This window comes from Conger conger, chromosome 6, assembly GCF_963514075.1.
Source record: "Conger conger chromosome 6, fConCon1.1, whole genome shotgun sequence".
Classification (NCBI taxonomy): Eukaryota; Metazoa; Chordata; class Actinopteri; order Anguilliformes; family Congridae; genus Conger; species Conger conger.
The window spans coordinates 59,933,524-60,077,702 of record NC_083765.1 but is presented as its reverse complement, the minus strand read 5'-3'; the positions used below and the strand labels follow the sequence as shown (position 1 = coordinate 60,077,702).

The 144,179-nt window shown below is 42.1% G+C and overlaps 6 protein-coding genes across 10 annotated transcripts in view; 4 read left to right on the top strand and 2 right to left on the bottom strand.

Moving 5' to 3' along the window:
* Window positions 1-9,109: 9,109 nt before the first annotated feature.
* Window positions 9,110-18,994, top strand: LOC133131707 (tetraspanin-3-like). 2 transcript variants are annotated; one of them, XM_061247122.1, is made up of 8 exons: window positions 9,110-9,331; window positions 12,873-13,064; window positions 13,522-13,596; window positions 14,232-14,333; window positions 15,661-15,813; window positions 17,368-17,451; window positions 17,728-17,859; window positions 17,905-18,994. In XM_061247122.1, the coding sequence occupies exons 1-7, from the start codon at window positions 9,269-9,271 to the stop codon at window positions 17,818-17,820; spliced, it is 762 nt and encodes a 253-aa protein (XP_061103106.1). In that variant the 5' UTR covers window positions 9,110-9,268; the 3' UTR covers window positions 17,821-17,859; window positions 17,905-18,994. The 2 variants fall into 2 exon arrangements, with proteins under 2 accessions (XP_061103106.1, XP_061103105.1); XM_061247121.1 differs by having other exon boundaries at window positions 17,728-18,994.
* A 302-nt stretch (window positions 18,995-19,296) lies between these two features.
* Window positions 19,297-37,292, bottom strand: LOC133131652 (proline-serine-threonine phosphatase-interacting protein 1-like). 2 transcript variants are annotated; one of them, XM_061247046.1, is made up of 16 exons: window positions 37,151-37,292; window positions 36,110-36,162; window positions 32,864-32,964; window positions 32,186-32,260; window positions 30,856-30,890; window positions 30,657-30,763; window positions 30,145-30,207; window positions 28,029-28,124; window positions 27,467-27,512; window positions 25,403-25,482; window positions 24,225-24,323; window positions 23,501-23,597; window positions 23,006-23,096; window positions 21,967-22,049; window positions 21,545-21,651; window positions 19,297-20,491 (listed from the first exon to the last, which is right to left on the bottom strand). In XM_061247046.1, the coding sequence occupies exons 3-16, from the start codon at window positions 32,896-32,898 to the stop codon at window positions 20,360-20,362; spliced, it is 1,146 nt and encodes a 381-aa protein (XP_061103030.1). In that variant the 5' UTR covers window positions 32,899-32,964; window positions 36,110-36,162; window positions 37,151-37,292; the 3' UTR covers window positions 19,297-20,359. The 2 variants fall into 2 exon arrangements, with proteins under 2 accessions (XP_061103030.1, XP_061103029.1); XM_061247045.1 differs by lacking the exon at window positions 36,110-36,162.
* Window positions 37,293-41,508: 4,216 nt separating this feature from the next.
* Window positions 41,509-47,533, top strand: LOC133131333 (dnaJ homolog subfamily A member 4-like). Of its 2 annotated transcripts, XM_061246636.1 has the most exons (8): window positions 41,509-41,647; window positions 42,004-42,158; window positions 42,852-43,029; window positions 43,958-44,062; window positions 44,702-44,929; window positions 45,765-45,995; window positions 46,105-46,205; window positions 47,019-47,533. In XM_061246636.1, exons 2-8 carry the CDS (start codon window positions 42,027-42,029, stop codon window positions 47,229-47,231), a joined length of 1,188 nt encoding a protein of 395 aa, XP_061102620.1. In that variant the 5' UTR covers window positions 41,509-41,647; window positions 42,004-42,026; the 3' UTR covers window positions 47,232-47,533. The 2 variants fall into 2 exon arrangements, with proteins under 2 accessions (XP_061102620.1, XP_061102621.1); XM_061246637.1 differs by lacking the exons at window positions 41,509-41,647; window positions 42,004-42,158; window positions 42,852-43,029 and adding an exon at window positions 43,813-43,839.
* A 2,203-nt stretch (window positions 47,534-49,736) lies between these two features.
* On the top strand, window positions 49,737-70,459 carry rab8b (RAB8B, member RAS oncogene family). Of its 2 annotated transcripts, none has more exons than XM_061244297.1 (8): window positions 49,737-49,941; window positions 61,786-61,846; window positions 63,547-63,607; window positions 64,973-65,050; window positions 66,462-66,551; window positions 66,937-67,002; window positions 67,298-67,348; window positions 67,627-70,459. In XM_061244297.1, exons 1-8 carry the CDS (start codon window positions 49,818-49,820, stop codon window positions 67,717-67,719), a joined length of 624 nt encoding a protein of 207 aa, XP_061100281.1. In that variant the 5' UTR covers window positions 49,737-49,817; the 3' UTR covers window positions 67,720-70,459. The 2 variants fall into 2 exon arrangements, with proteins under 2 accessions (XP_061100281.1, XP_061100282.1); XM_061244298.1 differs by lacking the exon at window positions 49,737-49,941 and adding an exon at window positions 51,383-51,471.
* Window positions 70,460-72,403: 1,944 nt separating this feature from the next.
* Window positions 72,404-105,426, bottom strand: trpm1a (transient receptor potential cation channel, subfamily M, member 1a). The gene is made up of 27 exons (XM_061246990.1): window positions 105,346-105,426; window positions 96,522-96,598; window positions 94,704-94,908; window positions 93,851-94,064; window positions 93,362-93,486; window positions 92,401-92,572; window positions 91,143-91,317; window positions 90,205-90,328; window positions 84,174-84,246; window positions 83,617-83,717; window positions 82,710-82,880; window positions 82,469-82,603; window positions 82,215-82,265; window positions 81,162-81,302; window positions 81,009-81,038; window positions 80,490-80,779; window positions 79,503-79,731; window positions 78,875-79,006; window positions 77,615-77,746; window positions 77,134-77,262; window positions 76,324-76,575; window positions 75,884-76,058; window positions 75,425-75,445; window positions 74,957-75,101; window positions 74,484-74,686; window positions 73,996-74,128; window positions 72,404-73,658 (listed from the first exon to the last, which is right to left on the bottom strand). The coding sequence occupies exons 1-27, from the start codon at window positions 105,424-105,426 to the stop codon at window positions 72,404-72,406; spliced, it is 4,971 nt and encodes a 1,656-aa protein (XP_061102974.1).
* Window positions 105,427-131,105: 25,679 nt separating this feature from the next.
* LOC133130934 (Krueppel-like factor 13) overlaps window positions 131,106-144,179 on the top strand; it is a 20,712-nt gene continuing 7,638 nt past the window's right edge. Inside the window, exon 1 of the mRNA XM_061245945.1 lies at window positions 131,106-131,881. Coding sequence (XP_061101929.1) covers window positions 131,437-131,881 — 445 coding nt within the window. The 5' untranslated portion in view covers window positions 131,106-131,436. The remainder of the gene's footprint in view (window positions 131,882-144,179) is intronic.

The window sequence follows — 144,179 nt, the reverse complement described above, 5'->3', positions numbered from 1 at the left end:
GGGACACAGCTGAGAAGGAGTCATTGCAGAGATGAAAACATCACCTATGCTGGGGGAAGTGCATATGGCTTAAGAGTTTGCACTAGAACTATAACGACAACGACAGAGAACAATATCTTTGGGATCACTTTCAGAGAGATTTTTTTCCAGCTACATGAACGATAGAAACACTAATAGCCAATCAAAATCCATCCACATTTACAAGGCTTCACATTGAAAATGGCTATTTAGAGGACGTTATCATTCATCAGTGTGGCTATCATTATAGTTATCGTTTATTATAGTTATCGTTCTTGGTGCGGACGGGCGACCTGCTGGACTTCCAGTGCTTCACAGCTTCCTTGTGCCTCATATCTACAAACTTCACTCTGACACATTCATCCCTGCTGGGAAAATGCAAGCCATGAGGAAATGCCTTATTGACCCCTAGTCATCATGTTAATGACACTGCGGGTTCCAATTAGGCAACTGAATGCAGGGGAGCATGTTCTGATGAAGGCACGCAAATGATAATCTTAAAGAAATACATAACCTACATTATGTGCAAATGGAAGAAAATATGACATTTATTTACAAAGCAAAAAATGTTAGCCTTAAACATTAGCAGAATGGCTGCACTCACATTCAGCCTGCCACAATGTCTGAACCAAGATGAACTGATGTTTTATGGGTTCTCATTTCAGAAATGTTTATCTCTTGTGTTGTGTTTTGAATTTTTGGCTACAGCCAGTCGTTTATGTATTTCCCTCTGTAACAAAGGCAGCTTAATATTACATTTGTATTACAACCGAAGTGATACCATTCAGATCTCTGCTGATTTCAGCCAGTTATGAACCTGAAATGAAGGCTGGGGGTGAGGACTTTATGTGAGCAACTTATCACAATAAAGGCAGCACAGCTTTGACGGCGAGCACTCTGCAGGATACTCAATATGAAGTCTTTCCATGTTACAAAAACAAAATTACCAAAAGCATTGACATATTAGTAGAGCGGCAGAAAATATTTATATAACTACGGACCATGGATAAGGCGGCACGGATGGTGCAGTGGGTAGCACTGCCACCTCACAGCAAGGAGGTCCTGGGTTCGAATCCCTGTCGGCCGGGCCTCTCTGTGTGGAGTTTGCATGTTCTCCCCGTGTCTGCGTGGGTTTCCTCCGGGTACTACCACAGTCCAAAGACATGCAGGTTAGGCCGACTGGAGAGTCTAAATTGCCCGTGGGTATGAGTGTGTGAGTGAATGGTGTGTGTGCCCTGTGATGGACTGGCGACCTGTCCAGGGTGTATTCTTGCCTTTCGCCCAATGTAGGCTGGGATAGGCTCCAGCCCCCCTGCGACCCTGCTCAGGAAAAGCAGGTTAAGATAATGGATGGATGGATGGAGACCATGGATAATATAGGATTACCTTGGACTGAATTTTGTCATCTAGGGTGAAGCTGCACTTTTGATAAAGGGGTCACAGCCTAATTTTCACCGAGCAATATGAGACAGCAGACGGCAACACTACGTGCGCACTCTCAACGCACTTCCTCCGGGCTGCTCTGAGGATACGTACGGCGAAAGTGAATCTTTCCACTCCCAGCGGGAAGTGGCATGTCTCAACACAACTTCAGAAGTGTTAATCAGAAAGTGTGAACTCCGTCCTCGCAGCGTACATTTTCCCTCTTGCGTTTGGGCTGTTGATTGTGGCAACACATCCAGGGTGTTATTCATGTATGATCAAGCCAGGGAGGGAACTGTCGTTATGGTTATAACACGGCTGACCTGCAAGTTTTCTTGAAGATGGACTGATGTGTAAGAAGTAGCTGTGATGTATTTTGGGGGTATTGATTATCTTTGCTGAATCAGACTACTGTCGGGGTTTGTCAAGCCTCCTGGGTCTTTGCTGTCAACCTGCTGGAGAAATATTGCGATAAATATTGTAGGCCAATGCTGACCTGAAGATTGGTGGTGGTGTACAAAATGGACGATCCCCAAGATTCAATGTCTTTGGGTTGTGTGAATGGGAGAGAAAGAGGGTTTCCAGTTTTTATCAAACAAGGCGTTTCTGTCTGCAGAACTGCTGCTCACTGGATAAAATAAAAAAATTGCTCCCCTGGAGCAATGCAGGGTTAAGGGCCTTGCTCAAGGGCCCAACGGCTGTGCGGATCTTATTGTGGCTACACCGGGATTGGAACCAGCGACTGTGCGTGTCCCAGTCATGTACCTTAACCACTACGCTACAGGCCACCCTACGTCCTTATTCTTTGCAAACTCTAGAGACTAGTGTGCGTGAAAATCCCAGGAGATCAGCAGTTTCTGAGAAACGCAAACCACCGTGTCTGCCACCAACAATCATTCCATAGATCATTCACTTAGATCAAATTTTTCCCCCATTCATTGCACTGCTGCCACACAACTGGCTGATTAGATAATCGCATTAATAGGTAGGTGTAATAAAGTAAAAATAAAATGTTCCTAACAAAGTCCCTCATGTAGCACATCTGTAAGAAGGTGGTGCAAAGGCACCCCTCGAAAGGGTCCACCCCAGAATGCCATATCTTTAATCAGGTATTTGTGGATTATCTTCCACTGTGTTACCTTGTTACTTTACCCTATGAAACAAGTGTGGTCCTCAGCAGGTGTAGTTGTTTAGCTTTAATGGTGCTTTAAGTAAAGACATGAAATTCAATTCTATATGTATCTATATTAATCATTACCTTCACACTTGTAAAGATGAAATAAGTCAAATGTTTTTTTACCTACAGAAATGTGAAATGTATTTTTGAGATGAATGTTCTTATTTCAGGAATGCAGAGTCCTCCTTTTTTCTTCATCCTTAGCAATGTGAAAATTGTGAAAGCATGAACAAAGAATTCTTCCATTATTCTGTCTGTGTCTTCACTGAATTTAATATGTACATAGTGCAATAAAATAGTTCTGAGATAATATAACAAAATGGTAATTTAAGAAAAAATCTTTGCATTGGCAGGACTCAGTCCTGCAAATAAAACATTTGCTTCACAATTACAGCAATATGTCCTTTCCGATCACAATCTATCCAAGCCACACACTTAGCAACATGTACATCGGATCTGTCGGTATAAATGTCACATATTTATGGAGAGGATTAATGAGTGGGCAGTACATGTATATTTTTTCACGATGTCTCCATCGTGGTTTATGGCTAGCAGCCGCACAGCACGATATGGCATTATGCTCAAATGTTTGGGGGGAAGAAAGGGAGTTCCCTGTTGGACAGAGGAGTGTGGAGAAGCAGTGAAAAACATAAATAAATCTTTGAAATTGTTATTTCATTTTCAGAATCTAATTCAGTACAAGAATGAACAGGCAATAGTGGAGAAAGGGGGAGCTGGAGGACATTTTGTGATACGATTGGCAGGTCAACACCAGTGGGGATATTTAGAATATGATTAGGAAAATGGTAGGAAATGGGAGGAAATGGGATTGCCCAATAATCAAAAATGGAAATGAAGTACCATTAACAAAAACAGAGAAAGTAGAGGTGATAAACAAAGGGCAGAAAAGAAGAAAAGAAGATTTACTATGGATGAAATGAAAGGAACTTTAGCTAAAACTGGAATAATTTCACCAGGCAAGGATGATACAGTACTGTGCAGAAGTCTTAGGCACCCTAGACTTTATCATATATATGTTTATTTTTTTGTGTGTGTTAGTATAAAAGAACAAATTTGAGATTTCCCAATATTCATTTTCCAAAAGATTTAATTTTTGTATTTAATGTAAAAAAGTAACATATTACTGTAAGCAATTTACTACTTTTTACATAAAAACTTGATCAAGGCTGTCTGAGATCAGAAGCAAAGAGCCAATCAAAGTCTGCAGAAGAACTGTGGCAAATTCTCCAACATGCTTGGAACAGCTCCTCGCTGATTGTCTTAGCTAGTGCTGTCCTGCAGTTCTATATCTCAGAGAAGTGATGCAGTTTTAACGCCGAAGGGTGGTCACAAAAAATACTGATTTGATTCAGTTTTTAACTATACTGTCAAATTACCCAAATGTATTGTATGTTTGTTTAGGACCTTTCATTTATTTATTTTTTTAAAGAATCTTGTGTGTACAAAATGTTATACAGGTGCTGAAGACTTTTGCACAGTACTGTATGAGTATAATGTTGAAGCAATTTCATTTGGAGGAAATACTTATTAAGTTATTGAATTTGTACAATAAAATGAGGGTAGAAGGAAGCCAGGAAAAGATCCTATTCAGGCCACAAATAGACCTACAGACCTTTAGCCTTTACTGTGTGTGCTGATGAAATTGATGCAGTGTAGTGTGCAAGTGATAATGCACAATTCATAGTCAGTGTTCTTTTGGGAGTGATGTTATGTGTGGGAATTGCAGGGTAGTGATTATTTATCTGGGCAGAATTGGAATGGAAAGGGGGCCAGTGAACTGAATGAAGGAGGAGAGAGGGAGTGAAAAAGGGCATTATTGTTCTTCTGTGTGAACTTGGTCATACAGTTTTAATGAATTTTATTTAATAAAGATTCCCTGTTTTTTATTCTAGCTACCTACTGTCTTCTGCTGGTGATTTAGTAGACTTATGCAAAAGAAACACAAGAAGAATTGGTTAATTCAAGGCAGGGGAGAATTTGCCCCTGACAAACACACATACATGCTGTGCCTAGAGGTAAAATCACTGCTTGCACATACCTCTTAATCCTGGGCTTTGACAGAGATAGATTCCACTGGCCGTATTTCAATATTGAGGATGGGCTGGTGTCAAACCCTGCAGCCTAGTGCCTTAACTATGATGTATTCCTGCTCTCTTCCTCCCTGCAGACGAAAGACTAATGTTCACTGTGTTCAAATTTTAAAGATACACAAAAAGACCTACCTACCTCCAAAGACAGTTTCTAAGAATAGACCTAAATAGGAAGATGTAAGTTGAAATATACATGTTATAACCATGTCTTGGTTACATTTCCAGGCCCAAATAATGGACTACACCCCGCACGCTCATCGGGAACGATAACTTTTTTACAGTCTCATTATTTAAAGACATAGGTAGCCTGTGTATATTGTAACACTGCTTAATTATATGAATTTCCTCAAATACCATTTCCTTAGTATTTCTGTACATATGTAAATATCTGAATATTTGTAAATATACGAATGTCTGCAAATAAAACACCATGTATGTATTCTGTATTATCATTAAACACACCAAAAAATATAACTTATATTACAGCTTCTAGGGCATAATACACTCAGTGATCACTTTATTAGGTAGATCTGTACACAGCTCGTTAATGCAAATATTTAATCAGCCAATCATGTGGCAGCGACTAAATGTGTAAAAGCATGCAGATGTGGTCAAGAGGTTCAGCTGTTTTTCAGACCACATATCAGAATGGGGAAGAAATGTGATCTAAGTGACTTTGACTGTGGAATGATTTTTGGTGCCAGGGAGGTTTGAGTTTTTCAGAAACTGCTGATCTCCTGGGATTTTCACGCACAACAGTCTCTAGAGTTTGCAGAGATCCAAAAAACATCCAGTGCACAGCAGTTCTGAGAGAGGTCAGAGGAGAATGGCCAGACTGGTCAAAGCTGACAGGAAGGTGACAATAATGCATTACAACAGTAGTATGCAAAAGAGCATCTCTGAACACAAAGTGTGTCAAACCTCTAAGTGGATAGGCTACAGCAGCAGAAGAATTAATCATTCTAATAAATACCTAATACAGTGCTCACAGAGTGTATATACAATACAGTATATGCCATGAGATTCTGTGTATCATGTAAATAACCTGGCCTTACCCACCTGTCACTGGCACATTTCAAAATACAAAAAAAAGAGTGAATGCTCAGTAGCTGAATTTTACTGTACTTGAATTGGGTGTGTCCAGTCAGATCTGGCTGCAGTATGCCATGTCAAGGAATGGCATTTATTCTGCAAGGACCAAGCTTTCCCAACAGGCAGCGTGTTTTGTAGGTGTTGATCAGCATCTTCTGGTGAAATTGAGAAACTGCAGTTAGATGGGTGAGCACAAAATAACTTAACTGACAGACACAACAGACATTATTCTGTATCAATGGTGATGTTAAGATATCAATGATTAAAAGATGCATCTTGAACTGTTATTTTACTGCCAGCCCTGGGCATATAGGATCATTTTCATGCCAAATATTGATTTGTGGAAGTTTCAACACTTTTGAAACTTGTTTTGCTGTTTTGCTTCAGGGTGCCCACATATGCACTAAATGTCTCTGTAGAACTCCCTTGAATAGTTGTCAAGTTGTTAGACTTATTCATTAGGGTTAGTCCACCGACATTGAACCTGATCCTGAAATCAGATCAATGTTTCCACTGCATGCATAAATAATACAGTGCGAGTTTAGAAACCTGACCCCCAGCTTGTTTCACTATTTAGTATGTCGGAATACAAACCTTTTTTTAACTCCAACTTTCTGTAAATTAATATGACTCTTTATGATAAGAGACATCAGCTGAAAGGGAGATAGCAAATCAGCTTCATTCAGCTTCAGTGTTTAACTGAAATGGAAAAAGTCTGATATTGACATCCAGTGGTTGAAAACAAGTGTTTAAAAATGTATGGATTGATTGATATGCATGATTTATATGCAGCCATAATAAATATAAATCATGCATATCAATCAATCCACACATTTTTAAACACTTGTTTTCAACCACTGGATGTCAATATCAGACTTTTTTCCATTTCAGTTAAACAATAAATGACTGGTAGTCAAAAATGTCTGTGCAAACTTTGCATTAATTTTCATTTAGACAAAGATGACCTTAGAAAGAGAAATTAGCATTAATTTGAGGGTATGTACATCTACAGCAAGTGATCCATGTATGAAATTACAGCCCTTTTTGTACATACAGTAAATCCTCAAATTGTGTTCGGGATTCTATTTGAAGCCGGGCCTCGGATAATAGCCGGGGGCGTGGTCGATTTGGACAAATAAAGGCCGGCCCCCAAATACAAGCCGGGGTAATATTGCCTACCAGTAGGGCTATCAGTCCATGAGCACTAGAAGACATTGTTTCGATTTAACTCAATGAAATAAAAGAGCTCTTCTTAATATTTTATATTGTTGGTTGGTTTAATACTGTTGCCAATGAAAAGTCGTTGTCCTACACCATGGGTCTCCAACACGTTGCTCTCAAGTTACCAGTCGCTTGCCGCCCCCTTCTGAGTAGCTTGCCAAAGGCTGAAGCAGTATACATTTAAACACAATTGTTGCCGGGAGGCATTCCAGCCTACGAATTTAATAAAAAGTAAATCAGGCAAAGTTAAAAATTAACTCAATTTAGGCTACTTGGCTACGCAATAAGGTTTCCATGTATTTACAGCACAGCGCACGTTCAATGAATGAATGAAAGCGGCTTCCTTGGCTCGCAATAAACAGACGGGTGGAAATCCCGACACTCTTTCAACTACATAAAACTTAACAGTGAACCATCAAATACCCCCCAGATTTCAGTGCCCATCAGTCCCAACATTTAGCAATAGAATCAAACAGTCCGAAAGTAAATTAAATCCCAAACCAAAGCGAAAATCTTTTGATATAGTATGCTGCTCCAAACGAAACGCATGTCTCACAATAAAACGCACTTCAGGAAAAAAAGATCCTTAACTTGCTGTTATCTACGCTAATTTGTTATTGTTCATGAAGGCGTGTCTGGCAAGTTGTTATTTTATGGATTCTGGACTTGCATGTAATTTATTGTGTTTGAGAATATCTGCAATAAACTAAGTCTGTTAAGACTGACACTATGACTTACCAAACGGTGTTCCTGATTAGCCTACAGGAATTGATTTCTGAACGGTTACAGAAAGTGTTGAACAGTTTTGGCCCACTTTAAGTGTAGCCTTTTACTTTGTTTCTAAGAATAAAATTCTACAACAGAAGCCTAATAAGAAATAAAGGCCTGCCTCGAATACAAGCCTGCCCCAAATAAAGGCCTGTGCTTTGTGCAGCCTAAGTAAATAAAAGACCCCGGCCACAATTTGAGGATTTACGGTAGTCCCTTCAATTTAGGAGAGCAAAGCGATTGGACAATTGGCTGCTCAGCTGTTTCTTTGCCAGCTGTGTGCCTTACAATACAGAATTTTATACACAATAAAGCTAGCAAATGCCACACCTAGTTGATTATAGGTGTGGTATTCGCATTTAGAGTGTGTTCCTGTTGGCTTTCAACAGAAGGACCAAAGAAGTGTTAATGCCAGTAAACAGGCCACCACAAGGCGGAAAAATGTGAATGAATCTACCAGACATAGCTAAAACATTGGTCGTGTCAATTCAATGTTTTGGTTAAAAAACAAGAACATACTAGTGACCATGGAAGACCACTGTAGTGGATGAACAAAGAATACTTTCAAAGGTATTTTCAACAGTTGACCAGATCACTTCTCACCACTCTCCGGCAGGTAGGCATGGATGTGTGAGACTACTGTCCTCAGAAGACTGCACAATCAGAATTACAGAGGCTACACTGGTTTTGTGGGCAGATAAGACCAAAGTGTGGCAGCTGAAAGGAACTGCCAAAAAACTAAAGCACCCCTCTCATGTGTGAAGAGTGTTCTGGTTTGGCCATGTATGACTGCCACAGGTAGGTACTGGTTCACTTGACTTTATTGATGATGTAATTGCTGATATCAGCAGCAGAATTCATTCTTAAGTATACAGAAGCTTCTTATCTGCTCAGATCTGCTCCAGCAGTCATTAAATGCAACGGATTTGCAACAAAATAAAATGAACAATGACTTTATTTAATGCTATGTTAATAAATCCAATTGCTTTTGCTAATCTAAAATATGGGGAGGATGTATAAAAAGGATGCCTTCACTGATCACTTGATATGGGTGTAAATGCCCTCAAATTAAAGCTGACACTCTGTACTTTAACCGTATATTTCTTGTTTTTCAAATTCAAATTACAGAGCCGAGGCAACCAAAATTATGTCACTGTCCCCAGAATTTTAACGGGAATATGTTGACGAACAGCAATATGTAGGCTATTACTCATACTACATCGGTTAATGGTGTAGCCTACTGTAAATTAATTCCCCCAGACGGTAGGAGAGTGCGTTTGCGGAGATGAGCTCATCTAGTCACATGACCACATCCAGCAGGCTTGTTGCTGTTGTGGTGCACCGATGATCCAGGGAAGCAGACAAGTGACCGTGGCAGCCAAACGGGAGGAACTGACAGCCATTTTATGATTATAGTTGCATTGAAAACCGCACAAATAGCATACTTCCAACTGCAAACATGGGGCAATGTGGCATAACCTCGTCGAAGACGGTGTTGGTCTTCCTTAATCTAATTTTCTGGGTAAGTGAAAAATACAGGGCCTGGTGTAATGCTGTCTGGAATGTCAATACGCAGTATGTATAGCTAGCTAGCTAGCTAGCTACGGTTGGGGCCTAACGTTAGCTAGCTACGAGTAAGCTAACTGCAATTGGATCTATGAGCAGAGGCAGCGGTGTGCGCAGATGAGGGGGCGAAATGCAATAGATTTTAGTACTAAAAGTAAATACCTGGAAATAACTTAGAGAGCCATATCTAACGTTAGTTAGCTGTCGTCAGCTGTGGATTAGAAGCGCAAAAGCAACGTTATTGTTTGAGCGTCAAGTGATTGGGTTTAGCAGACTGCATGCTATCCCATGACAGCTGAACTTGTACTGCGACACGTTTCGAATTTCTTCTCGACAGCTGATACGCAGCTGGACTGCAATAAAGAAGGAAACGAGGATACCAGCTGGATAGTAATATTTAAAGCATCTATCTAGCTATGTACTACCTGCTTAGATTTTTCAGATAGCTTTGGAATAGACAGTTCTCCCATACGTTAGTTTGCATTTTTCATTGAGCCTACATTGAGCCTAACAACATTAGCGACTTCAGAAAGACTGTACAGAAGTGGTTTGAATCGCGGTTGTATTAGCTAATTTACAAGATTGCTTTGCACCCACGTAATGTATTTAGCAAGTGAAAATTCCCAACAAGACAATGATTACACACACGTTGTGCTGTTTTTTTTATTATAGGTTTATTTTGGCCAACAACTCCTAGCTTTTACCTAACGGGTCACCATGCATTATTTAACTTAGCTAGAATTAGCTAAGGTTAACGTTAGCTGAATTGCAATTTAGCTTGCTAGGCTCATAGACCGTATAGGCTAGACTAGCAACATCGGCATTGCAAAACATAGACAAGCGATGTTTTGTAGCTATGGGTTCAACTTAGCTTAAATTACATTGCATCTGTTTTGTCATTGTGAATTATATATAAAATGTTACGAATGATGCTTTGTTGTTATGTTGGTGTAATTTGTGTCGTATCACGCCACAAAACAACGATTTCAACCGACCAAAAATATTGGTTGCAATGACCAGTTCAAATGCACAGAAAAAATCATGAAATCTCCTAATAATAATAATCTAATTATTTGAGTCATTATTTGAAAATGGAACAACATAAAAAAAAATGCAATAGAAAGGGCACATTTTAAAGGCACATAGCAAAAGTAAATTCAAAATTTAGTTACAATACATATTTAACATGAAACACAACGACTTTGTTTATAAAGTGTCAAAGGAAATGCATACAAGTAGGTTAGAGCCAGTATCAGATATTTGCTTTTATGCAAATATCTGTAAAGGCTAGGCTACAGTTGTACAGCTAGGCTACCAGCTTTTAACTCTGGTTTGAGGACAGTTGGTTATATCCCTTGCTGTCAATGCTGTAGAATTATTGATAATAGATTTTCCTTTAGCAGATTGTGTAAAGCTGTTGATTGAGGTAGCTTACTCCAGTATCCCTTGCCTTCTGTGTTTTAAGGTCTTGCCTTATTTGTGAGAAACCTTTGTCAAAGTGAACATCAGTGATGTTGTAAGCATAGCCTAACTCCCCCCAAATTAGGTGGTTTGAATGGGAAACCCCCTAAAGATTTTCTGGCCTTTTTTTTTTTTTTTTTTTTTTGGAAATTGGGCCCATTTGTGTCTAGCACCACTGCGACCAGCTGCCAAAAAAAAACTGATTTCCATTTCTTCTACAGTACAGGTCAAAATTGGTGCTAATGGGCAGAGTACACTTTTTTGCCAAGGGTATTTCCACTTTCTGATATTTTAACTAAGGTTTGACGGAATACACCTCCAATTCCCCACCCCCCAGAGCAGCAAAGTACAATTCTTTTTTTACTTCACCTGAATATTTTGCCTTTTATCCATGCATTTATTTTATTTATATTTTTCTAGACCTTTCAATTAAGATTTAGGTCTGTGTTTTCTACCTAACTGTTATGTTTTAGAATTTGTGTGAATGGTACAAATGTCACTTTAGCACGGAACTTGTATTTACATTTGGCAAAAAGAACAGATACAAATTAAGTCGACATGGGGCGACATGGCTCAGGCAGTAAGAGCAGTCGGAGGGTTGCCGGTTCGATCCCCCGCCGGGCTGTGTCGAAGTGTCCCTGAGCAAGACACCTCACCCCCAAATGCTCCTGACGAGCTGGTCGGTGCCTTGCATAGCAGCCAATCACCATTGGTGTGTGTGTATGAATGGGTGAATGAGAAGCAGCTTTGGATAAAGGCGCTATATAAATGCCAACCATTTACCAAGTTGATATTGAGCAAAACTTTTTTTAAAGTCTGTGATGCTATGGCTCTGAAGACAAGTCTGTCCTCGGTAAAGAATAGAGACAGCCTCTGGTCAGAGACGGATGGTTAGGTGTTGATAGCTGTTTTTGTATACATTGGCCTCTTTGCTCGTTGACACAACCTTGTTTGCTTGTCAACCAAGTAACTGCATGTTCTGGGTTTACAGTTTGTTTACACACGCTAATTTAAATTCTCCCCCTGACAGCTATGTAGTGTATTCAACTACTCTCAGAAATTAGATTAGGGTAGTTAGCAGTGGAAAAATAATTTTGCATTACTACGGCTTAACAGATTCATCAGCAGTCATAATAAATGACACCCAATGCGATACCCCCAAACATGTTGTGCCCTTTTGTCTCAGGTCTCCCACAAGGATAGAATAGCCATCAGATGAAATGGGCAACATTTGTGTCTTGCACCACTGCTACCGGCTGCCTAAAAAAGACTAGCCTAATCGATTACCATTTCTTCATAAACAACACAGGTTAGCGTAACACAGTGAAAAGTTGATGCTTTGCGCATGCACCAACCAGCTCGTCAGGAGCTGTTGGGGGTTAGGTGACTTACTCAGGGACACTTTGACACACCATTGTAAATTTCAGAAGAATTGACGAAATTCAAGGGTATTTCCATTTTCTCATATTTAACAAACGTTTGAAGGATGCTATTCAGTGTGTCAGCTCGATTCGCTCAATTTTAAGAACGCTGTTATTTACGTTGAAAGAGGAAGTACTGGTAAGAGAGGGGGTGTCCATTTGCTGTGGAGCAGATATGTTTCAGTAGCATAATCTTGCATAAAATAAGCTCTGGAATACATTACAAAGAAAAAAAGCCCTTTGCTAATGGTTCAGTCAGTGCACTAATTAACCTTAATGAGGTTACGAAGTTGCCGGCAGGAATCCGTAGAGATTGTGGGTGTGGGTATAGCTTTCTTAAACTAGTACAGGTGGATATGAATTGGGCAGCCTGTAGCCTCATGGCTAAGGTACATGACTGGGACCCGAAAAGTTGTAGGTTCAAGCCCTGGGTGTAGCCACGATGCAGCTGTTGGGCCCTTGAGCAAGGCCCTTAACCACACATTGCTCCCAGGGCGGGGGGGTTTGTCCCCTGCTTTGTCTAATCAACAGTCGCTTTGGATCAAAGTGTCAGCTAAATAACTATAATGTAATGCTCTCTCTCTCCCTCTCCCTCTCTCTCCCTCCTCCTTGCAGGCCGCGGCTGGCATCTTGTGTTACGTGGGGGCCTACGTGTTCATCACGTACGATGACTACGACCACTTCTTTGAGGACGTGTACACGCTGATCCCCGCTGTGGTCATCATCGCCGTGGGAACCCTCCTGTTTATCATCGGTCTGATTGGCTGCTGCGCCACGATACGAGAGAGTCGCTGTGGCCTGGCTACGGTGAGTCTGCCAGTCCTGTAGCCTGAAGGTTAACTTCTCTATACACAACTTAATGGCTTAATGTAATTTCCTGTTAAGTGTAATGAAGTTGGAAGTGCTGCTAGCGTATACAGTCAATCCCACATCGAAGGTCATTGCTGACTGTTTCCTGCTAAGAGCAATTCTAATTATGCGCCTGGATCACAGAAAATATATTGAAAGTAACTGGTGTATCGCTCATACTTCCTTCATCTTCCGATTAGGCCTCTTTCACTGGTTTGGCTGTTGCAGTAATGAAATGACTTCGGTCTGTTTTCCACTTGGATTTATCATTGTAAAGTCATGGGAAATGAAGTGATTGCAGTGGATGCACAGCGTTGCTCAGGAAAGACAGTTCTTCTCACGGCAGTGCTGTCACTCCGTATACTGTAATCTTTTATGAATTCACTCATTTCTTTCTTCTTTATTTGTTCTGCAGTTTGTTGTCATTCTTATGCTGGTGTTCGTCACTGAAGTAGTGGTGGTGGTGCTGGGGTATATTTACAGAGCAAAGGTGAGTTCCGGTTCATTCTGTAAATATTGGAAAAGGGCAAAGCCTCATGGTAGAATGCAAACGATCTCTATGCCGTATTAGAAACCTGCGTTAACAAGACGGCTATGATATGATGTGCATGATATGAAGGATAAGCAAACTTATGAACTGAATGCTTTCAAAAGTATTAGCCTATATTGTGAAACAGACTGTGGAGATACTGTCTCTAATCTTTTAGTCCTTTGTTTGACGCAAGTTTCTGTGAAGGCTTCTGATATGTAAAACTGTGCGTTACTCTGAGGTCAATGTCCTCAGAATGCTGAAATACAGAAGTGAGAAATTCCCTCAAATCATGGGCATGGATCGTCTGTTGCCAGACTGGTTTGTTAGCACCGGATTCCACCCTAGTGTACATACACTAGCAGTTTAACTTGTAAGTTGCATCATGTATGCAAAATAGGAGTGGGCTTTGAGTTTGTCACCACATCCTACATTTTGCCTTCCAGGTCAAAATGCGTGCTGAAATTAATGCTAGGGCAACGTCGTTTTATTCTCGGTGTTTGTGCAAATCCACCCAACCGAGCAGAGTGAGAGGCTTTTTAAAATGTGGTTGTGAGAAGTTCCTCGCTGACGCTGAGAGGCTGCTTGTTGTTCAGGTTGAAGACGAGGTGGACCGCTCCATACAGAAGGTGTACAATGAGTACAACGGCACAAACACAGACGCTCCCAGCCGAGCCATCGACTATGTGCAGAGACAGGTGCGTGAGGGAGCGGGTCAGGGGGCTCATTCATTCACTTCACAACATTTTCATTCCACTTGTGTGCTGAAAAACTTCACATATTATTATTCTCACTGTTCAAATCATAAAGTTTGAAAATATTCATGGTTCAAATTTCATGTTTTTATAAGTAAAGGCATAATCAGGCTTCTGAGTAACTGAGCACAGGCTAGGCCCTATAACCCAAATATTGCAGGTTAGACTTAGAACCTAGACTATGCAATTTGACTCTGAATTAAAGACCACAGTTAGCTTTGTCCTACCTGTAGGGTGGGTTCCTCAGGTTACCACTGCATTAACTCTTCCAAACAATGCATTATTTGTTTTCGGTGAGAGATGGACCTCTTCTTCCAGTGAACTGCAGGGTTCGGATAAGTTCAGTGTGTTTGTTAGTTCTCTAACTGCCAGATGCGCTGTGGTGTGAGTCAGAGAGGATGCATAGTGAATAATTTATTATACAGGATGTTCAATTAAGTAATGTACAATGGTGCACAATGTGGGAAATTAATAGCCATAGGCAAATGATGTGCAGAAGGTTGTATCAGTCAGTCTTCCAAAACCATTCCAAGTTTCCCCCTACATTCCCAAGGTTCACAGAAAAACAACAAATCATTAAATCCTGCTGGTGTTATCTCTGTATGTTGAACAAACCTAGTTAAGCCTTGTAGTACAGCTTGCTGCTTACTCACAGACTGGTATTATTCCGCCCACTGTACCACACCAGCAATGGTACCGGCCTGTTTCCCATGCCATCAGCATTCCAACAACACCAAACATGATTATACACGGAAACCCTAAGGTTTATACAATGCTATTTCACCCCAGTAGTTTGGGAGTATTTTACTGATGTGACAGCATTGTGCAGAGGCAACACGATGATGGGGCAAACACTGTCTTTTTGTCAATCCTTGCTGAGCCTGTGTCTGCATGGTAAACAGTCTGGTTTCCTTTTTGAGGCTCATTCAATTATTACTTATAAATGATAATTTAATTTATTCATCGGAAAAACTTAAGAAACGCCACTATCGCCCATGTAAAAAAGCCGTCCAGGTCCAAAGGCAGCAAACTAACACCACGGCATCACCCTACCTCCACCAAGTTAGACTGTTGCTATGATGGTCTGAGGATGAAATGCTGTTTCTGCTTCACATCTGATGTAATAGGACTCAACGAGAAATATGCAACAATAGAGGAAATCAGGACGGGGCAAATACATCCGTGTTGGTTATGAAATAGTGTCTATGGCTGCATGTTTTTTCTGGTTGGTTTCAGCTCTTATAATGTCTCTCCCACACCCCCCTTGCAGCTTCACTGTTGTGGGATTCGCAACTACTACGACTGGAAGAAAACTCGCTGGTTCAACGAGACCCGAACCAACAGCGTCCCGCTGAGCTGCTGCAAGCCCAACATCGGCAACTGCACCGGCTCGCTCGACCATCCCGCTGACCTCTACCCAGAGGCGAGTCATTCCTGTCGCTGTCTGCCTGAACTGCCCAGTCAGTCGTGTGAATTTCAGTTCCATTTTTTCCGTTTTGATTTATGCGCAAAAATAAAAAGGCATGTAAGAACATAAAATGATAACATCATACTTAAGATGAAGGACAATTGCGGGAGAGTAAAGGAAACCCTAAGGGGTTGATAAGAGTCCTGCGTTTTACACAAGTAAAAGAAGCTGGGAATTTAATCTTGTGAATTCATGGTAATAGTCACACAGGACAAAACATTAAAACTGTCGTTCTGGATGTCTCGGTGGCGCAGCCTGTAGAGCACTGACCGCATGCTCATTGTGAGCCGCGACGTCGGCGGTTCGAATCCAACCGTCTGACATTTGTCGCATGTCTTCCCCTCTCTCTCGCTCCCATTCTTCCTGTCTCTCTATACTTTATACTGTCCAATGAAGCTGAAAAAACATAATAATATAATATCTAAAACGTTCTATCATGAAGCGGGTGTGGTTTTATTTATGTTACAGTAAAGGATTGAGTTGTATTATCATGTTCTGCTTTGCGGGAGACATTCTGTTGGAATTCCACAGTGACATAAATCAAGTCGTCATTGTACATATAACCATAGGTTTGCCCCTCAGATGAGGAAGAAACAACAAAAGAACAGTTACCGCGGAAAAAACCTTTTCCTTCAGTCCGCTAATTACAACCGCTGATAAACATTCTGAAGGCCGTTAGCCTTCCCTGCTGCTGCCGTGGCAACAGGGAGATTAGCATTCCTTTCTTTGTGCCGCGCGCACACACACACACACACACACACACACACACACACACACACGGCACCTTTACAAAATGTTTGCTCACCCACCCACCTGTCCAGTCCTATGAGAACACACGTCCTGGAGGCCTTGTAAGGCCTGATCAAGAATAGCTATAACACTAGCAATAGCGATGTGCTGAACGATAATGTTCTGTGAGTAGTCTCTTGCCTATGTCATCTGCCATTTTGGAATGTGACGCCCTGGGTTGGATTTTGATAGGCGTGCAGCTGGAGGAAATCGTCCTGAAAGGGATCCCTATGATATCGTTTGTCACTCTCGCTGTTGTTATAGTTGGTGTGGACTCATCCACTGGCCTTAAAGGGAAATATACCTTTCTTCGACTTCGACGAGATGTTCGATTTGATTTTCATTTTTGTGCATTCACTGGCTCGGTTTCCATGTTAGCATAATGTGTTAGCTTAGCACAAAGACTTGAAGCCTATCGGAGGGCCTCCGTGCCCCTGTGTTCAGATTGGAGGTATAGAGAACAGTGTCTGCCCCCTGGTCCTTTTGTTCCAGGAGACCTGGGTGATTCAGTATCACTGTATGGCCATGGTGTTGTGTTAGCATGTATTGTCCATTTTTTGCTCACTCAAGTGCTCACACTCACTTGAAAATGCATGAAATATATTAAAATCCATACTTATGGTATTTTTTAAGCAATGAGTTATCCTTTACCAGTTGGTAGTGTGGGAAATGGAGCTAAAGCATTGGTTAATTATCACACTCGCTGTTCTTTGTTTAAAGGGCTGTGAAGCTCTCGTCGTGAAGAAGCTGAAGGAAATCATGATGTATGTTATTTGGGCCGCATTGACATTCGCTGCGATACAGGTAAGGAAATTAAATGAACACAGCAGTACCGGAAATTGTTATCACTTATGACATTCTTCCCCAATAAGGTATTAGTACAAGGATATGGCGTCTATGAAGTGGAAAATTTTGCATATGTATAGTGGTTTTTACTGACCCACAATACAATATCGCGGCACCTGTAACTTGACTTCCGATGTTTGACAAAGCACAGGTGCTAGGTCCATATCTTTTCTCCAGTCTGTGACTCTCACACTGTCTCTGACTGTCTGTCTCTCTATCGCCCCCTGTCTGCAGATGCTGGGGATGCTCTGTGCCTGCGTGGTGCTTTGCCGAAGGACCCGAGACCCTGCATACGAGCTGCTCGTCACTGGGGGAACCTACGCATAAAGAGCATTCACACACACACACACACACACACACACACACACACACACACACACAGAGATTACATACACACACACACACACACACGCACTACATACACCCACACACACAATCACACACACACACACACACACACACACCTGCTCATGCACACAAACACAGTACAAACATATACACACAAATATGTAGACACAGAAAGACAAACACCCACCCACACACAGCAGGGCGCAGGATTCAGTGTGTACGGGGAGGGCTTATGGGGCGGGCCCACGCTGGCTTTCTTTTCCTTTAATAAGCTGAAGCACGCCTTGCACAATTCAGGACTGCTTTTAGTCTCCACTGGTGATGGGTAAAGCGGTAACTAAACTATTTATTTTCCATGCTTTTTAGATTTGGTATTTTAATTTAAACCTTTTTTTATTACAAAGTCATCTGAAATCCTATTAGCCAACACCTAAATTGGCTTGTAGTTATTAATGTTTTTTGTTTTTGTGGAACCTATGAAAATATTTGCTCTTTTCTGTAATATAGCTTTTTTTTGTCCTTTAGTTGGGCACAAGAAGATGAACACTAGGAGGCTGGGGGCTTCTTGAGATAAAATGGCGGACGGCTGTGCAGAACGAGTGTACGGAATGTATTTTTTCCTCTGTCAGTTTGCACTATGTGTAGGGCTTTGGAAATATTTTATAAATATGTGATAACACACAAGGGTTAAGAAGTCTCCCGGTGCGGCTGCATTTTTATTTCGGTGGATTTTCTGCCCTTTCCTGTCAGGTGTAGGAGTACCACTAGTGTACCCAGGACCCCAGTTTTTATTTCATTTTTTCAAAACGGTTGTAACATCAGGTCTAGTCACACTTAGAACCTGAAGCACCACATTCTTGCTTGACCAGTGGTTCAAGTAGCCCAAATGACAGGGTAGTACTCTGCTTTCTGGAATAATCTATACGCAGTACATGTTCTGTACACAAATGTTTTTTTCTTCCCCTCTTCCCCTTTTCTCTGTGTTTTGTGTCACCAGTCAAGTGTGCCGTTAAGACATAGATTTAAAAGTTGATTTGGGGATGTATGTAGCTGTTGATATGAACATCACATGATGTAAAACTGAAATCCGTGTAAATATGGTTGAAATCTAAAACCTTTCATTGAAATAAATCTGTAAATTCCGAACAACAAAGTTGTTTATTTGCTCTGTCCTTAGTTTGGCTGTGCATCTAAACCTTTATCTTGGTAAATGTGCATAGTTAGAAACCTACGTCACCAAATCTCACACGATCTCACCCATGAAGAAACTTGCGCATAGATCCTTCCGCACTGGGCTCTAGCCTGGTCAGTGTTGGTATCAAACTGGAGCACACAGGGACTCGGTGTGTTTGCAGAAGGGCCCCAGGTGCTGATATCCTTACGTCAGGCGTGAACTCAGCTCAGATTTAGAAAGAACACTAATAATGTTAAAGGAAAAATGACAAGTATAAAACCTTGGAAATAGCCTCTTTTATTGGACATTTGTCCCTGTATTTGGTATGTGCAGTTATTGTATCTGGGTATTGTAATCGTTGTGCTCATTTCCTCCCTGTCCGTCACGTTTTTGGAGTGGGGTTCTCATGTGACCTCTCTCCTCTCACGCAGTAGCAGAAGCCACTTAATCAGAGGCATCAGTCAACACTGTCACCTGATGTGCTGCACAGTCACTGAATCTGAAACTGGCTCCCGAAACAACTTTCTCAATTTTGAGATGATTATATTTAGCTTCTACAACTACTGTTAATCTACATTTTATACCAGCCGCGTCAAACCGTTATTTCCTGTGCAAAAAAACATGTTTTTCCAACTTAACTTAAAGATGTAGTTACCAAATTTTACTTGGTGCTTCTTAACCAAAATAGCTGGGGAATTACAGAAGGGTCAACTTGGGCCTTGAGAAAAAGTGTTGGGGAATGGGGAAGGAATGGTGTGGATCACTGATACCAGGGCCTGTTTTCAGCTTTCCTCTCTGCGCCTGTTCCTGACAGAATAGTGATCATAACTGTAAGCTTCATGTCTCTTTTTGAGTCGGTGTCAAATTTAAACCAAAGGCCTATTTGTGTCTATGCATGAGCTCATATAAGACCTGCTAATTAACAATAGTTATACACATAAACCGCCATGCTTAGGTGACTATTTTGAATATAAACATTGACCAATGAAGTTACCACTTTATACAATAGCATAGTTAAAATGTAAACACCACCACAAGATGAGAAATGCCTGAACGGAGAATAGGCTTAATTTTTACAGATAACATCCTTCAACGGGTATGCATTTGTTTTAACAAGAATTGATTTCTTTGTGTTGATGCCATTGCAATCCCTGCTGAAAAACAGCTCAAGCTAGGTTTTGAAACAGCTGGTAGCTAGTTGACCAGTTCCGACCAGCTCCATCCTCTACGTGGTTTGACCAGCTCAAGTTATGTTTTGAAACAGCCGGTCGCTGGTAATTTCAAGCTGGTCATAGCTGGATTTTACACCGGGATGATCGCCGCTCCATTTTGTTTTCTTCATGCTCAGACTTGGGTCAGGTAGGTTCCTGGGACCAGTCCGGCCTCTCCATCCCTGCTCACCTCCCACCAGCCGTCCGCACTCTGCTCCTCCACCACCACCACGTCCCCCACCGAGATGGACAGCTCGTCAGGGCTCTGAGACAAGACAGTGTTCGGAGTACTGATTAAGCTTTATTTAACCCACTACAGTCCACTATGGCTGTAATCAGAACATTAGCCACCACAGAGATAACCATTTGTTATAGTTTATTATTTGGCTCTTTTATCCATAGGGACTTATGGTTGATTAGTCTAAGCAGGGGACAATCCCCCCCTGGAGAAATGTGGGGTAAAGGGCCTTACTCAAGGGCCCAACAGCTGTGCGGATCTTGTCTACACCCGAGGCTTGAATCGCCAACCTTCAGGGTCCAAGTCATGGACCTTAGCTATTAGGCTACAGTTTCCGAACCATCCAAAAATACTTGTTTCTTTTGAATATTTTTTCCATTGAGTTCAACAGGAGAAATAAATATTTTCATATCTACTGCATATCTGGCAGCATCACAATGGGTCATTTGATACCTTGGACCCTTGATGACTTAAAACCATTTAGCCAACAAATATGTTCCATACTGTATCAGCATAATTTACAGCTGAATGCAATCCCACCTCCAAATTCCCATGGAGAGCCATTCAACTGCAAAGACTTTTAGTATCGCTTGTAGAGCAACCTGAAAATAAGATGATTTTGATTCCATTACATAGAAAGGATATGGAACAAAATACTAAACATGACTGCTTTCATTTATATAATATTGCTGTGTCCCAAAAGTCATGGTGCCATGAAATGGGGGGACTGTGTAAAAACTGCTGTAATTTCTACAAGGTGAAACCAAAGTGTATAAAAATTCCCTTTATTGAAATCTGACAAAGCCTTGTCTCATCTAGAAGTGACCCTCTGTCAATTTGGCAGTATACAGGCAAGTTTACTTCTCTAAAGACTGCACAGCAACCCTAAGCCATCTTACCTCGAGAAGAGGAACTAAATACAATCTGTTAAATTTGTAGCTGCTAAAATTCCCCACTATTTTTGCTGTTTGAAATGCGTGGTTTGACCCTAACGTATACCCTGACTGTGATCCCACATGCAGACTGCAGTGTAACAGAACGGAAAGATGTCACGTTGCTTTCGTCTGCGCTGTGACCCACCTGGGCAGTGTAGTCGTACAGCACCTTGTACAGCGCTTCTGCCTCCATTGGTGCGCGGGCGCGCGTGCCCTGCTGAATGGACGCATACACGTTGTCCGAGTGCTCGGCTGACCGGCGAAAGAGGAGTGAAAACACATAACGGCTTAATTCCAAGAAGGTGAAGGTGTTGTTGCAAATGTTATTTATTTCATCACACTCTAAAATGCCTCAGAAATGAAAGAGGCTCCCCCTAGTGGTAAACAACCGTGTATAAGTAATAAGGTTAGGTTAGTCACTGTGAACCATTTTTCACAGTACCCAATCCAGAGATAAATTGGACAGAAAATTATTAGTATTCCCATTAATGTAATGACTTCATTAAGCATTCCGTTCATAGGACTTAATGTGGTGAGCTGAAAGAGCACGTTATTCCATAAACCTACCACTAGATGGCGCTGTTTGCGAAGGGATGTCACTGACATTCATCCTGGACGCACTATTGCTCCCTTGCAATAGATTGGAAAATCTAAAAATAGAAATGCACATTAAGTCACATGTGCTACTAGTTGTACACACAACATACAAAAAATTGCACAGCCTAATTTTTCTGGACATAACTTAACAGAAATATTAATCTTGTGGCTTGCATGCAAATATATGACCTCTGCCTAGATAGCAACCCCCTTTTTATCATTACCACAGCAGCAGCCAAGATGCTAAATGCCATTGTTGCTAAAAGGCCATTGACAGCACTTACTGAACAGAATTAGGGATTTATGACCATGAAGTCATGTACTTCCATCCATCCATTATCTGAACCCGCTTATCCTGATCAGGGTCGCAGGGCTGGAGCCTATCCCAGCATACATTGGGCGAAAGGCAGGAATACACCCTGGACAGGTCGCCAGTCTATCTCAGGGCACACACACCATTCACTCACACACTCATACCTACGGGCAATTTAGACTCTCCAATCAGCCTAACGTGCATGTCTTTGGACTGTGGGAGGAAACCGGAGTACCCGGAGGAAACCCACGCAGACACGTGGAGAACATGCAAACTCCGCACAGAGAGGCCCCGGCCGACGGGGATTCGAACCCAGGACCTCCTTGCTGTGAGGCGGCAGTGCTACCCACTGCACCATCCGTGCCGCCCAGTCATGTACTTGAATCATGTAAATAATTTTCCATTTTAATTTAATATCATGAAAGGATCCTGTAAAAAAATCCCTCCCCCTCAAAAAAGGGCACTTTTAGACACATTGTTCTGAAGTACTGAAAGAAGTGTATGTCTTTTTTACAATCACACATGACACTATTTTAACAGCTATGAGTCCGGTTTCACAGATACAGATGAAGCTCAGTCTTGCACTAAATTGGGTTTTGTATGGGCAATCTCCATTAAAAATTTAATTTAGTCTGAGATTAGGTTTAACCTGTCTGTGTAACTGGCCCAAAGCGTGTTGAGCAGGGAGGAGCTCACCTCTTCATCACTCCTCCTCCTCCAGAGCGAGCAGTGCCGTTGCTTTCTGATGGCGCGTCCCTCTGGTAGTAATTCTCAAAGAGGATCGGAGCTGGAGAGGGGGATTCAGCAAGGCAAAGTTACCCAGGGACCGCACAAAGTGCAGAGAGAAAGAGAGAGGGGGCGAGAGGAAGAGAGGGAGGGAGAGAGAGCGAGAAAGAGAGGGAGAGAAAGAAGGAGGGAGAGGGAAAGAGCAAGAGAGAAAGAGGGAGAGAGAGGGAGGGAGAGGGAGGGAGAGGGAGAGAGAGAGGAAGGGAGGGAGAGAGAAAGAGAGGGAGGGAAAGAGAAAGAGAGAGTGAGAGAGGAGGAGGACAGGGGGGCAAATGCAAATGCTGGTAGTATACTATTATTATACTATTACACTATCAGTACACTATTATCATGTCAGAGTACTGGTAAAATACTGCTCTACCTGACACCTGGTGAGTTAGGGAGAGCAAAAACACAGGAGCGTACCTGGTGGTGTTGACCCTGTTCTCTTCGTCTCGATGAAACAGTTGTTATCTGCGGTAATGTCACATGATTCTAGAGTCTTCCTCACCTCCTCATAATACTGTAACATGCAAACCGGGCACAGTCAGACCTCCCAGAACACACACACATATGCACACACACAAGTGTACATGCACACACACACACACACACACATTCACGCACATGCACACTCAGATGCACACTCACACGCACACATGCACACACACGCACATGCGCACACACAAGCACACACACAGACTCACACGCACACTGAAGTACATGCACACACAGACCCACACTCACAGGCACACACACACACGCACACATGCACACACACACATTCACACACACATGCACACATACACCCACACACGCACACATGCACACCCACACATGCACATGCACACACACACACATGCACACACACGCACACACGCACACACACACGCACACATGCACACACATGCACTCACACACACATGCACACATGCACACACACACACACACACACATGCACACACATGCACATGCACACACACACACACATGCACATGCACATGCACATGCACACACACACACACACATGCACACGCACACCCACACACGCACACATGCACATGCACACACAAGCACACACATGCACACACACACATGCACATGGCAGGGGAGCATTCTGTAAGCTTTGCTATGCCAACAGCAGACTGACCTCATCGTCTTTGATGCACTGCATGGAGAAATGGTTGCAATGTGCCCACATGGCGTTTCTCAGCATGCCAATACGGTCTCCCTCCTGCTGCTGAAAGACCTAAAATGCGAAGCGCAAAACCAAACGCAAAAGGAAGTGAAATCAGTTATTTTGTTGCTATTATTTTTAGTACTTTCATAATGACACATGCTGCAGCAATGGTCAGCCATTGTGACAGCATCTAAACTCTTGCAGTCAGACATGGTCTATGGTGTACTTTGCGAGCCACAACGGAAACAACAAGGTAGCTAGTGTTTTTAAAGAACTTCCATTGTTCCATTCCGTTATATTCCGTTATTTATATTACTGTTCTACTGTGGTACTTTCATAATGACTGCCCATGCTTCTGCCCTTGACACGTGCTGCAGCAACAGTCAGCCATTATGATAGCATCTAATCTCTTGCAGTCACACATGGTCTATGGTGTACCGCTATTCCGTTATATTAGTGTATATATTAGTGTTCTACCTTGCCCTCCAAAATTTGGTAACCTGTAGCCTCATACCAAAGGTACGAGACTTGGTCCTGGAAGGTTGGTGGTTCAAGCCCCGGTGTAGCCACGATAAGATCAGCAACTATAAGTTTGGTCAACTATAAGTCACTTTGGCTAATCACCTAAATAATGAATTATTATAAATTCATAAAAATACTCCCCCTAAATTAAACATTATATTCTATGAATTCATATACTCTTGAACTGCCATGCACTCTGATTCTAGAAGCTCAAATGCAGAAGTGATATGAAACCCAAAAGGGGTTTTTAGTGACATTCCGGTTTGGTCTCTGATTGTTTGTTCAGAAACAGTGATTAACAGCACGGGGATGCAGCACTCATCACAGTTACATTCGTTATTTAGCCAACGCTTTTTATCCAAAACAACTTGCAGTTGATTGGACTAAACAGAGGCCAATCCCCCCTGGAGCAATGTGGGGTTAAGAGCCTTGCTCCTGGGCCCACCAGCTGCACTGGTCTGCACTGGAGCTTGACTCACCCACCTTCCCGGCCCCAGTCAACACCCCAGTCAACACCTTAGCCACTATGCTATAAACCCATTATGGAGTTTATTACGGTGGTCTCTCCTGGTAGTTATTTGTGTGATGGGAGCAGATATCTGGTTGCCAGGCGGATTGGGCCTAACCTCACATGTGCTCCTGTGCGTGTTCTCCCAGTCCAGTCGGACCTTGTCCAGCTGCTCCACATTAGCCATGTACTGCTTCTCTGCAGGGACAGCAAAGCCTTCATTTTGATCAGAACATCTTTTATTCACCCACTATCTTTTAATTTTTCCATTTTCCCCCCAATTTTGAAGGGACAAGAACATTTGTAGGCCTGACCCATTACTTAAGTAAATAAACTCTCAGAAATAAAGGTACACAAATTGGCTAAAAAGGTACCAATGTATGTTGCTGAGACGGTACCTGATAGGAACATAAAATTGTACCCCTAGCCAGAAATATATAATTAATTTGTATCTTTTTTGCTTGGAAAACTTATCGTATCAAAAGATTCATTACTGTACTTTCAGGGTACATTTGGGATATTCCATCCATCCATCCATTATCTGAACCCGCTTATCCTGAACAGGGTCACAGGGGGGCTGGAGCCTATCCCAGCATACATTGGGCGAAAGGCAGGAATACACCCTGGACAGGTCGCCAGTCTATCGCAGGGCACACACACCATTCACTCACACACTCATACCTACGGGCAATTTAGACTCTCCAATCAGCCTAACGTGCATGTCTTTGGACTGTGGGAGGAAACCGGAGTACCCGGAGGAAACCCACGCAGACACGGGGAGAACATGCAAACTCCGCATAGAGAGGCCCCGGCCGACGGGGATTCGAACCCAGGACCTCCTTGCTGTGAGGCGGCAGTGCTACCCACTGCGCCATCCGTGCCGCCCATTCGGGATATTTGATCCCTGAAAACAAAGCAAAAATGTACCCAGGGAGCCCAGGATAGGTTGTTACAAAATATATTTGAGGAGGGAGGGGGTGCTATAAACCTTCAATAATGCTTCTATTTCCTCAGTTCAGTCAACTAGCTCAATTAATACAACAGCTACTGTAGGGCAACCTTGTAGGGTAGCACTGCCGCCTCACAGCAAGGAGGTCCTGGGTTCGAATCCCGGTCGGCCGGGGCCTCTTTGTGTGGAGTTTGCATGTTCTCCTCGTGTCTGCGTGGGTTTCCTCCAGGTACTCTGGTTTCCTCCCACAGTCCAAAGACATGCAGGTTAGGCTGATTGGAGAGTCTAAATGGGTATGAGTGTGTGAGTGAATGGTATGTGTGTGCCCTGCGATGGACTGGCGATCTGTCCAGGGTGTATTCCTGCCTTTCGCCCAATGTATGCTGGGATAGGCTCCAGCCCCCCTGTGACCCTGTTCAGGATAAGCGGGTTAAGATAATGGATGGATGGAATCCCTGCAGACCAATAGCAGTCAGGACACTAACAACGGTACGGGAGAACATGCATTTTACCAGAACAAGCCCCATCATTCGCTTTTTTGAACCTTGTTAAAGAAGCTCAAGCTCGATGCACTTGGTGAGGAAATATCAGCTTACACTAAGTCACAAAATTCCTCCTTGTTCAGTTTTTGGTTTAAAATGCCAGTGGATTTAAGCTTCTGTTCCTGTTCTGTTTGACGGCTGAAAAAATGTTCCGCATCCATGAAAGACAATTAATGTCTTTGACCGACTCTGCTGCTGCTTGTGGTAAACCATATCGCTAAACACGCACACTCAGGTTAAATCAATAACGCGCATATTCAGGAAGCAGTATGGTGTAGGTCTAAGACTAAACACATGTCTTTTCATACAATAGTGCAGGGGTTGGCAACCCTGGTCCTGCAGAGCTGCAGGGTGTGCTGGTTTCTGGGCATGCAAATATGACTGTCCAAACCAAATTGAGAGAATGGAAAGAAACTATGAAAGAATCTCAAGCAGTGTAGCTTCTCACAAAATGGCTGTCTCAAAGTGACGGGCTCATATTAGAACTATCCTTATACTTGCGTAGCCAGGACAATTCACCGCTGCACCCTTACAACAGTGCAGAAACACTGAAAAAAGGAAGTGGTCACAGACGGTGACTTCTGGTCTGCGTACTCTTGAAATGAGCTCCCCCCCATGCTAGAGTAAAGGAAGAGCAGGGGGCATGGTCCTGCACGGTGTGACACACGGGGCGTCGTGGAACGACACTCACCGGCATCGGTGGCCGCCTCCCGGCACTGATGGGCTTTGTTCTGCACCTGGCAACACAGCGGAAAGGAGACCCATTACAGGTGGGGCTCACGGTTGCCTGGCAACACCTTCTCCCTACCTGAGAACAAGAATGGCTCACTTCCCACATTGCGGAGTGATGATGGGTCGTGACGCGAGAAGTGCGTGTCGCAAGAGCACAGGGCCCTTCTGCAATTAGCATTTTCTGTTCCCATACAGTGAAATGGCCCCTATTATCATAATCCAATACGGAAAGTTAATATTTCATAAGGCAGTTTCAGTTCCACGGGCTGTCAGCTGAGCTTTCCAGGTCCTGCAGTGGATATTTGCATAATACGCAACACAGGATTTTTTTTTTCATAAACAAGAGAATTGTACTTTTGTGAAATAAATGCAATGTCAATAGACACGACTATGTGGCAGCTGTTAATATTGTACTTTTGAATAGGTGTCGAGCACAAGCGTGCAAGAAACTTCCGGAACAAGCGATCGTCTGAGTTGCGGGGCCGCTCATTGGTGTGAGGCAGGCCGAGGTGGCTGCTCACCTTCTCATACTGCTTTGTGACACTGCTGTTGACCCTTTCAGCGGCCAGTTCAGCCTCGTCTGCCTCTCGGCACTTCTGATCATATGACTTTTTGGACTGAGAAAGAGAGAGAGAGAGAGAGAGAGAGGGAGAGAGAGAGAGAGAGAGAGAGAGAGAGAGAGAGAGAGAGAGGGGCGGGGTAGGTAGGACAAAAAAACTGGGCTTGTACAGTACTGCACTAAAGTCTTACGCATATGTAAAAACAAAATCAGTTTAGAATGTTTAGAAGTCTCTAATTTGCTCTTTTGTACTGAAACATGGATACAGAAAACAAAAAATGAATATACAAATATCTAAGACCAAATTTATATTAAAAAGAATCTTAGGTGCCTAAGACTTTTGCACAATACTGTAAGTTGAAAGGCACTGGGTTCAATTCCCACATGGAGGAACACCTTTAGCAATGCCTAATGTGTACACTATGACCATAAGATAATGTTCCATGAATGGAATCTTCTGATGGTCTGTCTCATCTATAAAACAACACGCCTTTGACATGTTGACTAATTCGGCTACTACGTTAGTAGTAGTTAGTTATCCTGAAAGAGGGGAGTGGGGTTATTTAAAATTGAGCAAGGCTGTGAGCCAAATGACACTAAGGCAATTTGACTGGTGCAGTTAAACCTGCGTTCCAGGGCTTACCTTTAATAAGTATTTGAAAATATGTCTCATTTGCTAAAAATGCATATAAACTTCCTGTGTGTGTGTGTGTGTGTGTGTGCATGTGTGTGTGTGCCCGTACGTGCGTGTGTGTGTGTGTGTGTGGTGTATATTGTAATGTTTCTGGGTTTCCATGTCTTTTTCTCTTTGCTTGAGTGAATATGTCTTCTTTTATTATACTTTTACATATTTTAAGGCCTTTCCATTGCTTGCAGTCTGCTTTAAGATTGCACTATTTATTATACAGTGGCTTGGAGTTCCCTATATTTATTTCTGAAATTATATACTTAATGTAATTTCCAAAAAATATATATTTTTTGCCCCAGGGCAAGTCACAGTTGCACTGCTCTTCCTCTTTTCCTCACAGTGCAGCGTGTTTCTCTCTGACTCAATGTTTGGGGCTTATCAACACATTCCTCCTACAGTGGATACACTGCAAGACTGAGAATAACTCTTCCTCTTTCCCCTTTATGTTAAATGGTGATAATGTAGCAGTTTTCTGCATTTTCCTATCGACATGTTTTCTCTCATTTTTGTTGCTGCAATAACATAAAGATTGACAAGATTGTCATGGGGAAAGCAGACAGGGTCGCAGTACAGAAAGTACCATGACATGGAATTCATCACATTGCTGTTATTTCGCTGACGCTTACAGTTGATTAGACGAAGCAGGGGACAATCCCCCTGAAGCAATGCAGGGTTAAGGGCCTTGCTCAAGGCCTTGCTGTTTTGAGTCTACAGCAGAGGATAGGCCATGACACTGGTTGGTCACTTCACAACTGGGGACCAGAGTACAGGGAAGTTGTGACTTGGAAAAGGGACTGAATAGAAGCCCTACCAAAAAAACATCTCCAGCTCGGTTTTGAAACAGCTGAAAGCTGGTTGACCAGTTCAGACCAGCTGCCAGCTTGACATGGTTTGACCAGCTCGAGTTATATTTTGAATCAGCTGTGGTTGACCAGCTACCAGCTCCGGCAAGCTACTAGCTGGTTTATCAACTCATACCCAGCTAGACCAGCTTTATGACCAGCTTGGCCAGCACAATTTTCAGGCTGGTCAAGCTGGCATAGCTGTATTTTACAGCAGGGTATTCACCCCTCCACTGTTTTTGTAGCCTGTCCTCCGTGTGCATTTAAGTTGTGCAATGAGAGTTGTGCTGTTGTGAGAATCATGTCTCTTTTGTTGCAGGCTTTGTGAACAGCTGGTCTTCTCTCCTGGGTCACACACTGACATGCGCCCTACTACCAGGCAAAGTTGCAAGCAAATGCATGCAAACGTCAGCACTGTTTGCATCACATTCTAATACCCTGCAGATGAAAGCATTTGATACTGATCTGCACAAAAAAACTGAGAGAGGTGAAAAGCGATTGAGCCGGCAGTCCTCACGTTTGTACACCATCTCACTTAACTGGCTCACCTCCAGTGTCTTCTTGAACAAGGCCACCTTAGTCTTCTGAACCTTCTCCATAATACCTTCAAACTGTAACCAAAATTGGGGGAGGGGGGTACTGTTAAAAGCACTGAAAACATTACATTAATATAGCATATAGCAGCAACACAAAGAGGCTGATGATATTCATTATGGTGAAAGTCATAAGTCACTGAATGAAATACATTGTCTTTGGCAATATATCACATGGTGGATGTATGTGTTTTGTACATCAACTTTACAAGATCACATTTAACTTCTAAATACTGCTTAGCACAAGATTCCCACAACTGAAGACAACTGTTTTCCTCATGAAGACAAAATGTTTATTTGGAATCAGTCAAACCTTGACATGTAACTATGAGGATCATATGTAGTCGAGAGACATAGAGAGACGTATGGAGGAAGCTACATTTCTACTGCCCCATGTCCTGTTGCATGGACAGTACAACTTCTCTTTTATTCATAGGAGTGGTTAGCACAAATATTCGGATAGGAACCTTTTTCCTCTGCTCTTTCTGATGCTCTCGGAAGACTTCCATCCTTTTGACTTCTTCCCTCAGCGTTACGGACAGCTGGATGTGTAAATTCCCAATGTTCTCAATCTCTGAAAGAAACACCCACAATTAGAGCCACTGTGGGCACCCACCAGAAAGGGTTGAAATGAGGAGGTAAACTGCCAAGATATGAACAACTTACGGGCTTTTAGCTGCTCAAATGATGCTCTCAGGGTACTACACAGATAAAGATAAGAAGCAGTATTATAACACGGTGGCATGAACAACAGATCTACTGGAAGATTATTATGAAGCCTGGCGTAAAATCCAGCTACGACCAGCTTGAAATACGAGGTACGAGCTGTTTCAAAACAAAGCTTGGGCTGGTCAAACCATGTTGAGTATGGAGCTGGTCTAACTGGTCAACCAGCTACCAGCTATTTCAAAACCTAGCTTGAGCTCTGTTTTTTTTTTTTAGCAGGAAAAGCATTTGCTTTTTATCTTGCCCTTTAAAACTTTGATTACAATGAAACTAATCTATCAAATGATCAGATAATTGCGTTTTTAACAATGGCTGTTCCTTCCTTTATAAGGATTCCGTTGTCACGGATGTAAAACACACAGGCCTGCAGTACATATTCAGCCTGAGTGGCAGCGCACACTGCTCTGACTTCATGTGCAGTTAATAAGATGCTTTGTGAGAGCGTGCCACTCGAATCGGATCGGAGTCTATTTTTAGAGCTGCAATATACACTCATTTCAGACGTCTGTACTCATGCACACATACAGAGGCTCCTCTCTTCCTTCCTGCTTACCTAACGCATGTTTCCACATTGCCTCGTCTCTGTACGAATCACTGTCTACAGCCACTAACTCATAACTATATTATCCCCCATTAGCATCCTATTGCTCAGGTAGGGGAAATTCTAAAGTCCTTCCATTGTGGTTATACATGTACACTAATTTAATGTTGTTATGAGTCATCACGCACGATGTCAAGATGGAATATTGCCTCATTTGGTCCTCAATTCTCATTTCACAGAAGCAAAAGTGCAGGACTACAGAGCCAAACTGCAATGAGCTGCTATGCCTACTTTCACTTCACTAAGAGCAGTGAAAGAGGGAGAGAACTGTTTGGACAAAAGCGCTTCTCAACAGTTCACAAGCCTTTTCTTTTCTGAGGTGAATAGAACATTCACCCTATTTCAATTTCAATTCTATGGCTTTACACATTACCACACAACTAACATTCATATAGTCTGCACAGCACAAAGTCAGTTTTCAATCAACAGTCAGTCAACGTGCAGAAGCTAAGTGTGAAAATATGTGTGTGTATATGTGTGCATGAGTGTGTGAATTCCGCTGCAATGAATGAGCTGAAACAGTAACTCCGGCCTGCCACAATGAGAACAAACAGAAATGGTGCTATAACATCCAAGCCCCTTCCCCTTCATCTTTGTCAGTACCAGTTCACCAGTTCATTCTCATCAGTGAAGGACCTCACTAAACTAGAGAGAGCGTCAGCCAGTCACCTGATCTCCGTCTGGCCCCCGGCTCTCCGAGCTATCATCACCAGCTCCTTGCCGTACTTCTCCTCTGCCTGTGCCCTGAGGAGAACAGAAAGTACATCTTGGAGTCCCTTACCAATGTCACAATGCCGTGACTCTCACTGACAGTTTTAGGTTCCAGGTTTTAGGTTCATTACGTGTGGAATAAAATGAGAGTTAATGCACTCTCAGAAATAAAGTGACAGTGGAGGTACATTTTTCCTAAATGTACCATGAAAGTACAATAGTGTTCTCTTTGAGTTGGTCATGAATTTATTCCAAGAAAGAAGCCACAAACTATTGATATATTGCTGGCTAGGGGTAAAATGTTATGCATTCATAGGGTACTTCCCCAGCAACAAGCATTTGTTTCTGTGTGCAACTAAAAGTTCTAAATAGTTCAATACATGAATCATACAGTGCAAAACAGTTATACACACTCCTTAGGAGGTCCTTATATGTATTTAAGATTTTTCATAATGTACAGTTTAAGCACATATTTATCTTTATCAATTGTTTTATGTGCATAAAAAACAATGAGTGCTTGTTTTCATTGAGAGTAGGAGCCATGTGCAGAAGAGCACAGTGTGTGGAGGTCCATGGTCACTCAGAGATGACGTGCAGGTTGCTTTGGGCTCAGCAGGTTTGTGAGGAGCTCTGTACCTCAGCTTTAGGAGGTCCTCTGTGTCCTTGCACATACGCCTCCCATTGCACAGTCTCTGTATCAGGGTCTCATAGCCCGGGTGGCAGGTGATATCCACACCCTGGAGGGAAGACGGAGGCAGCATTACGTTTTCTGCTCTGTGCAGATTACCTGGGCTACAGCATTTTAAACTTACATTTGGACATTTACCAAATTATCAAACGCAATGTACAAAAAGGTTTTTGAGCTGATGCATAGTCATTATACTGCAAAAAAATTATAATAATAGCATAGTATTTATTGAGACTGAAATCTAATTTCTTTTATTTCTTATTTCTTATTTCTTTTATCTTTTATCTTTACCTTTTTGCAAAATGAGGCAAAAATATTGCCAATGAGGTAAGTCAGAGTGACTTGATTTGTCAATGGAATAAAAATATTTCCAGCAACTCATTTCAGGATTGCCAATGGAATATAAATAAGAACTTCACTTGTCAAAAACAAGCTAATATGTTCAAGTTCAGAGAAAAAGTTTTAGTACTATACTAAAACACTTGTTGTTTGCAGTGGATAGTAATGGATAGTAGCCATTGACACGTAGCTTGCTTAGTACATATGCAAACTGACAGCATAAGGATAAATGCCATAGTAGGTCCAAGATGAGGGAGAATGTACTGTAGTGCTTCATGTACTGTAGCAAATAGGTTTGAGGATATAAAGTAGTTTTCCATGTTGCCAAAGCGATTATAGCTGTAACAAAGTTGATAATTAGCAGGTGGGATGCAAATGAAACAGGTGTTTTTTCAGGTATGTTTTCAGACTACAGCCGAAGATGGACCATGACATTGCTGTCCTGAGTGCAGTGGGGAGGTCACTTCACAACTGGGGACCAGAGCACAGGAAAGTTGTGACTGGGAAGAGGGACTAAATAGAAGCTCTGCCCCCAAAAACGTTCTCCAGCTAGGTTTTGAAACAGCTGGTAGCTGGTTGACCAGTTCAGACCAGCTCCAGCCTGACATGGTTTAGCTGTTTGACCAGTTCATACCAACCAGTGCCCAGCTTGACATGGTTTGACCATCTCAAGATATGTTTTGAAACAGCTGGAACCTGCTACCTGCTCTTATAAGCTTCCAGCTGGCTAACCAGCTCATACCCAGCTGGACCAGCTAAATGTTCAAGCTGGTCAAGCTGGCATAGCTGTATTTTACAGCAGGGAAGGACAATAAGCTAGTGGGAAGGAAACAGGGCAATCCAAGGACCACGCCTACTGGTTATGCAGGCACACACCTGGACTACGATGTGAATCAGTCCAGGCTGTTAAAATATGTGCTTCCTTCCCGCTAACCGCGCCCTTGCCACAAAGGCACTCCAAACTCAAGAGCCACCTCACTGGAAATATTTCACAGTCACAGTGGCCATCTTTTAGAACAACTCATAAAGAGCATAACCCCAACAACCAGAAGATTTACTGAGAAAAATTACATCAAATAACGTTGGTGTTATATTCAGCCCATAAGCAAATTAAATTAAAATAATGGAACAGGAAGGTTGTAAAAGGAAAGTTTCCAGCAGAGAAAACCGAATTGAATAAGGATGAATTCATATAGCATCCAGTCAACTCCAGAATTATTGGCATTCTTCGTGAAAATTAGCAAAAATTAATGTAAACACATACAATTAAGAAATAGTTTTCTTAATTAGTACAATTTCTTCTACAATTATTAGCACCTCTACGATTAATATTTGATGAAGCCTCCCCAGGAGAGGATAACTTAATGCGAGGAACACCTTTGGAGGGCTCTTGGACCACTCCTCCCAATAGATCCCTAGATATTAATGTTTGTGCTTGTAGACAGCACTCTTCATTTCAGACCACAGGTTCTCATGTGCGTGATGTGTGTTTGGGGTCATTGCCTTGTTGAAAGTTATGGTCCACTAATGATACGTTTCAACCTCCTGGTAGAAGCAACCAGGTTATGGGCTAAAATATCCTGGTACTTAGTGCAATTCATTATGCCGATGTCATCAATCTTAAGAGCCCCTGGACCACTAGCAGCAAAACAGCCCCAAAGCATCAATGATCCACCACAATATTTTACCGTGGATTTCAGGAGTTTATGCTTGTGTGCAGTCATCTTTTATGGCCAAAAGATGGGTTGCATCTCACCACAACACACAATTCCAATTGTTGTTCCATTGATGCTTGCCAAAGTTTTGGCACTCAGGCAATTCATGGGTTGCTCTCAGTAAGGACTTGTGACATAAAGCCCTGTGACATAAAGGTGCTAAGTCACAGTTGATTCAGAAACTTAAAAACCCCCAGATTCCACTAAATTGCACTTCTGAAATCGTGATTCTTGGGTTCTTCTTCTTCTTCTTCAATATGCACATGCATCCTCTTCCAGGCCATTTTGCAACTGTTCCAGACTTCTGAACTTGTATTATTGCACTGACTGTGCTTGCTGGTAGTTTCAAATGCCTACATATGTTTTTTCTGTCAACAGTCTCTTCATAGATGAAAGCTCTTTGGTTTCCCCATTGTGATGGATGACAAAGGGATTTTACATGTGTCCTGGTAAGAGAAACAGGGAATGGTAAAAGGCAGCATTCTGAGATCGATTTAAGAAAATAGGTGCCACTTTGTTGGGGTGGCCAGGTGGTGCAGAGAATAGCACAGATAACACTCTTGCCTTGCAGGAATAAAGTACCAAGTTCAAAGCCTGACCAAGGATCATTCTGATTGAGAGAAACATTTTAATCATTGTGGGTATTGTTTATTTTATGCAGTAAGTTTTGCTAATTTTCATAGAGTGCCAACAGATCTGCACTATGTGGGGTAGGGTATGTTTTGAGAAGAGGGGTAGGTTATAGTGGGAGCGTACGTTTGCCATACATATATTTCAGGAGAAGTGACATAATTCTAAATTGCCTTATTGTCTCTGAAATTACTAGCCTTTATAAATAAAAATTATTTGATAAACATCTAATTTTAGAGCCAGAGGTAAGTGGAAGTTTGACACCTGTATGAGAAAGTGCCAACAGAATCATCCACAGAGAAATCTGAGATAAAAATAAAATGGATTGTGTATTTTCTTGCATTTTACAAATAAAAAACATACAGTATAAAAAAAGGTTAACTGGTTTCTTTGATAACACTGAATGGGTTCAAATGGGTCCCAAACATAATACAAAGGTTATAAACACAGTTGCAATGTCAGTTGCTGATGTGTAGGCTTGAGCTGAGGGACTGCCAAAATTGGACAAACCTGCAGTGCTTCAGTAGCCCCTGCATTGAGCACTTCCGTCTGTGCTGGGATTACTGTGCAGTAACAACAATGAAACGCATGTTTGTAGATACCCATCATGACAAACCACAGTCAGAGATCAAAGACAACAAAGAAAGAAAAAGAAACAGACTAAGAGAGAAAGAGAGTCAGAAAGAGTATAATGGATCAGAATGAGAACTAATGTCAACATGAAAGCTGAGAAACTGAGTAATGCCCCCATTCACAACAGTAAAAAACATTCTGGCTAACTTTTATGAAGCCTATAACTGAAAAACGGAATTCCAACTCTTCAAGCTGCACTTCAAGCTATTGCGTAATGTGTTATTCTGTTTGAGCTCATTGAAATACAACTTCACATTAGTGACATCAAAACTTTTATATTAAACTTCAATGTTTCAAAGATTCTGAATGTACAATGCCACCCTAATGATCTTCAGAGGCTGACATCTTTTTTGAAGTGAAGGATTGAAATTGCATTGAAATGAAGCTAAGATAAGCTAGAGCACCACGTCTTCTTTCTGTGGCAAATCAAGGTTTGAACAGGTAGAGCCTTAAATGTAATGAAAAAAGTGTATGTGCTGGATTCTGTTTCTTTAGCAGTTTCTATGAGAAGCTGACCTTTCCACATAGTATACTAAATGTGGAACATCTGTGCATTACCACTTAAAGTTGCATTTATTGTTTCATAGGTATTATTTTAAAATAAAAACATTGCTCCATCTCATATACTGTCACATTTATCACAACAAGTCTCACAAACAAAAAAGGGAACACCTTAAGTTTGTATTTTAGTAAGAGGAATTTACAGCATTAGCTTTTATCCACGAGAAAAAAATAGAAATGTGACTACACAAACATGTCTTCAAACAACTTCCTGACAATGCACATTACTGTAATGCACTGTAACTTAGTAGTTTTTCATATCAGGTTCAATATACATAATTAATCTTAATTGTCCGTAGAAAGTGTGGTACCGACATAATCTAGCCAAGCGAAAGCAGTCATTGTCATTGAACTTACCCAAAAAGCATCTTTGAACTGTAGTGGTATCATACCCAGTGGTGATTCCATATTTGAAATATTCTAAGAAAGTTTTATAAAACTGTATTCCACATGTGAGGGCTCGGGGCAGAGTAGTGACTGAAAGTGCACACAAGCAGACCCACCCTTTAAAGTGCTTATTGTGGTTAGGCTAACAGACTCAAATGAGGAAGAAACAGTAGGTGATGTCATTGATCCCACTGTGATAGCAGTAGTCTGCTTTGTTTGCTATTTGAATATAAGATATACTAAGACTTTGGGAACAGAATTACTTTGAATGGCAAGTGTTGATTTATGAGGCTGTAATTATGCCCAGTTAGAGTAAAGCGTGTTTGCCTGTGGACATAAAGATATATAGTAATGCAGAGTCAAAAGGCACTGCAAATCACTTTAACACCTTTGGTGTGATTCCCTTGAATTGTTGGGGAAGTGATACATACTTTGTTTTTAGTAACTGTACAGCTTATGACTACATAATATCAATGAAGTTAGATGTGCTCATATTATTTGATCATATTAAATGCACATATGATCAAATAATACCTCAAACCTGCAGCAGTCACATTCCTTGAGTAGTAATAGCAATAACAGAATGAGATATATTTCAGACCATCTAATTCTCTGATTTATGAATATGTCATGTGATCAAGCTGCCTAAAAAGGTCCAATCAGCAGCTTATATGTGTTTTTTTGCACCAAAATGCACTTTTAAAATGTATTTGTGCTTATACATTTATTTATCTACTTGTTTCATTTGTTTTTTTACTTTTGTATATATTTCAAATTCCATCCATCCATCCATTAACTTAACCCGCTTATCCTGAATAGGGTCGCAGGGAGGCTGGAGCCTATCCCAGCATACATTGGGCGAAAGGAAGGAATACACCCTGGACAGGTCGCCAGTCCATCGCAGGGCACACGCACCATTCACTCACACTCATACCTACGGGCAATTTAGACTCTCCAATCAGCCTAACGTGCATGTCCGGAGTACCGGAGTACCCAGAGCAAACCCATGCAAACACGGGAAGAACATGCAAACTCCGCACAGAGAGGCCCTGTCCGACGGGGATTCGAACCCAGGACCTCCTTGCTGTGAGGCGGCAGTGCTACCCACTGCACCATCCGTGCCGCCCCATTAGCTATCTAAAGACAAAAAACACTGTATGTGGAAAACCCATGATCTATACAGTACTATTTCAACTTAACTGTTCTGGGGGCATTCTGTTGAGGTGGCAGAATTGTCCAGAGGCGGCCCAATGATAGGTGCAATAGTCCGTACTGGCCCTGTGTCAACATGGTAAACACAGTCTGTTTCCTTCTGGGGGTCTGTAGGGAGGCACATCTATGTAAAATGCCCTACGGAAGCTTGGTGGTAAGAATTGAAATAGTACGTTGAGCTGCTAAACAAAAACGTATTTAACGATCTATTCTTATTCACTGTACCATTCGTGTAGCTAACTAATATGCTCTTCTGGCCTGAACCAAAGCTGGCTTCCTGTTACAAACAAGTATCTCCACCATTTGGCCTTAGTTACATCTCTATTCAGTGCAATACTGCCGCTTTGTGGAACACAGGGACAAGTACAGTGTACATAATTTTAAGCCATAGACATTCTGGGCCTGATTTGCAAAGACCCTTAGCTAGTGCAAAACCTTTTAGCACACGTGAAACCAATAATATGATCAATGATTGGTCATGGTATTTGTTTTGCACCTATCATTTGCTGCGTTATTAGTTTTGTGTGTGCTAGAAGGTTTTGCCTAGGCTAAAGTCCACCTATACATCTGCCAATGGGTGACATCACAGAGGTTTCTTTTCATTATTTCTACAGCATTTCTACAGTACTTATTTGCATTTCAATCCATCTAATTGGGAAGAAAATTAACAGACATTATTTTTAATGACTTATAGGCTTCTCATGTGGCTTTACAGGGCACAGAGTACAATTGTTTCAATTATGTTATGCAACAACTCTTGATGAATCAAACTATTTGAGTCCCATATTTGTCGGTTCACTAATAACCAGTAGCAATATATTGAAAGCTCACTCTACTCAGTGTTCCAATGTAATAACTACAATGTTACACAAGGCAATTGGGTGGGATGCATTTTATTTTATTGGTTGATTTGGAGCATGTAATTGTTTGTGTCCAGTGCACTGGATCATACATTTTTCCCTGTGTCCCTGTAATTAAAAAAAAAAAAATTTTCAGTCAAAATGATGCCCCAGACCCTTCTCAAACTGTTTGGAGGGTGGGAATCGGCAGGGAGGATCGCCACATAGAGTGCTCTGGAATCACGGTCCGGGGCTCGAGAAGGCACCGCTTGAAGAAGGCGTGTAGATCTCCTTCTGGCTGCTGGGGGGCAGGGATGTAGTGTTGAATCCTCAGCAGTACACGGGGGAATGACATAAGACACAGGGTCAAATTGGCCACCAGACTGGGAGAAAATGGGAAAATATCTGAAACAAATTTTACCAAACAAAACAAAACAAAAAAACAGATGGTCCTCCATACAGTCAGTGAGGAGTACCTATTCTCTCGCTCACTCTAACCGTCCTGACCTCACTGCAGCAGTGTGCCACTTTGAGCATTATATCCTGCTGTCTTCACTCACTACCTTGGGGATAAGTGGTACAGCTCTCAAATGTTTTTTTCTCTCTTTTTGTCTCCTTTTTCAACAGATTTGTAATCCTGTAGTCCTGTAGTCTTATCACTGCTATCTGGATGACAAGCAACATTTTCTTTCCATTTCTTCCTCGGATATACTGGACATCTCAGATTGGCTGCATGACTTCTTGACCTGGCAAACCATTTCTTGAAGCTCACCTTGACTAAAACTGAGACTATACTTCCCAGATTTTGTTGACAACTTCAACTGGTACTGGACAACAATATCTTCCCATCTTGAGAACATTGTGGCAGTTTGTAAGCTGTGCAGATTGTTCCAATAGTACAGACATAATTGTCTCTTCGTCACCACCCACAGTTCTTGATCCAGGTTCTGGCTCCGGTCTACACAACTGCAATTCCCTCCTCGCTGGTTTCCTTGCCTCCCCTATCAGACATTGTAGTTCACCCAAAATGCTGATGGCTGTCATGTCACTCCCGTTCTTGTTTTCCTCTGTGGGCTACAGATATCAAGATGCATCATATTAGACAAACTTATACAAAAATTGCCATTTTTGCAACTTCCTGACACTTGGACCCTCCCCCATGAATGCCTCTACATCCAGATAATGTATAATGTATGTATACTGCCTTTTCTTAATTAACTTCCCATGGCATTCAAAAGCCTACACATCTTTTGACACAGACTACATAGCTACCTCTTCAGACTATGCCCTGACCCTCTTTAGCTATCCTTTTACCATTTCTTAAATGTCCTTTAGTCGTAGTAATGTCATATGTGTAGGAGTAGGTTCAGATGTGTAATGGTATTTACTTCTGTTTTAATGACTGGTTTTTGGATTGTTTGGCTGACTTTAGACTGTTTGCAAATTCTCATTCTGTGCCTTCTTGGCAGTATCCCACTCCTGTATTAGTGTGTGACACTAATGTTTTCTACTTTGTAAGAGTGTCGACCATGTGAAAACAATGTAATGTAACACACCTTCCAGTGTTCAAATTTTGCATTTTCATTTGGGAAGGGATATTAACCAAGGAGTAGACATACATTTATTTTCATATGGGTGAAAATGGGGTTATCAGCATACTGTACATTTTGCTGAGGTAGAAAACTGATTAGAATTGTATGTCTTGGTGTCCTGTCACAAGAAGGCCTACTGGATTTGTGGTAGGCCACCGCCTATGGATTAATTTGCAATGCATAGAATGGTTTTTACTGTCAAATCGTGTAGCCTATATATTTGTGCGCTGATAATTAAGCTTATGCCGCGGCTGGTAATGCATTTGTTTCAATGGCAGAACATTGGCTTGACGTACATAGGCACTGTATTGGTGTGTTCATTTGGCTTACTGTCAGACATACGGATTCGTTAATTGCGTTACTGCATTGATGTGCTAAGCATATCAATGGCAGCATAAATGATAACAAGCCGAAAATATCAAACCCATCAATTGTCAGTGTTAATACGTAATACATATGTAACACATAGCAGTACAATCATTAATAATGGCGTGATACTGTCAATACCCTAAATCCATATACATATAATGTTTCGGACAGTTTCTACAAACCTGTTCCTTTGCACCCCTAGGCGCACATATTTGGATCTAATTTCAACTGCCCCATTAGGAGACCTACTCATGGCCACGCTCGAATATGGTAGCTATTTTACTGCGACACAGCAAGGCGAAATTTTCGTCGTCACTACAGGGCACTCCAGAAAGTTCTGCACCGCGGCAGCGTATAAATAAAGCCAGCCATCTTTCAAGGAAGGAAAGCCAGCTGATACGACTCGTGCAGGAGGTTGGAACGTGGATTCTCCCGGAGTTGAATTCCCTATCAAGGTACGTTGTAAAGACGCATGTTGTAGGCCCTACGTTCAAAATGTTTTTATCATTATCATTTTATCATTATCTACGGGTAACAGCCATATTATGTTCTAAATAGACAAATTGTATTTCATAGCATTATACAGATATATTCATACTGCACTGTAGCCTATTTAGCTACTAGCAAGGTCGTAGCGTTCGAACGCTAGTTAGCCTATACAGTATTTCTGGTAAGGTATAAAAAATGTGAATGAAAGTCGTGCCCGTCCTTTTACAACGCATTTGTTTGATGATTTGTCTGACTAACGATTGTTTTGTAAATCTAACATGAGCTGTACGTTGATAATGTATTTCATTGTGTCTCCCGTAAGCGTTAAGATCATCTGCAGTTAAGATGGTTCGGGAAACCGGTTATTACGACCTCTTAGGAGTAAATCCCAAAGCCTCTCCTGATGAAATTAAGAAAGCATACAGAAAGCTGGCTTTGAAATACCACCCGGACAAAAACCCCAGCGAAGGAGAGAGGGTATGTTGCATTGGTGTCCAGTTTCGTCTGTACATGGTGCCTATAAGATTGACAGTGACATGCGCGGAACTTTCTAGAAAGATTTGGGCTGTACAATAGGCAACGCGCAAGCCATTTGAGCATGTTTTGAATGCGAAATTCTTCATTTAAGTAACAAAATGAAATGTGTTTATCGTATGTCTATTCAATCAAAAACTGGTAATGGAATCAGACATTTCTTTTTAATAGTAGCAGACTGTCAATGGTTAAACCTTTTATAACCGAGTATAATATAATTTGCCATCGTCGACTTGGCAAGTATCAAAGCAAAATAGGCGATGCAATGAAAATTTGTTGTCAGTAGTAAACATTAAATCTAATTATGAATGTGTTTTTCCAGAGCCGTGTTTTATTAATGTTTGGCAAAAATCATCTACTTGTAGACCTCAAAAATTATGTATTCCCCTTATACAGACAACTTTAATAGGCTTGAATCAAATGTAAATTGACATAAGCCCTTGTCTTGGTCTACATATTACAGTAGAACAATAGCCTACTCAAAGATTGCTTGTGCCTATTTAAAGACCCAATTTATAAAATGTGAAGCCTATAGTATTTCACCACAAGGCTAACTAGATTACATTATGTAGATACCCTGTAATTGTAGCTTCTTCTCCAGAAATGGTCTACTAAAAACACCCTTATTTTGTACAGTTTAAGCTCATTTCTCAGGCCTACGAGGTCCTGTCGGATGCAAAGAAGAGAGATCTGTATGACCAAGGTGGGGAACAAGCGATCAAGGATGGTGGGAGTGGTGGAGATTTCTCCTCACCAATGGACATCTTCAACATGTTCTTTGGAGGGGGAGGGAGAATGCAGCGAGAGAGGCGAGGTAAGTCTTTCTTAAAAAATAGTCTACCTGTCTCAGCTTAGATACATTTGATTTTCCTCTTTAGTTTGACTGATTTAATGATTGAAAATTCAGACACTTTGCTTTACTTGTAGGCTATTTGTCTGGTCCATGTATTCTGATTATTAAATTGGTTACTAAGCTCATACTGTACTGAAAAGATGTTTGCTTGCTGTCATTTTCTTATTGCAGTGTTGTGTGTAAGCATCCTTTTACAGTTCATGGTATTCTAATCTACCCATTTTGATGTACTGGTTTGCAATGGAACTGATGTCACCCTTGTTATTTGTCAGCATGTAATTTTTGTGACAATGACGTAGGCATGGGTGGGACAGGGTGGACCACAGCCAACTAAATGGTATCTGGGCCCACTTTCTTTTTTATCTTGGCTGACCCACCACACCCAATGAATGTTCCATCTAGTTATACAGTTATTACAGTAACCAAGGCGGTGGGGCACGGTGAAGAGCAATTCCATTTTGGACTTTTAAAATCAAATATCTTACAGAACTAAATGTCAATTTACCTTTTGTAATGCAGTAAAATGGGTCAAGGGTCTGAATAGTTAGGCAAGGCACTGTAGTCTGCATTACATTACATTATATAACTAGATGGAACATTCATTGGGTGTGGTGGGTCAGCCAAGATAAAAAAGAAAGTGGGCCCAGATACCATTTAGTTGGCTGTGGTCCACCCTGTCCCACCCATGCCTACGTCATTGTCACAAAAATTACATGCTGACAAATAACAAGGGTGACATCAGTTCCATTGCAAACCAGTACATCAAAATGGGTAGATATATATTATATTATATTGTCTGTCAAGTTTTCTGTGTCTGTCAGAGCAAACATGGAGGCATTCTAAAGCAACCTCATAATTAGTTAATGATCATTTTCATTTTTCTTCCCAGGGAAGAATGTTGTTCACCAGCTCAGCGTAACACTGGACGAGATGTACAATGGTGCAACAAGGAAACTCGGTCTCCAGAAGAATGTTATCTGTGAAAAATGTGATGGTAAGTACTTCAGTCATTCATGATCATCTCCTACTCTTCAGTTGTGAAGGGAGAAGTCCCGTGAAATCAAAAAGAGAGCAGTTACTGTACCATATGCAGTCACTAACTTTTTAACCAATTCATTTATTTTGCCGTAGAAAGCAAAAATCTTTTTTCAAATAATTTACCCATTATGAGGTTTGTGAAAAGTCTCACTCCCATCTTTATTTTTCAATGGATTAAATTTTTCCATCAAATTTGCTTGCGAGCAAAATAGAAGTGCCATTTTTGATACTGTGAACATGAGAGGCTAAAATGTTAAATATGCCTCATATTTTGCACTTGATTTTGTCCAAGTACCTGTATGCTTGACCACTCAATAGTGGCATTTATTTTGCTACAGAATTTATTTATTTTAAAGTGTTTTTTAGTAGTGCACTCCAAGGGGTGTCCAACCAGGGCAGCCAACTCTTGAGCCATATACAAGTCCCACATGAGCTGTGATACGTTCTCCATCTGTTACCCTCTCTGTTTGCTGTGCTTCATATGAAAAAATGGGGTATAGCAGGACTAGTAACCTCTTTCTTGGGGTTTCGCATCTGCACTATGTTGTGCCAAATGGCTGGGGCTCGCAGTATTGGTAAATCTGGTTTCCTACAGGTTACGGAGGGAAGAAAGGCACTTTGGAGAAGTGCTCAAACTGCAAAGGGAGGGGTGTTCAGATCCAGGTGCAGCAGATCGGCCCAGGCATGATCCAGCAGATCCAGAGCATGTGTGCAGACTGCCAGGGCCAGGGCGAGAGGTTCAGCTCCAAGGACCGCTGCAAGGTCTGCAACGGCCACAAAGTGGAGCGCAAGAAGAAGATCCTGGAAGTGCACATCGATAAAGGTGTGCAAGTCCTGCTCGCTTAGACTTTCACCAAACATTGGGCATCGCAAACCTGAAGAAAGTGTTTTTTGCTTGATTGAGCAAACATATGAGTCAGCCTTTGTATAGGGTATTAACTTTGGGATCTATATGTTCATATCAGCATCAACACTTTGTTTTCATGTTTGATTTCATTTTCATTTAGATGTTTGAAGGAATTCCAATCTGTAGTTGCACATGCATTTTAACGGTAATTGTATGATGAGCCATTGATTAATTTCTACATTTAAAAAAACACTAGTGCCCTTTGCCTTAACCCAAAATGCATGTTGTTTTAACGGTAATTGTATGATGAGCCATTGATTAATTTTCACATTTAAAAAAACACTAGTGCCCTTTGCCTTAACCCAAAATGCATGTTGTTTTAACGGTAATTGTATGATGAGCCATTGATTAATTTTCACATTTAAAAAAAACACTAGTGCCCTTTGCCTTAACCCAAAATGCATGTTGTTTTAACGGTATAATTGTATGATGAGTCAAAAAAAAAAAAAAAGGCCCTCGTCCTTATCTTTGTTGTACAGGTAGCAGTTGAAATTGTACTTCCCTCTAGGGTCTTTCAGCTAACTTATCGCTGGTTATGGGTATGCACTTTGTTGTACGTCGCTCTGGATAAGAGCGTCTGCCAAATGCCAATAATGTAATGTAATGTAATCTTGAATACTTGTACTTATCATGAAAGAAAAGCTGTTTTTTTTTTCAAAAGGAAAGTGTAATTGGGTGGAAGAAATAGCATCGTTGCTAACCGTGGATGAGAATTGAGGAATAACCACATTGCTTTTTTTTTTATGTGTAGGAATGAAAGATGGCCAAAAGATCACATTCCACGGAGAGGGTGACCAAGAGCCTGGGCTGGAACCAGGTGATGTCATAATTGTCCTGGACCAGAAGGATCATCCAGACTTCCAGAGGCAGGAGGACAACCTCATCATGAAGATGGAAATCAAGCTGGTGGAAGCATTGTGTGGGTTCAAGAAGACCATCTCTACCCTCGACAACAGAATGCTTGTCATCAGCTCACCACAAGGTATGCGCCGTACTCAATCGGTCAAGGGGTTTTGACTGGGCCATCAGCTGGCACAGCCTGTGCTTCACTCTTCTCACACTAATGTTGTGCCTTCTGCCTTTCATTGCAGGTCAGGTTGTTAAGCACAATGATATCAAATATGTCCAGAACGAAGGTATGCCTGTGTACAGGGACCCCTATGAGAAAGGACAGCTCATTATTCAGTTTATGGTAAGTTTATTTTTTAATTAACTCCTCCTTAAAGAGACTTTTCTGTCTACAATCATACACAGCTTTCACACAAGTAGAATATGGACTGTTAGGTGACACATTGTGTTAAAATGGTGTCTTAGTGTAGTATGAAACATGACTGTCTGGTATCAATTCTTGACTATGGCCAGTTATCAATAGCTCTGCAGGATCATGTGTATTTGGACAGTGTTACTATGGAGGGAGGGTTACAGTGCACAGGCTTGTCTTCAAAATAGAAATACATTTTTTGAAAATATACCCAAGGAACTACGACCGTGACTTTTGATATTTTGAAGCCACTTTGGAGGGAAAAAAAGCAGTTTTATAAGTGGACTTATATCATATGTGAGCATGCTTAATGTAACTCAAGTTCTCAACAGCAGCAGATTAGCAACATTTCATGTCATCATGTCAATCAAATGGACCCGGGCAGAAGCCGTAGGGAAGATGGATGAAAACGGGAAGAATTGTAATTTAAATTGAGGCATTTTTTAAACGATCATTGTATTGGGCATGCCTGTTGTATTGACCTTGTAATTCACAAAACCTTATTCTGTCTTCATTTAATCAAATCTGGTTTAAACTTCCAATACCTCTTCAATTCACTCCAGCCAAAGTCCAGTTCTTATTCCTCCAATGAATACTAAATTGCAATTTAATCAATTTAGCCAAACGCTCTAGTCTAGAATTAACCCAACTCTTGTCAAGTTTGCTCACATTTGTAAAAGCGGTGATCATTCACATTTCACAGATTGTGGTCAATCCCTGCTGAGTATTTAATTTCCCCCTCAGGTGGAGTTCCCAGAAAAGCACTGGCTCCCCGTTCACCTGCTGCCGCAGCTGGAGGCCCTGCTGCCCGAGAGGGATGACGTGATGCTGACGGACGACATGGAGGAGGTGGACCTGAACGAAATGGACTACGAGTCCCAGCGGAGGAGCTTCAGTGGCGAGGCCTACGAAGAGGACGATAGCCCCCGCGGCGGGGTGCAGTGCCAGACACAGTGAATGCAGCTCCCACAGAGCCCACCATCCACCATTTTACAACCTCATGCATGCCCCTTCTCCGCGTGTAGCCCGATTTTTGTAAATCAGTTCAGCAGGTAAAGAAATAATCCCTCAAGGGGCCATGCAACAAACCTTGCAACACCCCCCCCCCCCAATTATTTTTTCTTTAATGTACATTTACATTACCAAAAAAGGCCCTTGAGTGACCACAGGAACACCTATGCTTTCTATGAAGGTACCACTTTCATTTTGTGTTATCTATGTATTTATTACGCACCCCAAATAAAACCTTTTTTTTGTAAGCCCGACTTGATTTATTTTCAAACTATATGATGCATAGACATTTCAACTTACATTGTGAGTGACATCCAAAGGATGCTCATACTTATAATGGCACCTACTTGGAAATGATTTGGATTATGGTATCCAGACTTTGATTTGAAAACAAGCATACTATAAACACCACTTGGTGCTCCCTTTTGTGTGAAAGGAAAATGTATCCACCTGCCCCTCTAAAGGCCTGCTGATAGATGTTGCAAAAAACTTCTAATAATCAATAGACTTTCACCTGCAGTTGTAAAACAGTATGCTGAGGTGGCATTGTTGCTCACTTAACACAAATTTCCCCAAGACAACATTATCGACAGTGTTGGGTAATAAAAAAACATGCAACACAGTATTATGGTAATACAAGAGTCTCTGCTGTAGGCCAATCACTGATATTTTACTTGCATGCTAATGAGCAAGCCAAGGCCCTATTCTATGGGAACCTGAATTTCAATAAGGATAATGTATGTCATTGCTGTTTTATTGTGAATTGCTTTGGCAATATTGTCTATACCAGGGGTCACCAACCTTTTTGAAACTGAGAGCTACTTCATGGGTACTGAGTCATACTAAGGGCTACCAGTTTGTTTTGTCACGCGCACAATACTGACCTTTGAATGAGTAGGTCAGAGTTCACCTAAACTTATCTAAACTTCATGTATAATAAACATATTTTTAAGATATTGTCATTTTTAAATCTATATAAATGCAAGTGTGATAAAAAAAAAAAATAGCAACAGAATAAAATTAAATTTTAGATGCAGCTCACTAGTGAGTTGTGCTATTTTTAGAACAGGCCTGCGGGTGACTCATGTGGTCCTTGGGGGCGACCTGGTGCCCGTGGGCACCGTGTTGGTGACCCCTGGTCTATCCAGTCATGCCAATGAAACATTGTTGAATTGAGAGGGAGAGAGGTGCTCACAAAGGGGGACTCACTAAGGCTGTTTTGAAGCTGTGTATGCTCCATGTGGAGGGAGTTGTGCTTCCACAACCCCCCTGAAAACCAGCAGTGTGGGCCTGCTCTCCTGAAGTTTATTCCACCTTCTTATCCACCCTGATCAAAAAAAAAAGCACCAATGGTTATTTGTGCACAGAACTGTACCCTGGCCCAAAAACAAATAAGGGAAGACACAATTACCTTTATTGTCCAAACAAGCCCCATAATCTATGGAAATCAAAAATTGTAAGCAACTGTCTCCATTTTAAAGCAGAAAGCGCACATACTCTTCCCCAGATATATACACTGCATGCACATTGGAGGCAGTGGCCCCATAGACCATCCTCCACTTACCTCTGTGGCACCGGTGAACACCCCCTGACACTTATCCTGCCTGACATCTTGTCAGCTCTGTTAACTGGCAACCCATCACACAAACAACATACATTTTCTTGCCCACATTCTCAAACCACTCCAGGTTTAGGGAATTAAATGAAAGGAGATACCCCCTTCTCTCCACCCACCCACTGCAGCCAAAACCTGCAGCCCTTGGAACGGGAGGTGTTGACAAGTTGTTCAGCTGCTGCTCCTGTGCTGAAGTCGGCATGGCTCCAACTACCTTCCCCATTTGCCTTTCCACAGTAAGCGCAGTGATGCCACAACTGCTGTGCCACCGACCCATCAGCCCTCCACCCTCTCCCCTCTGAACCCCGAAAGAGTGCATATTAGCAGATTCCTGCCCCTATAGATTGTGGGGGACAACCCCCCAGTGCCATCGAAGTGTTCCCAAATTGGGGCTCCTCCGAGTCCTACTGAGCAGGGACCATTCCCCACTCCCGCGAGACCTGTAAAAGCTGCCAAATTCTCAGTACTGATTCATAAACCCTGTTACAGCCAGCAACATTCAACTGAAGAATAAAGAAATGCAGGTGAAGCCGCAAGCCACCCACCCCTCTCCAGCAGACATCCTGATTGTAAAGCACTATTTGTGCTGCCTGCAGTCTGAAAGCCGATCAGACCCTGTCCACCTTCCTGGGGAGGCAAATACAGCACCACTGGCTACAGGTCTAGAACTACAGGTCTGTATATGCTCCAGTCAGTTATAGACAAAGACGGCAGTACACGGATATCTACAAATTGACAGTCAGCGATTTGGCATCAAAAACTACACGGACCAAAACCCAATACATGTGCTCAGTTTGTGAAGACAGCCATTGACGTCATTGGTCTCACGCCCTCTCTTCCCTTCACTGTATGGATACTGTGGCGCTACTCTGCCCCGCTACATTGTCATTATCAAGCGGCGAAAGCAGTGGGGGAAAATGGCGAAAACGTACGATTATCTCTTCAAACTCCTTCTCATAGGAGACAGTGGAGTTGGCAAAACCTGTCTGCTCTTCAGGTTCAGCGAAGACGCGTTCAACACCACCTTCATATCAACAATAGGTCAGTTTACACGGTTATGTCTTTGTTGATTAATTGTGAGTGTAAAGCGAAGCATGCTGACTGAGTGAACATTAGCTTGCTAACGTTAGTAGCTAGCTATATTGCAAAACGATAAGAGGGCACTGACACGGGAAAAGGCCTCAAAACTAGCTTGTTCTTGTCACAGTTGAGGCAGGAAATGCCTTTACTGTAGCCATCAGTTAGCATTCTTGCTCATTAATCGCCTTTCGAAAAGACAACACACCGAAGCGTTCAGTCCAGCTAATTTGAATGCCATGCACGATATGGAAATCATCGATTGTTTAGCGAGCTAAACCGACTAGACCGCAGTTATCCATTTCGCAGATATCTTATTGCATTGATGCTACCTTGCATTTACAGAATAATCTGTCATTTTGGCATTCATGTTTTCATTCAATACTTTATCACGACATGACTTGTAGGTAGCACCAAATGAATACGGACAAGGGTATAACACTAACGGCTACTCAAATTACTAACTTGGCCAAATACACAGACAACGCGGCTTACTGAGATGCAATGAAGCTTCCAAAAAGAACTCGTCAAGACTGGTTGGATTGAGTGATATAACCTTGGCTCATCTAGGACTAGAAAACGAAACTAGCGAAATAGTTACACGGGTAAATAACGGCACATCCCTACACTTGTCGGAAAGGAGGGGTTGCAATGGAATGAATTGCGCAGGGCAGTGTTGAGCTTCACAGCTGCAGACGCCGGGCAAACCCTCGCCTTTCTAACATAATTTATTCTTTCGACTTGTATAACGCGCTAGATATGTTTTACGTTCCACCTGAAAGATATAGTTATGTGTTAGGGTATGGTGTTGGCTTTGGTATTTTTATAGCACTGCACTTCTGAAACTTCAATGAAATCACGTTGTTCAAACAAATTGGATGTGATTGTAGCCTACCAGTTCCAATCACATCCGAATGTTCATTTAGAGATGCTGTTGCTAAGGAAATAGTCAAATGGACAGCTGCAGGAAATGTATGGAACTCGCTAACCAAATGTAGTCACAAATTGTTTTCACAAAAAGTTATAGACAGCGTTCAATACAGGATGTTCAAAGCAAGAAGGTATGTCTCCTTGATTCTGGGAGTATTTGAGTGCGTCAGTAAATTGCGTTGAGGTTACTATTATGATGACTGTTTGCGCGTAGCCTAATTACATCTCACAGTTTCTGTCCAATATTGTCAAATGGAAATAATTTGAGAGTTGGCTAGATGCATAAAAATGCAGGGATATGAACCAACTCACATTTCACATTCATATTTTGTTGACACATACAGTATACGCACAGTCCAGATGACTATCTTCCAATGGTCTTGATGCGTATTGCAAAATGACGCATTAATGACTGTGAGGGTACTTACTGTGCTTTTTAACAAACATCTTACTTCCCTAAACTGACTAATTTCCAGCACTTTGAAATGGAGTAACCTATGGTGAGACCATCATGTAAAGGGCCATCAAAGGCCGTGTCCACTTTGCAGTATGTTGAGTATACACGTGAGTGTGTGTTCCAAAATTTACTTCCTTTTAATTTCTCCGTTTGTTTAATGAAAACAGTATGTAGCGCATGGCTTTGCAATGTGGCTGCTCTGGGTTCTGAAACATGATGAGGTGAAGTTCTTAGAGAGGTTTGTGGGATTCCCAGGCTAGGGGAAATGGGAAAGTCTGCGGTGATGTAAATGAGGAACTACCTATGTCACCCATTCCATAGACTTTTAGGTACAACAGGAGTCGCAAGTGGAAAGTCCCACGGATAACGCAGTAAAAGTACTGAATGTTGAAAATTTTCAAAACTAACGTCTCACAAAAAATGGTGTTTTCCATACGACTGGAAAATGCTATTAAATTGTTATCATATGTACGATATGTATATTATATATGTACTGTCACTGAACCAGTAGGCTAACTTGTCATGGTATGCTATTATTTTAGAATTTATGTTACTATCCGTTCTTTGAAATAGTTGGAACTGTTTCAGGAAGCTGGCAATTAGCCTACCACTCAGAAAAAAAAACATGTGCTAGTCATTAATTTGTTCAACTTTAAAATCCTTGGCATGGCTTTCCTTCCTTATAGCTGACGTCCACATAATTTGCTTACAAGTGATTCTTTTTTCAGTGTTCCCCATGTGTCATGAAAAAATGGCTTTCTATGCATTTCAAATTATTTGAATTGTATAGGCTAATATAAATTCATGTAAATATAGCTAAAATGTATACTTTTAGTGACATATATTTTATGTTTACTGCATGATCATGGTAACCTCCATTTAGCTTTTTGTTGCTGTAGCCTGTATGCTGTAATGTGTGTGCTTCATGGTAAAACAGCTAGCAGTCTATAAAGAGCCCTTTGAAATCATTATTATAATTTTCATGGATATTAGAGAATGTGTATGGAAAATGCATTTGATGTTCACACACTTCTAATATGAAATATCCTGTCAAAAATGTCTTGCTCTTGATTGATTATTGATTATTTTTCATTTAATTCCTGATATTTTAATTTCTGCTCAGGTGCAATAGGTCTAAATGTGGAACTGCCTGCTTACTAAATTCAGGGAAATTCTTTGCTGTAAGGTTAGCTATGACTGTAACACGTGCTGTACTGTAAAACAAACTGGAAACCATTGGCTAGATGAAATCATGAGAGTGATGAAGATAATGTAACTGAGAGCCGTGTTGATAGTCAGATGTCCTTACAGTAATGCAGCTTGATGGTGATATCTTTGAGAGAAAACCATGGCTCCATCTCTGGTGTGAGCAAATAGAAGAGCCTGTGAAACCATAAACTCTGTTGTAAAATAAAAATGCAGAGGACTGTATGGATTTCCCTCTTTTGTCCTTTCACAAAAGAGTGGAAAGGATATGAAAGGACATGGAGCTGCTTCTCTTGTGTGGGACTCATGTGTGAATGAAAACGGTTTTGACTGACAGCCGACGGGAGATGAGAGCTTTGAGTTCAGTCTGCAGTGAATTGGAAGACTGGGGGGGTGGAGACTGTCACTGTCAGTACAGTGGCGTTGTCCATGAAAACATTCTCCTATTCTCCTTTCAGAGGGGTTTGTGTGTGTGCTTTTTTCTTTTATTGGCCCAGTCAGTGTGAAGGCTGGGCTTTGGTCGTCTATGAAGCGAATCCTTTCGCAATTAGAATGATAAAGAGGTGCATCTCTTTAGTTGCTTGTGAATGTCAACTCTTGGAAAAATTCATGGCCTCTGAGGAGAGAACGGTTTAATTTCTCCCGTCATTTAAACTGCACAATAAACTCGAGGCACAAATGGGAATGGCCCGATGTACTTCCAGCAGAAGTCAGACATTTTGGAAGATATTCAAATGGACTGTCGGGAGGACTTTGTGAATTTCACCAGAGCCATGCAATGCAGAAGGGCTAGTGTCACCTCACTATTTAAGCAGGTTTTGACTACTGTTTGAAAGTTCTGCTGTAACTGGAGGTGCAGAAATACCTCATGCGCTTAGCTACTGAATGGTCTGAAATGGATACTCTATTCTGAGCTCATTGTTATGAAATAATGGCAGGAAAGTGTTTATTGCCTTCTGGCCATTCCTGCACTGCAGTATAGCTTTGACATTATGCATCCATTTACACTGTAGAGCTGGGACCAGACTAGCCCATGATACCCCTTTCAAATATTCATGTTTATTTTGTTTGTTATCTACATTGAGACTCATGAATGATTTCACTGTAAGAACCAGTAGTCCAGTTAAATTTCCCTTGAGCAGTTGTGTTAGGGATGAGAGTGTCTTGACTGACCTGTATTTGCAGTAGTAGCCTAAATCTGTTATTCATAACTGCGGATTTAGTGTTTCTGTGTTTTTGGGGAGCTGTAGTCTTAAACAACTTGTTCAACCAGTTCATTATTGTCTGTAAGGAACCCGTTTCCCTCATCCATTGGTTTGGTCCTTTTGTTAGGCTAAGTGCTGATCAGATTTTGCACAAACCTCCTAATTATAGCTCTTTGGGAATTGTATTGTGTTTGGCACTTTGAGGTGCACCCTTACGGCTGTATTTGGAATGGCTCGTACAGGTCTATTGCGGAAAAACTCCGGTGTAAATCTCCAGCAAAGGACAGAGTGTCCGCACAGTGACCCTGACGGTGGAATCGCACATCTATTATTGATAGAGATACATTTGTTATTTAGCTGATGCTTTTATCCAAAGCGACTTACAGTTGATTAGACTAAACAGTATAGAATAATACAATCAGAATAGATGCAAGGTCTCACACAGCAGAAATGGATCGATTAACTCACACTCACCTGTACACACCACATATTTTGGCGGTCGCTACTAGGCCTGAAGTATTGCACTCTAAAACAGCCTGATTTCAGATCATAAAGAAAAAAATAATTTTCAAATCTTTGTGCGTTCGCCTTCTGTGCATGTGTGTGGTAATGTGTCATCCATCCTTATATAATTTGGCCAGATTAAGCACAATCCTGCTACATTAGCACTGCATTAACACCAGCCAGCCGGTGTGGTGGTGTCATCCCTTCGACTTCTCACTGCTAGTTTAGTATGAAATAATTTATGTGGTTTGCTTAGGCTGATAGCATGTACTGCAGGCTAGTGTTTCCCGCAAGGGAATTCTGCTTTATTTCATCACTGTTTCATTTTCTGTAATGTGGGCCAAAAAATGAAGTATTCCGCACCATTAGAATGTAATACAGGACGCTCTCAGAATGGGGTGGTACCCTATAGGTACGTACATACACACATCTGAGCTCATGTAATTGGTAATGCATGGCATTTTTGATGAAATACCCTTTGCCTTCAGTGATACTCACATCTGAAAGGAAAGTAAAACATGCACAGAACACCTGTATTGCTGCCCCTCCCCTGTGGTGTGGATGGTGGGTGACTGAAGTGAAGCTGATTGGTTGTGAACTGTGTCAGGTCCAATAGAGCTGAAGTGCTCAGCTGGAGCAACCAACCAACAGAGTCCGACAGAGTCCGACAGAGTCCGACAGAGTCCGACAGAGTCCGACAGAGTCCGACAGAGTCCGACAGAGTCCAACTCCCTTACATTTGTATACAGTTTAATCTGCAATATTTTCATTTTTTAGAATTTGAAATGCAGTCATATTCCTGTACCCATTCCGTCGCTGAAACGTCCTCTCTTTGATTTGGGACCAAGAATTGCGTGTGTCACCAATTGTTGGATTTTTTTACCCCATAGTACTCATGGTATCATTGTGTACAGCTCTTACACAGATGTACAGCAAATAATCAGTGTAGTTGCTATTACGTAATTAAACCAAATCCCAAATGACCAAATCCCAAGTGAAGCAATAGCCAGTTCATGAGGCCTTCTGTAAAACCAGTGCTTTAGGAGCCCATTCTCTCCCCAGCCATTACATTACAGCCATTTGGCAGACGTTCTCATCCAGAGCGACATACAAACCTACAAATGACATACAACATGCAAATCAGGGCACTGGAAACCCTGGTAGATTTCCAAGTGATAACATAGATAAAAGCTTGAACCCATGTAGATTAATCAGATTAACTGACCAAGAATTAGTATTGGCAACTATAACACTAAGAATAGTAAAATAATAATAATAATAATAATATTATAAATAATTATTAATTACTGCATACAACATGCATTTGATTTCAGCGTGACATCTGTAGAGCAATAATAATAATCAATAATAATAATAACTATTTTTATCGCACCTTTCTTACAAATAAGTGCTTGGCATGAAATAATGAAAGCAGAAGAAATACCATACTGAAACTCATTACAAGTAAAAGCAATGTAAAATAATGAATGTAAAATAAAATGCAGACTGTATAAAGGTGGTGTTAATAAAAGGCGCGTCTGTAAAAGGGGGTTTTTATATCACTCCCTGCCCTCATTGTTTTCAGGCCTGTCGTTCTTGCGTGACTCAGTGTTGTGACGTCTGTCCTGTGCGTGTTGTCATTCTCAGCTGGGTCATTGTGTCTGCGAAAGGTGTCAAATTTCATAAGACCGATTGACTGTGAAACCGCTTTTGCTTAATTAATTTTGCTTGATGCTTAAAAGGGGACCTAAAGTTAGAGCTGTAGTCATTAATACGTTTGGTTAAATGCATGTGTTGTTGGGCCAACAGAATACTTCCTATGATGTTTAAAGCTTTTCTTTTCCTTGAAATGTGTCAGTTTATTTTAAGCTTGTGTTGGAATTAGCTGATTTAACACGTGTGATGTAACAGTCTGACAGAGCCTGTTGGAAACATTTGCTGCCATTGAGGTGCTATTGAGCTGTGCTTTTATTTTGAACTTGCTTCATGAAGTAGGTGAAGAAGATATCTCTGGAAATGTTATTTATCGATGCCAAATTCATTTCATTCATTGCATTGCAGGCATTTAGCAGATGTCCTTATCCGGTGCAGCTTGCATAGCTTTTTGCGTTTCTTGCATAGAATCGGGGAGGCCTGTAGCGTAGTGGTTAAAGTAAATGACTGGGACCGGCAAGGTCGGTGGTTCGATCCCCGGTGTAGCCACAATAAGATCCGCACAGTCGTTGGGCCCTTGAGCAAGGCCCTTAACCCAGGCCCTTAACCCTGCATTGCTCCAGGGGAGGATGGTCTCCTGCTTAGTCTATTCAACTGTACGTCGCTCTGGATAAGAGCCTCTGCCAAATGCCATTCATGTAATGTAATGTAATGTAATGTAATGTAATTAATGAATCCATTTATCCCACTGGATATACTGAGGTTATGTGCCTTACTTAATGGCACAACAGTAGAGTCTGACCCTGGAATTAAACCTGTAAGCTTTAGGTCACAAGCCCAGTTACCTACGTGCCATACTGCACTGCTGCCCCATGAATCTTCACAAGATGCAGCTGCTGTCAAACCTATTTGCGTCCCAGCGTGGGGCAGCCTGGGACACAACTGGGACACAACTGGGACCTGGAAGGTTGGTGGTTCGTCCCCAGTGTCGCCATGATAAGACCCACACAGCTGTTGGGCCCTTGTGCAAGGCCCTTTACCCCGCATTGTCCCCTGCTTAGTCTAATCAACTGTAAGTCGCTTTGGATAAAAGCGTCCGCTAAATAACACATCAAATCATCAGTAGTTGCCTTCTTCTGATGTTTATTGTTGAAAAACATATGGAAAAGGGTTTAGGTTTATGTCAATCTGTTCTGCTAACCCTTTTATGTGCACAGAAAGATTGATTTCAGGTATACTGTACGGTGCACGTGTGGCCCTATGTGAATGTGGAGGGGACATTGACATTGAGTGTAATACAGAAAATTCCCAAAACATTTTATATTTGCTCTTTATATCATTTTACATGAGCACAGCAGGATCTGGGCTGATCTGATCTGATCCCAACTCCTCAGGCCAATCACTCCATTCCCAGAAAGATTGGTTCCAATAGTGATTTCATAGAAGAACCCTGTCTAGTTCTTTGTTTGGGAGCTTTCACATTTCACACCGATGACAGAGGCTTACATGAAGAACTCAAAAATGTTCCTCTATAGAATCAAGCCAAATAACCTTTTCAGAACACTTTATTTCTAAGAGTGTACTTAGTCAGTCAATTCCCCCTCTGTATTTTACGGTTTCAATCAAGTGATCTCTGTGCCGCCTGCACTTGTACAAGCGTGATGCAGTCACCTGTTAGCCACTGACCCTTTTCTACACTAAAGGCCACGCAGTGCTACAGGAGGACTAGCAAGTGTGAGGCATCGGTCTGTTGACATCAAACTTGTGGGCTTTCATTTTGAACTACTCGGGACAACAAGGCTTTTGATGTAGCTGGAAACAAAAGGTCAAGGTTTCCCAGTCGGAGGGAAGTTAATGAAGGTAATCGTGAAGTCTGGTTCTTTGTGTTGGTGAAGTGTACGCACTGGGATTGTGGTAGTATTGTCACACCCTCTCTCTGCCATGTCTGCGGTGACCCAAACAAACAGAAGGCTTTCTGTCAGGCTGTCCTGCATCCCGTGACAGCCTGCTGGTTGGGTATAGAAGGGGAATTGACACTGGGGCGGGGGGGGGAGGGTGTGCATTCTTCTACCAGCTCAGAACTGTGGCGACATCACTTCCTGTCTGTCGAGAGAAAGGTCAGGGACCCTAGGCCCCGGCCATAGTGCAGGCTTCCCTCAACCGTCTCCATTCCGCTTCCTGGAGCTCAAGAGTTCCTCTCAAATGAGGACACACACAACCACATGCACACTGGGAGATGTGGTTTCCTTTGCTGTCCTACAGCGGGGTTTTATTTGCAGTGAAATTTTATCTTGGTCATCCGTGCCACGCCTTTTAAACTGTTTCTTAAAAGCAGTTTTTTTTTCAGTTCCTTTCGTGATCTGCAACATGTCTTCTGTTTGCAGAACAAAGCACGGTGAATCACTGTAGTTTTATGTTTTATGATGAAAATTTTGAATTCTGTTGTATGTTGTATGTAATTAACTGTACTATTTGTCAGCTTTCCAAAGAAGCCCTTCCGTTCAGTGCCCCAGCCCAGCCCTGAGTTCCGTACCAGACGCCGGGTTGTCTCCGAGTGTCTGAATGACAGTGGCGTTGTCCTGTTTGTGTTCTGTAACTGTACCCGCGGGGTCACAGGAAACGGGAGACGGCTCGAGGGCCGCGTGCGCTCGCCGGCCCGAGGCGCGTCGTCCCGGAAACGGTGAGCAGCCGGGGTACGAGCACGCTCAGAGCGCGCGGTCTGCGGTGCGCCCCGCTTCCTGTGCCTGTCCGTCACACGATGCCCGCGGTGCAGCCTGCTCTGCGGCGTCTAACGGCTCGTAGCGCTTTCTTTCTGCCTGCGCCTTCCAGCCGGCTGCCTAACACAGTCGTTTCGGTTTTCCGTTTCCTGTCTTGCACTTACATAAAGAACAAGGTGGTATTTCGACTTGTCCAGTAAGGGTACATTTTAGCTCTCTCTATTTTATATTTTCAAAACCAAATTTAGTTTTTATCTGAGCAAGACAACACACTGCCTGTAATCCAAGTTGCCCCCTTCTGCATACGTTTTATTTTTATTGTATACTCATATTTTGATCTACATTGAAAATTGAAAATCTACATTGGGTCCATTTTGTACTGAAAAGCGCCCTTGCAGGCAGCTTGTCTGTTAAATCCGCAAGCCCCGTATCGCGTCTGACCTTTTCATAACTCTGTGCTCACTTCGGGGGTTTTTGATCCTCGGAGAGTGCTCTTAGTCATCAACGCATCTTTTCAGAAAAAAAATGGGCTAATGTTAGGAAGTCAGCAGGGGTATTTTAGCCCTGTGGTGTAAGATGGCTGTCAGCAAGGGTGTTGCGGATATGAATAATGGGCAGAGGCACTTGTTGCTTAAGTTTATTGTAAGAGGTTATTTAAGCCCGAGCTTTATAAACTGTGGTCAAGTCAGTTCATTGGACTGGTCCTGGTTTACGCTAAAACTGGTGTTCTTAACCCTGGTCCTAGGGCCTAAATTGGCGGCCCAATTTTGTCAGACACCGACCATGCCCCGATCTGTGATTGGTCCCATCTCGTGGTTTGACGGCTTGACTGAAGCCGTGGTCATGTTAGTGCAGGATTCAGAGTTTTCTATAAAGAGAAATGAGAGCCAAAACATGCGTTCTGTAAACAGATATTCCAATTTCTTTTTCTTTCTTTTTTTAAAGATAACAGCCCATGACCCAGACTTGAACCACGACATTACTCAACACAGCATTATTGAACACAAATAATTACTCCTGTTTTTTTAAGCCAATTCTGTTGTTTATTGATCATAATATTTTTTGTGTGTCAAGTCTGGGTCATCACCCTTTGTATATGTTTTTCCTGTGTAAAAGCAGAATCCTTCATTAACGGCATGGCTGAAGAGGGCTGTTTATAAGAAAGTGTGGGTACATTTATTGATCATCAAGCTGTATTGTTTGTTATTGATAAGCAAGCCTCAGGACACTCGTGATAGTTTCCAGGATGGTTTAACATAAAAAAATTTAAGAAACGTGAAAACTTTGACCCAGTTGAGAGTTTTTGCCAGTTGATTGATTTGTCACTTTCCCAATCTCATCGTAGCCCCACGTCAGTGAGCATTTATTGTTCGATTCAAGCCATTGTTTCTTGACCAAAGTTTTGCTCTTACCTTCTAATGTACAGTAACCGTCAAAATCCATTCTGTACTGTTATAGATGATATAGTCAAATTCATATCATCGTGCATACTTCTACAGGTGTACCACTTATAACGTCCACCTCTAGTCTCAGATGGTCCAGTAGTTCTCTATCATGAACTAACCAGGATGTCTGCTGACACCTTATTTAGTCCACTATATAGGAACCTAGTGAACCATTTGAGATACAGTCATGGTCGAAATTGGACAGTTTTATTGCTGGCGAGCTGGACACCCTGCAGGGCTGGGGAAGGCCTTCATGACAGATGCTGAACAGCCTCTGTGTTAATTGGCACAGGGTTTGTAGTGTGGGTCCAGGCTGGGTTTTAATATCCCATCTCTGAGTGCAGTGTGGGCCCGTCCAGGCTGGGCTGTAATGGCTTCCTTCTCCCTCAGCTTCCAGCCATAAAATGAAGGCTGAAAATGAAAGTAAAAGGCCTGGCACTGTGAAGGAAATATGACCTCAGTGTAAGTGAATGTATGCAGGGACAGAGCCAAGGTGAATCTCTGTCGCGTTTGCTATGCTGTGCCTCGTCTCCCCAGTTCCCCCCCCCCACGCCTTCTAATCTAATTCCGCCCAGCAACACTGCAGGGCTGAAGCCGAAACTGCATTAAAGAATAGGAATGCAAGAGGTCAAGGTGCGGACGGATTGGTGGGCGGAGGGGGCACGGCCCCTAGGGCTTGCATGCTCAATATTCTGAGGTGCCGTTTTATTCAAGCAGTGTTCTTCACTGTTGCATTCGTGTTCAGCCAAGGGAGTTTGCAGGGTCATTGCTGAATTAATCGCCCAACGTTTTCTGTGCCAATGATCAGGTGCTGTTCTCGGGGTCAGGCGGTCAATGTCTCACTGTGAATGGATACAGGTTATTTCTTTCAGAAAAATAAGTGACCCTGCAGTCTGGCTTCGTTGTTTGCCAGCATCACAGGGTTTTAAAAAGCCACTGTTAAGGGGGCTCGTGTGGTGTGTCCGGCTAAAGAACAGAGCAGCATTATCAGGGGCTGAATCCTGGCCGTGTCCGTGCCGACGGTGGCCCCTGTTCTCCTAGGCTGCTAGAGCCCCGCACTGCGATGGACCCGATTAGATAATGGGGTGAGCGATGTCGTCTAATCACATCCGTAGCCGGGTGGGACAAAAGGGTAATTCCATGTCAATTCAACATACCTTTGGACCCCATTGTCACAGATTTTAATGAGATTTGCCATCCATTTTAAAATATATGTTTTTTCACTCGTAAGTTATGTCGCCTTTCATTTTGGGGGTAACACAGTATATGTATGTGTAAATGAAGAGCTGGTGAAGACCTATAAAGAGGTATAAGAACAGTAATGGAGATAGGGTAAGTCAAAGTCATGGGGTCACACAAATTGGTGCAAATTTGTTAGCTTACATCTCCCAAAGTAATAATCTGAGACAAGTATAATTTTGGTTCCAGCAGTTTCTGCTAAAGCCAAATCAGCATGCCAAATCTCATTAACATCCATGACGATGCGGTCCAAATGTGTGTTGCGTTGACATGGAATTACCCATTAGATGATGGGCATGAGAAATGTTATCTAATCAAATCCATCCAAGCAGTGTAAGCAGTGTAACAAAGGTAGGCTGTTGGTGGAGTTACCATCTTGGTTCCTTCCTGAGTTTCCCTGGATGGTCATGTGAAAAGCATTGACACACTTTCTCCCTCTGCTCTGATTTCAGGGATTGACTTCAAAATTCGGACGATAGAACTGGACGGCAAGAAGATTAAGCTTCAGATATGGTAGGTAACATCCATAGTTTAAAGCGTGCGTGTGTGCATGCATGCGTGTGTGTGTGTGTGTGTGTGCGCGCACGTGTGCTTAGTAGGGATGGCATGGTTAATTGATTAACCGGTTAACCAAAATGAACACTTGACCGAAACGGCCAACATCTTAACCTGTTCAATCTTAACCTTTTGTTCATAATTTTTTTTATTTAATCCTGCGTTAAAGCCGTAGCTATAATAATAATTTTTATTTATTTAAAACATTTAGAAAAACGTTTTAAGACTTCTATATTTTGATTGGAGATGGTATCTTACAGCTGTGGGGTTGCAGAATTTCAGAGTAGCCAAATTAACATGATTGCAGCACCACAGTCTCGAAAGTGCAGTGGAGTAGGCTATGGAAAGCAACATTGTGAAGTCGCTATAACCCCTTGTCAGTGTCATGCCTTCGAAATAATTGGAAGTTTGGAAATATTACCGGTGATACGGTCTTTTGTGTAACCCATACATTCATTTAGTCATTTTGAAGTTTTTTTCCTGAAACGATGCCCTGTTGTGCAGTAACATATCTAATTAATGTGTGTATACTGACGTTTATTGTTGTGGCTGTGGTCCAGCCCATTGGAGCATACTTGGACAGCCTATTACGGGAGTTCTCGAAATAGATTTCTAATCGATTACATTTCGCCAGTTAACCGACCCGTGAAAATACTGAAAATGCCCATCCCTAGTGCTTAGACGAGTATTATCTTAGCACGTCTTTGTTGAAGCTCTTCTTCTCGTGGAAGATGTGGTCTTCCGGTGCCTGTGCACGAGGCACCTGTCCAGATGTTATCACGGCTGATGAAGAGCAGCAGAGCAGGTTCAGGGTGGAACTGAGCGTGTCCAGATGCACGAAGCGCTTAGTTTGATCCTGCTGTGCCAGAGGGAATCTTGCCTACTTCATGGGCGCGAAACACTTGATGACCCACATTTGTAACTCAATCACAGAGGAGTGGACTAGTGAGAGTGTCAGTCAGCAGTGCGGAGTGTGGCTGACAGTGTGGAGTGGCTGGAGAAAGAAGCGGACGTCTGGGGCTGTGGGGTGGGGGCGGGGGGGGTTTGGTCAGTCCTGTGTGACAGGACAAGTCCACTCTGCTCAGCTTGCTGTGGAAAGGACACCAAATGGTTTTCAGATGAAAGCTTCAATTTATTTAGACTGGATGTAAATGAATGCCTGTCATTCACAAGGATGTGGTATGTAGATGGGGTGGATGGGGATCTGTGTTTGTCTGTCAGAGTGTTATATTATGCAGTTAAATTATTAAATGCATGTTTATTTACATGCATTTAATCATTTTAAATGCATGCTTCTGGCATGCATTTAAAATTATTTTAAGTTTAGTTGAATACATGCTTCTGGCTTCTTCACAGGTGGAGTCTTTCACAGGTTATAACTTATTATGTCTGTTTAGCTGGAGAAGATTTGAATGTGTGCATGTGTCTTTCACAGAGATTGACTGTTACTGTGTCTGTTAGCTGGAGAAAATTTGAATGTGTGCATGTGTCTTTCGCAAAGATTATGACTGTTACTGTATCTGTTAGGTGGAGAAGATTTGAATGTGTGCATGTGTCTTTCACAGTGAGATTATGACTGTCATTGTGTCTGTTAGCTGGAGAAGATGTGAATGTGTATTTGTTAGCTGGAGCGTATTCAGATGTTTTGTCTTTCACAGGGACACGGCAGGGCAGGAGAGGTTCAGGACCATCACCACAGCGTACTATCGCGGAGCGATGGTGAGATGACTCCTGCCTTCACAGACCCAACTTTTTGATTGGGGCAGCCTGTAGCCTAGTGACTAAGGTGCTTGACTGGGACCTGGAAGGTTGATGGTTCAAGCCAAGACAATAAGATCAGTGCAGCTGTTTGGGCCCTTAAGCAAGGCCCTTAACACCACATTGTTCTAGGGGGGTTTGGCCTCTGCTTAGTCTTAACAACTTTGGATTAAAAACATAAGCGAGATAACTAATAACTATGACAATAACTAACATGCCTTTGCTAGATCAGAGCAGAGATCTGTTCATGGGCATTGTGGAGATTAAGTACAGAAATGGGAGGGTGATGTTTTTGGTCAGATGCTGTAAGAGGCCCCGCCACAGTGCAGGAAGGCGCTGAGCATGTCGTCACGAAAGTGTACATTAGAAACACATGTTGGTGTGAAGGAAAAACAGAAAAGGAACTGCACTTTCCACTGCTGCTCTTATCGGGTGCGCACTGTCCATTGTTCTCGGTCACAGTCACACCCTCACCAAGCTGGGCTGAGCGTAGCACTGACCGCTAAATACACACCCCACACCCCGCACTTCCATTCTTACCCTAACCCTGTCTGCCCCAGGCTTGAGAAAACATTGTGTCTTCTGGTAGCTTGGACTTCTCATCTAATTTAAGCCCCCCCCCCTCTTTTCTTCCCCATATTATTTTAGAATGACTGTCAGTATTTGTAATGTATGCAGATAATAACATAATTTTCCTTATATAATTTATATTTTGCTTATTTGTTATTTATTTTATCCTAAGTGACTTACAGTTGATTAGACTAAGCAGGGGACAATCCCACCTGGAACAATCAGGGGCTAAGGGCTTTGCTCAAGGGCCCAACCGCTGTGTTGATCTTATCATAGCTACACCAGGGCTGAGTCGGGTAAATTCACTGAGTAAAACCTGGAACAGATGTTTTTCCTTCAGTCCATGATCTGGGTTTTTACTTTGTGATCTTAAGTCTATAATCCTGCTTCATTATAGAGGGGGGGTATGTTATGAAGCAGGATTACAGGGTTAGCTGGATAACTGGAACATGTATAACTGGAACATGGACTGAGGTAAAAAAATATTTCAAAAACTGCTATTCCAGGTTTTACTCTGTGAACTTCTCCAGCTAACTCCTGCTTTGTGATAGAGCCCTCAGGAGGATAAGAATAAAAATGGAAACAAACAGAAGCTGCATATTCTCCCAGTCCAGCTGCCTGCTCTGACCCTCTGACCCTTTAAACCTGAACAATGCGCTAGCTCAGCGATCTGGTGAAGTCTGTCAGATTAGTTCAACAAGAGTACTGTTGTTTTTTGAATCGCTGACACACTGACCCCACCCTCTTGATGCTCAGGGCATAATGCTGGTGTATGACATCACCAATGAGAAATCCTTCGAAAACATCAAGAATTGGATCAGGAACATTGAGGAGGTGAGTCCTGGCATGGTTGTCAGCCTCCAAACCCTGCAACGTTGTGCATTCCAATAAGTTTCTCTGGTCAACACTGTGGCTCTTGGGCACATGTAGAGGTGATTCATTTGTAGGAAATAATAACTACAGCGGTATACATATTTATGGTTCCTGCACTAACCAAGTCTGCAAAATAACACTGTTGACAGCTGTCATCATTAGGGCAAAATATATATTTTTAAAATTTTGCCTTGCGTTGTGTGTCAGGTTTTAATCTAAACATTTTAAGGATATAAGGTCATTTTAAGGTCATTTCTCATTATTTTAAATCGGGATGCACAATAACCACAAGGCAATATTAATAATTGACAAAAATAGCTAAAGTCTATCTTCATCTGCCCAATGCTAAGATTATAGCTGATGTAATAAGGGCGCATACGTAACATAACATAATGATGAGAACAGGCCATTCAGCCCAGCAATGCCCGCCTTTTCCTCCCACTAAGTGTACCTAGCGCTTAGTTTGCCTGAAATCAAAATGGTATCTAGCACTGTATCAAGCCCAGTGTTTCTGCCTCCACTACATGTACCATCTCTGCTAAATAAATAAAGCACACAGGTTTAAATATTTTGTTATACAAATAAAACACTTTACATTTGTGCTCATCTACTTCTTCCATGAATGTGGAAACTTGGTTGCAGTTCGCATCTGTGCTGTAATATAAACCCCAGAATGTCTATATTGTGTATTCCCACCATTTACTTTGTGCTTTTGTTGTAAAGAGGACACACACTGCCATGTAGCTTTTGATTGCAAAAGTGAAGTAAGACATTCTTTGCTGCGGCCCACATGAGCACTTTCTATTGCCCTTGTTCCATTTCTGCTCTTGATGTAACACAAATTCAAATCTGAAGTCAGTGAATGTTTTTAATAAGCTGGCTTAGAACAACATTTTGTGACAGATAAACGGTTGTTGCATTCACTTCAGCTGTTTGCAAGTGAGGCCATTAAATGATGATGAGGATTGTGTTTTGCACTTGCCGACTTAGTGAATCATTACTGAGCTACACGCTATGGAGAGAACCAAACAGATATCCCTTATTCAAATACTGATGTTATTTTTCATGAATTATTTGAATATTAAATGAGCATTCAAATCCTTCAAGTGTAAAATAATGTTTCATTCTTTCACTCCAGTGGTTGTGGAGGAGAAACTTAGGTGGTGTAGATCTCTCCATGTGTCATTTTAGACAGAAAGAAATAATCACTTGCTTGGGATAATACAAAAATAGGTTATATTATCAGTCACAGAACATTTGAAGTTGAATAAATTAACAAGCTCTTCTGGATGGCAGCCATGTCCCAGTGTCAGATGGTATTCATTTCTCCATGATTCACTAAAACAGTCTTCGTTGTTCTTCGTGCTCCTAGCACGCATCTTCTGACGTGGAGAGGATGATCCTAGGGAACAAGTGTGACATGAACGACAAGAGACAAGTGTACAAAGAGAGAGGAGAAAAGGTAGGCTGAATTTCCTGTTCTGCGTCCTGAAAGTCTTCTGTTGGATAACTGCCATGGTTTTCAGTGTCTGTTTCAGTGAACTCTAAATTCACTGCTATCAATAATCACATAACCGCTCAGGCGCTGAGAGAAGGGTTTTGCCATTTTGACTGTGACAAGCCAGTCAGATTTAGCTAATCAAATTGGTACAGTCCCTAGGCCAGATAAGGAATTGCAAATTCATGTAAGCTTATTGTAAAATTTATCTTACCATCTGCAAGGTACCATACCATCCCCATTGTCTTAGTATGATGATATATCACAGTTTGTGATTTAAAAAATGACTATGCGCTATCAATGATGGCTATTACAGTAATGTTGCAAATCTTTTTGGATTTTATTACAGTTAGCGATAGATTATGGGATCAAATTCTTGGAAACTAGTGCAAAATCAAGCATAAATGTGGAAGAGGTAAGTGCTTCACTTCCTGATTATGACTGATAAACTTGTAGATTATTAATGTTCATATATCAGACAATGGACAGTATCTTAATGTTTTTTTTTATAGTTAATTTTAAGTTGTTCTGCAATGTTTAATGTCTTTATTGTCACCCATCTTAATATCTTTTGAAATTAAAATTGCTGTATATTGATGTAGTCATGAAATGCTCTTATGTCAAGGGTGTTGTAATACAAAGGGGTCGATCCCTTGCTTTGCAAATGGGACAGTTTAATATGCAGTGTTGTCGTGCTGAATCTTTAACAGGCCTTTTTCACGCTCGGGAGAGACATCATGACCAGGCTGAACAGAAAAATGGTGAGTGTGTGCTCTGAGCAAATCATTGTGACTGGGAAACCGACTCCGTGCAGAGTTCTGTGAAACCAGCCGCTCCTGGAGCACTGGCTGTAAGAGGTCACCCTGAACTGCATTTCCTCCATTACCGCTTATTTAAAATGGAGCCGGAGGTGACACTATTGAGAAAATGTAAGCGAGGGAAAGTAATTCAGTGTACCACTCCAGGTAAAGACCGTGACCCTTAACCCCAACTCAATCCCATCACCCCCCCCCCCCCCACGCTTCCATTTCTCTGGCAGAATGACAACAACCCGTCGGGCGGAGGAGGGCCCGTGAAGATCACAGAGAGCCGATCCAAGAAGAGCAGCTTCTTCCGATGTGCGCTGCTCTAACGGACTGCTCCCCCGTCTGCGCGGACTTTAGCACAAACCTCTCTTCTCTGCTTCCTGAGGAGGGCGCCATGCCCCCAGCCATAACACACGGACCCTCAGCTGCCCCGCTGCTGAGAGCCGCTGTCCTGTCCGCCTCGGCGGGGGGGAGGTCTCTCAGTCCCGTCTCAAATACAAAACAAAAAAAAGAAAGCCGAAAAACGGAGCAAAGAAATGTGCACGGACCTGCTGATGAAGTGTCAGGGGCTCCGCTGACCTGTGAACAGTAGCTGACCCTGTCGTCCCCACTGCTGGGAGTCATTCGGCCCTTTGTCTCTGACCGCGTACCCAGATTTCTGTGTTTGTGCCGGGCTTAAACTCCACGTGCCCATCGCGCGCCGCTTATTGCCTAATGCTTTTGCTATAGCAGGACAACAAAACGTTTTGATTAGGTTCCTTGTTTTAATGTCGTCTCCATATTTGCACACTGTTTTTGGGGTGCCCTTGATCCCGTTTCAGTTTTACTGCGAGAAGGATGCCATCCATCGTCATGAAACGCACTTCTGCATCCCAAATCTAAATGCCCCAACTGGGCTTTTACACAGAGGAGAGGAGGTGTGCCATAACAGGATGCTTGAGTGTGACAGAGATGTGTGTGCATTTTCCTTTTCGCTAAATTTTGCTTTTATTTTCTACCAAAGCTGATCCTGTCATCTTAATGTCTCAGTCAGTTGCTTAGTAACTGTGGCCTGCAGCTGTTTAATTGCGCTTTAAACGAAGGCCTGTTTCATACGAATGGTTCGGTGTTGTGGTGCTGGGAATGGAAATAAATACAATGAAGGATAGGTAAAGCTATGTGGAAGGAGCTGGATTTTAATAATGAATTAACAAGCTGTGACTGATGCCATGTGTGCTTGCATTGAATAGCTGTAATACAGCATGTTTAATAAGAGTAGTATATTAGCAAGAATGTCTAGGTAAGTGCTTGGGAAGATTTTTGGAGGTTGGTTGGTTATTCCCACAGTATGGTGTAGTGCAAGAGGTAGCATTGCTGGCACTTTGAGTGAAAAGCACCTTTGAAAGGAGTTCACAGAAAAATGCGTGAAATCACATGTTTAAGTTTCCTTTAATGTTCTTTACACCTACCCGGCAGATATTGGTAGGGGAACTGCTATTCCAGTCAGGAAAGATGTGCAATAGTATAATTTGGCTCACAAACTCCTGGCAGTTTTTCTCGCCATTTTTAACAGATGAGCTAATGAGGATACAGTACATTGAAATTTGCTCATTATAACCTATCAAATGTAACTAACTAGATGGTGGGGGGTATCTTTCTTACTCTTAAGTGTCTTTTTGCAGCTTTTATTGTTCTTTTATTTTGAAATTCAGCAGGCTTGGCCAGGCATAATCGTTGCTTGTAGTTGCGCATTGCGTCCTCTCCTGTGGAAGACGTTTGCATTTTGCAGCTTGAAATGGCCACAGGGGGGCGCTGGTTGATTGTGAGGAGTCAAGACGAGGGCAGATCTCCATACTAGTGCTTATTGAAGGGGCGGCAGGTTTGAGCTCTGCTGCAAATGCATATTTGTAATGTACTTAATGTATTATTATATTTTTGTATGTAATCTTCCAAAACTTTGAATTCGTACACCATGCTCTCTAAGAACTTGTGAAACCATAGGAAAACCACTTTATGCATGCCTGTGTAAATTCCCTGTAAACTAAATGACTGAAATGTCATGCATTTCTGGTTGATTAATCCAGGATTTTATTTCATATTAATGTTATCACTCTCACCTTTATTTTTTTAAGTGCAGTTGATTTTTTCTTCTTTCAGAAAAAGGTTCAATGTTAATTTTGTTTGCATTGTTTACAAAAGCTGTTCTTCAGTATTAACTCTTTCTTTAGCTGCACTTTACCTTGTGTGTTTTGGCTCAATTTAAGGGTGCGTTTTTATGTACACAAGTGGCAATAAAAGTCACACTTGTGCCGATGTTCAGGTTTAAAACATTTCATAGTATAACTGAACGGCAACGGGCAAAGCTTGTGACGTAACAACTTAAATCGTGGGCAAAGTGCACTTTAAGACGTAACCACTGCACTCCACTTTACGGGTTGACGCAACAACTGATCGATATAACAACCACATGCGCTGAGTAAGATAAGATTCAGAAATAATTTGCTCTGATCCAAGCTGTTGCATTATAGCACAATATGTATTGTCTGATTTAAGGTAATTTACTGTTTACCTTATTGTATGGGCAACCTCCGAAATGTGAAACATTTTTAATGTTTCTTCTTTTGAAAAAAACTTTTCGGTCATTTTCGGAATTTGATTCCATGGCTCAACAGTGCACCCCAAGTCTCAACTGAAGGTAAATACATGAAAATTTAATTGACATACTTGTCCTGGCTCATGCAAATCCTGTATTTGTTTACCCATCCCGGTAATGACTGGCTGATTTGTATTTTTCTGTGCAATGAAGAAATATTGTTTTGACTGTGTCCTACTGTACTAAAGTATAAATTCAATGTCCTTCCCAGAGACAGAAACATTCTGGCTCTATCATACTCTTGAAAAGGGGATTGTGACTAATTTGAACAAATGTTAATGTTTTCATATTTCTACCATTGAAAGTTCAGTGACCCATGTTCATAGTTTATGCATTACTGTTGTGTAAGAGAGAAATAAACTTGGGTGATAACAGTAAAGTAACTCTGAATAGTATGAGTTTCTCAATATTTGTGGGTCAAGGATTGCTTTTTTTTTTCTCCCAACAAATACCCAATGGTTTGCTTGAGTTACATTTAAGGAATGCGCGGTTTGTTTTCAAGAATGCAACTATGCTTTGTTTATTACCATTGAAGGATTGCATGGATACTGAAATGATCAGGCACACAGTTACTCTTAGGGGGCCACAGATTTGCAGACACTGTAAGTGTTTACATATTGTATGCAAATGTCTCTGACGGTGTAACAATGAAAGCATTCCATTGAAGTGAAGAAATTAAGACTGTCATGCTGCAAATGGCATTTTAAGACCACTTGCTCCTGGGTCCATCACAACGTAGCAGCTTTTTGACGGTGAGCGTCACTCTTTCTGACAGCGTGTCATATCTGTCACTCGGTAAATCTGATCACTGGTCTCTCTGTGTGACGATTAAGAAAAAAGACCTGTTGGTTTTGTTAATTGTGAATCTTTTCTACGATGTGCAACTGAAATAAAGTTTGCATTAAAAAAAATCTGTGTTGTGTCATTTGTGTCTTCAATTTGTTATAGTTGCTTCATCAAAACCAATGATGGGATCCTCCGATGAGGGAGGAGGAGTGGGGGATAGGGTAATGTGGAAGACTTAATCGTACCCATGATATTAATGACCATTTTCCAAGCCAGGGAGATTGTTTGGTTTGATATGCTGTACCCAGCATGTGAATGCCATTTTTCTAAAGGCTGTTCAGTTTGTGTGTGTGGTGTCTCAATCCCAACCAAACCCATTTCCTCAGTTTAATTTTCTAATGTGCATTAAATTGTGCAACAATTAGACATTGGCAATTTGTATGATGCAGAGTTTGGCCACTCTTCAAGATTTTCAGCAGACCATTGAAAGCCTTGAAGTATGAGAAATTCAAGGTTGCCAAAGTAGTTGTTATGCCTGAAGGTGCTTTGTTTTTGTTGTTGCACAAATCGCATGTGACATGCACACTAAAATCAGACATATAACTAAAATCAGAATTTGTTTTTTTACAAATTTGTTTTTTTTACTAAATCTCCAAAAAAATCAAGTGTGGTCAGTGTTTTCAACAAAAAATGAATAATTGTTTTACATTTAATAATTTATTTCACAATACATTTCTTGAGTTATGTATTCAAAATACTGTAGGTGGCCTTAGTGATGCATAAATAAACCTTACCTCAACATCCTGATAAATAACGAATATGCATTAACAAGATTAATAAAGTTAACCTTAGATGACACCAAGTCTCATCTGAGGATAGTGTTGCACAGTAAATATGTATTTCATGTGAATGACAAAAATTTAAAATCATGATAATGAAGGCTTTACATGTTAATCAAAATGCATTTAGAAGCAATATGCACTCAGTGAGCACTTTATTAGGTATGTATTGGACTTATTTTAGACTTCTACTGCTGTAGCCTATCCACTTAAGAGTTATGATGTGTTGTGTTCAGAGATGCTTTTCTGCATACCACTGTTGTAATGTGTAGTTATTGGGTTACTGTCACTTTCCTGTCAACTTTGACCAGTCAGGACATACTCTTCTGACGTCTCTCAGTAACAAGGTGTTTCTGTCTGCAGAACTGCTGCTCACTGGATTCTTTTTTGTTTTTTTGCACCATTCTTTGCAAAATCTAGAGACTAGTGTGCATGAAAATCCCAGGAGATCAGCAGTTTCTGAGCTCAAACCACCCCGTCTGCCACCAACAATCATTTCACGGTCAAAGTCACTTCGATCACGTTTTCCCCATTCTGATGGTTGATGCGAACATTAACTGAAGCTCCTGACCCATATATACATGATTGTATGTATTGCACTGTTGTCACACAATTGGCTGATTAGATAATCACATGAATAAGTAGGGGTAATAAAGTAATAAAGTGCTTGCTGAGTGTATAATTTTTATTTGGCTCTGTAGTCCACAATTTTAGATTAGTCTAGACTTCATTTATAATGCGGCTTGTTGCTTATTAGCAATCCGTTTCATCTGTCGTTCTTTCATTGGGGCCTCCCTTTTTCCTAGCCTCTGATTGGTGGATTGAGCCCCCAAACGCCCCTGCAATGTCCTTGACGCTTTTTGCTGCCCGGGGCTTCTCAAAGCTGTCCCCTGCAGCTTTCACCTTCCTAGGGTTTGTGTTCAGACTCTTTGACCTGAGGGACGGGTAAACCCGTTCCTCATCCAACAGGTGGTCTGTGTCCATTGTCTGTTCTCCCATATCTCCCTCTTTCTCTTTTTCTCTCTCGGTCGTCTTTGAAGGCGTCTCTGCTTGCATGGCCGGCACTTTTGGCTCGGCGGGCTCCTCCACTTCAGCTGAAACGGATGATCTTTCAGGAGGTCTCACAAGTGACACTTTGGGGGCGTGCCCAAGGACGCTGGGGTGCACTTTATACTCAAAACATGCTGTCCACCGTCCAGCGACAGTCGGGGACCTGGTCACCTGCTCCATGAAGGTGCTGTAATCCGTGGCCCAGTTGGCTTCCTCCCCATCGGCAGGCGTGAAGACGATGCTGCTCACAGCCCTGCTTCCTGAGGCTATGGAGGGGGAGGTGCCAAGGGCCTCAGGAGAGTAATACCACAGGGACTGGGACCTCTCGAGGGGGTAGGAGACCGCAGCCTCCAGCTTAGCCTTTTCAGTCCTCAGACCTGCTTTTACGAGTGTGGCCTCCAGAGTCCTCTGGCCACCCACAATGGACCCTGTGGAAGATGACACTTGGTCACCTGGATGGTCTCCACTCTGGTCACAAGGGGAGATGGTGATGTCCACACAGGAGCTGGGCCACGTCCGGTCCATCGGGGCTCCCACCTCCAGGGTCTGCCCGTACTCCGTGGCTCTGGCAATAGGGGTAGTGGCGGCGGAGGCCAGACGGAGGCTTCCCTGCCGCTCCGAACCTGGATGGGTCTTTTTCTCCTCGCCGTCCCTGTCCTCAGTTGACGGAGGGCCTGGGTCATCCAGGTCCATGTGGTAGCGGTAGAGGCTGTAGCCGTCGCAGCTGTTCACGCTGCCGTGCCTCAGCAGGGACGAAGGGTCGGCCACCGACGAGGCTCCGGAGCGAGTCCTGCACAGGTCGGCCTTGTCCACGCCCGCCAGCTTCTCCAGAGCGTTCATCATGCGTCCCAGGAACTCCTCCAGCTGAGCCAGGCGCAGGTCCACCGTCTGCAGGGAGGCCTTCATGGTGTGTTCCCTCTCGTTCACCTCCTCCAGCCTCATGGACATGTTCTCCACCCTGGGAGTACGGAAGATCATTTGATTTTGACTGCCCTACCAAGACATTATTTAAATCAATTTTTGACCAGTAATGTGCTGATTCACTCTCAGAAATAAAGGTATGAAAAGTGCCTAAATAGGTATAAATGCTTGTCACTTGGGGTGGTATCTTATAGGCTCATAAAATTGTATCTGTAGCCAGCAATAGTTTGTCATGAATTTGTACCTTTTTTGCTTGGAAAATGTACTCAGCATTACTCAACTTTCAGGGTACAGTTGGGAAATGTGATCCTTGAAGAACAAAAATGTACCTCCACTGCCACTTTATTTCTGAGAGTGCATACTGTTTTGTTTACCTTTCGGATGTGACTCGAATGCGCTCATTGTTTGAAGACTGCTCTTCATCCTCCTTCTGTCGGAAATGCTCCTCCACACACTGCTCTTCAAACTCGTACAAATTCTTCAACTCCTCATGGTTCAGAACCAGGTCTGTTACAGCAATAGAAAGAACAGGTTAAGCTCCATATAGTCCAATTAGGCTTGTTTCTGTTTATTTATTTTTGTTTAACCAGGTAGGTCAACTGAGAACTCTTCTCTTTTGCAGTTACATGTCGAATAGAGTCTGGTGATAGCCGTGTCTGAGAGAAGTATGCATGGGCTGCCTTTAGTTGTAAAATATATATGGATGGGAAAGGTGTTCAGGTACCTGTAATAACAATGCTGACTATTTACTGTAATGATGCCAGAACCTGGTGAAGCTATCTGGGAACAAGACATCCAGTATATGAATGGAGTTATGACTGCTGCAATCGGGTGTAGGTGGTGGATAAAAGGATTGAATTACTGAGGCCGCGGTCACGGTCGTCCGTGTCGCCCTCCTGTTGCCTCCGACAGCGGCAGCAGATGCGCTTGAGGACGATGTAGATGTGGCTAAAGATGATCAATGGGGGTGGGAGGACTGGGCGGTCGTGGAAGGTCATGATCAGCTGGTAGCGCTGGAACTTCCACACCTGATTGGAGATGGACTTCACCTCAAAGAACGTGTTGCTGTTGAGAGAAAGGGTGAGGGATAAAAGGAAAGGAAGATGGGGGGCAGGGAGAAAGATGGAAGGAGAGACAGAGGGAGTGTTGAGAGGGGAGAGATGACAGAAGGTGGTGAGTGAGAGGGATGGACAGGAGAGGTGGGGAATGTAACAGGTACTGTATATAGCAAGTGACCTCCATTGCTAGCTAGTGACACTGGTGGCTAAAGCCCTCCATCCCTGGACAATCCAGTAACCAATTACTGGACATGCCATCCTGTGTGTGAGTCCTTACTTGAAGACGGCAATAAGCAAGTTGACGAGGAGGATGTTGGCAACCAGCAGGTAGCAAGCCATGATGGCAGGGGTGAGCCATGCCCCCGGAATGCAGGGGGGCAACTTTTTCCCATCCTCATCATACATGTTGTCACCGCAGGGAGCTGAGAAAAACAAAGCAAACTAATTTTAGCTTTACAGTATTAATTAACTTTCAACGACTGAAAACCTTTCAACAAATGTTTCAATTTGCTTTCATTTTGCAGGTCAACTTATCCCTGAATTGACACAACATGTATCCTTAAATTGAATTCCTAGACCAATGCAAGTAATGAATTCTGAAGTTCAGAAAAATTGCAAAAGTAAATACATCAACCACCAGTAAGTTAATTATGCTTATTGATCAACAGTACACATACAAGTATAAGCATACATTGTCAATTAAAGAGATTTTACAACTTTCTTGTTGTTAGCACAAGTTACTCACGGTTTATTTCCATTGCGTAGACTGCAGACAAGTCCAAGGAGGCAGGAATGGTTTAAAGGACAGAATGAACAGAATCATAGTGGCTAAACAACAGGTAAATATGCTTACCTTTTATTTGCATGAGGAACGGCCCTTGCTTGTGCACAATTTTATTTTCATTACAATCATATTTATTTGTCCTTAATGCATCTGCAGTACATATTAATCGCTAGTAGATGATGCTGCTTTACGGTTTGGAAATAAAAAGACTAATACTGACATAATTCCAAGTGAACCAGCAGGGGGAGCTAAGTGAGCAACATACAGTGGTATGAGGAAAAACAAAGGGAAAGTGACTTGAAACCAGAACACAACACATGCAGGGACTAAGTATACTAACGAGGGAAAGGGGGTAGACTCCATACTGATCATCTACCCTTGAAACAGGAAACAGAATCTTACTATGAACTCTAGTCTTACGGTCTATGGAATCCGCAAACACCTCTCCATAGATCATCCAGTAGGGCATGTAGAAGATGTTCCGGGCCAGGCGCCATGTTGGCTCCTCGTCCGGGTGCAGGATCGCCTGTCGGGCCACGCCGAAGCTCATCAGAACCACCAGCATGATCACCACAAAGTAAAGCATGTCGATCATCTGTAAGACACAAAGAACATCATGTCAGTCATCTGGAAGACACAAAGTACAGCATATCATTCATCTAGAGATGAAAAGTTCACAAATCACAAAACTTAACTTTCCAAGTTGTGTCTGTGAGGAAAATACAAACTTATTTCTTATTAATGAAGAACAAGAAGTGATTGAACAGAGTTCTAGGCATGTTTAATGTGTCAAAGATGTTTCACAAAAGTACCCTGTAAAACTTAAACAACAACAGAAACAATAATAATAATAACCTCACCATTTTTCCTATCATCATGACGTAGGGGCCCAGGTACTTGTTGACCCCAAAGATGTCCAGCACGCGGATGTACCAGAAGATGATGTCCACGCAGTAGATGACGCGGCCGTAGCCCATGTAGGGCTCGTTCTGCAGCCGCAGGAGAAGGCCCAGTAGGAACGTGGAGATGGCCACCAGGTCTGTGATGTTCCAGTACTCCTCTAGCCACACGTTTATTTTCTGCTTCAGCTTACCAGGTTCTGACATCAAGATCTGAGGACCATTAACCAAAAGCAAAGGGGAGAGAGGCTGAGGAAGGGCTGAAATATTAAAAGAAAAATATGTCAATGCTTTCTTCAATTTCAATCATTATTTTCTCAGCTGTTAACTTATTACCCTGCTGAAACATCCAGCTGAAACCAGCCTAGGCTGTTTTAAGATGTGTTTTCAACACTTTTAGCTGGTCAACCAGCTGTTCACCAGCTAACCTACCTATACTGTATATTCAGCTATTCAGCTGAATCAGCTGAATATTCAGATATCCACCAGTTGACCACAAGCTTACTCTTCCTGCTTAACCAGCTTTGTGCAGCTAGAGACCAACTTTAGCCAGGCACAGACCAGCTTTGACAAGCTATAGATGATCAGCAATGACCAGCTAGAAGTATTGAAAACCCAGCTTAAAACAGCTTAGAATCCCAGCTGGGCTTAGCTGGAATTTTCAGCAGGATAGGAACTAGGAAGCCACATTGAGGTGAAATCCTCATATACGAGTGCACCACACAATTTTTCTCCAGTCCCGCAGTAATGATATAGGACACATTTTTCTACCTGTCTGACTTTCTCCAGTCCCAGGGTGATGATGTAAGCAATGACAATCCACTCCTGGAGAGAGGGCCAGCGTTCCATCTTGACCAGAATTATGTAATTGTACAGCATCAGGTACACAAGGTAGGACAGCTGCCAGGGAAGATCGCCCACATATCACAGTTTGAGACAACTATATTGTTGTAGCCTATCCCTGGTTAAAGACACTGTATAAACATTCCTTTTCAAGTTAGAGGAGTTGAGGTTATAATATGATCCAATTTTAAAAAATAGCAAACAAATCTATTAGAATAATTGCATTGGAGTCATAGACTGACTCTTCACCCATCATTCACCATAGATGTGGCGTTACCATACAGGGCATTGACATATATAACTCCATATTGATATAATTTTTTGAATAAGTATGATGAATACATTCTCTCATGTGGTTACAATTTCTTTTGAGGTATTTTGGGCTGTGATAAATAGTGGAGCTTCTTACAGTGTTGAACCAGAACTTGGTGAAGGGGGCATTGTAAAACTCATAGATCTTCTTCCCAATGGGAATTCTTCTCTGTTTCTTATTGCCTTCTTCTTCATCTCCTTTCCTGGACACCGCATCAACATTGCCATCCTGAAAATTAGTAATATAATGTAACTTCATAGGGTAAGAAGGTCTTCTCAAAGAAAAGAAAATGCACACCAGACCTACAGTAACAATGAAAAATCTTTTTTTATGATGTTCTGAAAGAACATTTGCACATCTGGTGCTTTTAAGTTTTTTTTTTATCATGGGAACAAATTCCTAATTCACCACTGGGCCATAGGAAACTTCAAAAGACCAGACCAAAGACCTGCTTTAGAGATAAGAAACAGCGGGGGATTGGCCGTGTGTGTGTGTTTGTGTGTGTGTGTGTGTGTGTGTGTATGTCAATGGGGGTGGCCTAGCAGACCTCATGTTGACATCCTTCTTTAAGATCACAAACTTTGCAATAAACCTGGATTTTTACTTTTTGGTTTGAATTGGAAGTTAGCATTCAAGTCCTGCACCTTGGACTGGCATTCTACTTTTCATTGCTGTTCTTTTTGGTATGTTGGCTGTCTTCAGGTTTCTTGAGCATTTTGGTATCTCTTCCTCTGTTTGTAACCTTCATTGTTTTAAGGTAGATGAGCCATGTCTTCAGATTAGATGTGAATGTTTGTAATGTTTGTAACTAAATAAATCTTGATTTTCACCAGGTTGCAAGTTGTACATTTTGATGCTCTGCCTATCACTGAATTTGGCGATTGAATTGATCATTTATATCTTTGATAATAATTACCAAATTAAATCAAATAAACATATTTTACATGTTGGTTGAGTGAGGTGTCCTAACCGTTGACACACTTGTGTTCAGTATTCAGAGTGCTGGACATCTAAATGAGGGTGTTGACGCTTAAAACTGCTGGATTCATAAATTGCTGTTTTAAACACATTTTACATAATCCTTGCTTCCCCAACATTCTTTATTCTCAAACTCTGTTTCATCTGATGTGTGAATAATCCTATTTGTCACAATTCACAATTTAATAATTTTGCAGGTGCTGTTATTCAAAGTCACTTACAAAAGTAAGACATTACGTATGAGTTATTGTAATGATATATGCCTACTCTACCATGTTCACTGATGGTATAGTATAGATGCCAGTGGGTTTCAGTGAGGGTGAAGGCCTGTTTGAAAATCCTGCCTTGGTAGAGGTGCTTAAGACTTACAGTTGACACCCTGCTGGACTTGTTGTCATCGTCCTTGTCCTTCCCTTCCTCGTGTTCCCCTGAGGTGTGGTATGCAGTGTCCTCACCAAAACGGAAATCCAGTAATAGGATAGAAGGAGGGAAAACTATTCCCAGAATCACCTGCATGGGTGAGAGATGTCAACAGCAGCAGCCAGTATATTAATCTAAAGAAAATTGTCCTTCGCATTAATTAAAGTCAGACTTTAATTAATGTAAAAATATTTTTTAAACAACATATTTTTTGTTATCATTATAGCTATCATTCTGGGTGTGAACTATAACTATAAATATACCATTTAAAAAATGGTTTGAACTCAAGTGGATGGATGAGTCCACACGACACCTACAGCAACAACAGTGACGAAACAATATAATTGGGATCACTTTCAGAGTGATTTTTTCCGTGAAAAAATGCTGCATGGACAATAAAACGTGACAGCCAATGACAATCCGTTCATCACCTTCAAAATGGCAGATGACATAGCCGTAGAATGCTATCGTTCATCAGTGTGGATGCTTACACTGTTATCGTCATAGTTATTGCTATCATAGTCCTTAGTCACGCAGTTTAGTTTCTCATGACTGGGTCAGCTGAGCTAGGTCTGAAGCCCTGTACCTTTAGGCTGGGGCTCTTCCCAAACCTCAGGCATCCCATCCACATGTCAGTGAGCAGCATCTGGCTGCAGGTGTGGGCGATGAAGTCGCGGTGCTTGGCTGCCACAGCCAGTTTGAGGCAGGTGGATTTGCTCCAGTTCTTCAGCTCGTAGGTCAGCAGCTTCATGGCCACTTGCTCATCTCGCTTGTATGAATGGTCCAACAGCTCGTATGCCAGCTGTCCAAATTCTCTGTGGAACATCATATGAGAATGAGAATCAGTTTAGACACCTCTTTAGCGAGGTGCTCATAAATGGACTCAAGAAACCTGACAAACCCAAGAGGCAGTTCTGATGTATTTAGAAGTTGATCTGTGAAACTTAGGGCTGTAATTTAACACAACCCTATGTTTTTATAGACCCTGTAATTTCTCATTTGTAAATAAAAGATCATTTGGAAGGAAATTGAAGCCAGGCGCAAGTGTTCCATGGGACTAAGTCCACTGATTGCTTACCAGTGGTAAATGGCTGACTTAAATCATTTGAAAATCTACTCCAATGAAAATTGAAATCTACACCAAGACAATGCAGATTTGTAAGTGTTCTGAACATGTTATACTGCCAAACAATCACAAGCATGGTTTCCTTTAAAAATGCCATGTTGGAGAGAGACAAGGGCAAACTCATTTCTCTAAAACAGGATGGTTACAAACCATTTTTTAGGAATGAAGTGTGGCTTGCCTGTTGTTATTGTGTAGAAGGGTGCATGTAAAGCATGGGTGTCAAACTAAATTCCCAGGGGGCCGCAGTATCTGCGGGTTTTCCTTTCAATCATCTGCCAATTAAGGTCTCAAGAGCAAGGCATGTGGATTCTTTAGGCAATCAATAACTTAAATGAATTGGTGCTGGGACCATCCATAAAATCAGCAGACACTGCGGCCCTCCAGGACTGGAGTTTGACACCTGTGACATACAGGAATGTACAGGAAACAGGAAGTAGGCCCACTCACTTGGAGTTATTGTCCAGGTCCTGGGAGATGTCCTCGACCAGCTCACTCTGGGAGGACTCGTGGGCCATGGCCTTGTACAGCTTGCAGGCCACCAGGGCCTTGGCCATGGCCTCCTCCCCCCTCTGCCACAGGAAGAGCGCCATCTTCTGCCGCTTCATCAGCACCGCCCACACCATCAGCTCGTGGAACGGGTACTGGAACCGGCTGACCTCGGGGTCGTCCAGGTCGATGTCGAGCTCCTCCTCCTTCTTCTTGGCTTTCTTCTTGCCTTTTGGACGGGGGTCATCGTCCTGGTGATATTTAGGGTGAAGATATGAGATGCTTTGTAATCTCTCTGTTTCTCTGCCTACTTTTGTAAATGTGTAAAACTGGAGCCTGGTGGGCTGGTGCTTATGAAAGGTTTGAGTAAAATGGAGAGCGGGTCAAGAGATGTAATTCTAATGAGTGCAATCTCAGGGGATTTGGGTCATTTATATGTACATGCGCACAACAAGACTGTTAGAGTCTTTAGACTCTTACCTCCATTCCCAAGAGTTTTAGGGCTTTTGGCTGCAAAAAGGAGGGAGACAAACAGAAGCAAAATGATATATTACATATAATAGATCATGCCAAATAACTCACTTGCTAACAAGAGAAGCATTTCAGTTGAATATTGTGGATGTTCCATCTCACCCTTTTAAGTCCATACAGATTGTTGTAGAGGGACCGAAAGGTCTTTCTAGTGTAGTTGCAGCGATAGGCTCCTCCCATTAAGAACTCCAAAACCAGCCCAATGTCAATCAAGGTGATTTGGTAATCTGGGGGTAGGTTTCCCTGCAACATCGCAAGAATGTTTCTTTACGGCACTGTGTGGACTCAAACAACAATATTCAGAGCCGTTATCATTGCTGAGTACTGGAACAGATTTTAGAAAATCTGTTCTAGTGTTTATCTCACTTTATATTTATGAGAGGATATACCAGCATGTTGACAGATGGTTTTTGCTCTTCATTTTATTTGGGTCACAGTTTTTCACTTGTTGATAGGGTTTTGTGTTGTTAGTCCTATTTAATCCTCTCTGTGTTAGGGCAGAATTCAGTCTGTAGCTTGGGGAACATTATTTTATATTACGTTTTACTGATTCTTTCAAAAAGAGGGCATTTTTACACTTGCTGAGTTTCTTTACAAGTGTGTCATAGAAATATCAACACTAGGATTTTAGTCTATTCATATCTGATATGTCTAACAGTATACGTTAAACATAATTATTTTTCAAGCAGCAGTGTGTGGTCTTTAAAACCAAATATCTATAAACTCAACATTATGTCATCCATCCAACCCGCTTATCCTGAACAGGGTCGCAGGGGGGCTGGAGCCTATCCCAGCATACATTGGGCGAAAGGCAGGAATACACCCTGGACAGGTCGCCAGTCCATCGCAGGGCACACACACTCATACCTATGGGCAATTTAGACTCTCCAATCAGCCTAACCTGCATGTCTTTGGACTGTGGGAGGAAACCGGAGTACCCGGAGGAAACCCACGCAGACACGGGGAGAACATGAAAACTCCGCACAGAGAGGCCCCGGCCGACAGGGATTCGAACCCAGGACCTCCTTGCTGTGAGGCGGCAGTGCTACCCACTGCACCAACATTATGTCATAAATAAATAAAGTATTACATATAGCTGATGTTACTTCAGATTTGCACAATTATCATTATGGGTTCTTTCAGGGATTATCTTACCTTTTTAACATCCCTGACTACAAAATGTAATGTGTTGGTTGGCCCCAGTCTCTGAAAAAAATAAATAAAAAAATAGGCAGGGAAACGTAATTACACAGCGAATGAGCTAATGTTGAAACAGAAACAGAACAGCATAACAGAATTGAAAACTTGCTGTAAGTTATTTACTTTTTGGGTAATAACATGAAACACCAGAATTGAGTTTTGCAGATAGATCGCTACCCCGCTCTCTCGCTCAGGCGCAAAAGGCTCACTGTGTTGTACAGCTCCTCGAGTCGGGGGATGGTGAGAAAGTGGTGGATGTTCACTCCGTTTTCAATCAGCAACTTGACAAAGTCCACCCTGTCCAGCACCAGTGCGTCCATCATGGCCTGCTCCAGACAGTTCACCTGTGAGGACGCCACAAGAGCATGCATCCTTCTTGTCACAAGATGGCACCAATGTAACTGATGATGGTTTGTCTTGGGTGTTTGAGGCAGTAGTTCTCCTGCTTACCCAGTTGAGCAGTTCTAACTTCCTGGGGTCGGTCTCCTCTGGTGGTTCCGGTTTGGTTTTACCCCCTTTCCCCTTCTTGCCTCGTGCCTTGCCCTTGTTGCGGGCCCCCGGGGTGGGGCTCTTGTGCCGCTCCTGGTTTGGGGTGGTGGCAGTGGACAGGGCACTTGCAGGCTGTGAGAACAGGGGGAAGGAAGTGGAACAATCTGGAGTCGGCCTCATGCCCTCAGAGGGGCAAGAGGCCAGTGAGAATCTGCAAGGGTGACAATTAAACCCAGGGAAAGTTCTTGGTTGGACGTGCCAGTCTTTTGCAGTGATCTTCATATGGGTTCTGATTGGCCACTAGGCTATAGCCTCTTTTTTTTTCATCCCTTTTTATACGTAGTCCCCCTACTTCAGTGTGCCATAACATTTGGGACAAATGGATTCACAGGTGTTGCTGATTAGTCAGGTTTGTTCAATTGTTTCCTTAATATAAATTTTCATCCAATAGCAAGCCAAGATAAATGTTTGTGGGAAATCCATGCCCAATAATCTTTTTGAGGAGTGAGTTACTAAATATTCCATCGAACAGGGGTGGACAACAAAGGGCCAATCCACTTCAAGATTTTCTGGCAACTTCTGCTCTTAATTATTTAATAAGTTAAATTATGTCTTGATCAGACATTTGTATATGCACTAGCTACTGCTGCAGACTGCAAGTGGATCCTAAGCATTTTACTCTGCTCAAGTACAGGAGAAAACCAGCATAATTTCTAGAGCTGTCAGAAAAATAAATGATGATTTGTTGGAACAAAAACCAGCTTGCCGACCAGCCCTCCAGGACTGGAGTTGTGCACCCCTGCTATAGAACAATGAACAGCATATGCAGTAGATACTGGGGTTGAAAGCTGAAGGTGACCACACTCACAGGCCAGTGGTGTCCATAGACAAAGATCTGACTGCGGGCGATGTCCACTCTGTTCCAGGCCAAGGCCAGGCTCAGCTGGTCCGGTGCTGAGGCATTCGTGCCTGAAAAACACATTAAAATTAACTCTCACTCTGAACCGCTTCCAGGGGGATGAAGCCCCTGCTATAAAATCCAGTTTATGACCAGCTTGATAATAGAGCTGACCAAACTGGGCATAAGCTGGTCTAGCTGGGTATGAGCTGGTCAACCAGCTTGTGTTGGTAGCTTGTCTGTGCTGGCAGCTGGTCAACCAGCTACCAACTGTTTCGAAACATAGCTTCAGCTGGTCAAACCATGTCAAGCTGTGAGTTGCTCTGAACTTGTCAACCAACTAAACTATGTTCAGTAGGAGCTGGTCTGAACTGGTCAACCAGTCACCAACTGTTTCAAAACCTAGATTGAGGCAGGAAGGTGTATTATTAACGGCTTGCTTTATATGCTTTGCTCTTGATTTCTTGAACCAGCCAAAATATATTTTCAGACATGCATCCGAAAGTCTAACTCATCAGTAGTTTTACCTTTTAGTAAAGCAGTCAAAATGGCCATCTCTATGTCCTGCTGACCTTCGGAGCCCATCCGAAACACAGTTATCTACATCAGGGAGAAGAAAAGGGAGAGAGAGCAATTTCATTGTGAGGCATTCAGCTAAGGCACTTTCAGTTAATGAGGAAAGAAATCACTAAAAGGCAAGATTGAGAAAAATAAAAAATGAGCTAATGAGTGAATGGATTTTTCTTTTTGTTTTCTTCTTTGTTTTTCTCTGGCTAGTTCCCCACTCTAAACATTAATTTAAATGAATAAACGCATAGGATGAAGCTATATGCAAGCTGAAGGCATAGCTCATACTTTAGTATGTTTCTGTTTGGTGGATATTTAGGAAAAGTGTACAGCAAAAACAATTTACCATACAGAAGCTAATTTGTTAATTTCCGCCTTGCTTTATGTGACAGTCCTTACTCTGTTGCAATGGAGAAGAATGTTAATGCAGTCAGTGGTATGCAGTCACTGGCACCATTATAGCTCTTGGTATTTAGTACAGGACTCGGAACTGTACTGTCCTCTCAGGTCCTCTTCGCACCTATACTTGTGTTTGATTTGCACTTTGTTGTACATTGCTCTGGATAAGAGCGTCTGCTAAATGCCATGTAATGTAATGTAATGTATTTGTCATCACATGCCAGGAATTACATAAGATTCCTGTGGATTTAGTGCTAATGAGGCCCTCGAGCTCCAGAACAGCACTTCCTTTTGTAAGTGGCCTGTATAATTTACAAATCTATGTGTAATTGACTTTACAAACCGTCATCATTTCCATGAATGGAAACCATTGCAGGCTTGGATCCAATCAAAATAGCTTTACCTTTGGCTTAGAAATAAATGTCACTTTTTTTCAATGCAAGTACAATCTTTTCTCCATCGGTTTTGGTGATCGGTGAACTTTCCCAACAGTGTCCCTCAGATCTAACATCAATGAAGGTCATTGTAGCCTTGTAACTGACAACTTGCTCAAAGTAAGCTCAATTACATTATGGGTCAGTTTCCCAGACATGGATTAAGACTGGCCCTCAACTAAAAGAAAAATTAAATGAAGCTTTCCATTAGGCTTAATCCATATCTGAGAAACCAACTCCATGTCTAGTATTCATGTACTTTATTTTGAATTGCATTACATAGTGGTGGTGCTTTCTACTTATATTTATAGTCTACTCTCTTCCAATGCTTGTTGTCACCAATGCATTGTGTTGTTAATTGAAATTACCTCGAAAGTCACATGAGACTGTGTGTCTGCCTAAAGAATATACACTCACTGAGCACTTTATTAGGTAGACCTGCAAAGCAGCTTACAGTTGATTAGACTAAGCATGGAACAATCCCCCCTTGAACAATGTAGGGTTATGGGCCTTTGTTCAAAGGCCCAACAGATGTGCGGATGTTATTGTAGCTATACCGAGGCTTGAACCACCATCTTTCACTTTACCTAATAAAGTGTTCATTGAGTACATGTATGTAATGCAAGTATGAATGTGGGTGTAAGCCAAGTAAGCTTAATATGTGAAGTTATAGGCTACACACACAGCACCACCACTAGACCATCAAGGGTGTGATGGCCATCCAAATGGTACCAAGTCATGAGTGTTAAGTCTAAGCTGCTCATGGCATTCATTATTCAGCTGTGTAACTGTATTCTATTGCATCGTCTCTCAATCTATGGTCCGTGGAGAGGTCGCTGCCGGTCCCCTGAATCCTGCCCTTCCTCCACTCAAAATTCAATTTCTTTTACTGTCTATGATGGCGACTCCGCTTGGCACGCCCCCGTCCCTACGTCGCCCGCCCAACGTTCTCTAACGTGAAGCTTTCCCGCCCGCGAGAGGTTACGTGCTCCGTTCTATCTCTGTCACTGTCACTCTGAACGTTCAATCGCAGGCATGCACACACTACGTCTACGGGCTCAATATGGCATGCTCAAAGCAAGCTAGCATCAAGGGTTTCTTTAAAAGGCAACCTGATACACCTACTAATGCTACACCTGATGTTCCCAATGAGCCACCGGCGAAAAAACATCGCCCATTTACCTGAAATTATGACCAAAATTACATCAAATTCGGCTTTGTGTCCAACAATTCTTCTCCCCCCCAACCCATCTGTGTTATTTGCCAGGCAATGCCAAGCAACGAGGCAATGAAGCCATCGAAATTGTGCCGGCATTTAGAAACTCAACATCCTCATTTAAGAGACAAACCAGAAGATTTTTTTCAAAGAAAGAGAGATGAATTGGCCAACTAAGCAACTGTGCTTAAAACAAATTTCACTGCAAATGAAAAGTTAGCAAAAGCATCTTAATTACTTTCACACCACATCTCAAAATGTCAGGCACCGTTTACGATGGGGGAGAAGCTAGTTATGCCATCCTTAGTCAGTGCTTGTGCTGAGGTCTTAGGTCCAGCTGCTGCAGCCAAAGTCAAAGAGATCCCCCTCTCAAATGACACTGTCTCGCGGAGAATTGGTGACATGGCAGAGGACCTTGAAGCCCAGATTGTCGAGAGGGTTAGATCGTCGGACTGGTTCGCTCTGCAGCTAGACGAGAGCACCGACATCTCCTATCTGGCTATGCTTCTGGTGTACATCAGATATGCTCATGGGGGGCGCTTCTACGAAGATTTTCTGTGTTGTAAAGAGTTACCATTAAATACAACTGCTGGGGAAATCTTCTGTGTGTTGGATGCCATGTGTTGCTGTGGGATCGTTGTGTCGGGGTATGCACTGACGGGGCTGCAGCTATGACAGGGTGGCACAACGGCGTTGTTAATCGGGTGAAAGCAGTAGCACCTTCGGTTCAGGCAGCGCACTGCATAAAAAACCGAGAGTTGCTTGCTTCAAAGCGTCTATCCCCAGAGCTGCATGAGGTCTTGGATCAAGTGGTCCGATGTGTGAACTACATTAGAGCCCATGCATCTGACTCCAGGATGTTCACATCTCTATGTGACGAGATGGGCAGTGAACACACGCATCTCCTCCTGCACACCAAAGTCCACTGGCTGTCTCGGGGAAAGGTGGTAAGCCGAGTGTTCGAGTTGAGGCATGAGATCAGGGCATTCTTGGATAGTAAAAAATCTAGTCTGGCTGAGCATCTGCGTAATGAGTCCTGGGTAGTTAAGTTAGCTTACCTCTCTGACATTTTGCAGCATTTAAATGCCCTCATCTTGTCTATCCAAGGGAAATCATGCAATGCCTTCCAGGCCAATGATCCATATGCCTTCCATGGCCTTTAAAAAAAAACTGTCAGTCTGGAGCAGCAGGGTCAGCCGGGGTGTTTACGACATGTTCGACTGTCTATCATCCCTAGCTGATGTTGAAGGTGTCTGTCTGGGGCCGGTGACAGCTATCATCGTTCAACACCTTACCGAAACTCTGCGTCATTTCGAGAAGTACTTTCCTTCAAAATCGCATCTCTCGGAGAAACAATGGGTCCGAGATCCATTCGCCAATCCCGAGAATAGTGATCTGCCACCTGTGATGCAGGATAAACTTTTGGAACTGTCTTGTGATTCTGGTCTACAGTCTCGTTTTGGCTTACTTTCATTATCTGAATTCTGGCTGTCATGTGCTGCTGAATACCCGCAGCTCAGCGAAGTGGCAGTGAAGGTATTGTTGCCTTTCCACTCCACGTATCTGTGCGAGACTGCCTTTTCTCACATGACTGCCACCAAGACAAAGTATAGAAATAGGCTTCAGTCAGAAAACACTCTTTGGGTGGCTTTGTCATCTTGTCTACCTCGATTTGATCAATTAGTGGCGAGAAAGCAGGCACACCCATCGCATTAGTGCCTTCAAATAAATTCAAAGCCTTCAATTAAGGTTAAGCATCTGTGTTTAGCCAAACATTTAACCAAAATAAAGCATTAAAAAGACAAAAAAAATACAAAAAGAAATGAAATAACAATAATAAAAACATTGTTAGGGGTTTTATGCTCATTCAAAATACAGTAAAAAAAAACAACAAAAAAAACAAAGAAAGTAAAAAAATTAAATGGCGGTGGTGGTGCCGGGGGCGGGGCGGGGGGGGGCACCTACTGGGCCTTGAAACTCCTTGCTGGGGCCTTGAAACTGGGCCCCAGCACAAAAAGGTTTGAGAAAGGCTGTTCTATTGCATACTAGGTGCACATTAATGATGTCACACTGATGGCACCACTAGTGTATGGTAAGTACAGTATGGAAAATGTTGGCTTTTTTCCATCTGTGATGCAAGCCTGGTGAAAAATAGTTGTTTTTCATTGTTGGGGACTATTGCCATGTCCGTAATACCATTGCGATGTTATCTTGTAAGCTCTTATAGGCTGGGGACCACTATGTGCATGACACTATAAAAAATTTTATTCTATTCTTTCAGAAAGCATTTCTGAACCTCTGAACCTGCAATGTATAGCTGAATGGAGGCTGGGGTTTATACAGCAAGTTAGAACATCAGAATATGACAATATGTGATAACGGGAACATGCCATTCACCCTGCATAGGCTCATCACTTTACCTACCACAATCTGCTGCAGGAGCCAAAATGTGATAACATGCATTGAAATGCCTGGAAATTAAGCAACGCATGTAGTCAACCACATTGCAAAGTCATGTGAAGTCTCTGATCTGAGTCTGTGAAGACCAAACAGTCTTCAATACAAAACAGTATACAATGCAAGTGAACAATGCAGGGTTATGGGTGTGTGTGGATCAACAGATGAGCGGATCTTATCGTAGCTACACCAAGGCTTGAGCCACTAATCCTTCCCGGTTCCACTGCAAGCTCCTGCGGCTGGGCCTGAACTATGGGAATTTCCCCACGGAAAAGCCCTACCGGGAATTACATTACATTATTGGCATTTGGCAGACGCTCTTATCCAGAGTGACATACAGTTGATTAGACTAAGCAGGAGACAATCCTCCCCTGGAGCAATGCAGGGTTAAGGGCCTTGCTCAAGGGCCCAGCGGCTGTGCGGATCTTATTGTGGCTACACCGGGATTAGAACCACCAACCTTGCGTGTCCCAGTCATTCACCTTAACCACTACGCTACAGGCCACCCCATATTTGGTCCTAGTCAAGCACTGTAGCCACTAGGCTATAGCCTGCATATACACTCACTGAGCACTTTATTAGGTAGACCTGTACACCAGCTTGTTAATACAAGCTGCAAAATATATCTGTATGCAATAGCCAAAATATGATAATTGTCAAAGCTAGTTGTATACAATTATGCAGTATGGAAGATTAAGTGGTCATTTATGGGATAATTAAATCAAATAGATGTGTTACAGGCCTTGTCTATGCATACAATAAAATCCATGATGTTATAGTGGGTATGAGGGGAAATGAGGGGAAAGAAATAATATTTGTGAATGAAATTGATGAACAATGAGATGCAAGCCACAGAAATGAATATGCAGGACAATGTGGGTTCTGAAAACATGGGTTTATTGATGGATACAAGACATACTGTAGATTTGAAAAACAGTCATGTTTTTAGCATGTTACTTATAGCCTAACATCTTAAGTGTTAATATAGCCTGACACGTGAAATATATCTGCTTTACCTTATTTTATCTTGTTATCGTGGCCCATAAGTAAATATACAAAACAATAAAACAATACACAATATATAATTGAGAATACCCTATTTTTCCTTGTTATTAAAATGTAATTCATAATGTTAATAGTTATTTTTTCAACTAATTTTATGCTTTATTATTCTTTTCAGTTTATATATAATTTCCTTCTATAACATCTCACTTTGTATCCTTGAATTAAAATAATGTACTGTATATATACCTTTTTAGGTGAGGTTTTAGCATAAGCCCCCTCGGGTTTCTAAACCTCTCCTGCACATTGATTCAATATTTGCTCTGTATAACTGTCTGAATTGTACATTTGTGCAAAAGATTAAATAAATGTAATTCATATGTATTTCCTAATATGTCATACTGTCTGTTGGGCCTTATCTGGTGCCTGAAATAAGGACTAAATAAATTATCTTCCCCTGGTTTAGACATCCCCCTTACTCACAAGCTCTCTCTTCTTCATGCACTCCATGACCATCAGGAGCATCTGCTGGGCCTGACTGCGGTTGTAGTTGAATGTTTTCTGAATGGTCACCAACAGCTGGTCTCTGGCATTCTCACTCACCAGGCTGAGAGATGACAGAAGGGAAGACTACATTACCCACAATTCCACACTGAAGACAACTCTGTGGAATGCTGGGAAAATCACCTTGGCTTTTGCTTCGGAAGCATTGCTGCTGTACCCCTAACAAAATATATTTTGGATATAATAGTATCCAGTTGTATGAAAAGATAAAACTTAAGATCAGTGTGCCATGAATGAGGATGTCTCCCCAGCAAAATAATAAGAAAGATCTATACAAAACCGAGGGCGAAGTGGGGAATTTAATGTCAAAGCCTCTCTGTGTTTTTGATGTTTTTTTTATGTAATCTGTCAAATAGACAGATAGCTTGAATCGTGAAGTATGTGAGTTGATGGCTTACATCAGCGGTCTTGGTAAAGGGTGAAATAATTATCCAAATGCACACTTTTCAGTACAATGTACAGTATGCTATCTAAACATAATATGCACGGGGAAGTGTTTTTGTTGTAATGAAGGCATGAAAATATATACTCCAATAAATAAATCCAATAAAACACGTTCTTATTGTCACAAGTAGAGACTGAGGCTGGCAGTGGGGCTGATTGTAAAATCACCTGAGTAAATCATTTCAGCATTGCGGCATTTTGTTTTTGCTCAGTTCCCCCTTCACCAGACCTACTGCATGTAACTAGATATGAGTTCCTGACTGATAGACATTATGCAGATGTTGCATCATGTGTCCCCAAAAATATCCCAGGACCAAAAGGACCATTTCTGGTCAGAACAGCACAGGAGTTTCCCCCAAATAACTTAGCAGCAAACGGGGTGCAAACGAAGGGGACCCAAATTTCATGCTCACCTGCCGTCCTCCGAGTGTTTGTGGGCGAAGGACACGATGTCGGAGGCACGTCCACTCCCATCCACCACCACCACGGGGACAGGTGGGTCCTCCCGAAGGCTCTCCAGCACGATGGAGACCACATTGGGACCCCCCTCCACTATCAGACACACCAGTGGCACACCATGCCCCAGACCTAAGGAAGACAGACACGCACCACACACTCTCAGAAACAAAGTCACTGTGGAGGTAAGTTTCTGTTCTTCAAGGGACACATTTGCCAAATGTACTCTGAAAGTACAGCAATGTTCTCTTTGCGTACAAATGAGTATGTTTTCCAAGCAAAAAAGGTACAAATGAATTATGTATGGCTGGCTAGGGGTAGAATTGTATGCACCTATAGGGTACCACTAGGTAAAGCATTTGTACCTTTTTTACTTCTGAGAGTGCATGCACTCAACTGTGCTTTTTCACCTCAAGAGTGAAGCATTTGGGTAAACCAGATGAAGAGTTACCACTGTCTTTGAAAATATCCTTATCAGAAATGATCACACTGAAGTATAATCATGGGTAGTAAATATCATCAGCTAGCATCACAACTACACCACACTCTCTCTCCCGGGCAGGTGTGCCTGGCACTGAGGGCCTGTTGTCTTGGCAACTATTTTCAAAGAGCATTACCACATGCCATGTTTACGTGGTAAAGTGTTGAGGGAGTAGAGGTGGGGGTTGGGGGGTGATGTCAGTGGTGACAGCTGAGCATCCCTTTGCTGTCCCTGCCTTGTTGCTTTCCCCAGGCATAGGATGACAAAGGGAAACCCACAGGTCACAGTATCAAGAGGACGTTCCTGCAGAACACATCTCTAGTGGGAGACACAACCATTCCGCCCTGGTCCAGCCATGCTACACATATACATGGCATAAGGGCTCAGTTAACCCTTGTTGCATTACTATTATCTGTAATTTATTTGCCAAAATATTTGCATTTGTTATGTGTCCAGAAGAATATTGTTGGGATAGTAGGCTTTTTGGGATCTACAACACCAATGTGTTTGTGCCCAAAACACCTTTCTGCCGCTACTTGACTCTGCTTCCTTCCTAGGTTTCAAGATTTCTCTCTATCTGACCCACTGCCCTAGGCTTGCTCTCATGGGGGGTTCAGGTTTAAGCCAGGATCCTAGGCCAGGATGACAAATGCAGAATGCACTATATAAAGACATTTGATTTGATAGATTCATGCTAATGGGAGCCTAATGGAAGACAGTGGTGAGGAGCTTACGGGTGTTGATCTTCTGCAGGGAGATGTGTTTCTCCAGCTGGCGTCGGAGTTTAACCTCGGCACCGTACTTCCCACACGTGCCGTTGTCAGCCAGGATGAAGTGTGAGTGGCTGCTGTTCAGCACTGAGAGCTTGCTCAGAGGGTTTGACATGGTTTGGTAGGGTCTGGTCACCTGTGAGGAAAACAGAAGGTTAGAGGGTTTAATCACACTATTACTTCAGGTTCAGCATCACTACACTGTACACACACATTATTGGGTGCAAGAACTGTACCCTGTATCAAATGGTAAATGGTTGGCATTTATATAGCGCCTTCATCCAAAGCGCTGTACAATTGATGCTTCTCATTCACCCATTCATACTCACACACCAACGGTGATTGGCTGTCATGCAAGGCACCAACCAGCTCGTCAGGAGCATTTAGGGGTTAGGTGTCTTGCTCAGGGACACTTCAACACAGCCCAGGCGGGGGATCGAACCGGCAACCTTCCGACTGCCAGACAACTGTTCTTACTGCCTGAGCCATGTCACCCCTGTAGTATCACTATTTATGTACACAATGGTCATGCTGTACTAGGGGCCTGCTCCACAAAGCAGGATTGCTAAGTTAACTGGATAACTACACTGAGTAAAACCTGGACCCCTCCCAAATCTGGAACAAGGACTGAAGTAAAAAATCCTGCTCTGTGAAACAGGCCCCTGTATTCATTATAGTGTAATTGCACAAGGATTAGGGCCACTTAATACAAAGTTGGACCTTGACTTTCATCAAATAACAACGTACAGTAGCCTTGTAAGGCCATGGTTGTTTTGAAACGGTGTGCTGCTCATATGTTGTAGACAAAACTATCAGCAACAAAAAGCTAATAGACACAATCAAACCTGGGTTCAAGGAAACATTTATTTCCCCGGCCTCCCAGGCCTTAATTTCACTTCTCAAAAGCAAAAATGCATGAACTTACATCCCTTCCAATGAGGTCTTCCTTGTTCTCCACAATCCCCCATGGTGCAATCCCTATAGCACAGACCTTCCCTCGGGACTTCGAAGAGTGATCCTTCAAGGCATCTCCGACATGACGGATCACCCCTTGGGACAGAAGCGGGTACAGTACACCATTAGTCCCAGACCAATTGAAAATAAACAATATCTGTACTGTGAAGAGAATAATATGGTGAAGGAAAGCTTATGGATGCATTGCAATGGACATGGAGGCAGCCAATAGCTTTTTGGTAGACATGCTGACAGCCTATTATCTAGTCGCTAAGGCGCTTGACTGAGACCTGGAAGGTTGGGGCTTCAAGCCCCTGTGTAGCCACAATAAGATCTGGGTAGCTGTTGGGCCCATAACCCCACATTTCTCCTGGGGGGGATTGGCCCCTGCTTAGTCTAATGATCTGTAAGTCGCATTGGATAAATGTGTCAGCTAAATAAGTGTACCGTAGAGACCCACCGGTGCTAACTCCGCCGGTGAAGATCCAGGCCCCAGTGGTGACGGCAGCCTTGATCAGGCCCTTCCCGAACACCTGCTTGAGTTTAGGCTGCAGGTCGAAGTTCTGCAGGCCGCCGTGCACGGAGATGAGGAGCGTGGGCAGCTCCAGCTGCCAGTCCTTCACCATCAGGTGCAGCAGGCTGTCCGGCTTTGAGTCGTAGGACACCCGTATGTACTGGTGGGGAGGAGGAGGAGGATGTGTGCTATGTGTAAGTTTATCCTGAGACCCTGTGTCCTCAAATGAGGACATTACATTTTGGCTTCCCTGAGCTCTATACAGTATTTCTCTTAAAATAAGGGGCATTCAATTCAGATTAAATACATAATACATATATTTTTACTGTAAGATGTTTTTGTCATCCAAGACACTTATATAATGTCAAAAAATGTCAAATACTTTTTTTCTCCTGGGTCTCCCATTCAAACTTGTGGTGGCCATAAGATGGCCATAAGGCAAGATTTAATGACAGTTTAAAAATAAAGCCTTTCCTAAGATATACAGTATAGTTAATTTACCAATGAGGGCCCTAAGTGCCTTTGAGCAATGAAATCACCACACTCCCAGAAATAAAAGTATGAATAGGGTTCAAAATGTACAAATACTTGTCACTGGGGCGGTACCCTATAGATACTGTACATAAAATTTTACCCCCTAGCCAGGAATATAAATAAAAGGAATTGTTTTGCTTGAAAAATTTGTACCCAAAGAGAACACTACTGTACTTTCTGGGTATATTTGGGAAATCTCCACTGTCACTTTACTTCTGAGAGCGGAGAACATCATTTTGGGGAGATTTACGGTTGAGAGTCATACCATGGCCTTGTTAACAAGTCCACCCCCCTGGAATTCAATGACGCCATAGGCGTCAGTGGGGCAGGTCTGTGTGTGCTTGACGACAGACCATCTCTCCGCCGGGGCATCAGCCTGCACGATCTGATTGGTGTCCTCTGAACTCTTGTTCGTTGTGCAGCCGGGAAGGATGGCCACATGTTGGTTTACCAGCTGACCACAGCAGCATCTACAGAAACGCAAATAAACATCCAAATTAGACCCGGGCATTGTTCCACAAAGCAGGATTACTGAGTTAGCCGCATAACAGCACAAAGTAAAACCTGGAACAGCCGTTTTTACTTCAACCCATGTTCCAGTTTTTTGTGGCTTCTGGGTTTTACTTAGTGTAATTATCCAGTGAACTTGGTAATCCTGCTTTGTGGAACAGGCCCCTGTTTCTTTCCTTAATTACATTTACAATTTAGTCCCATTACCAAATGGGGAATGCTTTAATGCTACACATAACTAAGCCTGCATAATGTCAAATATCATGACTGCAGCACTCTTTCAATACCCTCACCAATTATATGTCATCCCATTGGACCCCTAGTCACAGTAGCACTGCCATTTCTGATTATTGACAGCAGAATGAGGAACATAGTGATGTAGCTGAATGCTTGGTAAGGTCATTATTTTGTTGTGATTAGTTTTGAAACTGTGGATAAGCAGCAACCAGTCTTGAAAAAACAAAGTTATCCTGTTTAATTCCTGAGATCCAGGAATAATTTTCTGCTGAGTTGCTTACATTTTTATATATATTTTTACAATCTCAGCAAGCATTTACATTTTCTTTAATTTTCTCCAGAAAGCACAATGTGATCTCATTGCTAACTATATGTAACTATAAAGGTAACTATAAAGACATGTTCAGCGCAATCAGCACATTTTTATGAATTATTGTATGAATGAAGCACAGATGCTTATTTTTAGCAGTTTTTTCTTTTTTAGCAGTTTTTTTAACTGTTTTTTTTAAAAGCTTAAAAAGGAACATGAGGAGAAAAAGGATGAACAATTTATGTGTATTTTGAGTGTATATTTTATCTATGAATGCATAAATTGTTTTTGTAATTAATAGAGGCTCCTTAATGTCTGTATTCACCATGCAGTGGCTCTGCGGCAGATACATGTTTCCACCCATGACCTGTCCATCTCTCTGTCTGTAGCTAAGCTCTCTTATGACATAGTGCCATTGACACGTGACGGTCCCAGCCTAATTCTCATTTCTTGTCACATGGCTCACATGGTTTTTTTCTAATCCTTGACGGTAGAAATCCATTCACTGTTCATTGGTCCACCCACAGACCCACACAAAAAATCTGACAGTTCTAGTATAGACACTGCAAGACAGCCACAAGCATTGTAAATGAGATTTTCACAGGAGTGAATTGTGGAGCTGTGTTAGGAAGATCCACCTTTCCCTATCTCCCAGTATTCTGAGGTTATTTTAGGCTGACATTACATGGGAATACACTAGTTGGCATATTGTTGGACACGTAATTGAGAGGTGAAGATACAGTATAAATAACATGTTAAAAATCAGCACCAAGTTTAGTATGTTAGCGACAGTCTGTATTAAGATTTACAGAGCTACTCAAACTGTTTTGCTTGTTTTTTGTTGGCCTGTTGTGCAATGTGCATAATTAATCTATGCATAATCTAATGTCATTAATTATGGAAGATACAATTTACATATAATGTAATTTGCTAAAACTAAAGAAGAAAAAAATCATAGAAAAAAAAGAAAAGAAACAAAACAGTATAGCACACATCACAGAACAAGGCTTTAACGTTTATACATACCTGTTGGGCTCTTTGCTTGGAAATATGTGAATGCATTCTCTCTTGTGGAAGGTTTTCTCTATCCAAGCCTTTTGTGCCTGCAAAAAAGGATTGAAAAAAACCCCATAAAGGACTGGATTTTATGCTATCATCCCTCTGTTGAGATAAATTCCAGCTCTACCATGCTCACTGACATAGACAGTGTACAGGGCTGAACAGCTCTACCATGCTCACTGACATAGACAGTGTACAGGGCTGAATGGATGGTGAGTAGTGCAAGCCTAGTTTAGCATAATCAGGGCCACGTGTCTCACATTTCTTAACTTGTTTTGTGACTGGAAATGCACATTTGTTCATGGTGTACCTCTGAAATAATCCTTGCTCTAGCTGTTCTGGTTAAACCTTGGAAAGGGTCAGAAGCAAAACCTGTTACAATATGTTCTTTGACATCACCCCAAACGGATTCTGCAAGGGAACCTGATATTCACTATTCAACTCTTTGAGCAATAACCTGAAGAAAATGAATTTATGGAGTCCCGAAGTGCTGTTCTTGTCACATGTCTCTGCTGTAATCAAATGCTACCACACCGAGCACCTGCAGTTAATTCTGAACGTATATCACCGTCCACCATCTGGTCAAACGCATGTGAGTATTGGTCATTATCTCAGGGTTCATTTATGAAAAAAATATGGAGCAGAAATGTCAAGTTTCACCGTACTGAATGTAGAGAATCCTCTTAATGTGGGCCAGGACATAATCCCTCCCATAGGCGGAAGCAGGAGTCGGGCACGGCTGGGAAGCTGTGGAACTCGGCGGCGAATACGTGCGTGCAAAGCCTGACACTATTAACGGCGTACAGTGCACTGCTGCGCTGTGGCGATTAATGCGGCGCTCGCTCAGTGCGGACGCCCTTCTGCCCTGGCTCACAGTGGCATGGCACTTTTCAAAATGCATTTTCTCTGGATTACGGGGGATTAAGCACGAGTGCCAACCGACAGGCGGACACTTCGGCTACGGCTGCGCCGTACCACCAAGCAACCGTAACGTAACATTCACAAGACCGAAGAGACAGTTCTTACTATTAGCTGCTGCTGTGTGTGAGTATTGCAGGATGAAAAAAGTTACATAAAAAACAGTTCATTGAGTACATCTACAATGTTCAACCCAGAGTTTTCGTGCAAATTATAGACCCTGGCTTTGTTCTGGAACATCAACATTGTTCTTTGAATTAGTCTGAAACAAATATGACAAAAGCTGTGTCTGTAATCACTGTCTTTCAGGATTTTTTTTCCAGGGTTACACCCAAAAAAATAAAATAATTATAATAATAATAAGCTCAAATAAACTAAACTGTAAGACCTTTTGTGGCTGTAAGACCTCATTATGGACCAAAGCTTCTGAAGAAGGGCTTTCCAGGAATTTCTCACAGGGTTGGGAATAACACAACTAATGAGAAGGACATTTCTCAAAACCCCCCTTTAATGATAAATGATAAACTATAATGATAAATATAGTATATGTAAATAGATCAAATTCAATTGCATGGATAGTTACAAAGTGCCATACAAAAGGCGTTTTTTACGGATGGTAAAAATATGCTAATTAAAGGAAGTTATTAAGGGATTTTGACAGATTTTGAAGTACTGGCAGGTGTTTTTATGAAGAGTAAAAAATCTCCAGAGTGAAAACTAGCAGAAGTATTTATGAATTGTTATAGTTTATTTGCTTGACCAGAGTTTTAAGCTCCGAATTCTCCACCCAATAAGTTAACTGGTCATTGGCTGTGGTCATAAAACAGAAAAAAGGCTTAGGTAAAGAAAACATTTATTGTATTTCAAGAACTCCTTACAATTCCTATGTGTTATGTCTGTAGCTATGCAATTTTGATTAACTGTGACATTAATTAAAGGATCCCAGAGTATAGCTTCCTGTGCTGTAAGTCTTCTTAATTGTTCATATATTTACATAAGTATATGATTGATTCTAATGCATTATTTAATTTCTATAGCACATTTTACTGAGACTGTCACAAAAATGCTTCACAGAAGGGCAAAAGAGAAAGGGCAAACAGCATGTCAGAGCCACAAAATAGCAAATACAGAAGGTAAAAAACTGCAGTGGGAAGAAAACCCCTCAAACAACATGCATTATGGTATCAAGCCATCGCCAAACGGTTCTTAAAATGTAACACGCAACAAAAACAGTACGGAATCATTTAGAACAATTATTTGCAGCTCCTATATGGAAAACAAATCGTTTTCCACAGAAAAAAAACTCTACAGAACAATATATATGTATCCCTTCCTTTAATAAATTTTTCAACCGCAGGTTTTTTGCAAACATTGAATGCCACAGTGGACGGAAGCATCAGCCACATACACACAGTGACGGTGACCGAGGCTCCTTGAACATCACCACCCCAGGTTGCAGCCAGAGAGGATCTTACCTGTAGGGCACGTGGAGGCCAGGCCAGGCAGGGTGAGAGAGAGGGGCTCCTCTTAGTTCAGGCTCCCCTCGCTCGCTCTCAGGACTGAGGGTCTCTAGCAGTGACCATCTCCCCGTCCACCCCGCGCAGTGAACCCCACACAGATGTAAGTTCATGGCTTATGAGGGCCGCGTTCATATGATGAACATGTGAGCAGGCTCTTTGTCTGGGCGAGTCTTATGACTCCAGTTCAAGGTAATCCTCTGGTCCCATGACCCCAGTCCCCATGCCTGGAGGGGATTTTCATCCCCCTACAGGAACAAGGCTCAACAAATCTACTTTGATAGCCAACCCCCCTAATCTCCACTCTCTCTTGGACAACTTTTTTTTCTTTTCATCATCTCAGAATTTCTTGATAATGTCCTTACGTATGGGGACACTGAGGATGGGCAAGACGACATCAAAACAGGAAGGAAATGAAACATATGCTATCTCACTTTCTCTCTCTCACCCTCTTTTTTCTCTCTCTCTTTCCCTCTCTCTCTCTCTCTCTCTCTCTCTCTTTGCCCCCCTCACACACATACATCCACACACAACAAAGTAAAGTCTCTTTAACTCCTCTTGGAAAGTGCCACCCTGCCCCACTGCTTTGATTTCAGTTTCTATTTACATAATTGAAACAATTGGACGCTGCCGTTCTGTTTAAAAGCCGCCTTGTTAAGACATGACTGTGGGCCAGGTCACCTCAGTGGGCCAGGTCATCCAACTCCAGTCTCGGTTAATCCTTTTCCGGCCCTGTTACGAGCAAACTGCTTTTGGCTGCAGTCAAACGGCAATGCTTTCCCACAATTTCAGAGTTCAACAGCTGGGATTCAAGTGCTCCTGCCCCACGAACGATGCATCATATCTCAACAAATAAAATGATACAAGCGAATCTTCAAAAGGCCATCATCATCTACAACTCATAAGAACTAAGATGGCAATATAGCTAGACTATAAACAAATCCTGCCAAATGATGACAGTCCTACTGAAATTTTGTATATGTCTGTGTTATAAAAACACCAGTGTGTTAAATATCCTTTTGCACAATTTAGTCTAATTTTAGATAAATGGTATAGGCTTTTGAATTCAGAGTTACAGCATCATTTTTGTCTACACTGAATTTATTGCTTTGGCGGGCGAGTTGTACAGTAGCTATTGACATACGAAGAGGTGAATGCCATCCTTTATACCAAGGATCAGCAACTCACGTCCTCGAGGGCTGAGAACTTCTGGTTTTCCACCGTGCTTTTACCTGGGAGTCAGGTGTGAAGACAGTCTGGCAAATCAGTGGCACTTAGCATTGGATACAAGGACCAGAGTGAATGATCCCTTCTTTTTACCATCACCAGAACATGCAGCCTTCAGTGGCATCCAGAAGCTATGAAATGTGTAGCATTTCCACCATTCGACATTCTAACAACTACAGCAGAACTTTCTTTGGAGAAAATGTTTAGTCTTGCAACTAGAAAGATGAGTGTGATATAGATGGGGGGCTGCCAACCCCAAATATAGTAGCCTACAGGACTTCTGCAAATTGTCGATTACAGCTATCGATTACACATATTGCATCCACTGAGGCCTGAAGACTATAACTTTAAAGACCGTAGCTCACTTTAAATGATTCATTTAAATGTCAGCCCTTTATTATTCATGGCATTTAAAACTGCAAATCCAGAGAGCAGTGAATTGGTGAGAGGTTTCTTTGAGAGGCTAAAAAACACTACCCAAGAAGTTACTTAATTAGCTGGAATGAGATTTGGCTCCCCTAAGCAAGGTAGCATGACCAGCTCCACCAGCTCATGAACAATAAATAGCTAGTTTTAAAGAACAATTTTCTATCCTGAATTTAACACAAATCACTAGCACAAAAACACAATTGTACATGAAGTAGAGAATTTATCCATCCGATTTTCAAGAAACAGGAAAAACAGATTATGACTGCTTGGAAAGGAATTTGTTGTTTTGAATGGCCTAGACTGTTTTGTCAACAAGACTATTTGTGCAATTCTTTCCGACTGATGTTTCAGTAGGACATACATTTAACATCCTCTAAAACTAAAGCATATAAGACATTTTCCATTACATAAAGTGCTACTGTAGATATTCCCACCATTGTATCTCACACCACTGTGATCCCTGGGTCCCTCCTGAATGGTTTTGTTCACTTGATTTTCTCTGAGACACATGTTACCCAAACCTCTGCTTTTTGTGCAGAAATGACAACACGACCCCTAGCTGAGCTGCACTCATTACACTGATGTTACCACAACAATCTATTAACAAATGATTACTATTAATATATTTGTGAATAGAACAAATCATTGTCCTTTTGGGGCCAACATAATCATGTGGCTCTCACTTGAGCACATGTTGATACAAAACAAATACTGTACTAAAACGAGAACTGCGGTAACAACTTTGCTGGTTGACAACATGATAACCCTGTAGCAGTCTGTTCCCAGTGTGTTATTGTCATATAACAAGTGTTATTGTCATTGTCAAAAATAATAAAATAATATTGACTAATATAATGATAAAGTTAGCTTCCTCAGAATGTGAAACTCAGCAAATGGTGATTAGTTAAATTTTTCTTTGCAATATGTCCATATAAATACTTCCCCAACATTGTTTTTCCAAACATTGTTTTTCCAAGAAAAAACACTAATACAGTATATAGACCTCCTATAAATATAGATTGCAAGTTCTGAATTAATCGCTGATTGGAAGATGAAATAATTATCACTCTTTCAGAGAAAAGGCCTTGGTGCATTGGCAGGAGCCTGATCAAAGTTTAGCATAACTAAAACTGAACAGAACCAGTGCTGGTAAGATATGTGGAATGTGATGTCAGTGAAGGAGGAGATGAAAGGTCTGGCTAATTCAATCTGCCTGTCTGGGAGCCCAGATTGAATGCGCAACGTCAGATTTTAATGGAGTGTAATGAGGACAAACTGGGGAGTGCTTTGTGTGGGGTTTTTTTCAGCTAGCTATACTGGATTTATTTCTTGACGTGTGTTATTAGATAGAGGTTAGCCTTCAGCTGGAATCTGGTGGAATGTGGGTTGAATGTGAAAAGGACATGACTTTAATGTTTCTATAGTACTCTATTCACGGGATGTTTTTAACAAAGCTGATGAAGGGCATAATTTAATTAGGCACATGCCTGGAGAGTATGTCCGTTATTCTTCAACAGTAACATTTCTTGTAAAGCGGATGTTTCATTATGTAAAGACTAATTGTACTCCTGGATTTGAAAATGCAGTTAGCTATCACATGAGCCCAACATGCTAATAGTTAGCCTTAGGACCGGAAAAAGTCATAAGATAAATGATAAGGGAGGAAGTGTATATGTGTATGTTGGGGGGAGGCGCCCAAGGGGCTAATTAGTGGGAGGCTGGGATTAAAAGGAAGTTTTCAAAAGGAGGTTATAGTTAACCCTTTCCACTTTTCCCCCCAAGAGGGCAATTTCCACCTATTTTGTACTAGTCTTATGAAAGTGGTTGTCAACATGAGGACCAGAGTTGTGCCAATGAAAGTCAAGGAAGCCATTGCAATGCTGAGAAATGAGAAAACAGTCAGAGACACAGGCAAAACCAGACTTACTAAAAATCTACTTTTCAATAACATTGAATGTCAATAAAAAAGAGAGCACTGGTGAGCACAGTAATCACAAAGGACCTGGTAGGCCAAGGAAGACCACTACAGTTGATGACCAATCATAATGGAAAAAAACCCCCAAACACCTGTCCAATCAGAAACGCTCTTCAGGAGGCAGGTATGGATGTCTGCAGACACTGTCTGCAGAAGACTTCACGAACAGAACTACAGAAGCTGCACTGCAAGATGAAAACCACTAGTTAGTCACAAAGCAGGACAGCCAGGAGGTGCCTATAAAAGCTTCCAAGAGTTCTGGAAAAAGGTCTTGTAGACAGAGGACACCAAGACTCACTTGCATCAGAATGATGGAAAGAGCAAAGTGTGGAGGCCAAAATGAACTGCCTAAGATGTGAAAGATGTGAAATATGGTGGGGGTGCTATGGTTTGGGCATGTATGGCTGCTGCAGGTAATGGCTCACTTGTCTTCATTGATAATACAGCTGCTGATAGCTGATAGCAGAAGCAGAATTCTGATGTGTTCAGAAGCATTTTTATCTGCTCAACTTTAAGCAAATGCCTTTCATTGCAAGACAACAATCCCAAACATACTGCTAAAGCAACAAAGGAGTTTTTCAAAGCCAAAAACAACTGATGAAACAAGCAGGAGCTGAAGATGGTGCAATATAGGCCTGGCAGTGAAGATCCGACTCCTTGCCTGGTTATGTCTGTGCCCCCACTCTTTGAGCCTGTCTTTCAGGTAGCACAAAACAAATAAACAACAACAACAACAACAACAACAACAACAACAACAGATCCTCAGTTTTTTGGTTTTCTACCAACATAAAATCCCAACTCAGACAGACTTGTCACTTGGAACATTTATGTTGTTATCTGTGAAGATAATCCATTCCTGCCAGTTAGAATCTGGGCCACATCCACAAGTGTGTGCCCATCAATGTAAAGCTTTTTATTTCCCTTATCAGTCATTTTAAGTATACATTTACTGTATATGCCATTAATCACATGAAAGCAGATAATAGTAAGAACAAAAGGCATTAGCCAAGCTCAGCTCCACTGGTCCTCACTAGGCCATTATGAGAGATTAAATGACCACAGAAAAGTCCTACTCTCACGTGGTCCCACGGCAGGCTGGTCTTGGGTCAGAAATGAGACCTGGTAGTATATAAACCTGGAACTCATTCCTTGCTATGCTATATTTGCAGCAGGGGTAAAGGGGGCAAGGGCTAACAAAATTTTATTGTGTGATTCCTAGCAGCTAGTGTGTACAGTATGATTTTACTGTAGCCTTCTATCCAGTTGGTCAAATTAGTGTAAACATACTCCTGAGAACGTGTATGTTAAATATGCTAACCTATACCATGTGTATTTAGGAGAAACACACCAGAAATACAGTATTTAGACAACTGGCCATCACTATCTCAAGAAAAGGATTCTATAAACTATGGATGATTTAAAGATCATAACAATATTTACTCATATTTTTATATATTTTGCAGCGAATGCTGGTGTGGCTACAGATCTTCCCCTGCTCTGTAAAAAGCCCTTACGTATCCTCTGGACAAAACAAGCCATGTCTCCAGTGAGCCACCTGACCCCAAGCCGTGGACACTGTGCGCGGTGCATGGACACAGTTCTGAGCCGTGGACACTGTGCTGGGTGCATGGACACAGTTCTGAAATAGTTCTGTGGGGGAGACCCATGAAGCCTATCCCCTGATCCCAGCACTACCAGTCTTTTATTTTAAAAAAATATATGTCCTCAAAATCAACACAAGGATGGAAAATGAGTCAGAATCTTAAAATCTCAAGCAGAATGCATACACTGTGACAGGGAACGGCAAATCGCGCAGGCTTACTGCATTGCTGCTGAGTTTAGCTGCCAAAACACTGACCTTTCACAAGGTTTTGAAATAGTAATTAGTGTAATCTGGTTGTTTTTTTTAAGTGATTATGTAGAATAATCCAAATAGTTGCACAACTGACCTTGGGTGTTTATGCATTTTTTTTTGAGTGAAGGATTTTGGGATTTAAACAATTGGTTTAAATTTTATCACAGTTTCTGTCCTTAAAAAAAAAAGCCTGTTATTAATCCAAAACTGGATTAATTCAGATTAAAATAAAATATCGCAACATGAGCCTTTGTGTTGGATAGTTTATTTGGGCTAATTTTTTAGCTTTATTTTTCCGTTTTTTTAAGCAGGAAGGTAATCCATATGCATGTACTCACTTATGGCAAAATAATGTTCAATTAACTCTGATTAACATTTTTTACACTAAAATTGTATCCATTTACATCGCATTGAATACATTATATTTCTCTACTGACATACTATAATACATTCTAGCTCTTGAGTGAATGCCTTGGCTACTACAGAAACTACTTTACAATGAGATCTCTGTTAATTCAGACAATTTTGTCAATTATACTGCTGTAAAGATACTAGAAACCTTTTTAATTGAGTTTGACATTGATTGAAGACATTGCCTTTTTAAAAAGTCAAATAACAATATCGCAATTATTCAATCTCTAACATCTCTATTATTTGCATTAAATGCATTACAACTTATCTGCTTTCACAAGGGAAAGAGATGCTTCATGTCAAGATGCAATGACTCCCCAGCTTCCTACACCTGGTTACCATGGAAACGAAGCCAAGTGCTCAGATTCATCCACCCTGTCCTGTTCACGCCTGTCACCTGCCTGCAGTGGAACACTTGCAACTTCTCTGAGGAGCAGTAGAAAGTGGTGGCCATCTTACCTTCTGCGACCCAGAAGTGGTACGCTTGATTGAGGTCCGTTTAAACGAGCCGCTTTGCCTCTTCCCACCCCTGTTCTCCATGTGTGACCCCCGAAATGTGTCACGAAACAACACGCCTCATCTGCTCGGCCTGGGCTCCTCTGTCCTGACGCCAGCGTTCAGCCGCAAATGATGAAAAGTACCACAAGGACTAAAATCAAAAATAAAATAGGGTATAAAAATGTACCCCTCCTTTCTAAAAATTAAATGAGAACTCTCAGGGTCCTCCCCTATCTCATCCTTACCTCCATGCCACACTCTGACTAACGAGACAGCAGAGATTCCCGCTCTATAGGGTGGCTGACACATAGACCCCCTTTACTCTCTCCAGCCTTCTATAATCAGGCTTAATGCACTTGTCCTCGGGGAGTTGTGGTTTATAATGGATAGAGATTTAATAAATGGTGATTGAAGGTAAATCTACTTTTATATTGCCATAGTCTCCCAAAAAAAGGTTTTAAAGCCTGGAGAGTGAAAGTCAGATGGAAAGGGCTATTGTCAGCTGTCAGACGGAGACAGAGGGAGAAGAGCTAGAGCAGATGGAAGAGGAATATGGGGGAAACACTTTAACTAAAACATAAAGCTGAGGATAAACCGACTTTGACAGAAACAATGCTGGCAGGACCACTGGAAAGGGCTGGATCGGAATCCGCCTTTATGTGCGATAAATAAACATTAGAAATCCGAAACCACATTCATTTTTGTGTAATGTCATTGCTTTGTTGTTTGAGGGAATTTTGGGTAAATTAGCGAATAGCACATACTTACTCACTATGGCTGACTCACAAATGACTGTCATTTTGGAGAGTGACCAAAGGACACATTTCAAAGAGCAGATATTATAAGTCAATCAAGGCCTGCCCTGTTTCATAAAACCAGCTCTGAAGTTCTGCTTCTTCTGAATCCACAACTCTCCAGGTCCCATTTACACCTTAAAAACAAAAGGTTCTCACATCAAACTGAGGTTACCATACAGGGCACACCAAACACGCTTTTCATGTGTTGTCTGGGACTTCTCTAACTCTCCCCAGACAACCCTTACCCTTTCCCCACTCAATACACCTACCTGCTCCATCCCCATCCCTCCATCCCTCCTCCATTCTATCCCTCATTACGTCCTCCCATTCCTCTCCTCTTTGGTGAGCTCATCCCTGTCCACATCATGGAACAAAACAAGCTTTTGCCACCTCACCTTGCTCAAGAAACCCACTTTTGACTACTCAATCATCCAGAACTACAGTCCCATCACTCGTCTTCCCGATCCTTTCAAAACTGCCAAACGTGCTTGTTACGACCTCTGTCGTAAGCTATTTGTCTTTGCTGGATACACAACTATCTTTGTTTACTTCCGGTTTGCCACAGAATCGGTCATTTCCGCTACCGGGTCGTTCATTTGAAAAGGCCGCCAATCCTACCAATCGGAGTAGACTAACTCTCGCCTGGCCCTTTTACCGATATACCGTGTATGACCATTGCCTCGTTTGTTTTTTACTTTGATTATTGCCTAACCCGTTTTGGATCTGTTTGCTGGTTGGATTTTGACCCTTGCATCCCCACGACTCTGATTCCTGCCCAGCCCTTTTTTATCTGTTCACCCCAGTGCCTCACTACTGCTCGACCCTGTTGCCCACCCTGACTGTGACTTTGATTTGCCCCTCTACTCGCCAAATAGTGACTCCGGTAAAGCTAGAGTGTCTGGGGGGGTTGGGGGTTGGCTACATGCCACCTTCAGCCTGGTAAGCCTTTGAAGACTAGCCGAGGTGCATTTAGATTTGTTTAGGCAGACAGGACCAGAGTTGCTCATCGGACTGCAGGGTTTGTTCCCACCCACAATTCTACACTCTATTTCCCTATCATCTACCCTGTCATGGCCTGACCCTAGACCGGGTCGTAACAGTGCTATTTCCAACCAAATCTCTCAAATGAACTCCTAGATCCTCCTAGTCAGGCTTCAGGGCCGAACACTCAACATGGACAGCCCTTCTTGCTGTAAGCAAGGAGCTCTACCCTGAAGAGGCAGCTTCTTTTTGCTCCATTCTAATCCTTGGCATCTTTACATCTTTTGTCACAGCTGACCACAAACCCTTGCTGTATTCCCTGACTGCCTCGGGTATCTGCAGAACAGCTCTCGTCTGGTTCTCTTCCTTCCTTCATCATCCCATTTTCCAGATTACATGGGGAGTGCAGTTTTCACACATCAGAACATTTTAACATCTAGGACAAGATTACCGGTCTAGAGGGACATATATTTGATGTTCCCCACTTCTGTAACCTGCTATGGATAAGAGCATATAATTGATTGCTATGTAATGCAATGGTCAATGAACACATTAGTAAAATATGATTAGTCCTAGATATGATAAATGGAAGCCTGTGGAGATTAAAAATCTCTTTTTCAAGTGAGACCTGGCCAAGGTAGCAGCCAAACAAGTTTAACAAATTCACAACCTCAGGTTATTGGGACTGCATGACCAATGTGGTGAGCGATTCTTTATTTGCTTTGTTTAATTTCTCCTGGTTAGCTTACAGCATCACCAGAAACATTGATGACATAACCACCAGCACAGAGAATACGAGGGTGGACCTGGCACATATTTACACTGCCCTTCACAGCTGCAGTGGGGATTGAATATCAGCCCCCATCAGATCTGCAATACCTTTCACTTAGATAAGAATAACAGAATTACACACAATAATAATGTTTTTATGGCATTTATGCCGCTATATTAAACTAGGCAATTGTTTTTTAACTTGTGGTCTGTACATGCAGCAGAATATCTAATCAGTATATTATTATTATTATTATTATTATTATTATTATTATTATTATTATTATTATTATTATTATTAGACATCTCAGATAGCCGGCAACTCCCTCTAGTGGTCACTGCCAGTCTTTCTTCTCTTCAAACATACATTGTGTAATTGTGACAAGGAATGTCTAGCTTTGTTAAAATGTGTACAAAATATATTAAGAGAGATTAAAGCAAATTTTCATCTGAATTTGGTATTTTAATAATCTGAAAAGCATTTCAATGTGCATTTCCCCATATATTTGCTTGTATTTTCCACTTTTTAAATATTTTAATTCCCAGTTGCAAATGCATGCCTGCCTCATTCCATCATATCAGCACCCTGTATCAGCCTGAAAGAACCAGATCCTCGTTCGGCACCTAACCATTCACTATGCAGAACAGCAATGCCAGAAGCACACCATTAAATATACACCTAGTAGAAATGAATGGGTTGGCGGCGACCGTTCTAACGAAGCCACAGCCCAGACCCTCCTGATCTAGACATAAGAGGATGGCATTCAAGCTAATCCCAGCCGTACAAAGGACTCAGTCAGCCATCGAACTAAGCCCTTTCAGCAACATGGGAGAATGCTCACATGACCAGACAGTGTGGGGAAAAAATGTTACTGAGAAGTAGAATACTGTGGCGAGAACTTATGGGAAAAAGGGAGACTTCTGGAGGTTTAAGTCAAACATGCCCAGAGCAATGCATCTGTCAGCAAGAAGGTTGTGCTTAATATGAGTAGCGCAGTGGCAGCCAACCCTGTTCCTGGAGATCTACCATCTTGTTGGTTTTCAACCCTAATTTGGTACAAATGACTCTACTAATTATCAGCTCAACAAGATCTCTAACTTTTGAAGGAAGTGGGCTTTGTTAAGGTTGGAGTGAAAACCTCCAGGAACAGGTTTGGTTGCCACTGGAGTAGGGTGTTCCATATTGACACAGCTCGTGGCTAGGATGGGCCAAAAACAAATTAGCTGAGCAGAGTTGTATTTAGAGTTGTATTTGTGCCTTGAATTAGGATCAATAGTCCACTAGAGAGTAACTGAATCTGCTATTGCTAATCTTTGGAACTGAAATAATGAGTTCTGTCATCAGCCCTACAGGCTAACTACACAGGAGATATGCCTTCTCTGCATGTGCTAAAGCAACTGTAGATCAGTGTCTGGTGAACCAAATGTTAATAAATAATTCACAGTGTGAAATTGACAGCTGAGTAAGTTGATTTTTATTTGATGTTTTTCATGATCATCAAACATTCAACTCATATTTAAAAGTGCTAAATCTTACAGTCTAGTATTTGAAGGGATTAACATTTGTATGAGTGTCTCTTTACAAATACTTGTCAGACAGAAAAGTATACCCTGCTGGGAAAAAAAAAAACAGCTCAAGCTAGGTTTTGAAACAGCTGGTAGCTGGTTTACCAGTTCAGCTCCGAGCTTGACCTGGCTTGACCAGCTACCAGCTTACACAAGCTACCAGCACTAGCTGGTTGACCAGCTCATGCCCAGCTTCATGACCAGCTTGGCCATGCTGGTTGACCAGGTCATACCCAGCTAGACCAGCTTATGACCAGCACAGTTTTCAAGCTGCTCAAGCTGACATAGCTGGATTTTACACCAGGATATCAAATCAAGTCCTGTTGATTTTATAGGATGATTTAGCAATGGCAATCAGCATAATTATCAATTGCATCACACAGGGAGGGTATGATGTTTTCATTCCAACCATTCATTCATTCATTCAATCATTCAAAAATGAGTTCCCTCCTCTATGGTTCAAGGTGTGTTCATTTGTAAAATCAGCTGGAGTGGTGATGGGTTGGACTCTATATACGGGACATGATTGGACACACCGGCTGAAGAAATTGTGTTGATTAATGTTAATGTTAGTGTGTTTAATGTTCCATTCACTAGATGGCGCTCAAACATCAAAGTTGCCTACTTTCTGAATTTGGCCTTCACCAGGGAAGAATGTTGTGTATTGTTTTGTTATCCAACTAAAGGTTTATTTAAAGATGTAAAGCTAAACAAACCTTTCAGTAAAAATATCATGTGGCTCTGCTCAAGATGTGGACAAATGAAAAGGCATCCAGAACACCCAGAAAAAGTTTTCTGATGTTTAATTTTGCACAATGTCTACAACTGTCAAGCAGATAATGTTGAGCAGACCCTCAGTAAATCAAAATTCAGTTAATTAAATTCAGGAGAAGTTTTCAGATGTTTGCCCTGCTTTGGGTTTTTTTTTTAAAACACTCAGCTATGGTAGATTTTGAAAATAACTCTTGAATGAAAGGAACTCACCCTCTCATCTCTCATGCTAAATCTTATCTTTGAGCAAGGTCTGGTGAGATTGAACAACTGTCATTGCAAGAACTATGTTTGGTGATGATTAATCTTTTCAGTACAAAGTTCAAGATAATATCAGTCTGTTATTAACTATAATTAGAGGCTGTAACAATATACCGTATGTTCTATGAATGTGTTTCTTTTATCCAGGGAAAGTTACATTAATCATTTCTGTGCTTCAACACAGCTGATATTATATAGCATGATAGTATATTTACCATATCAATTCCACTTAACTACATTGATCCAGCACACCAAGCATTGCCCCACCCTGGGTTTACACACAAGTGCAGCTGTGGCCATTAGGTGGTCTAAAGAAAATACACTGAGTAACTTAGCAACAAGTAACTCTGATAAGCAGCTTGTACACCAGCGTTATGTTTCCAGTGGCTGTACAGACGTGTAGATTATTGTGTTTATTCACAATGAACATACTGAAACTATTCGTTTTTATATCATGCCAGTATGGGGGCATGATGTCACTGTCACTGGTTTGGAGTTCCATGAAGTTTATTTTGTTGTTTTAGATCAACACTGGCAGGACTTCAGAAACTTCTGGTAAAGGGCCGACATTGGCAGCCAATCGCCATTGGTGTGTGTGCGTGTGTGTGTGTGTATGTATGGGTGAATGAGATACATCAAGTGTACAGCGCTTTGGATAAAGGAGCTATAATAATGCCAACCATTTACCATCTAAAATATTCTTCATTGGTCCACTTACAAATATACACTACAACTGAGTGTAAAATATAAAATATATAATAACATAACATATAAGTCCTTGTACTGCTCCCTGTTTAGATTTAATTTATGGCAAAATTTGTAGGAAAATTAGCAAAAACCCAATTGGGGAAATAAAGCCTTTCATAGTCAAAGCACAAGCCCAACTTGTCAGTCAATTGAATTTCAATCAATTGAGACACACCACAATGTCGTGCAACCGATAATGTGCCAGTGTTTTCTGTTCATAGCCTCCCATAATTCAACCCCTAAGACAACAAGAGAAAACAGCTGACCAGCAGTTAAAAGCCACAATGAATACCATGTGTAAGGTTGTGGATAGAGGAGAGAGCAGTTAGAGAAAATGAATGGCCACTCAGTATATCGGTTGATTTGTTTTCAGAACACAGTTAAAATATTTAATCCCTGCTTTGTTCAAAATGAAATGTGAAAACACAAAGCAAATGAGGTGGAGCGTGAAAATGAAAAGCTAATTGACTAGAGCGTACAACTTCAACTGCAAATTCTCCAGGGAGGACTGACAAACCCACTTGAAATGGAAACCACACTGGAAAGTGACTTGCAAAATAGGCCTTCCTAAAATTCTCATAACTTCTTTGCATTCTGATCTCAAAGTCCCGGTGTCTCAGTGTGCCTGTCTTCACACAAAACTTGTATGTTGGCAAAATGTCTTTCAACAAGGAGAACTGGAATGGCGGTTGCTGCAGATATTCCAGCTACCTGGGGTCCAACCTGCAAGCTAACATGGCTGTTACGTTGCCATAGAGACAGCTGAAGCCACGCCAGGGACCACAAGCTTGTGTTTCTCTCAGGTATATTGAGTCCCACTGTGAGAACCAACACAGCCTTACCTGTAACAAACACACAAGGACATCATTCCCACTGAAATGATCAAGAGGCAGCCATGTCCCTCTACCATTGTAGGGTTAGAAATTAATCCACAAGAATAGAGATTTACAGGCTGCAGGGTGTATGGAGGTGTGTGACCCTTCTGCATATGAAGTCCTGTTCCTTGGTTCTGTGGGGAAGCCATTTGATAGAGATGGAAGTTTGAGGACTGAAGCCAGGTTTGCATAGCTTCACAGTGAAGCCTATTGCCTATGCAGATATATTGTGGTAGACAGCATTTCACCCATGAAGGCACAAGAGAACCCTGCTGAAAAAAACAACACAAGCTATGTTTTGAAACCAGTTTGGAAACATGACCAGCACTAGCTGGTCGACCAGCTCATACTCAGCTAGACCAGCTTTATGACCAGATTGGCCATGCTGGTTGACCAGCTCATACCCAGCTAATTCAGCTTATGACCAGTTTGGTCAAGCTGGCATAGCTGGATTTTACAGTAGGGAAGAATTGTACAGTTTTTTGTTTTTTTTTGGGTTAGACAAGAGGGATAGGGATATCGGAAAGGACAGGAGGTAGGACTAAGGTACAGTTTGAAAAGGTGTGTTTTTAGTCTGCGTCGAAAAAGGGGGAGGGATTCTGCTGTCCTGACAGTGGTAGGCAAGTCATTCCACCACTGAGGAACCAGAACAGAAAACAGGCGTGAATGCGCAGCTCAACCGCCAGGTGCTCGTAGTGAGGGAACCATAAGGTGACCAGAGCTGGAAGACTGAAGTGGTCTAGCTGGGGAGTAGGGAGTGATCAGGGATTGTATGTAAGGTGGGGTAGTCCCCTTAGCAGCCTGAAATGCCAACACTAGGGCCATGAATCGGATGCCAGCGGCAATAGGAAGCCAATGAGGAGTGGTGCTATCAATGCTATCACTGTGCAAACCGGACCAGAATCAGGGGAAATGGGAGCAAAAGAACATTTATTGGTAAAACATTATGATATAGAGTAACATACCCTTCTTTAAAACCCATGCATCCACTTACACTGCTGGTTATTTACTGAAACAGTTCAGGTTTGGTCCCTTGCCCACGGGTACAACTGTAATGCTCCACTTAGATTTTAATCTACAGTCATTAACTCAGGTTTTGCTACAGACATGCAAATCACTCATTTGACTTGACGCACCACATGAGTTTACATGTTATCTGAGGACTGATATAAGAGAGCCAAGAGGTGTATCATGGAAAACTCTAGAGGGCAATTAAAGCAATTCAAGGATTTAGCTGAATCAGAGCTGTAATTCAGAGCTGGAAAGGAATTGTAATGTGCATTCTAGCCCACTATATATATGGTTTACAAAACACTGCAAAAAAACAAAGTATTTTAGTATTTTATTGAGACTTTAAATCTTATTCTTTTGCAAAAATAAAATACGAAAATATTGCCAATGACATATAAGACAGTTTAACTCATTTTAAGATTTGCCAATGGCATAAGAAAAATGCACTTTTTAAACAAATCTTATATCAAAATTGTCAGTGGAATAAGAACATTTCAGCAACCATTAACTTAAACATGAATTTTAAAAAACAAGCTAATATTTTCTACCTGAGAGAAAAAAATCTAGATCTTAATTCTTATTACAAGATTAAAACAGTTAACAGTAATGTTTTTTCGCAGTGAAGCTGTAGCCACAGCCACAGTGTGTTGAGAGCTGCAGTGAGAGCATGGGGCTCATACTCCAGCTCTGTCCTGAAGCCAGATCCGCCCTCCGCAGCCCAGAGCGTGGTGCCTCAGTCCCTGCAGCCACAGTGGGGCATGTCGGCGCATGTCCGGGCATCTCTCTGGGGCGGGCCGTGGCTGTGTGTACGGGGAGTTCTCCTAAAAGCAGGCCCTCAAGTTCAACGGGTGCAGAGATGGAGAGATAATGCTGGAGAAGTCTGCGGTGCCGACGTGTCTCTCAGCCGAAACGAGAGAAGCACAGATAAGCCGGCAGCTAGTTACCAGATGACTTGTTTTGCATCTGAAGTTGAATAATAATCTGCCACTACACGTTTCTAAGCTTTATTTATGTCTGAATATTGAATACAGTATCAGCTTTAATGAGGGCAATGATATGATTCTTTAAAAAGCATTTTGCAATAATTAAGAGGTTGTGATGGTTGCGTGTTTATGCGTTTCTCAATTTATGTATGTGTGTGTGCCTTTCAGTGTGCATTTGTGTACACAAGGCAGAAATGAATCATCAAATTATAATCATATTTATCGTCAGACATGGTCAAAAATCCTTTCAAGGCAATTGCATTCCCTGGTGTAAAATCCAGCTATTACCAGCTTGAAATGACCAGCTACCTTCTGTTTCAAAACCTAGCTTGAGCTTGTCAAACCATGTTCAGCATGGAGCTGGTCTGAACTGGTCAACCAGCTATCAGCTGTTTCAAAACCTAGCTTGAGCTGGTCAAACCATGTTCAGTATGGAGCTGGTCTGAACTGGTCAACCAGCTGTCAGCTGTTTCAAAACCTAGCTTGAGCTGCTTTTTCAGCAGGGTAGTTATATCTTTAATTCTTCTAAACATCACCAGTTATTTCAAAAGATCCCACCTCTCCCCTTAGTCAGAAAGAGCGGCCATTGCAGGCAACAATGAACCCTTTAGGCAACTGCTGCTGTGGACATACTTCAACACAGCAAATGACTAGACACGGCTGTGAAATATACCATAAAACAAAAAGCTATAACAACTAACTTTTTCTCAGTAAACTGGACCCTGTAGAGACCACTCTAGTCATTATATGCACCTTTAAAGTCACATTGTGACCTCAGACCTTCAATACACGATGCTGGGACTTTGAGAAGTGCCTTCATCTACTGTCACTTATGGATCTGCAGAGTAGGATACTTTTATCCAAGTCTTAACCAGGGGCTGGGATTAATGGAAAAAAACTGGTGCTCCCGGGCAGTTAGAACCATAGTGAGTACACTAAGTCTCTTAAAACACAGTGATTATCACACAGAGAGACATTTCTTTGTACCATTTTCTGGCATTAGGAGTTTACCGACCTACATGTTTTAATGCGAGTTTCACAGAAGCTTCTTAAAAGAAAGGTTTATGTGAACAACAGAAAGCACTTGTTTTAATAACGGGCATCTTAATCCTCATCTTCAAAGGGAGAACAGAGAGGTTTTGGCTGTAGGCTATTGTGTATTGAGTCATTTACCTGTTTTTTCTCTGTGTAATCTATTTACAAGTAATTTCTACATTATTGTCTAATTTTGTGTAATTATTAGCTGCAGTTGTAGCAGAGGTGTATTGGGATGGACTTTCCATTCACCTGGACCTGTGGCCTGGTAAATGAGGTGGGGCCAACTGCCAACAAATCCTGTTAGTCTCCACCTACCTATGTCCCGCATACAAACCCTGCCATAGTGTTCTGACCACCAGGGAATCTGTTTCTCCAAAACCCCACTGCCCCCTGGGTGACTGTGTTCCCTGAGTCTCTCTGGTCACAAAAGGCACAGCAGTAGCAGTTGTCATGGTGCAAGTAAATGCAGTCGGTGCATTATATACCCTAAGCTTCTGGGGGCCTGAAGGCTACAGTGCAAAACTTCTGCAGCTTTTCTGAGAGAGTTAGGTTTTAATGAGGTACCCATGGTTAACAGGGGATTTCCGTTGCTGTTATTGCTCATTTTGAACTTGTAAGGATACATAGAACGTGCCTGGCTCTGTCTGGACCAATAAACTGAGGGATCTGTTGAACTTGTAAAGTCAGCTGTTTGTTTTATGACGCTGGCCTTGCATCTATACGGTTTGCGTATTTAAGAGCAGGACGCTGTTTCACTCCGGTGTGGTGAGTAGATGTTCTGCTGTTTCAATCGTCACATGTTTTTGGTATTAAATGGGGAGTCATATGCTGGCAGACATTTATAAACATTAAAAAGTCCCATCCTACGTCTAAGGCTGTATGCCTGTTTGGGAAGGGGGTCATTGTAACAGGCACTTGATTCTTGGAGACAGCTGCGTAAACATACATTAGTCCATAAACAATGGAGACTGTGTTTCAGATGTGGTTCTGGAAATATTTGGAATTCTGGGCCAGGAATTTCACACGGCCCCATATGTGTTTACAGTGGGGATGATTTCTCCAGGAAAACTGAGATGGACACCACGGGATTTTGGGAAATTGCTTTGAATCTGTTTGAGAACGATGGCGCTCAAACCCTGCTTCTTCTTCCCTGGGACTTCATATGCCTCTGCCTTTCGCAGACGAGTGTGCACCTCATCCTGAAATAACACACCTCTGGATATAACACACCTCTGGATATAACACACCTTTATATGGCTAGTACACCACACAATATTGCGCCGTGAAGATGCAACGTATTTGACGGATTAACGCACCTTTCTTGGAATAATATATTTTCTCAGGAGAAAAAGCACCTCAGTACTCAAAAGGAATGCCCGTCTAAAAGTAATGCATTCTGTAGAAATGACACATCTCTGTACGATGAGTCCTGCATTTATCAGCGACTGAAGGGAAAGAATTTGCTTGCAACAGCAGCCCAGACTTGCCACTCAAACTCACAGTCACATGTCCGGTCCCCTGACTGGTGACCCTGATTTAATAGATACCAATTTCATTGTGAAATCTAATAATACAAAATCAATAACCATTTGTGCACCCAGATGATTGGCTCAGTGGATGGAGGGACGCCCCACACAGAGAAGTGTATTATCCTCTGCAGATCATACATGGTTAATATTTCAATTCTCCATGCAAAAGAATGTTATTGCAGTTCTGGATCCGATACACACAGCATTGAGCTCCCCCAATGTAGCAGAGACATTAGAAGAGCTTGGCTGATGAAATCATGCCAAACTTTTTTTCTTCTTCTCCTAAAAACGTTCAGCCATCAAAACACAGCCTGTTATGTTTAGTGTCCTTGGACTTTTCCTGAAATATTTTCTTATGTGTGTTTTTTGTTTTTGTACCCTACACCCCACTCACAGCAAATGCTCAGTGTGAAATCGACATTGATAGAGCAGATTTAACTCTAATAGAGGACATATGGTCCCATATACTGTTGTTTTAACAATGAGTACTACTGTGTCAATAAGAACCCCCAAGTTACTACACCTGCGAGACAAATCAACGGCCATTTATAAATCACACTGAGAACACGTACCCACATTGAACAGATATCTACTGTATCTATTGCCTCTTGAATTAATATTTTTGATATGCATGACAATAGACAGATAGGTACTGTAAAAAAAAGAGGCAGTGCAGCTCCAGGAAGTTCTCTATCCTTGCTGGGAATGTGGGGGCACATGCAGTACGCTGTGGGGTATGATTATTACACAGGAACATATGATCCTGATCCACTGGGGATGACTGCAGTAATTGTATGCTCATGACGGGTATAAGAACTGCTCTGAAATAAAGAACACGTGTTTTAAGAGTGCTTGGTACATGGAGAGTCACACTCCCTGTTACAAGATTGTGTCTGCTCTGTTTATAAGTAACTACTGTAAAATAACCCAACTTTGTCAGTGTTCACATTTAACTATTCCTCCAGTTATATTGTGTACAGAGGAATTATCGGGGTTAGGTCATTATTCACTGAATACAGGGAAGGGAAGTGGCTTGCTGGCTGTTGTTTTTTATGATAGGAGCTGAAATGCTGACTCAGGGAGGTTTGAAGCGTTGTTAAGCTCTTAAGATAAATATGTGAATCGAAGACAGAAAAAAACGCTACGGCCTGCATTCCCCGATGACATCATCAACTGAGAATCGCTTCCTCGGAGAGAGCTGGAGTGCCAGCAACACACACAACTCTGAATCCCTGCAGCTTGGCACCTCTCTGTGTGACTGTCAGATGGATGTTTTTGTATGTAATCTTAGACTCCTCTTTGATGTACCTTCTTAACACTGTAGAACAAATGGTGTAATAAAGGTATACATTCACCTACAATCAAAATTGTGACAGAATCAGAGTTGGGAGTTTTTAAAATTGAGGCATCTCAGTTTCCATCCACAGTATTTTCATGCTTTCCTCTGATTTCAGCAGAGGTGATTATTGTTCTCTATATTTGTAAGCCTTGAATGGGCTGACTCCCCACCACAATTCTGCATTTTTACACAAAGATATATCCCTGCATGTCTACTTCTGGTGGAATTTGTTTGTGACAGCTTTGCATGACCAGAGATCTGAAACAATTTCACACTGGCTTCCTGGGACTGGCCCAGGCAGATGTTAATAAGGTTGATGCTACGCTGGGATCTTCCCAAAACGCTCCAGTTTTAGAGCAGGGAGCGTCATCCGGGAGAGCTGGGGCAGGGCGGAGAACAGTGCTGACATTTGTTCTTTTTTTAAACCCAGAGAAACCCGCCTGTCTCCGTTAAAAGCCCTGCTATGCATTAAGGAGGTGATGTCACTGGCTGCTCCACTTGAAGCAGATACAGTCTGGACCTGCTCCAGTCAACCAAGCTAAAAAAAAAAAAAACTGAGAGAAAAGAAAAACAACAACACTAAGAGGGTGAGGTTTCCTTCCACGGGGACTGACTGCACTCCCTGCTCTGAGGTAAAGCCCTCAAGCAGGTCACCTCCACAGTCGAGTCGTTAAAAACATACAGTAAACATACCTTGGGTGCATTACATTCGCATGATCCCATTTTAATACCAGCATGTGTTTACACAGATATAAATCAGGGTCATGTTTAGTACTGTGCCTAAATATACATACAAATATAAATCATACATAAATCACACACTGTATATATCTGACCTCCTTTCAAGACTTTGACCCTGTGACCTCATGGTGAGGACAGCTTCCCATACATTCTCCCGTTCACTCCAAATCTTCATCTTTGAAAAAAAAACTGCGACAAGATTTTTCTTTTCTTAATTTCAAAACCTGGAAACTAAATAATAAACTAAATATTAATAGTGTGGCAAGATTATTGATTATGACACTTAGAAACAATAAAAAAAAGTCAAAACAAGAAAATAAATACACAAATATATGTATGTGTATATGCTATGCGTGTGTGTGTGTGTGTGTGTGTGTGTACGTGTGTAAGTGTAACCTCGAGCTTGACAGTATTAGCTGATGTCATACATCCATTTTTATTTCAGAAGTAATTCGGATTGGAAGAAGGTGGCCATTTTTATGTATGGATACTGTCGCATGTTTTCCCCAAGTCTGAGCGAAGCCAGATAGAGAGTTTCAGTGTGAGCTGCACATAGCCCATCTTGGCCATCATTCGCTGCACCGCCCAAAAACATCCACTCCGGGAGTGCTTGTGGAATTTTCGGTGACTCACGGACGACTTTTCTTTGTTATTGTGGTGGTTTTTGTTGTTGTTGTTGCAGCCTCTTTGTGTGCGAAGGCCTGACCCCCTGTTCTCTCATGGGACGACAGTGTCAGCGCATTCCCATACGCATCCTGGTCCTGGACTCTTTTTTGTTTACAGCTGAAGGGACTTTCCCTCATTAAGACAAAAAAAACCTCAAAGTTTTACATTTCCAGGAAGACTTACTCATCTTGTTTATGGCATCTAGCTAGATATACTGTGACAGAAATCAAAGGCAATAAAAAGCATAATTACTAAAAGCTGCACACCTGTGTGACAATGCCTAAAAGTAATCTCCTAAATACTAACATCAAAGATGGAGAAAGGAGAAAGATGGCAATCTAAATCATCAGCTCCTATTCTGCTTTAGCCTAGCCATATGAGGGGCTGGGAAGTGCCATGAGCATGCACAGCTACATATGTCGACTGTTCCTCTCTGAGAAAAACCAGAGAAAAACCATGTTCAATTTCAAGGCACTGCGCATGTGGGGTGGGGGCTAACATAAGAAACTTTCCCATCGTGACCCACTGTTAAACAAACAGTGCTGAGGTCATCAGAACATTTAAGCGTAGAGCAATTTGGCCTCTACATTGGACCCCTCTCTATTGTTGCTTTTTGTAAACATCATACGCCAGTGACACTTTTTCCAGTACATATCTGTCCCCTGCCCATTTTTCTCCCAGCTGCTAACGTGATAAGCTGCTTTCCAAAGAGGCCAAAACTAGCGCACTGCACATAATTGTGGGTAGGTGTGTTTGGGTCTGGCTGTAATTTGCATGGTGCCTGTCGTCTGGGCGAGACGTGTGAGGTCGCCTCTCTCTCTAAGCAAAATAGAAACGATGTGGGTCAGAGAGGCCTGGGCAATTGTGTCTTTGGCGGAGTGGATATTGGATCGCTGAGGCTGGGAGGGAGGACGCCGGGCGCCAGGGGAGACGATCTGTGTGGCACTTCCGGACTGTTCCATAGAGGTGTGACTCACTTCGGTGGCAATTCACAGCAAAAGATGGCTGTCTTAACAAACTTTTTTAAGTCTTGTAATAAGACTTAAGATCTTTTTTTTCTCTCAAGTAGAAAATATTTGCTTGTTTTAAGTTACTGTTTGCTTGACAAGTGAAATTTTCTCACCCCATTGGCAAATCTTTAAATAAGTCAAACTTTCTCACCCCATTGGCAGTTATTTTGTCTCATTTAACAAAAATAATAGACAGTTTGAGTAACAGAAATAATTTTTCAAGTCTAAATATAAGACTAAGATAAGAAGACTGGCTTATTTTGCTGTTTTTTTGCAGTGACAAGAGCACATTTCCACAACAGCAGTGTTGCTCACATTTTCATCGACTTGAAGTGTCGGCACACAATCCATCTGCTGGATTCTTCTGTGACAGGCTGATTTTTGAACTGAAGCCCACCTCAATCCGATATTCAACCCACATTCAATTCACACCCTCCCACTAACCCCCGGATGGTATTTTCAGATGTTAAAAATAAAAATCGCTTCAACGTTTCTTTTAATATTATTGCAGAATCAGCCTGTATGTCAGAACTGTTATTTATAAGACAGAAAACCACTAATTATTGCAGTGTACTAATCCCTGGCTTGTATGCACTTCTGAAGTAATATATTGCACCATTAAACAAAAATAAGGTACAGGTTATTTATTCAGCCCATGAGGTCATAGCTTTTTTTAACAGGGTCTGATTGTTGGACTACCACAAACTTGGTTTGTATCTTTTCTCAAAGGTTTCTACACAGACAAGCTTAGAAACTATGACAAAAGGTGATGTATGATGACTTCTACTACTGTTCAAAACAGATTTGTGGATCAAATGGGGTCAATTGAATTGCAGTTCCTTTAAAAAGTAATTTCTTTCCCCAAAGGGTTACAGGCTTTTCCAGGCACTGCCAGCTGAGGGAAGACTGTGTTTCAGCAAAATCTCCCCGAAGAGAAACCTCATCCTCTCATCCATACCTAACAGTCAGCCACTGAACTGCAGAAGAGAGGACTCTACCCACCCTCCCTTTCTCTCTTCCTACCGCCACTCAATCTCTCCCTGACTCCCTCCCTCCTGGAACAGGGCCAAATCTGCACTGCTTTCTGCCAGCTTCTCCAATCTGCTGCTCCGCACAGGGCCAAGGAGCTGCAGGAAGGAAGTGGGTCAGAGTCAGGTTATTGTCTAGAGTACAGTGTTGCACACACAAAGCAGAGCCTGGGAATGAATAGCTCAACGTGGACATAAACAGTTTTTGTATACACACATGCGGCAGGGGTTCTCAAGGTTTTCAACCAATGCACTGAGCGAGTGAGTGTATTTTCTAGTGACCCTAATTCACCTTTTTTTTTGCCCAACACATGGTCCAGTAGGAAATATATACATGGAGTAATAACTGCATTAAGGCGCATTTTTATTTTAATAGTGTGTTTCTATGGAAGAGGGGTGACGTATATTTTTCACCTGCATGCCGCAGCCTACGTCAACACCGCGTACGAAAATAAATTGCATGTTAAAAACCACATGCTCAAAAACCACATCCAAAAAATCATATGTAAACACCCAACATGTGAAGAGTAAAAAATGTGAACTATAAAACTAATCCGACTTTCCGAATTTCTAGGTCATCTAGAAAAGCTATTTCAAATCACTTTTTTTGTTTTCACATGTGAAAAAAGCCAGTCACATGTCAAAATGTCCTCTTCACATGCGGTATTTTCTTTTAATTCACATGTGAAAATGCTACATTCATGTCATTTTTACAAAATGGATCCCTTCAGAACCAAAATTGGTTGCCCAACCCACGGTATAGGAACCAGTTCACTTCAAGAAGCAGGCTCCAGAAATTATCCCACTCACTGAGTAAATGCTCTTAGTGTCAGTTGTCAGGTTCATTACCTACTGTATGACACCATGAGTATTTAGTGTATGTTGAGCAATTTGCCTTACAGCAAGTTAGCATAAAATCTTATTTTGAAATATTTGAACAAATATTATATTTACTGGTTAGCTACCAGTGCATGTGTCTAAAACAAACATAACTTTCTTTGCTAGCTACATGCCTGTAAATTAGTTTTCTGCAAGTTACCCACCTCTGCATGATTTTGCAGCACAGGTGATATATCTGGAAATGAATGCATCTTTTCTGACAATACAGAGCAGTGTTGCCAGTTTAATGAACTGATTTCTCAAAATCAACTCGGCACAAATGCAGTGACATTTCCAGACTGTCAGAGGAAGGGGAGGGAAGGAGACCAATCAGCTGTAGCTGCCAAGTATGCAGCCAATGCCAGACGTTTGCCCCAGTGCCCCTGCCCATGAGGAAAAGATGGATCTCTGTCAAACTTGCAACATTCTCCGTAGTACGCAGACAGAGCATGAGAAATTTCAGCCCGTTTGACGCACACCTGGCAAATCGAATTACACCGAAGCCATCTGTGACTCTTCAGGCTACCCTCGCAGTAATCTGAATGTCATTATCAGGTCTAGTTTTACACCAAGTACCAATGGCACGCAGCAACAAACTTTCTGCTTTATGAAATCAGCTTTAGTACAACTTCTGTTATAAGAAATGATAGAGAAAGGTGAGCTACAGGAAGAAAAGAAACTGAACACTAAAAAAAGCTGATGTAACTCAAGTTCAGACAGAATTGGGCTCATTAGACACCCACTTGTTTCAGGGGAGGGTCACAGCAGCCTCCCTCGCCAGCTGGTTTCTGGTGCATGCTCTCCTCCTTTTCGTAAACATACACAGAGGTCTGAGAAATGAGGCAGCATTTTCCCCCAAATCTATCCATGTGATATTGTAACTGAGGATATGAAATTGACTAATCATTAAGCAGTTTTCGCATGCAGAATGTGTTCACCTGTACTTTGAAATAAACTGACTATGAGTGCAGTAGACTGATACAGAGATGTTCATGTTTCTAAAATGCAAATGTCTCTTCTCTCCTAAAACAAAATGTGCATCATTTGCTGATGCGTATTTAATCATAAGTGTACAAGTCAATACTGTGATGCAGTTCTATAAATTATCAGGAACACTGTCAGTGGGGAGAGAAGAGAGCAGTCGTTTGTTCTTCTATATTAAATGGCTGTCTTGTTATTCTTTCCCTTGCCAAGGGAATCGGTGTTTTCAAAAATGTGTAACGCATATTTAATCTATTTAGTATAGCACATTATACGAAGTTAAATTAAATGTATCCATTATTTCGCGTAACAAGCCTATTTACTCAATTCATTAGAAGCCTTCTGGGACGTCTGCTTGGTAGGTGAACATACAAGTCCGATAATGAGCTAGATAATTGCGGTTGCTGAGGTAACGCAGGACAACGCTTGAGGACGGTGTGGTTTCGAATGAGCGTGAGTTGCAGCCTCCCGTATTGTAGCTCTGTCGCGTGTCTAGCCTAGCACTCTGGCACAATCTGGTAATGCAAGCGCGGCTATTTATATCGTGGGGACAGGACGTACTCGGTACAGCAGTGGGGTCATTCGAGGAGAAGTGGTGTGTAGTCTTGCTACACGGCATCAACATGGTTACTGCGCAAATTCTACCGTTTGCTCTCTTTATTGGATGCTGATGTAGCATCACAGACCAGTTAAGAATACTGTATGGAACAGGCAAGCGCAATTATTTAATCACACTCACTTACTGTAACAAGAGCAGTCAATAAGCCGCCCTCACCCATCCTTTTGGCGTGCACTACAGTCACAATAGCGCCGCTTCATGCAGAAAAAAACTACATTTATTAATATCGTGAAATTGTTACTTTATCTGTTAGGTTAGCACATCGCCACGCTCACCAAATAAATATAGCTACACGTGGGAATAGTGTGCATGCAAATAATGTTCAATTTTCCTATTTAAATAACTTAAGTAGCGTAGGCCTATATCCCCGGGTAAATCGAGCTACTCCCCGTATCATGTGGGTTAATTTAGGCTAAGTGTGTATAGAATATGCTATGTATTTAGCCTATAGCCATTAACAAAGTGCATAAACAAATGCAACCTGCAGTGTTTTGCTCTTAAATATGTATTTAAATATGTATTTAAGAGCAAATACATTTGCACGACTAAACTGCTGTATTTAGCATGTGGTCTAGAAAATGCCACGGGTATCATAGCTAAAATGTAAGCGTGGCAGACTCCCATCACTGGTTTGTCTACCGTTTCGGGTAGTCTGCACAAAGCGTGCTCGTCTATTTTTTTTTAAACTGTGTCTCATGCGTGAGTTTTCCTGACTGGCGAATCGTGCTTCTGAAATATAGGCAAATTATCTTCTGCGTAGGCTATTGTACAAACGGACTACTTTCAGACCATTAATCCAGTATCTTTCACGTGGATTGGCACAATTAGCCAGAGGCACAAAGTCTGACACAGTATAGGAAACAACCCAAAATGGCGTGCGTGTATTTGTTTAGTTTTTCGCAAAGCCCTTAATTCAGAGTAACTAGCCTACATTTATCCACATCTGGCGAGGGTAGCTTCGCGGGGGGTAGCCTACATCTTTGTTCCAAAAAGTCCATTGGAGGTAGTCTATTGTATTATTTGATTGCTCACATTTTTACATCATTGTTTGAGTTGCAGTGTACGTTTACTAAATAGACTCACGGTAAAGTTGGGAGAATATTCGTGTTGGAGGTGTGAGAACTCTGCCTGAAGCGCCAGATATGGCATTCTCTCGGAACAGTGAAATCTACAGGCTACGGTTCTAATAATTGAGCAGCATTCTTAACACTGCAAGAGCAGCCCACAGGCATTGATCAATGGCACATCACTGAGCCTTAAAAGCACAATCAGATGGCACAAGAGTCATGAATCACAGGCACTTTCAGATGTTGTTTCTTTCTCTGCCGCTGTGTTCCTGAATCTCTTTCTTAAAAGAGAAGTGATTCAAATTATTTTTAAAATAAAATTATATATAGTAGACTATTACAAAACCTAATACAAAACTGAATTGAAATACCGTGGTAGGAGCATTGATCCACTATGTCTGAGCACTTCTTTTTTTAACCTCATCCAAAGACATTTCACATGGCAGAATGCAAAACTGAGCCACTGGGGTGGAAATCAATATGAATCAATATCCCTCTGTCTGTACCCATGATTACTCCTGCTGCATATGTTGCTGTGAGCCTCCTTGATACAGAAAAATGTATTTTCATAAAATGTCAACTGAAGAAACTAATTTATGAGCCTTAAATGAGCTGAATGGCCTGTTCTCACCATCAGCTGTCATATACAGTATGGTGTGTTATGTGAACGGGCTAATGTAATGTATATTGTGCAGCTGTGCCCCTCTGATCTTTGCCGTGACTCTTTGTGTATGTTTTTGATAGACCGATCCTTTTGCACTGACCCGCCCTCAAACAGAAGCCGTGAACATGCTTCCTTCCCTTGGATCTGAGTCACAGAAAGCAGGAGCCCATTTTATAATGAGTTATTTAGCTGATGCTTTTTAACCAACATGACTTACATGTGTTACGGCTGATATCCCTATCCTTGTCTAACCCCCCCCCCCCCCCCCCCCAAAAAAAAAAAAAAAAAAAAATTCTGATGACAACTAAGTTTAGAACAGCATTTCCTGTGTATTTTGCTAGTTTCTGGATGTGATGCTCTGACTTATGGTAGAACCTATGCACTTGTAAATCGCTTTGGATTAAAAGCGTCTGCCAAATGACTAAAATGTAAAATGTAAAATGTACACATTGACTAACAACTGCCCAGCAATACGGGCTACACCGGGGCTTGAACCAACAATGTTCCGGGTCCCAGGCTAGAGGATGCCCCATTTTCTCTCATTGCACATTGTGTGAAAAGTGAGACCTACTTATGGGTTTCAGGAAGTTGTACCAACTGTCTCAATGTGATCATGTGGTGATCAATGAGTTTGGTGGCAGATTTTTGCTGGGTCTCCTTTTTGCCTCGTGCCAGTTTATCTACACTTTGGCCTTCTCACGCCATGCCAGTTTACCTGCCTTGTGGCCCCTAGCTTGCCTTGTGCCAGATTTCTCACCCCTCTGTTAGCTTTTCTCTGTATTTTTAGCCTACAAAGCATTGCTACACATTCTCTGTAGAAACATCTCACTCACCCCCATAAGAGTATAGTGCTGAGAAGGGAACACAGGCTGTGATAGGGTCATTGAATCCTTTATTAAAAACGATACCGTGGCAAAGACACAGAGCGATGGAGCCAATCTCCCTACATGTACTCTGCTGTATGGGAAAGAGAAAGAACTGCTGAGCAATAGAGCAGATAGTATTATAGAAGCCAGGGACTTAATTAATCACTCTATGTGGAAGTACTAGGGACGAGGAAGTGGGGAGACTCCTCTTTGCCATCCAGTGGGATTAAATCTAAGCTACAGGCAAATGGTGGCCATGTCAGTGAGGGGACCTCCATGGTGTGGTCGGGCCCTCTCAGGGAACCATGGGACACCACTGTCCTGACACCAGACTTCCCTCAGAGGTGATGCTCGAAAACCAAAAAAACCTTTTCTGTTTGTGCAGCACTCTTAGTGACTGCATTCAACTGTGCGCCCACTCACTGAACTGAAACAAAGCTTGATGTGACCATGGATTACTGGATTTCATGTGGGCCCCAACTAAAATGAGTCAAATAACATTATATATTAACATTATAGTCATGCAAAGACTGGTAATTTCAAATCACATTCCTACTGTATATATGCAACAGAGCGGAATACATACAGTATGTATGTGGCGACACAGCATTACAGAGGTTAGCACTGCTGCCTCACAAGAAGAACGTTTTAAGTCTGATAAAGATATAAGCCTGTTTTTGACCACATATTAACTTTATACAGAACACCATTTGAGTCTTGTACTGAACAATAATGATGCATTTGTTTTCTTATTGTGTTAAAAAAAAGATGTGGGTAAAACAGTCTAAGATGTGGGTAAAACAGTAAAGACTGCTCAATATGGTATTGTATGAGTCTGTGAATGACAGTTTGTGGTCTGCACTTATCTTAAATGACCAATTACACCATAAGCCTGATTATCCCCTTCCTCTAAAACTTCACATGTGCGATTTTACCTTCATTACATCAGTTTGTTTTCTCCTGCATGGAAATCACACTGACCCAAAATAACCTCACCTGCATGCATAAACTGGAGCGCTTCAGAGGTTTTCATCTGCAAAACCAATTGAAAAAGAAATGAATTCCCAGAAGCCCAGCACAGTTCTTTTAACTTGCTGTTTGCAGATTGATTTACCAATTTTTACAATGACTTGACTCCCACGATTAATGAGCTACAAACGCAATCTCCGTTTTACAAAACAAACAATCAATGAATTGGTCATTAATATGAAAGAACAATCCCAAAACTTAATTGCATTTGAATGACTTCAAATTCAAGTGTTTCAGTTTCAAGACAACTAAACAAATGCTTAAGACCTGTACCCAGCCTAATTATAGAGCGATGTTTATTTTCAAAGCAACTAAACATTCAGTCATTATGATGAGCCACACCCTCGTTATTGTGTGCTGAGGCACAGCTAAGATGCAGGAAAGAGCCTATCAGAGTGTCTGTGACAGGAAATGACACGTGTCCTAATACCGAGTGGAAAAAAACAAAGCAAAACCACAAGAAATGAAAGAAAAAAATACAACATGTGCTCCATTTTTCTTGCCTTGCTCTATTCTCAATTCCGAGAAACAAAAAATAAATACAAATATAATTAAAACTTCCACAGAAGGTCTTGAATCAGCATACATGGCACAAGATGAAACAACCACATGTAAGAGAATGGTCAAGCAAAGAAGAGGAGGAAAATTTAGAAAAGATGACCCAAAGTTTAAATGAAAAAAAGATCAGAAGCTGGAAGCTATTTTTAACTAAAGCGCTGTCTGGCAAGGCCGTCTTTACCCCTATAAAGTCTGTAATTTTCACCAAACTTCTGAATCAGCATTTCATATCCAGCAATCAAACCCCAGCCTTCACATCTTGTTCATACAAGCCCCAAACTATGGGCCGGTTTCACAGACACGGATTAAGACAAGTTGAAATCGAGACTAAATTTAATTTTGGAAGGAAATTCTCCATAAACCTGGTGTTAGCCCAGGACGAAGATTAACCTGTGTCTGTGAAATCAGCAATGTGCGATATTATACAACCCTTATTTTGATTTTAAAAAATCTTACTTCACTCAAACTTGAACTCATGTGACAGACTTTTGTACTCATATTTTGGTCTTCAGATTGTAGTGTACCAATCCCGTAAACTGTGATTTCCATAATAGAATGCAGAACAGAATGTACGGCCTGCTTGAACGTAAAGGTGTGCGTACATTACAGATAGGGATCCAGCTTCATGTCCTGTTCTCAATAGCTCACTGCACAGCCATTGCAACCAGCATCATTAATTCCAGAATGACACCCATCTGTGTGATGGCAGTTGGCCTGATAATGTTGAAATGTGGCAAATGCCTGCATTTTTCTCATTTTGATGATTCGCTTCATGCAATGAATACAGACACATGCTGTGTTTTAAAGTAAACACATACAGTATCAGGTTGTATTTTAATAACTTTTTTAGATTAATTTGATTTAAAGTTTGAAGTTGAGATTAATAAAAAGTGTAATACTTTTAAATCAAAGGCACTTGCAAAAATACTCAAAAGTATATTGTCATGTTAATATTTAAATATGATCTTCTTTAACATCATATTTGTTCTCTGTTGCATCAATCAATTCTCTCTTGTCAAAAGATTCTATGGATGAATCACATAATTTAATGTTTGGACATACCTCTTAAGTATTCTTGGGTTTAACTTTCCAAAGTAATTATTGACTGATAATAATGACAATGTAAATCTTATTTGAGCTCTACTTTATTTCAGCCATTTGGCAGATCTAAAGTCTTGGAATGCATTTGTGTACACTTGCACACCTCATATATTTTAGGCCTCTAAAAGTAGGTCCAAGGTTTGGACCCACACAAAACGATCAGCAAAGAAATATCTGATCATACAAAACACAAATGTGGCAGTAGTGGAATTATTCTTCTCTTAGCACACAGATTTAGTTGATCATCATCGGAAACATTGGCAGCATGAGAAAACAGTAATGGGAAACAAAAACAACCTCTGGTTACTGTGCAGTCACAGGCTGTACCATCAAAGCACATCAAAAACAGGAACAGAGTCCTTGAGAGGACAAAATGTGTGGAGCAACACATCCAGATGGCCTTCCGTGTGCTGTGTCACCCCCTTCTCATAGAACACCAAGAACTATTGAGTGGGCTTTTGAGCATGCTACCGAAGACTAAATCTGCACTCTCCAGACTAGGCAGCATATCATTAGACTGAAGCCAATTCACAATGTGGCTTTCGGATTGTCTGGCAGACTTAGAACATTTAAAAGAACCAATATGTACGGAGCAAATCCGAATGCTTCGCAATAACCACACAACTTTCAACTGGGGAAGGGAGAAAACATCACCTGAAAAAGGAAGGATTTCAAAATAGAAGCAGGACCCCTTTCAAAATCCAACCTATATTTTGTCGTATTTCTTTATGGAAGTCGCACGCAAGGTTTAAGATGTGTCAACAGAACCATGCAGTAAGTGACCATGCAGTAAGTCACTACAATGACCAAAGACTTTGCCGACATTTCACGCAGGTTTTGGACAACGTCGGTTTCTTCTTCTTCGGTATTGGCTTCACTTGGCTCAAGCCAGATTGTTAAAAGCATAGCCCCGCGCGCACATGGATGGCTGGCACGAGTCCAGCTGGCAGCCGCGCCTATAAAAGACTCCGAGCGGAAGGTATTAAAGGTGCAGTCTGTTCCACCCAGCGCATTAAACGGTATCTTTGTGTTACCATAACCTCGGATATAAGGCATAATAATTCACTCAGCATACTTCTAATGTACATTTACAAACTTAACGTTTTAACATCCAGCTCTCCAGTATTTGTATTGCATAATTTGCGTCCTCAAATGACCTTTAGTGTAGCATTCGCTACATCTAGTATGACACGTTACATCATTAAAGCACTGCTCTCATTTCAAGGCTTGTAGTCAGATCGTCCGTTACAATGTCTGTAACAGTCGAGTAGGCTATCTGGTTTACTGTCATTGCGGTATTTGCACGTGCTTTGAAGCAATGCAACATACCACTGGCAATCAGAAATGTTTTGTATGCAAAAAAAAATTCCCACGCGCGTTCTAGCCCAATTTTTTCATTATATTTTGCGTATATTAACTAGTAGTCTAGTAGTACACTAGACGCGTTCTCGGTTTGTAAAACGACGGAAAAATCTGCATTGTCCTACAATTAGCCTACATAACTTACTCAGGGCTGAATCGTCAACACTTGTTATAACAATGTGAACACACTTTACTTAACACTATCTTCTGATTATGAAATATGTTCATGTTCGACCTAGTGATTTTTCTCAACGAGTAATCCTATTCTCAGTAGTCGCTGTATTTTTATGCGCATTCTATGCCTTGCAAGCCACACAGCTTCGCTTCTCAGGTTCTGCTAGGGGCAGGTAACTTGAGGACACGGCGCTGTCCAATGAGCTAGCGGCCCTGATGACGAAACTTCGAAGTGCTCCAGACCGCCACGCCCCCAGCGTGGATAGAAACAGCACTAATAAGAGAACTGTATACTGTCACAATGCAGGGGAGAGGATAGAAGCAACTATGGAAGTTTTCACTTTAAACCTCGTTAACTTTTTAAGCGTTTCGTTATCAGCAGAATTACTCTGAAGTGGGTACGGCTCATTATTTGCGTTCATGTTTTAACATCCATGTTTTGAATAGTTTCCCAATCAGGATGTCAATTTAGCAGAAAAGCCGGTTCAGATCTTAAAGTTCAGATCCAACGAGATCCGTAGCTACCTCCTTTATTAACAACACACAAAGAGATCTAGGGAGCGTTTTTTTTTTTTTTTAAATCAGTTAATTTTTTGAATGTCACAAAGATACTTTGGGGACTTTTTCTCCTGAACGAAATGGATCACTTTGCAGCCGAGTGCCTTGTGTCAATGTCCAGTCGTGCCATTGTCCATGGCCATAAAGGGAACAGAGAGATCAAACCAGAAACTGCGTCTGCACAGAGATACGGAGAGGAAACGAGGGACCCCATGACAAAGGACAATTCGTCTCTCTTTGTGGTGGCGAGGATTTTAGCCGATTTCAACCAGCAGACCCCTACCGGTCTTGCCGACCAGGCAAAAATAAAGGAAGATAAACAGCAAACACCCTCAAGAGTGGATGGAAACGCTGCCACACCTACCGCCATCTACAGCGACCCGGGTCACAAACAAAGAGGCAAACGGGCGAGAGGTCGAACCGAACACGAATCTCCCCTGAAAAAGCATAAATGCCACTATTCAGGTTGTGAAAAAGTTTATGGCAAATCGTCCCATCTCAAAGCCCACTTAAGGACACATACAGGTCAGTTCCGTTTTGAGCAAGTGTTTGCTGTTCCGCAGAATGAAGTGCACTTGATGTTTTCCAATGGTAAAATGATCGGAATACATGTTTGGATTGTCACTGTGGGTGACTGAAAGGCTACTAATGAAAATAAACCACTTTAGGCATATACGATTAGATACCCCGAGCTCCACCCACATAGGCTACTGTAGCTACACGCCTTGTTTTCAGTTAACCGTTGCACAAAGACAATGCAAGTTACACATCGTTTAGAAACGAAATAACTATTCGATGCGGTGGTTTCAAATATTATACACGTAACCTTATTTTGCGCAACGGTAGCCTATGCTACAACCGGGGGTCACACTGATGGCGAGCTGCACGTAGCCTACTGTAACGCCCACGATCTTCAGGTGATTGTTTCGCCAATCCAGTTCCTTTTTACCCGACGAATAATAAACATATCCAGCATTTAGCCTACAACTATTGCGTGCCTACAATAAAAGGAAATGTAGCAAACGTATATGGACCCGTGTTCGCACAAGGAGGTTTGAAATGTAAAAATAAGTCGAAAATGTGGAGCCCTGTGGACAAGTGCAATAAAACCGACGCTTTAACCGATCAGATGGAAAATATCCACTTAGCGCACAAGACTAGCAAGAAACTTCGCGATTATGAGCGAACTTCTCGGAACTAGCTAGCGTGCTAACTAGCAATGCAGTATTGGCGACGAACAGCATCATAAAATTCGCGGTTGGATCCACTGGCAATCATATGAAACGTAACCTACATCGTTTTTATCTTCTAACGTCGTAGAGCAGCTGTTTACGATGATTAGATGTAAGAAAACGACGAAAAAGAAGAAAAGAGGGGGCTGGTGGTTCTGCAGTTGCATGTCTGACTCTTAAGCTCTTTGTTGTGATGTACCACACCCCCGCCAGACAGACTGCCAGCTGATCTGGCCAGCAACAGACGCAGCTAGCAGAGCTCAGAGAGGCAAACGAGGACGGGGCTGAGAGGAGGGCTGTATGAATGTGGTGGGCATATTTGTCACGTTTAAAAAGACCACTTTCAGCCGTTTTAACCAGGTTTCAAAGGACCGTTATACACTTAATGAAGTCAATGCAGCAGTGGCGCTATGTGAAAATGCCTTAAGTGTCACCGCCTCCTTGCGCTCTCTCAGGGTGCGCGCGCACGGACACAGACACAGACACCCACATCTCAGACAACTTTGCATATACAGTCACACATCTTCCCCCAATAAGTAAATAAATACATATTGTTTGCATATTAGCGTATTCAGATTTTGTTTTACTGGTCTATTGTATTGACAGTATGATTATGCCACATGATGCCATTATGAAATGATGGATTGATGTGATTTATAAGCACGATAAAGAGTGTAATTTATTCCTATCCCTCCAAGAAGATATAATTACTATGTACAGTATACATCTGGCCATTTTCAATAATATATATATTTAAATTACAGCATTACAGGATTGTAATCTTAGGGTTACAGCTATAACTCTGCCTCATCTTACATTTCTTTTGTCTCTGAGGATTTCTTGTTCCTCCAAATATCCGGACAATGGTTTCATTTGTGTGACTGAAAATATTACACCCAGATAAGGCAATTGACCCAAACAAGGGCCAGTGGCCAGCAGGAATGCACATTATTTTTAGATTTGTTTGAGGCAGACGTGCATGCATGTAGATTTTATCCTCTGGAGTTCATGCTAGCAAGAAAGTTTAATTTATTCTCTAAAAAGAGAGCTTTTCTTCTGCCAGTCTGAGGGAAAATCCTGTTCCCATTAATCTATGAACTATTATCTATTATCTGTCAAAGCCAGTGATGATAAATAGGCCTACATTTGTTATTAGCTAAGAGTATACCCAGAAGTGGCTCTGACAACTTCCATTGAAATGGCTTGTTGTGTCTCAGGAAAGACATCCCATAGTAGACTGTAAAATGTAGTAGTCTAGTCATTTATTAATTTTGGAAATGTCAATAAAATATGTTTTTAAAAAATCTCTGATGCGTGACGTGTCTTCTACCATATTTTAGGCTGTGTGACTATTATTACTTGCCATCAGATATGTGGAGTGGCAGCCCCCGGAACAGTGGCAACCCTCACAGCCTAACTGACTAACTCTTAGACTCGGTTTCTGAGACCGTGAGTTGCTCCCATGGGAATATTTAATCCTTAGTGGGTAAATAAAATGTGATGGTACCAGTTTGATTGTCCATGGATTGCAGACCCCCATCCCCCAACATACACCCACCACATTTCTTTTTACATTTACATCATTGACTAATTAATTGGTTCCCGACTTCTTTATCTTAGGAATTATGGGAGAATGTGGTTACAGATATCAGATATTGGGAGTTTGCAATTTCATGCCATCTGCTTGCATGCTGTTCATTTATAGTCAGCACAACAGGAACAGGCTGTACAGACGTTTGTCCAGACTCCCTTGAATGCAGGTTTTCAACTGTGGAGTGCCATCTCTAACAGCTGAATCCTGGTCACCCAAAATTTGTTGCTTGTCTCAAAGTAATGCCAAACGTCTATAGAGGGTTAGATTATAGTTTAATATATTATGAGGTACATCTGGTTTGACGCTGTTAGAGATATTGCAGTTGGAAAGGAAGGAAAGAACGAATTAAGTTGTAAAAACTTGCATAGCAAGTTGACTGTATGGCTGTGTGAGAATGAACTTTCAGGGAACCTTGTGCTCACTTATTAAGCTTGAGAAGAGTCATTGCTATGTCATTGTTGTAAGGGCTGCTATTGCTTTCTCTCTTGTAAAAGTTATTGTGGAGACCGCTAGTTATGATTTAGTGCATGAGACTGCCGCTACAGTTCTTAACAGTATGAATTCTGGCACACAGACCACTAAATGAGCCAACAGAACAATTGTGTTATTAGTATAAGGCAGTGTTTGATTACTTTTATATTCTTATATTGTCTCCAAATGTAGCCTACATCAGTTTTTTATTTATTTTATTTTTTTAAGAAGAATACGTGTCGATGCTTGATTTGTTAAATTAAGGTTCGTTCCTAGTGTCTCTATATTGCTGCAGTTTTTAGCTTTGGGTGAGCTGTCATCCTTGGAAGGCACTTGAGGAGACGGTGTTTCGACGCGGCGGATAGACCGCCTGCTCCATTGTATTGTGCGCGTCTGGACTCTTTGTGCCGCTTGACCAATTGTGGGGGGCGGATGGGGGCTTTTGCTCCCGCGCCGCAGGTTGAATAATGAGCCTTTTCCGTCTTGTTTTGTTTGGGTAATCAAGAAAGTGTGGGTCATTTGAGTTCATCTCCTGCTCAACTAACCTGCACAGGCATGGACTCGCTTCCATGAGAGCCGCAGACTTCCCTCCCCAGACTCTACTAGTGGAGTGCAGATAGCAGACAATAGAGTGGCTTTGTGTTTCCCTTACGAGAGCACAGGTGCAGCCCCGGGTCCTAAGAACAGTCGGGCTTGTGTGCCCTTTGAGGTAGGTACTTACCCTAATTCAAATCTAAACAGATCCGGTTGCGCAAATAACTCGTAAAATGCACGCTATCTTAAGTCGCCGTGGATGAGGCTGTCGGCTTAGGCGATAAATAATGTGAATAATGACAGGGATTCCCGTCCCACTTAAACGGTACGGGCAGGATGAAGGCGGAGCACAGAGTTCTGCCGAGCCAAGAGGAGCAGTGTCCTCACTCAACCCCTGTAACTGCTACACTCCCCCTCCCCCCTCCAAACCCCCCCCCCCCCCAAAAAAAACGCTCGAGTGTCTCTGCTTTCAGCAGCTCCTGCTGAGTGTAATTTGTCTTAACACAGTAGCATGCGCTGGATCACAGTTAGCTTACCATTGGCATAACCCAAGCACACAATGTCTTGCCTAATATAACTATAGTGTTTCAAGAAAAAGCCAGTTTCGCCCGAATAGAAAAAAGGAAAATTCGATAGACTGCATAATCACCTGTTCTGACTCCTGCAATTTTGGAAAGCATCATGCTGAAAGCGTAATGGCTTCCTTATGCTACAGACAGGGATTCAGTTACAGCACAACAACCAATAGCACACATTCTGCAAATGATAGCGTATAGAATTTGTTTCCCACAGTTTGAGCTTGACTGCAATTGGACTCTGTTGACGAGAAATGTCTTGGCAATTGATAGTTATCTTCACGGCAGTCAACCTGCATGTTGTGATTAGTCTTTACTGTAGTCTGTCACTCTGGAGTACCATGTACGTGGATGTATGTCCTACACTATTTGCACATTCTACAGCTTTTCTCAAAGGCTGACTGTGCTGTAAGGGGGGATTGGATTTGTCTCTGTCAGAGCAGATTAAGGGACGTAAGTGGAATTTTTCCAACCAAATCAATTTTGTGAGCTTATTGAAACCCAGAATAGACAAAGTGGCAGCAGTAATACAGTTAGAGTTTAGCAATACTGAAAGTACATGCTAACAGGAGCTTAAGGTTCTAAAAAGATTCAATTAATTTCCACACCCCTCAGCAAGCTTTCCCCAGTTATAACAAAAAAAATGTTTAAAAGCATCTGATGTAGCCAGGAAAGCATCTGACTTTTTGAAAATCCTGTTCGGTCGCTATCTAGATCCAGTGCACTTTCATAGGGCCTTCTCTAGCATACATCACTACCAGAAAGGAATATTTTGAGCGTTTGGTTTTCACACATACTGGGGAAACCTCCCAGGGTAATTCACAGCAGCCATTCAATCGAGAGCCACACAGGTGGATGGGCAGAGCCCTAGAGGATTCAGTGTGAGGTCTAATCAGTTTCAGAGACTTTGGCGCAATGTTTCTGAAACAGACCTGTAACTACATGCAGAGGTGCTACCTTTAATTATCATCCCTGATTTTACTATATATTACATAATAGGGTTGTTCATACCCTCCTGAGCCAGGCTGAAAAAAAGGGAAAGTATTTCTTGACATAATACAAGTGTCTGGAATGACAGTGACAATATGCTGCAGTGAAATGAATCGGTGGGTCTTAGGAGGATATGCTAAATATTTGAACACCATTTATTTATGCAGCTTTCTCTCTCCTTTCTATGGAAGTTTTTCCCACGGAACAATTTTTTTACTTAATTACTTTATTTCTCACAGTTGTGACTTTATTTCTTGGAATTCTGACTTTTTTGCAATTGGGACTTCTCGGGGGGAGGCAGTAGTCACCTCTATGGTGGGTTTATTCTAGAATGTGGGTGGTGACTAATGCCTTTATTGACATGCTCTTTTGTAATGACGTCCTGCTTGCAGATTCTGCATGGAGACTTGCAGAAGTTATATGCTCATGCAATGCTTGTGCAAAAGCTCAGCTAAAATCATGTAATATTGCTAATTATATTGCTATCTAGCTAGCAAGCTTCAAAATTCCACATTTAATCAAACAGCCTCAAGTTTGCTTATGGTTATGGCAGGTTATACTTTGATAACATTACTGCTGCAATGTGCCATGACCTAGGTACCATCAACATGCACCTATTTTCTATTGCCATATGTTCCTTATATTGTAGCAGTGGCTAGCTAAAACCGCTAGGGGCTAGTTCATTGTTTGTGTCATTGGGTTCACGTGTGGGTAGTCTACTGCTGGTAGGTATAACTAGATTGTCACTGAATGCCTAGCTACTCCAGTTACTGGACATCAGATTCATGTAAAGGCAATCAATGCTAGAAATAAGGTGGAAATTATCTTTTTTATAAATGACAAATCATTGAATATGTGTGGTTATTCAGTGCATTTTCATTTTTCAATTTAGTCTATCATTGAACTGTACAAATGTTTTCATGTGCGCCCGTTCTTAGCCATTTTCTGTAGTGAGGTGAAGAGTTAACTGCAGTGTCCACTCAATGACATTAATGACTTCGACATTCCCTTAGCCTTTCCTGTAATTGATGCTGTAATGCAGTATAGATATGCAGTCAGTCATCTGAATTGCTTTCTGGTTCACTATTGAATAAGTGTTTAGCCATGATGCTTAATAGAGAAGCCATGGTTGTTAAAGTTGACTCTTAGTAAACTCATTGGATCCTTAAATATGGTTTGATTGGGTGCTCATGATTCTGCCTTGTGTCTTCTATTTCAGAATCAGTGCTGTGGTGAGGGTAGGGTTACACTGTCTCTATAATCTCTTTATCTCTTTTCAAATTCATTATGTGATATTTACGTTAAGTTATCAGTCAGATGTGTAGAGATGTGTGTTCTTCTCCCAGGTCCTATTGCATGAGTAGTGTTGCATAAACTTATGCAATCTTTGTCTCATTTGCTGTGTGTGTGTGTGTGTGTGTGTGTGTGTGTGTGTGCTAGGCTGAGGAAGCTGCAATGGGGTTGAAGGGTCCCTCGCCCCGTGTGTGTGTGTGTTTGACATTGAGGGGGCTGTGATGGAGTAAGGAGGGTCTTTCCCCTTGTGTGTGTGTGTGTGTGTGTTAGACTGAGGGAGTTGCGATGGGTTAAGGAGGGTCCTTCCCAGTAGCCCCAAGCAAATTATTTCTGTGGATTCTAATGTGGATTCTAGTCCTGGATATGCAGATTGTAGTCATTTGGAACTATTATACATGACATATTTACAAACAGTCAGTCTTGATTGATGCCTGAAAGAGAGGTCCCTTTGTTTTCAACAGGCACTTATCTAGGCCATCTACTGTGGGGATACATGCCTTATAACAACTGTAGATGTTAGGAGGTCTACTGAATTTGCTTTCTCTTACATTTTGTTTGTAATGGAATTGTCTGCATATGCAATGGCTTTGCTTTTTTATCTTTAGTAGCAAGTGCAGTACATGGCCAGTGACTTAGCTGACTGCAGAACATGGTCTCCATAATGTCAATGTAATGTTTCTGTATTTGTTCTGTATGTTCTCATGTTTATTCGTGTTTATTATCCATTTTTCATAGTTACCTGGTTTATGTTTTCCATTACAGTTCTCTATTGTCCTCCCCTGTTATGTCTGCGTCTGAATGTTTGCCAGTCTAGTCACCCCTCTGTCTGCGTGCCCCACTATTCAGGTGTTTACGGTATTTTCAGGTTTCCAATTATTTTCGTCACTCACGTTTTCTTACTTCCTGCTTTGTCTTGGTAGTTAAATGTTGTAAAGCACTATTCTTACTAACTACTACTAATCTAGGTTTTGTACAGTACTAATACGATTAATACACTTACTGTCTGTCTAACTAACTAACTAACAATCACTTTTATTGGGTAGTTTAGAAATATTCACGTTACTAACTCACTAACGTAATCTCTTAGCATTTCTGCGCTGTTCTATAACTCCGCCTTCCTATGCTATCCCTTGTTACTCATTTGTTTCAGCGAAGTGTTCGCACCTGTCTCTTAACTATCACTACGTCTTCAACCTGTGCAATGCCTACTCCCTAATCCGGAGCCGTATGTTTTCTACATGTTGGTTTTGTGCATCCAGTCCGCATTTTCGTCTCCCCTCTGTTATTATGTTATTAACCCATTATGTTTTCCCACCTGTTGTCAATTTGTTTAGCCCACCTTTTTCTCTGCCCCGCCTAGATTGTCACCTTCCCTCTTGTATTTAAACCCCATTCTCAGTATGCTTCTTTGTCAGAACGTTGATCGTAGTAAGTGCCGATTTTGTGTAAGCCTTATTATTGAGATTCATGATAGACACCCCTTTGCCTTGACTTCTGTACCTGCCTTGCCGTCTTGTTTTGTTTGCTCATCTGATCTTCTGGTTTTTCCACGTGTTGTTTTGTATTTTTGACGACGAGTTTGTTTTTGCCCTTTTGTACCTTCGCCCTGTGATTTCCTGGATTTCGACTTCTCGCTTGTTTTTCGACTATTCTTTTGCTTTTCGTTCTTGGCTTTGTACTGGATCTCATGGCTTTTGACCACTGAACATTAAACTACGATTTTTGGATTATCCTGTGGTCTGTGTCTGGGTTCTCTGCACCGTACATAACAGTATGTTCTGACCACGATGAACCCAGCAGACCAGTCCCAGCTGCAGTCCGTGCTGGGGAACCACGGAGCTGCATTGGGACGCCAGCAGCAGCAGTTGGACTCGTTTGCTCAACAGCTGCAGGCAGTGTCCGACTGTTTGGTTAACCTGACCGTGACCCTCCAGTCTGCAAACTCCAATTTCAGCGCTCCACTCCTCAGCGCTGCGGCTGCTCCCACGGCACCACCTGCTCCAGTGCATGAACCTCGCCTTCCGCCCCCGGAGAAGTACGCCGGAGAACCGGGAGAATGCCGGGCTTTCATTACCCAGTGCCAACTCATCTTCCAGCTGCAGCCTTCTACCTTCCCTACTGAGTGATCCTGAGTTGCCTACATCATCACACAACTCACGGGACGTGCTAAGAAGTGGGGAACGACCGCCTGGGAGGCTGGACTACCCTGTGTCCATGGAAGAGATGAAGCGAATGTTTGACCGCTCTAGGCATGGTCGCCAAGCAGCGCGTGAGATTCTGCACATGCGTCAGGGGGAACGCAGTGTGTCGGACTTTGGCATCGACTTCCAGACTCTGGCAACATCCTGTGGCTGGGCTAGCCAAGCCCTTTACGACACCTTCCTAAATGGCCTGGCTGAACGAATCAAGGACGAGTTGCTGACCCGGCAACTCCCTGACGACTTAGAGCGGCTCATCGCATTGGCCATCCGAGTGGACTCTCGCCTACGTGATCGTCGCCGGTTCCAGAGCCCAGGTCGTCCTGTTCGGTCTCGAGGGGAGACCCCCAGAGTCTGGTCCAGTCCCTCACCCCGGGAGGAACGCCCTACCAACACCGGAGAGGCAGAACCCATGAGGGTGGATCGTGCCCGGCTGACCCGTGAGGAGAAGGAGCGGAGGATGAGAGGCCGGCTATGCCTCTACTGCGGCCAGGAGGGGCACTTCGTCTCAAACTGCGCAGGAAAAGCCAACGCCTGCTAGTCACTGGGGGAGCACTAGTGGGCGTGACTCCTGTTGAAGTCTCCTCCAAACACCGCACCTGTTTCCCGGTTACCATCTCCTGGGAGGGGCAGACGAGGAAGGTCTCCGCCCTTATCGACTCCGGAGCTGAAGCAAGTTTCCTGGACCGCGGGGTGGCCGCCAGGTGGGGCATTCCACTTACCCGGATGCCCCAGCCCCTGATGGCCAATTCACTCAGCGGCCAGAGGCTGGCCAGCATCACCCATAGAAGCATTCCTCTCAAGATGCTAATCTCCGGCAACCATCAAGAGGAGCTGGTGCTCCACATCATAGATTCCCCTCATTCCCCCATCGTCCTGGGTCATCCATGGCTTGGGAAACACAATCCTGAGGTGGACTGGGAGAGTCATGGTTTCCACCACCTCGTTCCAGGGATACATCATTTCAACCGGCAACATCCACATGGACCCCAAGAAGGTTACAGCAGTGGTCGAGTGGCCTCAACCCACCAGTCGCAAGGACCTGCAACGTTTCCTGGGGTTTGCTAACTTTTACCGTCATTTCATCCGGAACTACAGCACCACTGCTGCTCCTCTTACTACCCTCACATCCAACAAATGTATGTCAATTTGTCAATGTCAATTTGTTTAGCCCACCTTTTTCTCTGCCCCGCCTAAGTTCCCTCTTGTATTTAAACCCCATTCTCAGTATGCTTCTTTGTCAGAACGTTGATCGTAGTAAGTGCCGATTTTGTGTAAGCCTTATTATTGAGATTCATGATAGACACCCCTTTGCCTTGACTTCTGTACCTGCCTTGCCCTCTTGTTTTGTTTGCTCATCTGATCTTCTGGTTTTTCAACGTGTTGTTTTGTATTTTTGACTACGAGTTTGTTTTTGCCCTTTTGTACCTTGCCCTGTGATTTCCTGGATTTTGACTTCTCGCTTGTTTTTCGACTATTCTTTTGCTTTTCGTTCTTGGCTTTGTACTGGATCTCATGGCTTTTGACCACTGAACATTAAACTACGATTTTTGGATTATCCTGTGGTCTGTGTCTGGGTTCTCTGCACCGTACATAACAGTCAACTGGTGCATCAGACTGAGAGAGTGCCCCTGGCAGCCCCCTTTAGTCGTATTTTCTCACATTTGTCCCCTCTTGGCCTCCCAGTGTCACTCCAACAAAGGGGAGTTCTGCACCCCTTCACCGCCACCCCTCAAACCCCTGAATCCCAGGATTCAGACCTTGCCTCTAACCACAGCTAAGAGCTGATACAGTGGTACACACAGACAAAGGCTATAATCATATATTTTAAGTGTGTTTGCTTTTCTGTGAGTGACCAAAACCTTTGTCCTATTGTAAGGTTAATAACGCAGACCTACTCCCCTCCCAGAGGTCTCCTGTATATAATGTTCAGATATTTTCCCTGATAAAGGGATTCCATTCTGTAATTGAGCTGGCTCCTGCATTTGCTGTCATTTACCTCAATCTGGATTAATTTTGGCGGATAAACTAAATTAAAACCATTAAATCCCATGGGTGTAGCAGTGAAATGTAATCGCATCATATTTCTGTGAGAAGATCAAATTTGGGCAAAGGTGTTGAACTGGATTGTCAAATGCATATAGCCAACCAATACCTTTCCCTGGGAAACATTGTTTGATTTAAGCTTATAAACGCTCCATAAAACGTCAAAGATAATGAGCAAATACGCCTGATAAATTGTACATTGTGAGATAAATTACTGATTGCCTTTTCTTGACGCAGACCTTTCTTCCTTTGACTCCTTGAAAGTAAGTGCAGTTTAAATGGATTTTTCTCCTGATGGCCAGTTCATTAAAATTGATCTCTGGTATCAGCTGAGCTTCCGCCCTCCGCAGTTCTGATCTCATGTGCCTTCTTTCGGATCTCTTCTGTCTCCTCTAAGTTGACGTCCACTTTGTTGTACGTCGCTCTGGATAAGAGCATCTGCTAAATGCCTTGTAATGTAATGTAATGGGAGGGAGGGAAGGAGATGGTGGATGCACTTATCCTGCTCAACTTTCCCCTTTGACCTCAGCACAGTGGCAGCTACCAAACGTCCAGCTGATTGGGGTCAACCCACCCAGTTCCCCAAAAATACATTATGTTTTCCGGATGTAAATAAAACCAAAAGGATTCTTCCTCCCGGGCTAATCCGTTTGAATGCCCAAAGATGATATGAAATGCTGTTTGAGTTCCTGTCCCCCATGCATTCAGCACTGAGCACCTTTTCCTATGTGCTCAACTCACCCCCCTCCGTTTTCTTTTTTGGAGTGTCTTATTGTCATGCCACACAGGCAGGTGCTTTCATTTTTAAAGTGTTGTCGGCCCCTCTCCCAGTTGGGTTGGCTATTGTTTTATGAAAACACACCTTGTAAAGAATCTTTTAAAGAGTTTAAAGAATATACTTTACAAGAAAGACACTGAATATGGGAGGGACTATGAGTCATTTCCTTCATATATATACCACTCTGAACAACAAACCTCGGAAGTGAAACTCAAATGTAACCACGATTTCCATATCATTGTTACCTGCAGTTTTCAAGGGTCTTGCTTTTGTGGAGGATGTTCATGAAAGAACCCTTTGCTTTTCCTCTTCCTTTGCTTTTCGATTTTTTTCCAGCTGCTTGAAGGATGGAAACAATGCTTGAACAATAGAAACACTGACAGCCAACCAAAACCCCTCGAATTTACAGGGCATCATATCCTATCCAAAATGGCAGACGACATAGCCGAGAGACTATTTACAGAACATTATTGTTCATCAGTTTTGATCATTATCGTTATAGCTATCTTTATCATAATAGTTCTTGGTGTAGACAGGCCTATGGAGATACCCTGGGTATGGAGAAAGGAAATTAGCATAGCCCTTGGCACGGTGGTTGCCTTGGAGAGTGGCAGTTACCCAAAACATGGGGAGAGTCTAAAGCAGTGTTTCCCAACTCCAGTCCTCGGGACCCACATGCCAGAAGGTTTTTGTTGTAACCTGTAGCTCACACACCTGATTTAACTAATCAAGGGCATTTTTGTGGTTTGATTGGTTCATTCATTAAATCAGGTGTGTGAGTTACTGGTTACAACAAAAACCTTCTGGCATGTGGAGTTGGAGTCCTGGAGTTGGGAAACACTGGTCTAAAGGATGAGTACCTTCAGAACATCTCGAGTCTCTGAGGTGGAGATGGTATGTTGGGGATGTCTGGTAATGTGAGTACACTGAAGCGGGGGCTGCCAGGGGCAACGCTGCGGTCGGTTGATGTCGGTCATTTGTTCAGCTGAATGTCGGCCCACTGCCTGAGAGGTAATATCACCAGCCCCTACATGTCCACAGGGGGCGCAAAAGGTTCTGCCTTTGTCCATTTAACCCTGTGGCCCCCCCAATGTGTTGCTTTAGAGGCAGAT

Coding starts and splice junctions, on each gene's coding strand:
- LOC133131652 (XM_061247045.1), bottom strand. CDS start 37,201: ATGGAATCACCACTGGGTATGATACCACTACAGTTCAAAGATGCTTTT. Junction 30,891..32,185: donor GGGGGCCAGACGGAGATCAG/GTGACTGGCTGA, acceptor TTATCTGTGTAG/TACCCTGAGAGCATCATTTG. Junction 21,652..21,966: donor GCAAACAGCGCCATCTAGTG/GTAGGTTTATGG, acceptor TTCGCCGGTCAG/CCGAGCACTCGGACAACGTG.
- LOC133131333 (XM_061246636.1), top strand. CDS start 42,027: ATGGTTCGGGAAACCGGTTATTACGACCTCTTAGGAGTAAATCCCAAA. Junction 42,159..42,851: donor ACCCCAGCGAAGGAGAGAGG/GTATGTTGCATT, acceptor TATTTTGTACAG/TTTAAGCTCATTTCTCAGGC. Junction 43,030..43,957: donor AATGCAGCGAGAGAGGCGAG/GTAAGTCTTTCT, acceptor TTTTCTTCCCAG/GGAAGAATGTTGTTCACCAG.
- LOC133131707 (XM_061247122.1), top strand. CDS start 9,269: ATGGGGCAATGTGGCATAACCTCGTCGAAGACGGTGTTGGTCTTCCTT. Junction 9,332..12,872: donor TCCTTAATCTAATTTTCTGG/GTAAGTGAAAAA, acceptor TCCTCCTTGCAG/GCCGCGGCTGGCATCTTGTG. Junction 13,597..14,231: donor GGTATATTTACAGAGCAAAG/GTGAGTTCCGGT, acceptor CTTGTTGTTCAG/GTTGAAGACGAGGTGGACCG.
- trpm1a (XM_061246990.1), bottom strand. CDS start 105,426: ATGGAGAACAGGGGTGGGAAGAGGCAAAGCGGCTCGTTTAAACGGACC. Junction 79,732..80,489: donor GACCTGGACAATAACTCCAA/GTGAGTGGGCCT, acceptor GATGTTCCACAG/AGAATTTGGACAGCTGGCAT. Junction 75,446..75,883: donor GTTTGCGGATTCCATAGACC/GTAAGACTAGAG, acceptor ACTTGTCTGCAG/TCTACGCAATGGAAATAAAC.
- rab8b (XM_061244297.1), top strand. CDS start 49,818: ATGGCGAAAACGTACGATTATCTCTTCAAACTCCTTCTCATAGGAGAC. Junction 61,847..63,546: donor AAGATTAAGCTTCAGATATG/GTAGGTAACATC, acceptor TGTCTTTCACAG/GGACACGGCAGGGCAGGAGA. Junction 67,003..67,297: donor CAAGCATAAATGTGGAAGAG/GTAAGTGCTTCA, acceptor AATCTTTAACAG/GCCTTTTTCACGCTCGGGAG.